General features: G+C 46.2%; 1 protein-coding gene and 1 long non-coding RNA gene across 2 annotated transcripts; one reads left to right on the forward strand and one right to left on the reverse strand.

Annotated features, from left to right (window-relative positions):
• The first annotated feature begins 10835 nt into the window (after nt 1–10835).
• Nucleotides 10836–11567, forward strand: LOC120977666. Its single transcript, XR_005773947.1, has 2 exons — nt 10836–11354; nt 11388–11567. It is a non-coding gene; the product is annotated as an uncharacterized LOC120977666 (long non-coding RNA).
• Nucleotides 11416–87153, reverse strand: LOC120977665 (N-acetyllactosaminide alpha-1,3-galactosyltransferase-like). The gene is made up of 5 exons (XM_040405696.1): nt 86911–87153; nt 16127–16200; nt 13991–14128; nt 13401–13671; nt 11416–12075 (listed from the first exon to the last, which is right to left on the reverse strand). Exons 1-5 carry the CDS (start codon nt 87001–87003, stop codon nt 11653–11655), a joined length of 999 nt encoding a protein of 332 aa, XP_040261630.1. The 5' UTR covers nt 87004–87153; the 3' UTR covers nt 11416–11652.
• Nucleotides 87154–124429: the final 37276 nt, after the last annotated feature.

Genomic DNA, 124429 nt, shown 5'->3' on the forward strand with positions numbered 1-124429 from the left:
GTTTACTGTGAACAAACCAAGAGATCCACAGATCTTTCTTCTGTTAAGGGAGTTCATAGAAAAGGGAGCTTTGGAACCAGTTCCAAACGATTCAAAGAACTCCGGAATCTACTCCAGAATTTTCTGCGTACCCAAAGGGAATGGGAAGAGTCGGCTGATCATAGACTTGCGCTACTTAAACCATCATCTAAAGAAGATCCATTTCAAAATGGAGACGATGAGATCCATTGCTGCTGTCCTCAGAAAGAACCTGTTCATGGCTTCTTTAGATCTCAAAGACGCCTATCTGCATGTTCCTATAAATCCACAGTCAAGAAGATTCCTGAGAGTTGCCATCAAAAGAGGAGGAGAAATTTTGCATTACCAGTTCAGAGCTCTTCCCTTCGGGTTATGTTTAGCCCCGAGGATCTTCACAAAGATAGCAGTACTTATTGCAGTAGAACTTCGCCTGAGGGGGATCCAGATCTTCCCATACCTAGACGACTGGTTGCTGGTAGCCAGTACGGAGAAACTCCTGCATCAACATCTGGAACAAACAGTGAACCTCTTACAGTCTGTGGGTTTCCTAATAAATTGGGAAAAATCAGACACGGTCCCAGCAACGTCCAAGATCTTCCTAGGGTTCCTAGTGAATACTGTCGCCATGAAGCTCTATCTTCCTATGCCAAAGGTGGAAGCACTGAAGAAGGAAATGAAAACTCTGATGTCCCTCCACTCTCCTTCAGTACGAAGGGTTATGAAGACTCTGGGTCATATGACGTCAGTTTCAGAAGCTGTCCCTTGGGCAAATATCCACAGCAGGGATCTTCAGATGAACATGCTGCGAGCTTGGCGACGCTCTAGACTCAGTTTGGACGCGAGAATAAGGCTGAATCCAGCGACAATTCGGTCCCTCAGATGGTGGTTATGCACAGAAAATTTAGTCAAAGGGAAGAGCTTCCAGTTCCTGTCTCCAGTGATCATAACTACGGATGCCTCCGGCCAAGGATGGGGAGCCCTTCTTCTGAACAAGAGGGTGCAAGGCCTCTGGACACACGAGGACAGGATGAAATCCTCGAACTACAAAGAGCTGAATGCGGTTCTGTTGGCTCTTCGCCACTTCAAGTCCGATATAGTAGGGAGATCCGTTCTGATCCGTTCGGACAACTTGACTACCGTATTCTACCTGAACAAACAGGGAGGTACGAGGAGCGGACTTCTTCTGGAGCTGTGCAAAACTATTTTCAGCTGGGTGGAATCACACCTGCTGGAACTAAAAGCAGCGCATATCAGGGGCTGCTGCAATACGCAAGCGGATCATCTGAGCAGGAAGGCGGTGAACCAAGCCGAATGGGAGCTCAATCAGTCCGTTTTTCACCAAATTACAGAGAAGTGGGGCTCTCCTGCATGGGATCTGATGGCGACAGCAGAGAACAGAAAACTGAGCAGGTTTTGTTCGCTGAACAGCTTCGACAGTCCAACAGTGGTGGACGCCTTCTCCAGCTGGGAACGCCTATTCGTCTATATATTTCCCCCAGGACCTCTCATCCCGAGAGTTCTTCGGAAGATAGCAGAGGAGAAGCCTCAGGCCATTATGATCACGCCATTTTGGCCGAGAAGGTCATGGTTTCCCCTTCTATTTCACTTGTCGAGGGGGAACTTCTGGAAACTCCCCATGCGGCCAGATCTCCTGTTGCAGAAGGACCTGTATCATCAGAATCTACAACGTCTACACCTTACGGCCTGGAGGCTGAGAGAAGTAGACTAGAGAGAAGGGGCTTGTCACAATCAGTAATCAACACCCTACTGGCATCTAGGAAAGACTCTACCAACAGAAGATATGCTAAAGTCTGGCAAAAATTTCTATCCTGGATGTCACAGACAAGCCATGAAACCATCAATATTTCTGCCATCCTGCAGTTCCTCCAAGATGGGTTCCAGAAAGGGCTCAAGCCAAATACGCTAAGATCCCACATGACGGCAATAAACTTTAACAGAGAATGAATTCCTTCATCATCCTTTGATATTCCGTTTTTTCAAGGCGATCAAGAGGCTCAAACCTATTCATAGAGACCCAGTGCCCATCTGGGATCTTTCTCTGGTACTAAAAAGGCTTGCAGCTCCCCCATTTGAGCCATTACAAGAAGTGGACTACAAATGGCTCTCCTGCAAGACTCTATTCCTCACAGCAATTACGTCTGCCAAAAGACTGGGGGAACTTCAGGCATTATCTTCAAAATTCCCGTACTTACGTTTTCTGCCAGATGGGGTTCTACTTCGTACTATGCCAGCCTTTTTGCCTAAAATCCCTTCAACAGCAAACAAAAATAGAGTCGTTCCTCCCAGTATTTTTTCCTGAGCCTCTGGACGAGAACCAGAAACTCTTACATACATTAGATGTTAAAAGAGCTCTACTTATCTATTTGCAAAGAACAAGAGAATTCAGAGCAGTAGAAAACCTTTTTGTCCTCTTCTCTGGGCCAAGAAAGGGTTCTTCTCCTTTTAAGGATACTTTGGCAAGATGGATCAAAGCCACAATAATGGAAGCCTATTCTCTGTAAAAGATACCACCTCCATTTCCAGTGAGAGCACATTCCACCAGGGCCACGGCTACTTCTTGGGCAGAAGTCGCACAGGTCTCGATTGAAGAAATCTGCAATGCAGCATCCTGGTCTTCATCCCTGACCTTCGTCAAGCATTATCGTTTGGATGTTAACGCTAGGAGCTCAGCCTTTGGTACCGGGGTTCTGTCTGCAGCTCTGAGTGAGGATACCCCCCCTTGTGATCTATGAAAATCCCATTCTGTGCTGCCGTAGGACGAAATGGGAAAGGAAAAATTCTTACCTGGGATTTTACTTTCCTTGAGTCCGTAGGCAGCACAAGTATACCCTCCCTAATAAATTTCTTATATTGTTTCTTGGCATAATTCTTGGTCTGAGTCTATTTGTATTAACACAAGGAGGTTCTGGAGGGAGCAGCCTTTATAGGTCACTACTAATGAGTTAATTATTTTAATCTGTACCTATTATCTAGGTGGGCGGTCCTAGGATCGGATGAGAACAAAGTTAACCCATTCTGTGCTGCCTACGGACTCAAGGAAAGTAAAATCCCAGGTAAGAATTTTTCCTATATTTACCTGGGATGACATGGCCGGCCACACTGCTCTGCCCTCTAGAGGTGGAAAGTGGGATTACACAAAGCATTGGCTCCTGCTGCACGGTCTATTCTTCTCTGTTATCTCCAGCTCTGACTGTTCTAAGCTGCTGTGTTCTGTTCCTTTAAGACGCCGCTGCGGAGGATCCACCACTCCCTGTCAGGAGCTACACAAATTTCATTCAAGGCAACAGGTCGCCCCCCATCCCAATCCCTTCATCCATGATGACGCCCTCAGGGTGTCTCCGAGTAGAACACGCAAAAAGAAGGAAACTCCTAATGCTTGATAAAATCACCCTGCCCCTCTAGATTATCCGCTTCTGGGAAAGCTGAGTGACTACCCATATGCCAGGGGTGCACCTAGCATTTTGCCTCCCCTAGCCTCATTGGCGGTGCACCCCTGCGTATAGCTTTCCTTACTACACGTGTGCCTAGGGCTGGCTTCCGTTTTTTTTTTATGTTCTTGCTATCCTTTGTTTTTTTGGCGTTTTTTTCACATTCTTCTGTTACTTTACAGTCAATTATAAGGTCTCATGCACACAAAAGTATTTTTGGGCCGCATCCAATCAGAATTTTTTTGCGGGTCAGATGTGGACCCATTCGCTTCAAAAGATGCACACGGACGCGAGTTCGTTCCAGAACAGGCTATGGGATCACGCACGCGACGTGGTTTTTTGTCCACATCAAATCCACATTTTTTGCGGTCAGATGCGGACGGACTGAACCCTCACTGGGGCTGCTGGAGAGGCCTCCTTCCTCTGGACCTAGAACTATGGAGGACCCCCCCCATTATTCTACAAAGGGAAAAATTGGTATTTTCTGCCTGTGAGCGATTACGTTATCCCATTGTGTTGGTCAATTGGGGAGTGTCCCTTGCTGGAAGACCTGCATAAAAGGCTGGCATGTAGCCTCATTAACCTCTTCACGCATTTTGACGTACAGGTGCGTCATTGCATGCCAGCGGATGTATGGAGCGGGCCTCTGCTCCATACGCGCGATCTGCCAGCTGTATGATACAGCCAGCATCCGGCCGCACTTCCTTCCGATCGGAGCCCCCCCGCAGTGAAATCGCGGGGCTCCGATCGGTTGACATGGCAGCCTGGACGCTGCTGAAGCGATCTAGGCCTGCCATGGCTTTCTCCATAACGCAGAATGGAGTGTTTAAAAATCCTATTCCCCGTAATAGATCTCTATGATGGCGAATAGGAGAGGGGATCAAAAGATCCCATGTACGAGGCCCCTATGGGGGCTAATTGCTGTAAAAAAAAATAAAAAAATACATAAAAAACCACCAATATATTAAAAGTTTGAATCAGCCCCCTTTCACAATTTTACATATAAAAATACATAAACAATAAAAAATAAAAAAACATATTGGGTATCGCAGCGTCCAAAAATGTTAAAATATTTTAATTTTTTTTTTTTAATTCTTGTGCAGTGAACGCAGTAACAGAAAAAAGGTGCCAGTTTTTTTTGTCATTTTGTCCCCCCCAAAAATTTCATAACGGTGATCAAAACATTGTATATACTACAAAAACGGAATCAATGAAAGCTACAGTTCGTTACGCAAAAAACAAGCCCTTCTAAAGCTCTGTAAACCACAATATAAAAAAGTTATGGCAGTCAGAATATAGAGATGCAAAAAAAAAAAATTTATATTTCTAAAAGGTTTTAAGTTTTTTAAAGTAGTAAAAAAAAATATAAACTGTTCAAGTTTGGTATCGCTGCATTCATATTGAGCCGCATGAGTATTGAGTCGCATGAATAAGAACATCAGATCATTTTTAGTGCATAGTGAACGCTGTGATGTCAAAACCCCCAAAACCTTGGTGGAATTCAGTTTTTTTTTAAAAAAATTTGCCACACAATTTTTTTTTTCCTTTTTTCTAATACAAGAAATGGTAAATTAAATGGTGGCATTAAAAAATGCATCTTGTCCCGCAAAAAATAATCCCTCATTTAGTTATGTGAACTGAAAAATAAAAAAAAGTTATGGCTTTTGGAACAGGATGAGGAAAAAATCAACAGTGTAAAAATATGCCTGGTCTTGAAGGGGTTAAAGGGTCCTGTTCTACCCTTCATGAAGTCTGGGCTCATGTTTGGGGGATTAGAGAACTACATTCTGGGGCTTGCTATAATCATTATACTCTCCAGAGTATAATCCCGAGCTCTTGTAAGAGCTTGTTCCAGCATCGCTCTCTGAAATAAGAGAGGGTCACCCACTGGAACCTGGAAACCTTGTCGTAGGTCCAGGGTGGGTTTTTCAGTTTTTCAAAAAACACCAGTTCAGTGATACTATATATATATACACACACACACACACACACACACACACACACACACACACTCACCTAAAGAATTATTAGGAACACCATACTAATACGGTGTTGGACCCCCTTTTGCCTTCAGAACTGCCTTAATTCTACGTGGCATTGATTCCACAAGGTGCTGATAGCATTCTTTAGAAATGTTAGCCCATATTGATAGGATAGCATCTTGCAGTTGATGGAGATTTGAGGGATGCACATCCAGGGCACGAAGCTCCCGTTCCACCACATCCCAAAGATGCTCTATTGGGTTGAAATCTGGTGACTGTGGGGGCCATTTTAGTACAGTGAACTCATTGTCATGTTCAAGAAACCAATTTGAAATGGTTCGAGCTTTGTGACATGGTGCATTATCCTGCTGGAAGTAGCCATCAGAGGATGGATACATGTTCTCATTCTGTTTACGCCAAATTCGGACTCTACCATTTGAATGTCTCAACAGAAATCGAGACTCGTCAGACCAGGCAACATTTTTCCAGTCTTCAACAGTCCAATTTTGGTGAGCTCGTGCAAATTGTAGCCTCTTTTTCCTATTTGTAGTGGAGATGAGTGGTACCCGGTGGGGTCTTCTGCTGTTGTAGCCCATCCGCCTCAAGGTTGTGCGTGTTGTGGCTTCACAAATGCTTTGCTGCATACCTCGGGTGTAACGAGTGGTTATTTCAGTCAACATTGCTCTTCTATCAGCTTGAATCAGTCGGCCCATTCTCCTCTGACCTCTAGCATCCACAAGGCATTTTCGCCCACAGGACTGCCGCATACTGGATGTTTTTCCCTTTTCACACCATTCTTTGTAAACCCTAGAAATGGTTGTGCGTGAAAATCCCAGTAACTGAGCAGATTGTGAAATACTAAGACCGGCCCGTCTGGCACCAACAACCATGCCACGCTCAAAATTGCTTAAATCACCTTTCTTTCCCATTCTGACATTCAATTTGGAGTTCAGGCGATTGTCTTGACCAGGAGCACCCCCCTAAATGCATTGAAGCAACTGCCATGTGATTGGTTGACTAGATAATTGCATTATTGAGAAATAGAACAGGTGTTCCTAATAATTCTTTAGGTGAGTGTATATATATATATATATATATATATATATTTTGTAAGGGATTGCTCTCTCAAGCAGGGCGGCGATGACAAAGTCCTTCGCAGACAACAGGATTAAAGTTCAAATTATGCTTTATTTTATGGCACTTCGGCAATTACAGGTGAAGCCGGTTCCAGCATCACCAAAACATAAACCAAGCATAATAAACTCCTGCCTGTCTGGGCTCTAGCCAATACAAATTTGTTTCTAGCTCACCTATTGAGCGCAGGTCACACTCGGAGAATCAGGCTTCCCTAGTCAGCAAGGCAGCCAGCTTCCTGGGCTTTTTCCTGGCATAAGGCTGGGTTCACACAGGCGAGATTTCCGTGCGGGTGCAATGCGCGAGGTGAACGCATTGCACCCGCACTGAATCCGGACCCATTCACTTCTATGGGGCTGTGCACATGAGCAGTGATTTTCACGCATCACTTGTGCGTTTTTCACGCAACGCAGGCCCCATAGAAGTGAATGGGTCCGTATTATTTTCCCTTATAACATGGTTATAAGGGAAAATAATAGCATTCTTTAATACAGAATGCTTCGTAGACGGTCAATTGAGGGTTAAAATTAAAAATTTACTCACCTCCTCCTCTTGATCGCGTAGTTGCCGATCTCTTCTTACTTCTTTAATCATGAGCTGCCGGCTAAAGGACCTGTGGAGACGTCACATCACATGGTCCATCACAGTGGTGATGGACCATGTGATTGGACCATGTGATGAGCTCAGTGACGTCACCACAGGTCCTTTGACAGGTCCTGAAGAAAGAACAGGAGACCGGCAGCTACGCGATCAATTGGAGGAGGTGAGTTAATTAATTTATTTATTTTTAACCCTCAATTTACCTTTTACTAAGCATTCTGTATTAAAGAATGCTATTATTTTCCCTTATAACCATGTTATAAGGGAAAATAATTACATCTACACAACCTTCAGTGAAGAAGTTCGGGTCTGGGTACCACATTCAGTTTTTTATCACGCACGTGCAAAACACATTGCACCCGGGACGCGTCCCGAGCCAAAACGTGACGCCCGTGTGAACCCAGCCTAACTCCTTCCCAGACTGACAGCCAACGATCCCAGCTGGACTACACCTGGGGATCCCTCAGGCTAGGGGAGAAGATGGAGTCCAGCAATATGATACAATTGATATAATAGAGTTACTTGAAGCAAAACATGTGGTCCAGCAGAATAAGCAAACCCTTAAAATCATTAACTTTATTTGATCTATTTTAAAACGGGATATAGTCCCGATAATTGATATTCAGATAATAGCCAATAATGTGATAAATCTAAAGACCAGACATACAAATATCAAGGGATCTACCAGGAACAGGCAGGGGGAGGGGAGAACCTATCCAGCCCTTCACTGACCATGTCTAACCCTCTGCCCAGGGACGACCCGGTGTATACCCTGGTTGTCCCTATATTTCTAGTGTCCCCGCTAGAAGATATCTGTGACGGGGGCTATCTAGTACATATGAGTGACACCTCGACGCGTTTCTCCCCATAATACGGGTTCCTCAGGAGGTAATTCTTATGAGTCACTATTGTATAAATCTCAATTCAGATAGAAAAATTGATATAAAAAAATGATAACTGCAGCGGTGGCAATCATGAATCTTATACACGTCTTCCAGAAGATACATATTTCCATGCAATGTCAGATGAGAGGCACTGTGATAACCCGTCAAGTAACGGTTCCCCAGTATAAATTTTTCTATTTATACAATAGTGACTCATAAGAATTACCTCCTGAGGAACCCGTATTATAGGGAGAAACGCGTTGAGATGTCATTTATATGTACTAGATAGCCCCCGTCACAGATATCTTTTAGCGGGGACACTAGAAACGCAGTAAGGTTATTATTGGGTAAAGGTATTGTTATTTGTGTAATAAAGGGATAACCAGGGTATACTCAGCCTAGGTACGAGGACAGGGAGTCCCTACCACACAGGGTCGTCCCTGGGTGGGGGAAAACATGCCCTGGAATGGGGGGTGGACTGGGGGGGTCCCACTACCAAACCTACCTTCCCAGTCCAAATAAAATCCAGCCCTTTAACTTCAACAAAAAATTGCTCCAGCAACTACGTTTTCTGAAGCTAGCGCCATCTTCCTGGATTTTACTTACCTCACCCAGTTGAGGAACCTGGGTGGGATATACACCCCTTCCAGGACTTCCCCACATGTGTTTTAGTGGTAAAGTGTATGTTAATGTGTGTTGCCTTTATTTATTTTTTTACCAATGCTTTATTCCTATACAGCTCTACAGAGCATGTGACATCACAGGGGGATGGGGGGCACAGATTTTCTTCTGAAAAGGTACCAGGTATGGAAACACTGTAGGGGCAGAAGGAAGATTTTTTGTGCAGGGAAAATGCTTTCTTTAGGAAATATGGAGAAGAGAATAAAGAAGCGTAACAAAAAAATAAAATAAACTTAAAAGAACATAATACAACTTAACAAAAACATTAACCAAATCAATAACATTTTCCATCCAAAACATTTAAAGAGTTCTGTAAGTGAAAGGGGAGTAGTGGCTCCAGCTCAGCTGCAATGTCTGGTGGAGTCTGAGGTAATCGTCATACAGTAAAGTTGTCTCCTGTATGCAGGTCCTCCTGAATGTCCATTATGGATCTCACATGAAGTGAGGAGGTAGTCAGTCAAGGGCAGCCACACGCGTAGTCGTAGTCAGGATCTCTCATGAAACGAGGAAGTAGTCAGTCAAGGGCAGCCACATGCGTAGTCGTATTTAAGATCTCACATGAATTGAGGAAGTAGTCAGTCAAGGGCAGCCACATGCGTAGTCGTAGTCAAGATCTCTCATGAAGCGAGAAAGAAGTCAGTCAAGGGCAGCCAGATGCGTAGTCGTAGTGAAGATCTGTCAGGAAGTAGTCAGTCAAGGGCAGCCACACACGTAGTCGTAGTCAGGATCTCTCATGAAGCAAGGAAGTAGTCAGTCAAGGGTAGCCACATGCATAGTCGTAGTCAAGATCTCTCATGAAGCGAGAAAGAAGTCAGTCAAGGGCAGCCAGATGCGTAGTCGTAGCGAAGATCTGTCAGGAAGTAGTCAGTCAAGGGCAGCCACATGCATAGTCGTAGTCAAAATCTCTCATGAAGCGAGAAAGAAGTCAGTCAAGGGCAGCCAGATGCGTAGTCGTAGTGAAGATCTGTCAGGAAGTAGTCAGTCAAGGGCAGCCACACACGTAGTCGTAGTCAGGATCTCTCATGAAGCAAGGAAGTAGTCAGTCAAGGGCAGCCACATGCATAGTCGTAGTCAAGATCTCTCATGAAGCGAGAAAGAAGTCAGTCAAGGGCAGCCAGATGCGTAGACGTAGTGAAGATCTGTCAGGAAGTAGTCAGTCAAGGGCAGCCACACGCGTAGTCGTAGTCAGGATCTCTCATGAAGCAAGGAAGTAGTCAGTCAAGGGCAGCCACATGCGTAGTCATAGTGAAGATCTGTCATGAAGTGAGGAAGTAGTCAGTCAAGGGCAGTCGCATGCGTAGTTGTAGTCAGGATCTTTCATGAAGTAATGTCTTTGGTAGTCAGTCAAGGTTGGGGGCATCTAGAGATGAACAATGATCATAAATGTAATTATTTATATGGTGCTTCAACAGTACCGCCAAATAGTGCTCAGCAAGTACCATATCACACCATCAAAATGAAAAGGCAGTGAAGAAGTAATCAGGTTAGAAAGCCTCTTTAGGCCGCTTTAATCGCGCGTTCACATGGAAAAAATCTGCCAGAAACTACGCAGCATAAAAGACTTCCCCCGTGTCAGTCTCTGCCCTGTGTTCCTCACAGAAAAAGCGCCACTCCTGCATATTTTCTGGTGGTTTTTTCCCACCATATGTGAAGGCACCCTAGAAGGGATTCTATAGATCTCTCTATCCTGGTCATTAAGGGGTTAATCAAGGAAAGGTTCTTATGACTATTCGCGGCCGCCCCTCACTGTGTGCCGTACCTGTCAGGTCTTAGCTAGCCGTCCTGACAAAGAACGCCATGTGGATTAATATAACGGATTTGTTCATATACAGATCAACCAGAACCAAAGACACTGCCAAGGGGCGGCCGGTGTCCTCTGCTATTTGTAGACATATGAAATGGTCTTTGATTTTATACTTATGGTGGTTTGGGATGGTGAAGGGGTTAACGATGGTGGTCTCAGGCAGTAAAGTGCACGCAAAGTCTCATTTCATCTTAAAGGGGTCATGTCACATCACACAATCTCTAGGATATGCCCCCAATGTCAGATAGTTGCCGGTTCCACTGAGAACGGGTGGGGGTCCATTCACTTCTATGGGAGTTCCGAAAATAACCAAGCAAGTGCGCTCTCCTATTTTCGGAAGTCCCATAGAAATTAACTGCATGGCCACCGCTCAATTCGCTTCTATGGAACTTCAGGAAACTTTCGGAACTCCCACAGAAATGAGAGGAGGGCGGCCGCGCGTGCACAGCACGTTCTCCTTCACTTTGGGAGCTCTGTTCTAGAGGTGGGACCTTCACCCATCTGACATTGATTGCATATCCTAGCACTTTTCCACCAGTGTCTGAGACGAGACATCTCCTTTAAGTAGTTCAGAATTATAAAATTATGTCTGCTGGCACCTGCCACTAGAGGGAGCTCACAGGAATTTAAGCATCACACATCTCCCATTTTCCAAAGGGCCCTCAAGGTCAGGATTCCACAAACAGCAACCTAGGAGTGTAACGGAAAAAGATTGTAGATGTGTGCACATGATAAAGCACAGCCACAGAGGCCTTCATGGCGATATAATGTGGACTTTATATGGGAGTACTATTTACACACTGTATGGCGGTATTATCAGGATTGTGAATAGCAGCTTAATTTAGGCACTGAATGGTAATATTGTGTGACAGTATGTAGCAGTGAGATGAAGGTAGTATAGCTTAGGTACTGTTTTGCAGTATTATTGAGCCATTATATGGCAGCATTATAAATTACCTTTACCAAAGCAAAAAAAAAAAAAAATCTCATTATAAAAATTTGAAATTTCAGCCTTGTCACAGAGTAGGAGTCATAGTTGCCTCCTATTGCTGTCCATCTGCCGGACGTTGGCCAGTTATTGCCCCCGGGAGGCAGTCTCATTACTCCTGTGTCTGGGTCACTCTTGTTTCTTTATAGTTTTTCTTTGCCCAGCGAAGTCTGTGATACTTCAACCATAATTTGTTGTCCCAGCAATACTCGGGCGATAGCACCTTTGTCGGTAGGTGCTCCAGGGTAAAGTACCTATTGAGGTGGCTTTCGTCATGCCAAATGGCTTCCAAACCTTTTTTCTTGTCCAACAAGATGTCCCTCAGGCAGCTCGAGGTGAGGTTGGCGAGGTAAGCGGGTGCTCCACCAAACACTGCTGCGTGGTAGTAGAACGTACCCATCGATGGAGGTATGTAGGCCGCAGATAAAGGGTTCCTTTCATAGGGAAAGTTCTTTCTGCTTTGTAAGTAATATCCAGAATGTATCTGAGCCACAAGGTTACCAAGAGTCTCTGGCCCATAATTAGAGGAGAATATCTAATAGGTACAGAAGGAAGGAAACATAAGGGCGAGTTAACAGGTTGTCTATGTGTAACACCCCATTGTGGTGTTACCACCTCTGCACCCTGCTACTGTCTTTATTTGGCTAACAAAATGTAATCTTATGTATTGTTGTACAGGTCCTATACACTGTGCATTCCTAATCTGTTTGCAACTGTTAAGTTCATGTAATATGCCTGGTTCACCAGCAGGTGGAAGCAAATATGGCAGAGCTGTACTTAGATAGAATGGAACTTACCATTCCATTCTAACCCCCCTCTGGAGAGAAGTGGGCTAGTCCTATTTCATGCAGGAAGGGTGGGGACCAGTTAGGGTTAGTCTAGTTTACCCACAACTAGGGGCGGGGTGTACAGGGGCACGTCTCTGCTGAACGTGCCCACGCCAGCCAGAGCACCTTAAGCTCTGCTGGCCATGGAGGCCAAAGCTTGAAGACTCAGGAGCCGGGAGGAAAGTTCCCTGGCATACAGAGAAGTGCAGCATACAGAAGAAGCTGAGTTATACAGCCAGCCTGTCAGTACAGAAGAGTCAGAGAAAAACAGAGATATAGCAGAGTTGAGTTTGCCTGCCAGTTTAATGCTAAAGCCTGCTGGAACCAAGACAAAGCCTGAAACTGTTTTGGAGAAACGTTTATTCAAATAAAGCTGCCATTGAACTTCATCTCAAGGTCTGGACTCAAGTTATTCTCTTCAAATCCCTAAATTATTCCCCCTATTTATTGCTTTGGAACCAAAGCCAAGGGTCCAGTTGTATCCAGGTAGGAGCACCGTGACACACATAAAGAGACATGTAGGCTGCACTACACCACTCAGCATTCCTACACCTGGAACGCGTTATAGAGAGGGCCCTGGGGGGAGGCGCCCGTTACATATGTCTCTATATAGAGGGGCAAACACAAAGGAAGGGGAGGAGAGTCAGAGACAGAGAGGGGGCAGGGAGAGAGACAAAGACAAAGGGAGGAGAGAGAAAGAGAGAGCGGGAGAGAGAGAGGGAGGGGGCAGAGAGACAGAAACAAAGAGGGGACAGAGAGCGAGAGAGGCAGAGGGGGAAGATGAGGCAAAGAGAGGGAGAGAAAGGCAGAGACAGAGGGGCAGAGATAAAGAGAGGAGGCAGTTAGAGAGGCAAAGACAGATGGTAGATAGCGACAGAGAGGGGGCAGAGAGGGAGAGAGGTGGAAGAAAAACAAATTAGAGAGAGGCAGAGACAAAGAGAGGGAGCAGAGAGAGGCGAGAGAGAGAGAGAGAGAGAGAGAGAGAGAGAGGGGCAGAGACACAGAAAGTACATAAAAGGTGGAAAGATCATACCTGATCTACATCTGTACAGAAAAGGTAATCCACTTGATCTCGAGCCAGAGGCAGTAGTAGATCCCTCAGATCCATCATGCGCAGCATAGAGATGTCCTGCCAGCGCCCCCTGTTGCTCACCTGCAGGGTGGTGATGGACATACCAGATCGCACAGGGATGGTGGGCACATCTGATGGACGGTCAGTGAGGATATAGACTACGGAGGGCAGGCCAGGCATGAAGTAAAGATTGGCTGAGACAAGGAACTGTTCAAGGTAAGCATCCAGATACCTGAGGAGACCAGAGCTGTTACAGGAAAATCAGAATTTACCCTTATTTATTATATAAGGGCCCCCAGAAATGGACATATCTTGATAATATGAAAATATCCTACTGCAGGCATAAAAGGTACAATCACTGTCAACCATTTTGTACCGGTGTCTTCTAGTCACCCACCAGCTTGCAAGTATGCACAGACTCTTCCTTGCTCTGTCCATCATGTGTATATTACTCCCATGGTCATACTCCCATCCCTCCTGCTCCTACACTGCCGCATGGAAGCCCACATGTATCCTGTAAGACACTTTGGTAGAAGATCATCAACACTCACTTTCCAACTGCAAACACAGAGAGACCAACCACCGTTCCACGAGCCTGATGTAAGAGAGTGTCCTCCTTGTGATGAAAAGTTCCTTCCCATACGATGGGCGCCCCCCAAGATGTTTTAGAAGGCTCCTTAGGAAAACAACTAGAAGAAGAACAAGCGTTGTATAAGACCAAGCTAAATCCACCATTTTAATTACCACACACAAGGCTACAGGCGGCCTCTTGCCTCATGTTGCCCCATGGAAATTCAATAAAGCAGCTGTTTTGCCCAATTCCTTCCTCCATCTTTGAGTGACTAAAAAGATCCAAGAGAAGGTCTGCCCCCCCCCCACACATACATACTACATGACCAGTGATGAATGGAGAACTTAAAGGGGCCCTGGAATAAACATAAAAGTGGCCCCATGTTGTAGGCGGGTCCGAATTGTGTGTCGCAAACTTTTTATAACCCCATCAGTCCTGAGAATGAAGGGAACACAGTACTGATTTAGCGCCACCCTTCTTTCTGCAGAGTGCTTATGAATGGGGCCGCGCGAGTTAAAACCAGTTTTTTTGCAGAGTTACTGAGCAAGTGAACAAAAGCAAATGATACTCAAAATCCCCCGAGGCCAATGCTGTGACATGGGTTGGGTGGTTTCACAGTGTCATTATAGGTACGCTCTTAAAAAGGGACAGGATTTTTTTTTTCGCACAAAGTGTGTAACAACGTCCTTCTCTTCAATAAGTGACCGAGGAGGAAATTATTGCTTCCCCGTTTCGGCCATGGCTGGTCCATTCAATGCTTTGCTGTACTGTCTACAATGGAGACCACGCAAGCTACGCCCCACCCTTTAATTTTTTTTAGTCTTTGTTTTTTTTGTGTCCCTTTAGTTAAAATCTCACAAAAGTGTGCTTGGGGACCATGATCTATATTTGATGCCCTACGCTTCATGAATCCATCTTGCCTATAATCACATTTTTCATGTATTTCCTGTCCCTTTCTTTTTTCATGTTTCTCGCCTTTTTATCCTCCTCTTCCTCACTCCCACCTTGCGTGAGCAGCAATCAGAGCAGGAGGTTACTGTTGGTGCAAGCTACCCCCCAGCCAGACCTAAGCAAAACTTAGCTCACTCCCCTTTTCCATGTGTAGTACCCCGGAGTGATGCACTACCATTTTGTTACCTGGCTATCAATATATTTATTGCAAGATCTTCTCATTTAGTGCTTTAATATTGTTATGCAACTGTTACATGTGATGTGCCTGGTGGCATATGTTCTGGCAAATTCCTTTAGAAAGAATGGAACTAACAACTTCATTCTGCCCGAGAGAGAGAGATAGAGATATATATAGAGAGAGAGAGAGAGAGAGATAGAGAGAGATAGAGAGAGATAGAGAGATAGAGAGATAGAGAGATATAGAGAGAGAGAGAGAGAGAGAGAGAGAGAGATAGAGAGAGAGAGATAGAGAGATAGAGAGATAGAGAAAGAGAGAGAGAGAAAGTCCAAAGAGACCAGACAAGGCGTGGTGAGGGAAGCGTTTTCCCATCCTGCTGCCGGAGCTTTTGGAAAGCAGCTTGCAGAGCAGCATACCCCTGATATAAATAGGACTTTGTATCTTAGAGGTCGACAACAAGTCCAAGACACCCCACTCTGTTTGAGACAGTAACCAAAACTGTGACCGCCAGTTCTGTGAGGGTGAGCTCTTAGGGAGGGCTCTTAGGGTTTTATTGGGCTCACCTATGTGCTCCTTAGTTTGGGATCAAGCCAGTTGGACGTTTATTCGTAAGTTCCAGCTATCTGCAACATCACCCGTGACAAAAACTTGAAGCTAAAAATAGCATTACGGAATAAACTGTCAAGGCCAAATGCCAGAACTGTGCATACTGCCGTTCTGTTACTGCAAGTCTTTTTCAAGTAAAGAAAAGAAACTTCACAAAGTCTGGACTTCATTTCGTCCCTCGCTCCAACTCAATCTCTGCAACGGAGACTGACCTCCAGGACGTGACAGCCTGGAGATAGGAGCACCATGACACAAACATTAGGCCACAGTATACCACTCGCATCCTACACACCGGGATTCACAAGCACCAGCGCTGGAGACAAAATCCTGTCTAGTCTTGTAGAGTATTTTTTGCTTTGTAGATTCTGTTTTCATACTCACATTAAGGATCTGATGTAAAGGACATAGCTTAGAGCCAGGAGAGGCATGCACCAAAGTAGCTTTTGCTTGGGGATCTGTATAGAGAGGGAGAGAGAGAGAGAGAAAAACAAAAAAAAACTAAAATTAATTCAAAAAGTTCAGTCCAAAAGCCCAAACATAAATCATTAAACCAGTGGGTGTCCATAACCCCTTCCCGCTCTATTATGGATATATCCATCATGACCAAGGGTTAGTTCGAGTTCTGCAGTGAATATATCCATCATAGGTATCTCATGGGGGCTGCTACTGTGCCGATGAGACCAGCGGCAAGAGCGTGGCTGTTGCAGAAAGTGGTGCTCTTGCAACTACACAGACGAGTTTTTAAATAGACCCTGTGCCCTGTCCAGTGGGAGTCTTGTGGGGAAATTGGACAAAGACAACATCAGCCATGTGGATATGCCCATATAATAGTTTGGTGTCCAGCCCGGGTACATTCTCTTCTAAATTCGTGCGGCATGTAGACCCGAATATCCTCCATCTGAATAAGCCCTTAGGGTATGTTCACACGGTCTGTTTAGCACACAAAAAATTTAGGTGCAGAGTTGGCAAGATTCCATGCATGTTTTATGTAGTTTTCCAATTTAAGGCATCTTTTATGTGCGTTTTAGGCCTCCCTTGGACCACCATGGAAATTTCCATGCGGAACCCGAAGCAAGAATGAATATTTGAATTTTTTATATTTTTTTGTGATGCGGATTCAGGACCAAATTAAGGGTTCTAGGAGTACGTAGTCGTCCCTTCATTGGGGACCCCAAACTAACATGAAGCCCATCTCTAGACGACATTTAGAAAGACTCGGACACTGCTTGGGAGTAAACCAGGAGGAATTTTCGGGGCAGTGTGCACCATACTGTAGCGTTCTTGCCAAAATGAACAAATTGGCTCTTGAGAGGGAGAAGAGTGTCAATTTTTTTTTTCAGGTGTGAACACGTTTATGCCCCCACCCTTTCTTGATGTGCCCTTCATGCACTGTCCAGGGGATTTGACAATTCTGTTTGGAGTCCGAGAGGTCTCCCCTTTTTCCAGGAGAGTTAGCAAGTTTGTACTATTGATACAATGACTTCTACATCCATAGCTACTAACCAACACTCACTACACATGCACAACTTAATTATAGACCTATACTGTATGTGCATCATACATGCGGACAGGACATTCGCTATGCATTAAGAGAAGGGTGGAAACATGTACAGCTCAAACAGCACAATTTGCAGATATATGATTTTTATATAAACTAATACCACGTCTAATCTACAATTAAACATGAAGTGCCTAGAAAATATATTTTGATCCAAAAATATCTGTGCCTGTCCACCACAGCAAGGTAACCCCTAAATACAGGGTGGCCACTTGTATAAACCCAAATAGGAGGACATCATAGGTCACTCCTTTCACTGTTAAGCCACTCCCACCAACCCCTCTAAGTCACACCCCCTCTCGCAGTGACAGTTTTGGCAAGCAAAAATTAAAAGTGGACGGAGCTACTGCCACCCTTAGGGCTCTTTCACATGAGGAGATGCCGTGGAATCCGCTGCATGAAAGACAGCCAAGCCCCACTCCGGAATAGCAGAGACACGGAGCATTAACATGATTGATAATGCTCTGTGCCTGTCTGATCTTTTTACTACAAAATCATGGTGACAACTTTATCTCACTGTGATTTAGTAGTAAAAAGGTCACAGAGAGGCACAGAGCATTAGCAATCATGTTAATGCTCCATGTCTCTGCTGTCCAGAGCGGGGTTTGGCTGTCTTTCACACAGCGGATTCCACCCACGGCATGAAAGAGCCCTTACATCCATAACCACTTGACTTACATCTTCAGAGCTTCCTATCCTCCCAAGACCTTAAAGGTGAGCTGGAAGGCTTGCTGCTCTCACCTTCAGTCAATCACTAGAGCAACATCCCGCTCCATGACTGGCACAAGCTATTTACTCACCACTCAATTGGCTCAGCAGAGAGTGAATAGCTTACAGCAGACCAGTCAGAGAGCGAGATGTCTGCCGTCTCTACTGAAGGACTGGGGGTGAAAGAAAGCCTCATTCAGTTAGTATGAGGCCGTCTGATCATGGAACCAGAGAAAAGGAGGACACCCAAGCATTTGTCCAGGCCTTGCGCCAGACAGAGGACAGGGAGCCAAGAAATTGGAAGTGTGGCCACCCTACCTCAAAACGGATGGAAACCCACTCTAATACCTAGCTCCATGCTGTACATGGACAGCTAAATTCAAGGAGAGTGGAACCTACATATGCAGTATCCCACTACTGTACGTGGGCACTGCAAAAGCTTATTGTATCATGCTGTATTGCTTTCTCATGTGAAATCCCTGTTACCAGGCTGTCAGGTGCACTACATACATTTCACCACTAGATGGGGATAGCACCACAGTATATATAGCACAGTTCAGGCCTTGTTAGGGGGGTTGAATTTAGAGTGTGGAAGAAGAAGGAGATGGAGTGAGGAGCTAGGGGGAAGGAGAGGTCCCCTCTCCTCTCAGCTCTCTCTTGGGCTCCACTGCCCAGAGCAGCAAACTTGTATCTCAGTGTCAAGCCAGGAAAATGGGCAGAGGTGAAGTCTGTATTCTACCATTCACTCTTCCGGAGTAGCAAGTGAATTTTGTCAAGTTTATTGTGGATAAAGACAAAGGAAGGACAAAGCCATTATTCTGGGCTCTAGGCGCCTTTGTATCTAGGTGAAGGATTTATTAGCTTACGGCAGCCTCACCGTTATTTCCAGGACAGATAAGATTTCTGTTGCCTCACTTGTGTGTAGAAGAAAAAGACTTGAACTACCTCAACTGAGACTGAAGCAAGGCAAAGAGCTGAATATCAGTGAGTACATAACTAACTACCCTAGCCTGACACATTACTACAAGTACAGCCTGTTACTGGGAGTCATCACATCCAACTCGCATGTGTATCAGAGACTGTTTTATAACTGGATGTAAACTGTTATCAAGAACCTGGTTATAGTAAAGTTCTCAGTTGGATTTAAACCTGCCTCATTCTTCTAACTCCATACTACTACCACTCTCAACATTTTGCACCATCAAGGTGCTGGCGTCACGACATTACCCAAGTCAGGGGCCCAGCCCCACAAGCACTCAGAAACCCAATTACCATCAAGGGCACCTCAATCACCACCTGGCCGGTGTCCCCTGTAATAGAGTGTGCCCCGGAGAATCCAGTGCTGTTCTCCCCTTCGCTGCTGTCACGGGGTTCCGAAGGTGCACTCGGTCCCCCATTGCCCGCAGACCTGTTGCTTAGCTTTGGGAGTGAGGATTTGTGCTTGACCTCATTCCCAGGGCGGCTTTGCTGGCTGGGTGGCTCCCTGCTCCTAGTCTGCCTTGAGCGCCGAGCTGATCACTCGGTGCTCGACTGGTTGGCCTGTCGGTCATGTGACGCTGGCCACGTCACATGACCCTCACTCCCCACTATAAATACAGGCAGCCTGCTGGCCACAGGTTGCCTGTTAATTTCTAGGTTCCTGGCTATTTGTTGGACTACTGAATACTTACCTGATCCTGTTCCCTGACGACCCTCTGCCTGCTCCTCCTGTACTGCGCATCCATCCTGGTATTGTGACCTCGGCTCCCACCTGACTACTCTCTTAGGACTCCTCTTGTACTTCGCTACTCTCCTGGTATTTGACCCCGGCTTCTCCTGACCATTCTTTGCTTAATCCGTTGTACTGCGTAGCTCTCTTGGTTCTGACCCGGTCCGTTCATGTTCCGTATTTTGTCTTGTCTGTCTTCCCTGCACATATCCTAAGTTAGGGATTGCCGTCCAGTTGTCCCCTGTCATCAGGACTCGTGAGGCAAGTAGGCAGGGCCAGGGGTGAGGGTGGAGCGCAGTGGTCACTACCCTTCCCCCTGTGTGTGTGTGTGGACGTGACCGTTACAGATTAACAGGCCCAACAACCACTGTATCATGAATCCTCTTATTACCCTGACTGACCATGTCTCTAACTTGACACAGATGGTGCAGGAGCTAGGAGGGAAACTCCGTTCTTTTGAGTTAGGGCAAGGTTCTTCCACTCCTCTGCCCCCCAGTCCACATGTTGAACCCCAGATCAAGCTCCCAGAACCCTTTTCTGGAGACCGGAGGAGGTTTTTCTCCTTTAAGGAGAGTTGCAAACTCTACTTCCGTTTGCGCCCCGTGTCCTCCGGTCCCGAGAGCCAACGCGTGGGGATTATTATTTCTCTACTACAGGGTGATCCCCAGGACTGGGCATTCTCGTTACCTCCTAGGGCCAGTTGTCTGACTTCCGTGAAGGGGTTTTTTCAGGCCCTGGGTACCCTCTATGACGAACCAGACAGGGCCCTGGTAGCCGAGACGGCTCTTAGGGCACTGGTTCAGGGCCATCTCCCTGCGGAGGAGTATTGCACCCAATTCAGACGGTGGTGTGTCCCCTCTGGATGGAATGAACCAGCCCTGAAGAGTCAGTTTAGGTCTGGTCTGTCTGATATTTTAAAAGATCTATTAGTCAGTTATCAAGTTCCAGAGACCTTAGAGGAGATGATGACCCTAGTTGTCCGACTTGACCGACGAGTTAGAGAGAGACGACAGGCACGACAGTTCTGTTCTCAGATGGTGGTCCAGCCAGAGGCCTTTTCCAGGGACAACACTGAGGTCTCCACCGAGGATCCCATGCAGGTTGGCATGACCCGGGGTAATCTTCGTCGCAGACGCGGAGAGTGCTTCTACTGTGGAGATCCTGGCCATTGGATCAACAAGTGTCCTAAGAGGGTCCTCTCTGACAAGTCTCCTACTGCAAGACAACCTAAAGACCAGGTACACCCTGATTTTTCTAAATATAAGCTTTTGGTACCCATAACAATTTCTCTGGGGGTTAATAAGTGGCCGGGTAAGGCCTTTATTGATTCCGGTTCAGCGGCCAGCTTTATTGACTTAGAATTTGCTAGTAAATTGGGTATTCCAATGTTTGCTTTACCTACACCTATCCATGTCATGGCTATTGATGCTACTCCCCTGATTGGTGGTACGGTGAGGTCATGTACCTCTGAAATTTCTCTGACCGTGGGTGTGTGCCACTCTGAGAGATGTTCTCTTTTTGTCTTGGAGAACCTACAGGTTGAGGTGGTACTAGGGTTGCCTTGGCTCCGTTTACATAACCCCACAATTGATTGGTTCAAAGGAGAGTTGGTGAAATGGGGACCTAAGTGTGACTCATGCTTGTACGTGGTCCAGGCTGGGGTTTCAGTAAGGTCTAATAAATTACCTTCAGTTATTAAAGAATATTCTGATGTATTCTCATCCCCTATTCCAGAGGTTCTACCGCCCCATAGACCGTATGATTGCGCCATAGAGCTAATAGAGGGTGCCGAATTTTCTAAAGGGCGAAATTATAATCTTTCAGGGCCCGAACGCAAGGCTATGGAAGATTATATTAAGGAGAGCCTTGCTAATAGGCATATTAGACCTTCAGTCTCTCCTATGGGAGCAGGGTTTTTCTTTGTTAAAAAGAGGGATGGTGGTCTTAGGCCTTGTATTGATTACCTGAGACCGTGTGCCTTCTTCTCCAGGAAATTCTCTCCTACGGAGAGAAACTACGACATTGGGAATAGGAAGCTGCTGGCTATTAAATGGGCATTTGAGGAGTGGAGGCATTTTTTGGAGGGGGCAAGGCATCGAGTAACTGTTGTCACTGATCATAAAAACCTAATGTTTCTCGAGTCGGCTAAGAGGTTGAATCCCCGACAAGCCCGATGGGCTCTGTTTTTTACCCGTTTTGATTTCTCCATTAGGTTCAGGCCGGGAAGTAAAAATGTGAAAGCAGACGCATTATCCCGGAGCTTCCATGCCTTTCAACCCACTGAGACGCGCCTGAATCCATCCTACCAGCAAACATCTTCTTAGCAGCTCTAACCCAGGATATCTCGGCTCGCATTAAGGCTGAACAACATCTGGCACCGGCATCCACCCCAACAGATAAGTTGTTTGTTCCCGTACAATTTCGTCTCCAGCTGTTGGGGGAGTGTCACGATTCTGCCTTTTGTGGACATCCGGGTGTTGAGGGCACTAAGGATCTGGTTTCTAGATCCTATTGGTGGCCCACTCTGACCAGGGATGTCAAGTCCTACGTGTCAGCCTGTGAGGTTTGTGCCAGGTCTAAGACACCTAGGACTCGCCCTGCTGGTAACCTACGACCCCTACCCATTCCCAGTAGACCCTGGTCCCATATCTCGATGGACTTTATAACTGACCTACCGCTGGCGGAGGGTAAGACTGTGGTTTGGGTAGTGGTCGATAGGTTTAGCAAGATGGTTCATTTCATTCCCCTGTCTACACTTCCGAATGCTAAAACCCTGGCGTCTATTTTTGTGAGAGAGATTGTTCGTTTACATGGCATCCCGGAAAACATTGTTTCTGACAGGGGTGTGCAGTTTGTGTCCAAATTCTGGAGGGCCTTCTGTCAAAGATGTAAAATTTCATTGTCTTTTTCTTCTGCCTACCATCCTGAGAGTAATGGGCAGACTGAACGCCTTAATCAGTCTGTGGAACAATTCTTGAGGTTGTATGTTGCTGATGACCAGCAATTATGGGTCAAATTCCTTCCGTTGGCTGAATTTGCTTTGAATAACCGTGTCAATTCTTCCGCTGGGGTCTCCCCTTTCTTTTGTAACCATGGTTTTCATCCCCATTTTCATTCTGGGTCGTCCGTCTCCTCCTCTAACCCTGAAGCGGATAAACTCTCCTCCGAACTGTGCACAGTTTGGGCCCGGGTTCAATCGAACCTAGAAAAGGCTCAAAGTTCTCAAAAACTCAAGGCCGATAGGAGACGTTCAAGGGGGGTGAACTTTCAGGTTGGGGATAAAGTATGGTTGTCCTCCAAGAATCTATCTCTCAAGGTAACTTCTAAAAAATTTGCTCCTCGTTTTATTGGACCATATAAGATCACGGAGGTGATTAACCCGGTATCTTTTAGGTTGGAGCTGCCGGAGTCATTCCACATTCATAATGTGTTCCATAAATCTCTGCTTAAAAAATATTTTGAACTGGTAGTACCATCAAAAGCCTCGCCTCCGCCGGTTCTTGTTAATGATGCTGTCGAGTATGTGGTGTCTAAAATAGTGGATGTCAGGAAGGTGCGTAATGCCTTGCAGTACCTGATTCACTGGAAGGGGTATGGACCTGAAGAGAGATCTTGGGTACCTGCTAGGGAGGTTCATGCTCCTAGACTTGTTCGTAAATTTCATTTAGAACACCCTGAAAAGCCATCGCCTGAAGTCTTGGGTCCGGTGGCCCCTCGTAAAAGGGGGGGTACTGTCACGGGGTTCCGAAGGTGCACTCGGTCCCCCATTACCCGCAGACCTGTTGCTTAGCTTTGGGAGTGAGGATTTGTGCTTGACCTCATTCCCAGGGGGCTTTGCTGGCTGGGTGGCTCCCTGCTCCTAGTCTGCCTTGAGCGCCGAGCTGATCACTCGGTGCTCGACTGGTTGGCCTGTCGGTCATGTGACGCTGGCCACGTCACATGACCCTCACTCCCCACTATAAATACAGGCAGCCTGCTGGCCACAGGTTGCCTGTTAATTTCTAGGTTCCTGGCTATTTGTTGGACTACTGAATACTTACCTGATCCTGTTCCCTGACGACCCTCTGCCTGCTCCTCCTGTACTGCGCATCCATCCTGGTATTGTGACCTCGGCTCCCACCTGACTACTCTCTTAGGACTCCTCTTGTACTTCGCTACTCTCCTGGTATTTGACCCCGGCTTCTCCTGACCATTCTTTGCTTAATCCGTTGTACTGCGTAGCTCTCTTGGTTCTGACCCGGTCCGTTCATGTTCCGTATTTTGTCTTGTCTGTCTTCCCTGCACATATCCTAAGTTAGGGATTGCCGTCCAGTTGTCTCCTGTCATCAGGACTCGTGAGGCAAGTAGGCAGGGCCAGGGGTGAGGGTGGAGCGCAGTGGTCACTACCCTTCCCCCTGTGTGTGTGTGTGGACGTGACCGTTACAGCTGCACTGCTGGCCCAGGGAGGCGTCTGCTAAACCGTGAGTAACCGATGAACTGTTTGTACACTTCGGCCCACCGTGAACCTCACGTGTTCTACCCCTGGGGACTGGCATGTTGTAGATACACACTGCTAGAATTATTACCTCCCATGACTTGTTGCGCGACTCTATGCCAGCAAACCCTCAATGAGCAAGAAGAGCAGACTCAGCTATACACGGCACGCTAATTAAGAAAAGCCAGTGGAAAGGATGGTTCAGAAATAGCAACTAACATGGTGGCAGCAGCCACCCCTCCAGATACATGCATGCTGAAAACTCAAAGAACAGAAACAGAATTAGTCAGAGCATCCTGCAGGGCAAGATGAATACACAGGCACACAGTCATAATTAAATGGAAAGCAAGGCACAGAGTGACACAACAGGTCACCCAGAGGGGTGACGAATGGAGCAGCCAGTATGTATATGGGTTTCCGCTCTCCTTAAATTTACGGCATAGTGTTCACATTCGTATTGAGGTCACCTCGCTGTGGTGGATGGGCACAGATATTTTTTTGAATCTTGATCAAAACATTATCTGCTAAGCACCTAATTTTCATATGTATTGTAGATGTGGCATTAGTGTACATACAGATCATATACTGTACTTTTACAGAAGACTGTTGTGACTTGCTTTCCCTTTAATTATGACTGTGTGCCTACTAGTGTTGATCGCGAATATTCTTATCGCTAATTTTTATCGCGAATATCAGCACTTCGAGAATTCACGAAGATGTAGAATATAGTGCTATATATTTGTAATCGCGAATATTCTACATTTTTCCATCAGTAACCTCCCTTCTTGCTTGTGGGCCAATGAGAAGGCTGCAATATCTTTGTCAGCGCTTAGCAACATCCCTAGCAACAATAGGAAAGTTGCCTACCCCTTACTATACAAGAACCTCCCCAGCAGCCATTTTCTGCAGTTTTTTTTTCAGTTCTGAGAGAGAGAGAGCAGTGACATTACTGTGCTCTGTGCTTTCATCTGGATCCTATTCCTTATCCAATTACATTAGATAATTAGTTAGCTCATATATATATATATATATATATATATATATATATATATACATATACACAGTACAGACCAAAAGTTTGGACACATCTTCTCATTCAAAGAGTTTTCTTTATTTTCATGACTATGAAAATTGTAGATTCCCACTGAAGGCATCAAAACTATGAATTAACACATGTGGAATTATATACATAACAAACAAGTGTGAAACAACTGAAAATATGTAATATTCTAGGTTCTTCAAAGTAGCCACCTTTTTCTTTGATTACTGCTTTGCACACTCTTGGCATTCTCTTGATGAGCTTCAAGAGGTAGTCCCCTGAAATGGTTTTCACTTCACAGGTGTGCCCTGTCAGGTTTAATAAGTGGGATTTCTTGCCTTATAAATGGGGTTGGGACCATCAGTTGCGTTGAGGAGAAGTCAGGTGGATACACAGCTGATAGTCCTACTGAATAGACTGTTAGAATTTGTATTATGGCAAGAAAAAAGCAGCTAAGTAAAGAAAAATGAGTGGCCATCATTACTTTAAAAAATGAAGGTCAGTCAGTCAGCCGAAAAATTGGGAAAACTTTGAAAGTAAGGGCTATTTGACCATGAAGGAGAGTGATGGGGTGCTGCGCCAGATGACCTGGCCTCCACAGTCACCGGACCTGAACCCAATCGAGATAGTTTGGGGGGAGCTGGACCGCAGAGTGAAGGCAAAAGGGCCAACAAGTGCTAAGCATCTCTGGAAACTCCTTCAAGACTGTTGGAAGACCATTTCAGGGGACTACCTCTTGAAGCTCATCAAGAGAATGCCAAGAGTGCGCAAAGCAGTAATCAAAGCAAAAGGTGACTACTTTGAAGAACCTAGAATATGTCATATTTTCAGTTGTTTCACACTTGTTTGTTATGTATCTAATTCCACATGTGTTAATTCATAGTTTTGATGCCTTCATAGTCATGAAAATAAAGAAAACTCTTTGAATGAGAAGGTGTGTCCAAACTTTTGGTCTGTACTGTATGCGAATTGCAGATACCACTAACATCTGTATGCAAGTTTTGGTGTCGGAAAGTTGCCCTGTGAACTTGCTTGGTGCGGATGTGTTGAGTGCAATCAATGCAGTCATCAGATTTGACAAAAACAGGGTGTCGGTAACAGGGCCCCTTACAGAACCTATCTTGTCAGCACTAACTGCTTTCATAAATCCTCTTGGCACACATGACGTACAGATTGATGAAGAGGTTGAGGATATGCTTGTAAAGGTACCCCCGGGATTGTGGGTAAAGAGTAAAACAGATGTTGGACTGCTCCAGGTAACTCTTGTTAAGATCAAATTGAAACCTGGAGTAGTCCCCATAAAAAGGAATCAGTATCCCCTGAGCAAGGAACAAACTGCCGCGATAGCAGCACAGGTAGGGGAGTGCCTTGAAATGGGAGTGGTAAGGGAATGCCGATATCCTTTTAATACATCATTATTTCCTGTGAGGAAGAAGGCGGAGCCTGGGAAGGCGTATCGGATGATACACGATCTCAGAGAAATTAACAAATGGAAAAATAAAGTCCAGGGTTAGGTGGCACTACGGCAAACTTTCGCTTCACCACTGTCACATGGAGAAAACAGGAGTCGCGGTCTTTCGCAATCTGGTGGTGCGCAGCTTGTCAAGTGCAAAAATTATTCCACAAATAGAAATAAATAAGCGGCACTCACCATTCGATGCAAATATTTATTTTATGCTGGGTGCAGAGAGGGGGATGACAAAACAGTGCAATCACAGGAACATGGCGACGGCAGTTTCGCGCATCACTGCTTCATCTGGCCAATACTGACAACTCCTTGACGCAAATGACATAATCTTTTATGCGCCACGCGCGCTAACTTAGGTGCGTAATGTTGGTGTGGGCTGTTGCATATCATTGCGAATGCAGGCCACGTCAGCAACAGGGGTGTGCAACAATGTTACAAAATAAGATATCCGTGAAACAATAAAAGCAATAAAAGACACCCAGCATAAAATAAATATTTGCATCGAACGGAGAGTGGCGCTTATTTATTTCTATATAGTGCCGCTATAATATTCTTTGTCTAAAAGTTGAAAAAATTTGCAATAAAAATACGAAAATTTGCATATTACACGATCATTACCTTGCCGATTCTTTGAGTAAAAAAAATAAATCGTAGAATATAACGAATATTCGAATTTGCAAATATTCGACGAATATTCTACGAAATATTCGCGAAATATCGCAAATTCGAATATGACCCCTGCCGCTCATCACTATTTGTTACCCTGTACCACAAGCAAAATAATCTGCCTTGAAGAAACATACTCTCTCTTAGTATTCCTGCATCTAGAAGGATGCAGAGTATCTAAGGACAAATTGCAGGTTGCCAGATTGGAGGTGGTATTCTTAGGACATTGCGTTTCCAAACAAACCAAACATATCACTCCAGAACGAGTGCAAGCAATTTCACAGCTTACCGAGCGGACTACTGTCCGCGAATTGAGGACGTTTGTTGGCTTGGTCAGTTGTGTGAGAGAGTAGACACCTTCGGAATCCTCCCTGCTGCAGCCACTCTTTGATGTGTTGTCTGCCTGCAACAAGGCACAACCCCATGTATTCACTGCAGAAGCCGAGCAGGGATTTAAGGGACTAAAACTCGCTGTTGTATCAGTACCGTGCCTGGGAATACCAAATTATGATCTTGGCTTTAATCTGTTTTGCCATGAAAATACAGGACAAGCGAAAGGTGTGTTGACTCAATTGCATGGGGGTAAACACCGCCCACTAGGCTACTACTCGGTCCAGTTGGATGTAGTAGCTAGGGGGTGCCCGCTCTTGTGTGCGGGCAATTGCTGCCTGTGCATTAATGACTGTAAAGGTTGCTGACATAGTCCTTGATCATGCATTGATAATTTATGTGCCTCATGCTGTTCAAGAACTATTGTCACAAACAAGAATTAGTCATTTGTCAATGGCTAGGCTGACAAAGTATGAGGTGGCCCTTCTAACACCTCCGAACATAACAATCGAGAGGTGTACGATCCTCAATCCAGCTACCCTACTCCCAGAGTCTAGTCAGATAGAACACGATGTATGTTCAAATGATGAGCATGATTGTTTTGAACTAATGAAAACTGAAACAAAGGAACTTGACAATGTAACTGAGACACCGATACCTAATGCTGATTTTGAGCTTTTTGTAGATGGATCCAGATATTACCTCGATGGAAAGCCACACACGGGATATGCTGTGACTACCTTGGAGGAAGTTGTGAGACAGGGATCACTCCCACCTGGATGTTCTGCACAGGAGGCAGAGCTGAAGGCACTCACTGAGGCATGTACATTATAATGGCTGAAGGTCAGACTGTAAACATTTACACTTATTCTCGCTATGCTTTTGGCATTGCACATGACTATGGCCCTATTTGGAGGAGCAGGGAGTTTGTGGGATCCTCTGGTAAGCCTATAAAAAATGCTAAATCTGTAGCTCAGTTGTTAAGAGCTTTAGCGCTGCCTAAGATGGTGGCCATTGTTAAGGTACAGGCCCATACAAAAGAACAAACAGAGGCAGAAGGAAACCATAGAGCAGATGTGATAACAGGGTATGTGGTGGACACAGTGCCATTTGTAGGGGAGGTGGATCTGGATGTGCTCCAGAAATTCCAAGAGCAAACTTCAAAGCAGGAAAAAGAAGAGTGAGTAAGAAGAGAGGCTAAGAAGAATAAGGAGGGTTTGTATGCTGTAAATGATAAGCTTTGCCTTCCTAGGGCACTATACCCAATGATGTGTGCCTTGTCCCATGGCCTCACCCACCAGTCCAAAGAAGCAATGTTGAGTCTGGTAAATCAAGGATGGGTGTCCCCAGGGTTCAACAATGCCGCTGTGAAGTTTGTCCAGGGGTGCATGGTCAGTGCTTGCCATAACATAGGGAGAACAGTTAAGGTGCCCCCAAGGTGCACTCCAAAGCCATTATACCCGTTCCAGAGACTGCAAATTGACTTAATTTAACTCCTTAAGGTAGGCACATATTAGTATGTTCTGGTATGTGTGGACCTCTTTTCAGGGTGGCCAGAAGCTTGGCCAACGGCTAAGGCAAATGCAAAAACTGTTGCCAAGAAGCTTTTATCTGAGGTAGTGTGTAGATTTGGGGTTCCAGAAGTAATTGAAAGTGATAGAGGAACTCATTTCACTTCAGACGTATTACAAGAGATACTTCATGCTCTAGGCATAGAGAAAGCGTTTCACACGCCTCACAGACCGCAAAGTAGCGGCAAGGTGAAACGCATGAATTAAAGATCCAGAAAGTCATGGCAGAGACAGGGAAGCCATGGACTGAAGTTTTACCCATAGCATTATACTCCATCAGAGTGACCCCCCCCCCCCACAGGAAAACACAGTTAAGTCCATATGAGGTATTGTTTGGCACAGCTCCAAAGACAGGTTTATATTTTCCCCAACAGCTTCTGGCTATTCATTCCGACATGACACAGTATGTGGAAGCATTGTACAGGAGGTTACAGCAGACTCACAATCGTGTTTTCAGTTCCATTCCAGATCCTTCTTCATTGGAAGGGACTCACGCGTTGAAACCTGGAGATTGGGTTACGGTCAAAAGGCATGTGAGAAAGGCTTTGGATCCTATGTTTGATGGGCCATTCCAAGTCCAGCTAATTGCACCAACCTCTGTGAAATTGGAGGGAAGACCAACGTGGATCCACGCCTCACACTGCAAGAAGTTGATCAGATCATGAGTCTGGGAAAGTATCTGGTGTTGTGCATTGCTATACAATGTCTTTCTAATATGCAGGGAGAAAGTAGCAGCGAGTGGATAATAAGTTTGTTAAAGATCATAAAATTGTTGCACAAGTAAAGGATCTATCTGATTGTTGGATTTGTAGTCATTCACCTGTGTCATCCAACTCTATGCCATACATAGCCAATCCTCTTACAGAGAGAGAGTAATTAGATTTACCATGTTGGGACCTACCTCCCCTTAAATTAGAGTCTACTTATGGGGACACTGCCATATCGCTGCCTGTAACAGGATGAATAAATTATCCATGGTGGCAGGTAAACATATTGGAGAGAATAGGCACCTGGTATGAGTATAATCTTCAAGAAGATGGGCGGAGAGAAAACAATGCAAAATATCTCCTTGTATTTCTAACCTCCTCAAATTCATTCCCACCAACATGAAGAATTAAATCAGAATTAGATCAGCTTCTTCCCTTCAGAAACGACTCTTTTCCACACTTTCTCTGGATCCACACCAGAAAAGATTAATATATTGAGGATTAAGATTTTCTGAATAGCTCCATCTGGAAACTCTCCTCTGCACCCAACATGCAAATGGACAACTATACAAATGATTAATTGATAATCCAAAACAGACAACCAGCAGTGCACCACCAATGAGTCCAGGTGAGGCGATTGCCTCAGACAGCAAGACTTAGAGACAAGTGGGGGCAGAGACAGGGCTGTGGAAATCTCTCTCTATATTTAAATGTATCACAGTATGCCTTAAACAGTAGGGTTGGAGGGGTTGGGCACAGTTTAAATTTTCACCTCAGACAGCAGACAGGCTAGATGCGCCCCTGCAGACAACTCAGACAGAGTTTGAAATGATTGGACTTCCTTCTACAAATTTTCTTGATATCTGCCTCATCTAGGCCCCAATTAGCTGCCTCCGAAACCCACACTGATAAGAAAAGAATGAGAAGACGTTCTTCTCCAAAAAAACACAAAAAAAATAAAAAATAAATAAAAGCCCCACATTAACATCAGGATTCAAATAATGCATCGTAAAAGCATTACAATTAATAATCCCATCCTTCAAAGCAGCCGAGAAAAAAAAACATGTATCACTGTCCCGTCTGTGACAGGGACTAGAAGATCGAGGAGACTGGCTATGCGTGATTGACAGTCTCTTTGGTTTCACCTTTCTGTGTTGTTGCTGGGGATGACTGCACCTCTTGTCTCAGGTGTATCTTCAGTGGTCATTCCTTCTCCTCTTAGTCTTTATTCTTTCCTCACCCATCATGCTATGCGGTTAATAGCTCCTCGTTTGTGGAAGTCCTGGTGTTGGTTCTCTCTGAGTTCCTGCTCGTTCGCATACTTCTAGAAGTTAAGTGTATCTTCTTTATTGTTTGTGGTTTTCCCCTACCTCCTGATATTAGGCCTGAGGGGGGGTCTCCTATTCCTTCATCAGGGGAGGAATAGGCCATCCATGTCCCGACACTATCTGCAGGGCTCTGTTAGGTTGAGATTGGGCTGTGTATGAACATTCCTAACATTAAGGTCTGTTCATACTGATAGCAGTCAGGGCTCGGCGTAGGGACTCACTAGGTGTGACTATTTCCCTTTCCCTAGGTTCCAAGCCTAATACCTTTTCCCTTGCCTTCTTTGTTCTTCGGAGTAATCAACTTCTTAATGTTCTCAAAAAGACCCATAATGGCAAACTTAAATTGAAACCTTGAGCACCTAGAAAACTTCAAGTGAAGGCCTAACGGCGAGCCATACGGAAACAGGACAAATGACAGATTCCACTAAGGCTTTCAATCTGATCCACAAATCCCTCCTTAATTGATCTTAGATTTTTTTTATGAAATGCTGACTATATTGTCCATCAAGACAGCATCCAATATATCCAACATGTGAACTAGCGGACACCAACATCTCCAACCCTCAGTGTGTCAAAAAGAGACAAAATAAAAGTCATATCTTCTCCAAAACAGATCATAACTGCAATAATAGTGCAAAAATAGGCCACCTATGGTCTAAAACGGGACATGTTCTACTATGACCTTTCAACAACTTGTTTGACTGGGAGAAAGGAACGTGGAGCCAGCTTGCCCAGCAGTCTTATGACAAACAAGATTCCTGCCAATATTCTAGTGATAGAAGAATGTTGCTTCTTCTCAACAAAAAAATAAATAAAAAAATCTACAAAACACCACATTAACATCATGATTCACATAATGCACCGTAAAAGCATTACAATTCATAGTCCGATCCTTCCAAGCAGCTGAGAAAACAGCCCATGTCTTCGGAGCAATCAGCTAATGTTGTCAAAAACTACCATGTTAAACTGGACATAAACATGTAATACAATCTATAGTAAATGCAATGAAAGGGGTTTTCTGGGATTTTGATACTGATGACCTATCCTCTAGCTCAGTGGTCTACTGCTAGTGGAGGAAGCTACATGTGCCCACTCTTGAGAGAACTAGACCTTCGTCCCAGAGAATCACAGTCTTTGAAAAATTTACATAGAAGACCCATCTCTACTTCTCAGTACTCCAGGAAAATAGAACGGAAAGAACTAGAAGCTCCAGAATCTTCATTACCAAGCACTGGCGTTGGTCAGTAAGGTATTTGATAGAGACTTTACTGCAGTGAGAGGGACATTGCTGATACACTCTTCCACTCGTATGCCCACCGTATCTGAATCCTATACCCCTTCAGGCTGGGAACTGCGGACAAGTTTGCAAGAACCTTATTTCCAGCCTGAAATCCTGCAGGGGGAGAGAGAGACAGACTTTGGAGAGATAAAGGGAAGCAGTACTAAAAAAAAAACATCATTGCTTATATTTATACATTGCTATCTGGGTAGATTTGCACTGAGAATTGTTTGCAACAGTGTTTTGATACAGCTGGATACACTACAACTCCCATTCTGGGCTATGTATTTGCTACAACTGGCCTGGCTATGACTCCAGCACCATTCGCCAGCTACAGCACCTACATCTCCTGCCTTGCACCCATACACTTAAGTTAACACCAAGAGCACCCCAACTACCATCAGGCAGGAGCCCCAACATCACGGTCTGTCCAAAGGGAGGAACTAATGCTCCCTCCTATCACTGCCCTGGCCCTAAGGAGCATTGGTGTGAGGATAGCCACTGTGAATAATTATTGCAGACGGAGCCACTACCACTGCCATCCTCCACAATGCTCCTCTGGGGCTTGCTGCACAAGCAGACTTGGAAAGGTCTTTAGGAGGACATTCTGTGCAGGGCCCTCAAAGGTTGCACTGCAGCTGTGTGCTCCTCCTGTTCTGGTATCAGCAGTGCGGAAAACGGAAGGAGGTGGAGTCAGGTTTGAGAACCTCGCGCTCAACGTCCTGATGCTAGCTAGCATCAGGAGGTTACAAGCACTGTGGGAAGCATGGCCCATCTGTGCCAGATGTTAGGAGAGCAACGCTGGCACAGGCTAAAGAAAAGATGCTCCAGCCTGTACAACAATGTGACCCCAGGGTAATCTGTATTCCAATACACAGTGGTGTATGAGAGTAAGGATTATAAAGTGCAAACTTCATATCTGGGTATCTGTATATAAGTTTGTTCTTTAATATTAGGTGATACATTGTGTACTATGTCATGTATTCTAGCACCATAGTGTGTATGGATGGCAAACCCAGGGTTAATCACTCTGGCTCAGCCCTCATAGGAGGTTAGATGTGGGTTGGCCCCACCCCCAAACCTTTAGGCACAGTCTAGACTGGAGTTTCAGAGGGGAAGGAAGCAAAGTCCATGGGCTCCTTCTTCTTGGGCCTCAAGTTCCAGAGACTAACAGATTTCTGCGAGAGAGATAGAGAGTGGGGGGTTTTGCTCCGGTAGACAGGTTAGCGGATGCAGTATAGAGGCAAGGAACCAGGTTGTAAATCAACTTCAGTGTTTTATTCACACACAGCAAAACATAATAACATAATAGTCTTTGTGCTTGTTCACAGCAAGACAAAACAATGGTCACCTGGAATCCTAGGTGTCAGTTCACACCCAGCTGAATGCTCTGCCACAGAAAAGTTCACTGGCCTCTTCCAGGTGGCCTTCATGCCTGTTTGCAGTCTTCAGCCTTCAGCACAGAGACTCCACAGCTTCACTGTCAGATGGAGGTAAAATCCACACAGCTGAGACTGCTGGCTGGGTTTTTATATCCCAGCCAAAACCTGCGCTTGGAGCGTGGGGAGCAGCCACCCACCCTGCACTTTGGCGGATCCCAGTAAGAGCCGGCCCGGATTGGCTTTACAGCCATACTAAGCAACAAATAGTGTCATTCAGCACTAACTGCCGCTGACACTTAAAATTACCGGCTCTTACCTCACCGAGGCCAGGAATCTCGGTGACACATACCTTCCTCAATGATGGACCCTTGCGCCTTTCTACAAGAGAGAGAGAGATATATAAAAAACAAGGGCAGCACAGCAAAAAGGAAATAGTGTGGCTGGGTGCCAGCGGCTGTGGGGGCGATCCACCGACCTTACTTACATAAAATATTAAATTCCACGGCCCATCCAAAAAAAAACAAAAAACGTTCTATTCACCAGAGATACAGCAACGTTTCAATCCACTCAGTGGGATCTTTCTCAAGCAATAGTGATACAAAATGGTGCTCAAATACAGATATATATATATATATATATATATATATACACACATACATATATACACACACACATATACACACACACAAGATAATTGATCAATAAAATATATTAATATAAACAATGTAAATAACAGTGTAAAAATTACATCAGTGAAGATACAAAGTCTAGATATTAGTGCATTACAACATGATGGAATCATATACAGTACAGACCAAAAGTTTGGACACACCTTCTCATTCAAAGAGTTTTCTTTATTTTCATGACTATGAAGGCATCAAAACTATGAATTAACACATGTGGAATTATATACATAACAAACAAGTGTGAAACAACTGAAAATATGTCATATTCTAGGTTCTTCAAAGTAGCCACCTTTTGCTTTGATTACTGCTTTGCACACTCTTGGCATTCTCTTGATGAGCTTCAAGAGGTAGTCCCCTGAAATGGTCTTCTAACAGTCTTGAAGGAGTTCCCAGAGATGCTTAGCACTTGTTGGCCCTTTTGCCTTCACTCTGCGGTCCAGCTCACCCCAAACCATCTCGATTGGGTTCAGGTCCGGTGACTGTGGAGGCCAAGTCATCTGGCGCAGCACCCCATCACTCTCCTTCATGGTCAAATAGCCCTTACTTTCAAAGTTTTCCCAATTTTTCGGCTGACTGACTGACCTTCATTTCTTAAAGTAATGATGGCCACTCGTTTTTCTTTACTTAGCTGCTTTTTTCTTGCCATAATACAAATTCTAACAGTCTATTCAGTAGGACTATCAGCTGTGTATCCACCTGACTTCTCCTCAACGCCACTGATGGTCCCAACCCCATTTATAAGGCAAGAAATCCCACTTATTAAACCTGACAGGGCACACCTGTGAAGTGAAAACCATTTCAGGGGACTACCTCTTGAAGCTCATCAAGAGAATGCCAAGAGTGTGCAAAGCAGTAATCAAAGCAAAAGGTGGCTACTTTGAAGAACCTAGAATATGACATATTTTCAGTTGTTTCACACTTGTTTGTTATGTATATAATTCCCCATGTGGTAATTCATAGTTTTGATGCCTTCAGTGTGAATCTACAATTTTCATAGACCTGAATATAAAGAAAACTCTTTGAATGAGATGGTGTGTCCAAACTTTTGGTCTGTACTGTATATAAAAGCGCAGTGATCGCATATCATAAAATGTGATAATTACATGATTGTAAACACGTGTAAGAACCCAGGTGTCAAGAGTTAAAAACAGCTTTAGACGATAAGGGCAAATTGTGAATACTGACCAGCATCGGAACATCTCCTCAGTCTGAGCGTCTTCACATACAAACTGCGCATGTCAGCAAAAGTGTCCGACCACATGACCACCCGACATCAGCAGGTAAAGGTCACGTGATCGGATAGGAGCAAAAACCTATGTCCAGAGGGTATCAAAGTAACCTGGAGACACGCACTAACGTGACCAAACAAGAAAGTCAAATGATCAACTATTGCTGAGGCGCGGAAGACTGTTTAAACGCTTCCAAATATAAACAAACTGTAATGTAGCAGTTAGATCGGCTTTATTGTAGTGACATGTACGTAATACACTTGGTATAAATTGAATAATACAAATGGATGGTTGTCTAGTGATTCTCTCCATTAATATAACTGGTATAAATGAAAACAAGTGACTAAAGTATATACTAAAAAGTTGCTAGGGACAATAAGAATAGCGAAGAGCGGGCATGGAGGAAAAGTATAAGGATTAGTCGGTGCCGCGTCAACGGCATCAACATCTCCTCTTGTTGCTGACGGCAACGTCCAACCCTCGTCAGAGAGTATGGACATAAATGTCGTCTGCAACTATACGTAAGGAGTATATAGTAAAATAAGATAAAGAAATAAATAAAATAATAATAATAAACAAGGCAGGGAGAAGACATCCATTAATCAGTAGACACCACACTTTAGTATAGGGTCCCCGATCAGGTTACCAAGAGGAGACCTCACTGCCTAACAGTAAGGCGCCACAAGGAAGAATGTCCATCCCAATTACTGCTAGAGGCCCCCCACTATGCGAATAGTGAGAGGAACCCATACACACCAATAATAAATAAATACTATGCCTGCAATTAGCCCAATCTTAATTTATTCACTAGTAAAATAAAAAAAACATGGAGTATCATAGACATACCCCCATACAATAAATATATCAGTATAACATGTCACATATATAAAGGCCAAAAATAGAACTGCAGAAGTAATCTCGACAGGCTTTGGATGGTCACATGCTGGCCGGGTAAATCACTTGTTCCCTACTCGCCAACTGTTAATAAAAACAAAAATAGAGGAAATTTTTTAATAATAGTTTAATACATAGAAACACCAAGCTGGTGAGGACAGATAAATTGTGACGGCCTCCAAGGAAGGGAAGGGAAGGAAAGGGAGGGAAAATAGGGGGGAAAAAGGGGGGGGGGGGGGAATTAGTTTAGAATCCACGGTCTATATTCAACATTTAATCCATGAGGTTTTAATGTATTTAATTCAGAAATCCAATGTAGTTCAAGTTTTTTCAATAATAGATTTCTATTACCACCCCTTCGAGGGGTTGTATGTGATCTAGTAACATGCATCTTAATTCACTTTTGAAACGGGAAGATCCATCTGCTTTTTATGGATGGTGTATCTATGTTGGTTACATCTAGTCTTAAAATCTAAAAGATGTTTCACCAACATATAATCGGTTACAAGGACACCACCGTGCATAAACAACAAAAGTAGAATCGCAAGTCAAAAAATGTCTGATTTTATACTCCTTAGAAGTGGACGGATGTACAAAAGAATCCCCTTTATGTATATACCGATCCCACTGAGTGAATTGAAACGTTGCTGTATCTTTGGTGAATAAAACTCAAGTTTTTTTTTGGAGATAGAGAGAACTTGGAATCAGGAGTCAGTAAGATAGTCTGCGGCTACAGCCATTCAGACTTTACTGCAGTGGAGGGACACTGTTGAGACACCCTTCACACTTGGACACGTCCTGGCCAGACATGACCTTGTAGTGGACATTACAGCCCCCATTGCCAAAGTACCATTGCCTGCCATAGATTCTAAAAAGTGGAACTATAACAAGATAAAGAGGAAAGAGGACCATAACTCCCATCCTTGCCTATGTCCATACACTGCTATCTGGGACAGAATTGCACTGTGCACAACTGGAACTGTGCTCTGCAATAATTGGAAGTACTACTACTCCTATATTTCAGTACAGTAAAGAGATGTTCATTCTGTTTAATCTGGCCAGGTTACCGACTCTTGCAATATACGATTGCCTTTGGAATCTACATCTCCTGCCTTGTACCCATCCAAGCACCTAAAATCAAGAGGATCCCTGAATCAGCTAGAGCCACTGCCACTCCCATCCTCCGCTCATTATGGGAGAGTCTGATAGGTCATTGCTCTCAGTTAGAAACTAAGCCTTTAACCAAATATTACATTTTTAACATCACAGCAGTAGACGTCAGCGTTCAGTAGACAACACATAGAAGACCAGGAACTCCCAGCAAATACCACACCTTTCTGGATGTCAAAGTACCCACAAGAACTAGCCCCACCACATATTGGGGGTCTTTTATGAAGGGACTTTCAACTATTTTTACAACTAAAATAGTCGCAGGTCCCCTTTTTGGCCGGCCTTGCTTGCCACAATATTAAGTCGTGCGGCCCGTTTCGAAAGGTTTTCGACTGTTGGGCGGGATAAGGCAGAGCACACACCACCATCTTAAATTGGTGTAATCCTCCGTCTGTGCAAGACGAGACAAAAGACCAGCGTTTTATCAGAGCCATATTTGCCACTGGGCACCGAACGTCTTGCAGGAGGACAGTCTTTCTTCCTGTCGGAGTTGCTTGCAAATCCAGCATCTTTTGAGCGCACATGGAAGTCTGGCACTAGGGAGCAGTGACCATTAACAAAGTGACTGTTGGACTGGAGCAGTGGGTACCAGTGGCTACATTGCCAATCGGACAGGGGCAGTGCCAGCTAGTCCCCCTTCAATGCCCATCCTGAGCTATTCCCCCACTCCGCCTGTAGTGAGCCCCCTCCACTGGGATGACCTCAGAGGTTCTGTTTAAAACCCTGAGTGGACATGCCCCCACAGAGTTGCTTCAGAGAATCCATCAGGCTGTGTTCACGTGTGGTGGTAACGGTGCGGTTTTCCAATACAATCATGGCAATAACATCACCACGATTATGCCAAACCTCAGCATTGACTGTGTCACTGAGGCAGTATGGAGGGTTGATAATTTTTCTAATTCTAAATTTAAAAAGGGTTGTCTCATCTCAGACTTTGATGGTATATTACTAGGATATGCTACCAACGTCATATAGGTGGGACCAGCACCTATGTCTGGAATGGGGCCTCCAAAAGTGAACGAGAGCACACCGCGCATTCGCAGCGTGCTCTCCATTCATTTCTATGGGAGTTCTGAAAATAACCAAGCAAGTGCGCTTGGCTATTTTCGGAGGTCCCATAGAAATTAACTGCATGGCCACCTCTCAATTCGCTTCTATGTAACTGCAGGAAACTTTCGGAACTCCCACAGAAATGAATAGAGGGCGGCTGCGCGTGTGCAGCGCATTCTCGGGCTCTGCTCTAGAGGTGGGACCTTCTGCTGGCACCTGCCACTAGAGGGAGCTCACAGGAATTTAAGCATCATGCATCTCCCTTTTTCCTAAGGGCCCTCAAGGTCAGGATTTCACTGCCAGTGGATCGGATGGACAAACACCTCTGCATGTAGTGGTTTTTGTCCGGCTGACAGTATGCCGGAGCAGGCTACCGGAAGCCCCCCAGATTCGTACTGCAACCGTGAAGGCATCCTAAGGTTAGGTTCACATCTCAAACCTGGAGGGCTGTTCCAGCAGAGCCCAGATCCGGGCTAGCTGGATACTGCTGTTCACCACCGGACCTCATTGACTACAATGGGACCCAGCAGAGATCCGGACGCTTTCCAATGAAATGCATGCAACAGTTTTTGTCCGATCCTGAACCAAGGATCTGGTGAACCCTGGCAGGCTGTTCTTTACTAGATCTGTTTAAAGCAAGTGTGAACCTACCCTAAGGGTTCTTTCACACGAGCGGATGCCGTGCGTGGAATCCGCTGCGTGAAAGAGAGCCAAGCCCCGCTCCGGACAGCAGAGACACGGAGCATTAACAGGATTGATAAAGCTCCGCGCCCCTCTGATCTTTTTACTACTAAATCACGGTGACAACTTTATCTCACTGTGATTTTGTAGTAAAAAGATCACAGAGAGGCACGGAGCGTTATCAGTCATGTTAATGCTCCTTGTCTCTGCTGTCCGGAGCGGGGCTTGGCTCTCTTTCACGCAGCGGATTCCACGGATGGCATCCGCTCGTGTGAAAGAGCCCTAAGGTACATGAGTGGCCACCATGATGTCACTGCCCCAGTGTCCGGAAGACAAGAAGAGAGCATCAACGCGACACAGCGCATGCTCAGCCATATGCACCGGGGTGGCCATATTGGAAAAGGTCAAGAACTAGTTCCCTAATTATGTGTGTGGCATAAAAATTACTGCTTAGCCATATTAGAAAATGGAGCAAATAACAAGGACTGCACACTGGGGGTCATTTCTTTCGCTCAACACTTTTTTTTTAAGTGCGATTAGACCGGCGTTCTGGATTAGCCTGTCAGTACTTTGCAAAGTATTTAAAAGGGCTCATGCACACAAACGTATTTTCTTTCCGCTTCTGTTCAGTTTTTTTCCCCCCGGACCATATGCGGAACCATTTACTTCAATGAGGAAAAAAAGCAGCAGTCGAGGCTCACCTGGTCACGGTCTGAAATGGAGGCACGGATAATCGCCAGGAACTCAGCGATAATGGAAATGCAAGAAAAAAGGAAATCCAGCTTCCAGACGACCATATGAATGCTTTAATGAAAAAACTTGCTAAAATCCGGACATGTACATCAGGTCTACGCGTTTCAGATCAACAAATTCAGATCCTTACTCATGACAACATGATAGTGTAAGACACTGGCCTTAAATAAGGGGCAGGTCAAGCCTATCAGGTGGACACAATCAACACATAGCTCCACCTCAAACACATAAAAACATGTGCTAAAAGTGAAAGTAAAAGATGAAAAACTTCAAAGGATACAAAAAAGGTGTACCACGGTCAATAATGCAATATAAGATCATGTCTGCGATTAAGACCTATTGGTACACAAGTGCCCATAGTGAAGAAGATCCAATATGATTCTCTGTTTAAAAGAACTCTCCTATGATCACCTCCACGTTTAGGGAATTTGAGAACATCAGACCACTGCTCGTCAATACGGAGCAGGGACAGATTTTTTCTAATAATATGACGGATCTTATTCAATTCTGCACTGTAGCTCGTAGAGAAGACTGGGGCTCTATTCTTTGGGACTTCACTATTAGAAATGGGACAACCACCAGCCCTGTTCTGTGGAAACAGTAAATCTATCCGTGGTTTGGACTTGACCTGAGCCGCGGCCTGAGTCAGACTGCTGTTGCTGTAACCACGGGCAACAAGGCGCTCAGCAGCTAGGTTGAGCTCCTCCCTGAGGCCCGTGTCGCTGGAGCAATTCCGTATATATGGCGTGTGAATTCGCCCCTAGGGATATTGCGTACAACATGAGCAGGGTGACATGAGGACGCGAACAAAGTACTGTTGCCCGCCGTCTCCTTGCGGTAGGTCGGGTGACTATATTGGAGTCGATAGTGTTACCCTTCAAAGTCAAGTCCAAAAACGCAATAGATGTACAACTGAAATTCAAAGTGAATGTGAGATTCAGGGTGTTGTTATTAAGGTACTCCTCAAACAGTGATATGGCGGTGTGGTCGCCTGACCAGATGAACAACAGGTCATCAATGGAACGGCCATATCACCGTAATGAGGGGGCCCAAATATTGTCATCAGAGAAGAGATAACAGGATTCCCACCACGCCATGTAGATGTTGGCCATGGAGAGCGAGAATTTTGCCCCCATGGAAACACCGGTGCGTTGGAGGAAAAAACGGTGGTTAAACATGAATACATTGTGTTTGAGTAGAAAAGAGACAACATCGCATATGTAGTCTTGGAATTCTAAGCTGAAATCATCATAGGTATTCAGAAACCATCGTAAAGAGTCTATGGCTGCATGGTGGGGAATGACTATGGCTGCATGGTGGGGAATGACAGTATAAAGCGATGTGACATCTGCAGTTATCCAGACATATTCCGGCTTCCAAGAATTTGATGAAAGGACTGAAGTACAGTTCTAGTGTCTAGAAGGAAGCCCGGAATAGTCTGGACAAGTGGCTGCAAGAAACTGTCAACCCAGGCAGACAACCGCTCCGTGAAAGAGCCTATCCCGGCCACAATAGGCCGCATGGGTGGGGGGAAGCCTGGTTTGTGGATCTTGGGTAAAGAGTGGAAAATGGGAATGATAGGATGTAAAACATATATGAAATCAGCTTGTTTTTGATCCATAAAACCACTCTTAACCCCCAAGGACAACAAAGAAAACAAATCCTTTTGGAATTGGGGAGTGGGGTCATGTGACATCTCCAGATAGGTGTCCGAGTCTCCTAACATGAGAAGGTTTTGGGACGCATATATGGGAGCGGTCCATGGCCACAACCGACCCCCCTTTGTCCGCCTGTTTGAAAACAACATCTTTCATATTTTCAAGCTCCTTTAGAGCCGTTTTTTCAGCAGTAGTCAAATTGCAATTACTATTAAATTTAGATCGGGACTGACAGTTATCCCTCAAAGCAACCAGATCTCGCTCCACTGATTCCTGAAAATGATCAAGAGCCAGAGAGCGAGACTGTATGGGATGGAAATCACGATTAGGAGTTGCAAAATTGTGAGAGAAATCAGACACACAGACAAAGAACTGGAAACGTCCCGACACTGCTGTAAATGAGAGATGTGGACAAGTTCCTGGAAGGACGTATTCATCTGACTAGGAGAGATTGTGGCAGAAGGAGTCTAGACAGGAACAGGAGTGGCAGGGGGTGATTCACCTGTGTCATTACACGCAAAATGTTTCTTTAGAGTGAGGTCCCGAGCTAATCTGTTCACGTCAAGTAGGGTCTTGTAGATGTCAAAATGACACGTTGGTGTCCTTTAGATAGAACTTGAATCTGTGGTTGGGAGAGTATCATAGAGGAGATGTTGATCACTTGAGAATGAACTAGGTTTTTCTCTGACGCGAGGGGTAGCGCCCACCTTTTCTTGTGTCTATGCCCTGCTCGGCGTTTTTTGCCGATTTTCCAGGGCAGGTGGTTTCCTCTGCGATAACGTGAGATGTAGATGAAGCGCTGGGACGTGCAGTTTCTGACGCTGAGTCGGAAGAGTCGATGTCTGTAGAACTGAAGCTGACTTTAGAAAACCTGGATTTCTTTCCTCTATACATTCTCCTCATGATGGAGCGAGGAATATTGGTTTTAACAGCAGACCAGTTATAGACATTATTGGTTTTATAATCTTGCATGTCTCTGCCGAATTTATCCTGCTTGATAGTGTAACACCCCAGAGGGGGGTTACTAAACGCTTTTACCCCGCTACAATCTGCTAAGAGCATTAATATTGTCATCTGATGTGATTTCCCTCATGTCGTTCACAACTGCGCGGATGAAACCATTTTAAATGTTATATTTCCTTTGTAATGTTTCAGGTCTACCAGCAGGTGGCGGCATCGTTGGTAGGATTAGTTTTAATGTTATGGCCATTCAGAATGGAACATTCTAGTTCTGTTCTGCCCCCCTGCTTAAGGGAAGTGGAGTTTCCCACGCCCTGCGGCAAGGGAGGGGAAAAACCAGTTAGATCCAGGGTGTTCCAGCTCTCCCTGCAAGGGGAAGGCTGTGCTGTTAGGAGCTCCCAGAAATAGGGATCCCAAACCAGGATCTCCTCTCGGTTGAGACCAAAGATCACCCTTCCCAGTCTGAGCCCTTCAGCCTCAACTGGTGACCAGCAAGCAGCCACCTCCAGATCTCCAGGACGAACCATTCCCTGCAGGGGTGTAGCTAGAAATGACTGGACCCCATAGCAAAAAAAATTTTATGCCCCCCCCCCCTTTAAATAATGCAGCTGTGCCTGAGGTACAGCCGGATACAGGGCCGGGCCGACACAGAGGCTGGGGAGGCTCCAGCCTCTGGGCGCTCCAGCCTCAGGGCGCAGCAGGGGCCGGAGACCGGTCACCGCCGGAGTCAAACACTTTAAGTCCCCCAGGCGGCAGGCCAGACAGTGGCGAGCCGGCGGCAGGCGAGCGCTTGCTGCCTCTTGAGTTGTGATGTGACAGCAGTGCGCCGCGCGAGTGCCGACTCGCCGAGTGCGGTACTGCATCACAGCCGGTGATTCAAAGGACCCAGGAGGGAGCCGGCAGCGGCAGGAGAACGGTGGGCGGGCCCAGAGCGTGATGCATCACGCTGATGTCACGCTGCGCCAGGCAGAGCCCGCCCACTGACTGGATTCTTCTCCCGACTCTGACTGGATTCTTCTCCTGCGCCTGCTGCCTTCTCCAAGTTCTCCCGCCTCAGCAGCCTGCCCACTGTGCCCAGCTGTCCTGGTGTGGACTGTAGTCTCAGAGTAGACTCAGTCTTGTCTTGCCTCCAGTAATAAAGTGCCCTGCATCTGTATAACTTGTAAGTAGTAGGCGGCGCCAAAATCTCAGGGAGGGAGACAGTTTGAAAAATAAAAATGTGATTTTTACAGTGCCTGCTGGGAAGGGGGGGGGGATGGATGGATGCATATGAGGCATAAAAGCAAAGCTCTGCAGATGTGACTGTATTGGGTCAGTCAATCACTAAATGAACCCTGTTATAGGGAGAAACTGTGGATGACACTATTTGTCATAGACAGACCGTCTGTGTATGACAAATAGTGTCATCCACAGTTTCTCCCCATAACAGGGTTCATTTAGTGATTGACTGACCCAATACAGTCACATCTGCAGAGCTTTGCTTTTATAGTAGTAGAATACAGTCACATTGCACGGGCCCTGCTGTCATTATGAAAGCAAATGCGACCCCACACCTCTTTTATTGGTGGTCAGTAAATGGGTCTGTGACAGACCCATTTACTGACCACCAATAAAAGAGGTGTGGGGTCGCATTTGCTTTCATAATGACAGCAGGGCCCGTGCAATGTGACTGTATTCTACTACACCTCCCCGCTCACTGGATATAATCTTATTAACTATATAACCGGGCCCCGCTAGCACTGTCATCATAAAAGCAGATACAGCACCACAGCCTCACCCCTTGTATTTGGGGGTCGTTCCTACACGGACCCTGTTATGGGGGGGATTCCCCCAATAACAGTGTCATCCTCAGATCCCCCCAATAGCAGTGTCATCCACCACAGATCCCCCCATAACAGTGTCATCCACCACAGATCCCCCCCATAACAGTGTCAACCACTACAGATCCCCCCATAACAGGGTCATCCACCACAGATCCCCCCATAGCAGTGTAGTCCACCACAGATCCCCCATAGCAGTGTCATCCACCACATATCCCCCCATAACAGTGTCAACCACTACAGATCCCCCATAACAGTGTCAACCACTACAGATCCCCCCATAACAGTGTCATCCACCACAGATCCCCCCCATAGCAGTGTCATCCACCACAGATCCCCCATAGCAGTGTGTGTCATCCACCACATATCCCCCATAGCAGTGTCTTCCACCACAGATCCCCCCATAGCAGTGTCATCCACCACAGATCCCCCATAGCAGTGTCTTCCACCACAGATCCCCCCATAGCAGTGTCATCCACCACAGATCCCCCATAGCAGTGTCTTCCACCACAGACCCCCCATAGCAGTGTCCTCCACCACAGATCCCCCCATAGCAGTGTCCTCCACCACAGATCCCCCCATAGCAGTGTCCTCCACCACAGATCCCCCATAGCAGTGTCCCCCACCACAGATCCCCCATAGCAGTGTCTTCCACCACAGATCCCCCATAGCAGTGTCATCCACCACAAATCCCCCATAGCAGTGTCATCCACCACAGATCCCCCCATAGCAGTGTCTTCCACCACAGATCCCCCCATAGCAGTGTCATCCACCACAGATCCCCCATAGCAGTGTCTTCCACCACAGATCCCCCATAGCAGTGTCCTCCACCACAGATCCCCCATAGCAGTGTCCTCCACCACAGATCCCCCATAGCAGTGTCATCCACCACAGATCCCCCATAGCAGTGTCATCCACCACAGATCCCCCATAGCAGTGTCATCCACACATCCTCCATAACAGTGTCATCGAAAGATCCCCCCATAATGGTGCCATCCACAGATCCCACATAACAGTGTTGTCATCCACAGACCTGCCCGATCTGGAGATCGCTCAGGGAGTCCCATCCTGTGGATGGGGGATACATTTTAAATAACAGGATAACCCCTTTAAAGTCATACAAGTCTGCATTTATTTTCATTTCCCTCCTCTGTGCCCCAATATAGTACAGCCCCCATATAGTACAGGCTCCCCCATCTGTGCTGTCATATAGTACAGATACCTTTTCTCTGTGTTGCCATGTTTAGTGGGCTTTATTACTGTGTGGGGCAATACGCATTGGGAGTTTGTACAGAGGTGGGGATGGTGCTGGAATCATGGAATGAGAAGCCTAAACTATTAGTTTTGCAGATTCTGCGGAGACGAGTGGTGGCCAGAAAAAGACTGATTCCAATCAAAGAAGACGTCGCCTTTGATTCACCCTTGAGTCGCCCTGTGAGTCAATATTTATGTACTTTTAATCACTTATGGTTTGCAGAATCTGTGTAGTGCTAGTATTTTCCACTATATTGTCATATTGGTTTTAATTTAGTTACAGTGTGGTGTTAGTATCCAGTCACTATGCGGGGGTCATTCCTGTTAGATTCTATATTTATATGGATCTAAAGAGGTTGTGCATTTGTTTACAGCTATAGTTAATTGGTACATAATCATTAAACTGCGCATACTTATGTGTGATTACAACACTAAGTATTTAGTAAAGACTCCACAAGTTGATGGGGGGGGGGGGGGGGGGCGCACTTGGGAAGCTCAGCCTCTGTTGGTGGTTGACCTTGTCCCAGCCCTGGCCGGATATCAGCATCTTCCCTATTCACACATATACCTGCTCAAGCCTGGCAGGCGCAGCTGCATTATTTAACTGCTTCCCGACTGCCTAACGCACGGATGCGTCCTGGCGGCGGTCGATTTATTCCTCCTGGACGCATCCGTGCGTCATCTCGCGAGACGTGAGATTTCGGTCAGAGCCGGCCCGCGCATGCGCATTGCTGGCCGGCAAAAGTTAAAGGACAATTTCGTCACCAGCCTGCCAGCCAATGATCGTCGCTGGCAGGCTGGCGATTTTAAAAAAAACGAATCACAAGCCATAGAACACCTTATATTTATAAATATAAGGTGTTAAATGGCTTCTCTGCTCCTCTGCTGGTCCTTTTGGTCGGTTGGTTCCAGCAGAGGAGCAGACATCACAGTGAGTACCCACCAACACCACACTTAGCCCCAGATCACCCCCATCACCCCAATTAACCCCTTGATCACCCCTTGATCGCCCCTGTCAATCACCTAGTGAAAGGGAAAAAAGTGATCAGTGTAAACTGTCACTTTTTTTCCCCACTAGTATTGACTGTTAGGTTTTAGGATAGTTTAGGCCCCTTTGTTAGGTAGTTAGCGATCGTTTAGCGCCCACCCCACCGCAGTCACTGATTCGCTGATTAGCGTATCGCTAATCAGCATTTGTACTTTTATAGTATCTATAAGTGATCAGAAATGATCACGGTCAGATCTATAATAGTATTAGTGTCACCTTAGCTCGCCCTCCACCCAAAACGCAGTGTTTGTCCGATCAGGCCTGATCGGTCGCCCACACGTGCGTTCACCCACGCCTGCCCCGCCGCAGTGACAAAAAATATATATTTTTTGATCACTGCACAATCACTTTCCAAGCGCTGCGGCGATAAAAAAATCAGTTTTGATATTTTTTATCAATCGCAGCGGCCTCCGGGACTTCGCTAGCCTCCTATTTGTAAGACAGGCTTGCTTTTTTTCTTGGGTAGTCTCAGGGAATACCCCCTAAATTTAGTAGTCCAAATGTCAAACAGGGGGTATTCTTCTGAAGAGGCCTACAGGATTCTGACCCAGTCGGATGAGGAATGGGAACCCTCATCTGACGAATCTAGCGGGTCAGAATACGAACCTGTAGAAAGCAGTGGCAGTCTGACCCAAAGTTCGGACGAGGAGGTGGAGGTCCCTGATAGCACCAGGCGTACCCGGCCCCGTGTTGCTAGACCACAAGTTGCGCAGGATCCGCTTCAAGGGCAGCAGAGTGGGGCTGGCGCTGTCGGATTACGTGGTGAGGCATACACCAGCAGCGCAGCCCTCCCTGGACCTAGTACCAGCACTGCCGTACAATATGGTGAAGTGGCGAGCACCAGAAGGGCAGTTGAAGCTGGTACGGTGGCACGTGCAGTAGTCACCCCGTCGCAGCCACCGCACAGACAGGCCTGTAGAGCCCCTAGAGTCCCTGAGGTGCTGGCAAACCCTGATTGGCAGTCCCCAACTTCAACCGCACCATTAGTTCCCCCTTTCACCGCCCAGTCTGGAGTTCGGGTTGAGACAGCTCAGATCGGTTCGGCCCTGGGATTTTTTTTAGCTGTTCTTGACTGCGGAGCTCTTGGACATAGTCATGGCAGAAACAAATCGGTATGCCACTCAATTTATAGCCGCCAACCCGGGAAGCTTTTATGCCCAGTCTTTCCGGTGGAAACCCGTCCAAGTTTCCGAAATAAAAAAAATTCTGGGCCTTCTCCTCAACATGGGTCTAACCAAAAAGCATGAATTGCGGTCATATTGGTCCACGAACCCAATTCATCACATGCCCATGTTCTCTGCTGCAATGTCCAGGACACGATTTGAGACCATCCTGCGTTTCCTGCACTTTAGCGACAACAGCACCTCTCGTCCCAGAGGCCACCCAGCTTTTGACCGGCTCCACAAAATTCGGCCCCTCATAGACCACTTCAACAACAAATTTGCAGATTTGTATACCCCTGAGCAAAACATCTGCGTAGAACAGTCCCTAATACATTTTACCGGGCGCCTTGGCTTCAAACAATACATCCCAAGCAAGCGCGCCCGGTATGGGGTCAAATTGTATAAGCTCTGTGAAAGGGCCACAGGCTATACCCACAAATTTCGGATCTATAAGGGAAAAGATCAGACCCTGGAGCCGGTCGGTTGCCCTGACTACCTGGGGAGCAGTGGGAAGACAGTCTGGGACTTGGTGTCACCCTTATTTGGCAAGGGGTACCATCTTTATGTGGACAATTTTTACACAAGTGTGCCCCTCTTCAGGCATTTGTTCCTAGAACAGATTGGCTGCTGTGGCACCGCGCAACCTAGTCGCCGGGGCTTCCCCCAACGGCTCGTTACCACCCGTCTTGCAAGGGGGGAGAGGGCTGCCTTGTGTAACGAAGAACTGCTCGTGGTGAAATGGAGAGACAAGCGTGACGTTTGCATGCTCTCCTCCATTCACGCAGACACGACAATACAAATAGAACGGGCAACCATTGTCATTGAAAAGCCCCTCTCAGTCCACGACTATAACCTTCACATGGGAGGGGTGGACTTCAATGACCAGATGTTGGCTCCTTATTTAGTTTCCCGACGCACCAGACACTGGTATAAGAAGGTGTCTGTATATTTGATTCAATTGGCTGCATATAATAGTTTTGTTCTCTACAGTAAGGCTGGGAGAACAGGATCCTTCCTCAAATTTCAGGAAGAGATCATCGAGAACCTCCTGTATCCAGGAGGTTCCGTGGCCCCATCCACCAGTGTAGTGAGCAGTCTACAGTCGTGGCCAAAATTTTTGAGAATTACATAAATATTGGAAATGGGAAAAGTTGCTGCTTAAGTTTTTATAATAGCAATTTGCATATACTCCAGAATGTTATGAAGAGTGATCAGATGAATTGCATAGTCCTTCTTTGCCATGAAAATGAACTTAATCCCCAAAAAACCTTTCCACTGCATTTCATTGCTGTCATTAAAGGACCTGCTGAGATCATTTCAGTAATCATCTTGTTAACGAGCACAAGGCTGGAGATCATTATGTCAGGCTGATTGGGTTAAAATGGCAGACTTGACATGTTAAAAGGAGGGTGATGCTTGAGATCATTGTTCTTCCATTGTTAACCATGGTGACCTGCAAAGAAACGCGTGCAGCCATCATTGCGTTGCATAAAAATGGCTTCACAGGCAAGGATATATTTTGGCTACTAAGATTGCACCTCAATCAACAATTTATAGGATCCTCAAGAACTTCAAGGAAAGAGGTTAAATTCTTGTTAAGAAGGGTTCAGGGAGTCCAAGAAAGTCCAGCAAGCGCCAGGATCATATCCTAAAGAGGATTCAGCTGCGGGATCGGAGTGCCACCAGTGCAGAGCTTGCTCAGGAATGGCAGCAGGCAGGTGTGAGCGCATCTGCACGCACAGTGAGGCGAAGATTTTTGGAAGATGGCCTGGTGTCAAGAAGGGCAGCAAAGAAGCCACTTCTCTCCAAAAAAAACATCAGGGACAGATTGATCTTCTGCAGAAAGTATGGTGAATGGACTGCTGAGGACTGGGGCAAAGTTATATTCTCTGATGAAGCCTCTTTCCGATTGTTTGGGGCATCTGGAAAAAGGCTTGTCCGGAGAAGAAAAGGTGAGCGCTACCATCAGTCCTGTGTCATGCCAACAGTAAAGCATCCTGAGACCATTCATGTGTGGGGTTGCTTCTCATCTAAGGGAGTGGGCTCACTCACAATTTTGCCCAAAAACACAGCCATGAATAAAGAATGGTACCAAAACACCCTCCAACAGCAACTTCTTCCAACAATCCAACAACAGTTTGGTGAAGAACAATGCATTTTCCAGCACGATGGAGCACCGTGCCATAAGGCAAAAGTGATAACTAAGTGGCTCGGGGACCAAAACATTGACATTTTGGGTCCATGGCCTGGAAACTCCCCAGATCTTAATCCAATTGAGAACTTGTGGTCAATCCTCAAGAGGTGGGTGGAGAAACAAAAACTCACTAATTCTGACAAACTCCAAGAAGTGATTATGAAAGAATGGGTTGCTATCAGTCAGGAATTGGCCCAGAAGTTGATTGAGAGCATGCCCAGTCGAATTGCAGAGGTCCTGAAAAAGAAGGGCCAACACTGCAAATACTGACTCTTTGCATAAATGTCATGTAATTGTCCATAAAAGCCTTTGAAACGTATGAAGTGCGTGTATGTATATTTCACTACATCACAGAAACAACTGAAACAAATATCTAAAAGCAGTTTAGCAGCAAACTTTGTGAAAACTAATATTTGTGTCATTCTCAAAACTTTTGGCCACGACTGTACACGAGCGACATTTCCCCAATGTCGTTGCTGGTACCTCAACCAAACCGTCACCCCGAAAAAGATGTTGTGTCTGTAGCAGGAGTGGAATAAGGCGTGACACCCGCTATTTCTGTCCTGACTGCCCTGACCACCCTGCCCTATGCTTAGGGGAGTGTTTCCGGAAGTACCACACACAGGTACACTTAGCATAGGGATTGCATCTCACAGGACAGGGACACAGGGCTATTAGGGCCCTTTCACTCACAGCTGCTGCAAACCTCTCCTTTCACCTGGGATAAAGTGCATAACGTACTTCGCCACATCTTTGGGCGATTTGCGCTTTGCACATTGTCCCATGGGAAGGAGAGGTTTGTCCTATAAAAGGTAAAAAAAAATAAAAAAATCACCAGTAAGCAAAAAAGTTAACGTTCTGTTTAAAAAGTTAAATAAAGTTTATATGTTCTGTTCAAATGTTATTATAAAGTTAATAAATTTATTGCGTTGGGGCCTGTTTTTTTTTAAAAAAATTTTTTACCTTCCAGGTGGACCAACCGATCGACTAGCTGCAGCACTGATGTGCATTCTGACAGAAGCATTGCGCTGCTGTCAGATTACACAAAAGTCGGTGTATGCGCAGTGGTGTATCTTGGTTTTGTGCTGCCCTAGGCGAGACTAAACTCGGGCACCCCCCTAATATAAATTTGACCCACCCCTTCCTGTCAAGGCCAAACCCCTTTCTCTCTAAACCCCACCCCTTCCTATGTGCCATCCACAGATCTTCCTCCCCTAAGCAGTGCCATCCACGGATCCCCCTCCCCTAAACAGTGCCATCCACAGATCCCCCTCCCCGAAACAGTGCCATCCACAGATCCCCCTCCCCGAAACAGTGCCATCCACAGATCCCCCTCCCCTAAACAGTGCCATCCACAGATCCCCCTCCCCTAAACAGTGCCATCCACAGATCCCCCTCCCCTAAACAGTGCCATCCACAGATCCCCCTCCCCTAAACAGTGCCATCCACAGATCCCCCTCCCCTAAACAGTGCCATCCACAGATCCCCCTCCCCTAAATAGTGCCATCCACAGATCTCCCCCCTAAACAGTGCCATCCACAGATCCCCCTCCCCTAAATAATGCCATCCATAGATCCCCCTCCCCTAAACAGTGCCATCCACAGATCCCCCTCCCCTAAACAGTGCCATCCACAGATCCCCCTCCCCTAAACAGTGCCATCCACAGATCCCCTTCCCGACGCTTACAGGAGAATATTTATAAACTAATCATTAACTTTAACTTTAATCATTGCTAATCTCTTTACTGGATATCTTACTCTGTCTTGAGCGCTGGTAACAGCAGGCAGTGCGGGCGGCGCTCACTCACTGATGTCACGCGCCTGCTCCTCCCACTAGGCGGCGCGTGACGTCAGTGAGTGAGCGCCGCCCGCACTGCCTGCTGTTACCAGAGCTAAGAGTCAAGACAGAGTAAGATATCCAGTAAAGAGATTAGCAATGATTAAAGTTAAAGTTAATGATTAGTTTATAAATGTTCTCCTGTGAGCGTCGGGAAGGGGGATCTGTTGATGGCACTATTTAGGGGAGAGTATCAAGGCTAGAGGAATGATAAAAATATCCTAAAATATGTATGTATGGCACAAAGCCAAAATATCAAATATATAAAACCTAGCCAAGGCTAACAGGCCTAGATCAGGGTGAGGTACAATACATGCCAAGATATAAAATGCATAATGCAGAGAATGACAAAGTGCATAAGTATATCACATAGAAAAAGCCATAGAAAAGCCATGAAGTAAATACTTGAGTGGTGAACCAACAGAGCCCCAACGCACGTTTCGCTTAAGCTTCTTCAGGGGCATTTTGATTTCAAACTACTTTTCACACATTAGGCCCCTAAAATGCCAGGGCAGTATAACTACCCCACAAGTGACCCCATTTTGGAAAGAAGACACCCCAAGGTATTCCGTGAGGGGCATGGCGGGTTCCTAGAATTTTTTTTTTCACAAGTTAGCGGAAAATGATGATTTTCTTTTTTTTTTTCTTACAAAGTCTCATATTCCACTAACTTGTGACAAAAAATAAAAACTTCCATGAACTCACTATGCCCATCACGAAATGCCTTGGGGTTTCTTCTTTCCAAAATGGGGTCACTTGTGGGGTAGTTATACTGCCCTGGCATTTTAGGGGCCCTAATGCGTGAAAAGAAGTCTGGAATCCAAATGTGTAAAAAATGCCCTGTAAAATCCTAAAGGTGCTCTTTGGAATGTGGGCCCCTTTGCCCACCTAGGCTGCAAAAAAGTGTCACACATCTGGTATCGCTGTACTCAGAAGAAGTAGGGAAATGTGTTTTGGGGTGTCTTTTTACATATACCCATGCTGGGTGAGAGAAATATCTCGGCAAAAGACAACTTTTCCCATTTTTTTATACAAAGTTGGCATCTGACCGAGATATTTATCTCACCCAGCATGGGTATATGTAAAATGACACCCCAAAACACATTGCCCGACTTCTCCTGAGTACGGCAATACCACATGTGTGACACTTTTTTGCAGCCTAGGTGGGCAAAGGGGCCCACATTCCAAAGAGCACCTTTAGGATTTCACTGGCCATTTTTTACACATTTTGATTTCAAACTACTTCTCACGCATTAGGGCCCCTAAAATGCCAGGGCAGTATAACTACCCCACGAGTGACCCCATTTTGGAAAGAAGACACCCCAAGGTATTTCGTGATGGGCATAGTGAGTTCATGGAAGTTTTTATTTTTTTGTCACAAGTTAGTGGAATATGAGACTTGGTAAGAAAAAAAAAAAAATAATAAAAAAAAAATCATCATTTTCCGCTAACTTGTGACAAAAAATAAAAACTTCTATGAACTCACTATGCCCATCAGCGAATACCTTAAGGTGTCTACTTTCCGAAATGGGGTCATTTGTGAGGTGTTTGTACTGTCTGGGCATTGTAGAACCTCAGGAAACATGACAGGTGCTCAGAAAGTCAGAGCCGCTTCAAAAAGCGGAAATTCACATTTTTGTACCATAGTTTGTAAACGCTATAACTTTTACCCAAACCATTTTTTTTTTTACCCAAACATTTTTTTTTATCAGACATGTAGAACAATGAATTTAGAGAAAAATTTATATATAGATGTCGTTTTTTTTTAAAAAAATTACAACTGAAAGTGTAACAAAAAAAGTAAAAATGTCAGCAGCAATGAAATACCACCAAATGAAAGCTCTATTAGTGAGAAGAAAAGGAGGCAAAATACATTTGGGTGGTAAGTTGCATGACCGAGCAATAAACGGTGAAAGTAGTGTAGTGCAGAAGTGTAAAAAGTGGTCTGGTCATTAAGGGTGTTTAAGCTAGGGGAGCTGAGGTGGTTAATAGTGTGGTGTGGTAATGGTTAATGGCATTTTGGCGAAGAAACAGCCACCTAGGCTACTTTCACACTTGCGGCAGTGTGATCCGGCGGGCAGTTCCGTCATCGGAACTGCCAGTCGGATCCGCTGATTTTGATGTGACTGAAAGCATGTGAGACGGATCCGTCTCTCCGCTTGTCATGCGGACAGACGGATCCGTCTTGTATTTATTTTCACATTTTTACCGGTCTGCGCATGCGAAGGACGGATCCGGCACTAATACATTCCTATTGGGAAAAATGCCGGATCCGTCCTTCAGGCAAGTCTTCAGTTTTCTTCGCCGGAGATAAAACCGTAGATAAAACCAAGTTGGGGGGGCACACTCTAGTTCTGGGGTTTCTTCCCTCCCCTGTCTGATGGTGGACACTACAGGCCAGGGCGCAGGGTGTGTGCTGTAATTAGTGAGAGTCTGATGATCTGAATTCTGAAGTTAAAAAGAGCTGCCTGCAGACCTGCAAGGATAAGGAGGGCGCCCCTTGCTGCTCTTGGGGGCCCCACTCTGCGGGCAGCTCTTTTTAACTTAAGAATTTAGATTATCTCAGAAATCATAAGTTCTCACTTCCTTAAATTCACTTTAAGTGAGTCACAGACAGCAGGCACAGACTGGAGTGGCAGGACTGGAGACCACTGAGGACTGGACTGGAGTGAGGTTCCTCTCTCTCTCTGAGCTGCTCTGCTCAGCCTCAGACTGGTTTCGGGGCCCGGGCAGTCAGATAGCGCGAATCTGACTGGCGCCAGTGCGGCCGGCGGGACCACTCCCTCCCTAGTCCCTCCACTCCAGTCTCCAGGTACACCCCCGGCCCCCTCCACCGCCTGAGTCCGCCTCCTCCCTCTAGTTACTAGGAGGAATCATTAATTCTTTCCTGCGCTGCGGCGCTGGTGCCTGGCTCCGCCTCCGTCCCTCAGGTACGCCCCCGTTCCGGCCCCCTCCACCGCCTACCTCATCTGCTGCTCGTGCGGCCGTGAGCCCCGCCTGCTCCAGTCCTGACCTGACTCCTTGGCTTCTCCCCAGCCAGGCCCGAGCCGCGGACCGCCCGCGCCCCGCCCCGCCCACTACACTGGGCGGGCGGTCGGGCCTGGCTGCCTGTGTGTAGTGTCACCGTGTGTGTGACTGTGTGTGTTAATAAAAAAAAACAGAATGCGGTCCGGATGGGCCCCCAGTGGCGTAGGACCCCATAGCCACTGCTATGGTTGCTATGGCGATCCCTACGCCACTGATTCCCTGTGAGCAGAACTGTGAGTAACTATCCAGGGACCAGGAGAAGCCAAATTCCTCCTCAGCTAGTCAGTCCCATACACAGCAGTAGACAGATTCCTGCCATATTCTCCAGGCACATGATAGGAGCAGAAGAGATATTGATCCCTGCCATACATTGCCAATACCTGCTGGGACCCAAGACTATTGCTGTACCTCATGTGGATTAATGCTGCCTCCAGTAAAGACAAGTTGAATTATATTACAAGTCTGGATCTCATTTACTGCTACCTAAAACCCTCAATTACTCCTACTAGCAACACTCATTTTATTGCAAGTGAGCCAGGATCCAGGAGTCCAGCCGTACCGAGGTAGGAGACACCGTTGACACTATACCTACTACCACACAGAGACATTACACCCCTCTGGCATTCCTAACCTGGTACGTGAGTTGCAACACCTTAAAGCGCCCTGTGTTAGTACCCTGCGCACGCTGCAATTAGCGTCACGAACAAAAAACAGACTTTTATACACATATCCTGACCCACTGCATAATTGGCTACTGTACCATGGTCCTTCTCATTGCATAAGTGGCGTCCCGGGAACAGGATCCAGCGGTGTGCCAACAGAACCGATCCAGGATTTACCTTTGTGCCTTACTGCATGTACTTCTTGCTGAGGAGTGTGGACTTTCATCAGTTGCAGCACAGTGGCAGCGCAGGGTTAAGCAACTATCCCAGATATCTCCACCTAGCAGAGGGGAGGGAACCAAACAACCTGCCTCCTGTCACGACCCATGATGGTCATGGTCGTGACTCTTCGAGTCCGCTTGCAGTTGTCAGCGGTTGTTTGGTTGTTCACCACAGCTGTGAGTATTTGGCCTCACGTGCGCTTGCCGCTGCCAACATGGTGTTCTTGGCAGTGTAGCAGCCTGGGCTTGTTGCTGGGCTGCTCACTGTCTATGCATGCGGTTGCCTATGGCAATTTGTGTTAATATGTTGCCTCACGTGTGGTTTGCCGCTGGTAACATGATTGGTACTTGGCAGTATAGCAGTCTGAGCTGTCAAGTGCATGCGGTTACACCTGGTTGGGTGTGTGTGTACGTATGCACTTTGTATGTCTGTTTGTTGTGCATGAGGTAATGTTTGTATGCACAGACCTGATGTCTGAGGGGTACTCCAGCCTTGGTTGTAAGCTGGAGGCACCCTCCTGGTTCCTTATACCATCTGCCAGTGAGGGCCACCCTTGTGGTCATAAATCTTGTTGGATGTTATGAAGATGTGTTTGTGTTATGCTTATTTATTGCCGCGTATGGGTTCCTGTGTGGTGTGTGCTATGTCTCTTGTGTTGCTGTGGACAGCAGCACTTATACTTGGGTTCCAGGCTCTGTGTTGGTGGCAGGTAGGTGTGGTACTAGTTGCACTTACCTGCCATTGCCATATGTCTGTTTCGGTTCCTGTTGTAGCTTGGCCAGCGAGACTCCGGTTCCTCCGTATCCAGGAGGAACAGGTCGTCTTACCCTGCTCCTAGTCCAGGGCCACCCTGAGGGCTAGTAGGAATTACAGGTTCCAGTGTATGAGCCCTCCCACCATCAGGGTCGGCTCATACGGCTAGGAGACAGGGTCAGAGCTAGGGATGTGATTAGGAGGTGACCTGCTCCCTAATTCGGTCATCCTGGTTAAGCAGCGACCACCATCATCCGTCACCGCACAGCTGAGGGTTTTCCCCATCCTCAGCCGTGACACCTCCACAGAGGAAGCATTCCTACAACAGCAGGAACAAAAAAGTGTTGAATACAAGTTCCCAGGAGGACAAAGAGATTGCTGCCCATACAGGAAGCAGGAAGTAAAGCGGCCGCCATTTTAAGAAAGGGAAAAACAGCATGGTCTTCATTGAATGGTGGAGAATCGTCTGCTATTAAACCTGAGTGAGTATAATTGTGCAAATAACCTTGCTAAAGACTGTTAATAGTTGTTATCTGTCTGCCAGAGCACCATACGTCCCGAAATTGAGCAGTTGCAGCGACTCTTAAAGGAGCCACTCACCAATTCTGCTGCAGTCACCCATAGCAACCTGCATCTAAAATTGCATTGTAGCCAGTACTAACCCCTCCAATCCGGTACTGGGCATCAAGGGACATGTCTGACAATGAAGATAGCACCCACTTTGACCGCAGCGACCCGCCAGCAGCAGCGGCAGCCACCTGCATTATGCCCCTCACTTTGCCATACTATTTTGGGGCACCCTGGCTCCCAAGTTACTCAGGAGAACCCTATTCACTCAGGGAATTCCGTGATAAAATGCTAGCCACGTTTAAGCTATATCCTGTATCGCAGGATCAGAAAGTGGAAATCCTGATTGGCCAGTTACAGGGTGCTGCGCTCCGGGAGGTCAAGTCCTGGCCCCAGTCAGAGCGGAAGACCGCTGAGCAGATCCTAGACCAACTCAGTACCACCTTTGAGACTAGGAGCGCCTCTGAACTTAAAATGCGCTTCTTTGGAAAGCGGCAGCAGTCAAAGGAGACCTTGAGAGACTTTGCCCTGTCCTTGCAGGAAGCACTGCGAGCTGTTATTCAGATTGATCCTCGTGAAACTGAGGGACAGGATCAAACCCTCAGGGAACAGTTTATTGAAGGGGTCCTTGATGAATCCCTCAAACGTCAGCTGAAGATGCTTTCAGCTCAGCACCCAGATACCCCTTTCTTGGACTATAAGGAACTTGCTATTGGCATTCTAGGGGAAAGTAACCAAGCTGAACCTCCTGAAAACAAGAAGGCATGGCCCACACTACGGCCTGCTACTCACAGCCAAATAGCTGAGCACGGAGCTCAGGCACCTGTTCCAGATACTGTAGCAGCTCTGACCGCTGAAGTCTCCCTCTTAGCTGAGACTATGGAGAGGATGAGGAAACAGCTGGAGCGACTAGAACAGCAACCCAAGGTGGGGAAAGGAACTTTTGCAAACAGAGACCGCTCTACGCCCGGTCCACAAGAATATCAGCCAGTCAGTAGATTGCCAGACTCCGGTTATCAAAACATCAGGGAACAGCGATGCCTGCATTGTCAGAGGTATGGACACATTGCAAAGGACTGCAGTCAGTTAAACGGGTATCCCCTGAGGTCGAGGACCGCCCCTCGGGAGGAAGAATACTAGGTCCCAAAGATCCAGCCTTGATGCCAAGGTATGTGGGCGCCCGCCCCATGGTGGAAGTTGACATCAACGGAGTGAAGTTTCCTGCCTTAAATGATACCGGATCTCAAGTGACTACCATCCGCCAAGCAGCAATTGACACATGCCGAAACGGAGCCCAACTGATACAACCTCCTGAAGCTTGGCTCCAGATCATGGCTACCAATGGCAAACCAGTGCCTATACTAGGTTATTGGGAACCTACCTTACAGATTGAAGATACTGAACTCTCATGTCAAGGAGTAATCGTGATTCAGGTCCCAGATGATGACAATTGCCCTGTGGTCCTGGGAATGAATATACTCAGCAATTGCTACCCTGAAGTGCTGAAAGCCTTAAAGAAAACCCTGCTGACTACACCACATGAAACTCAATGGGTTATACACCAGACCATTCGAGTGCTATCCGCCCAACAAAAGTTCAGCAATCAATGGGGTGAAATCTGCCGTGTCCGCATCAAGGATGCTTATCCTATCAAACTCCAGCCTGGAGCAGAGACTCTGATATGGTGCAAGGCTTGCATCGGTATCCAAAGTCAAGATTATCAGGCCCTTGTGGAGCCAATACATCTTCAGGATCATCCCCTTGTCCTAGCCGCCAGGAGCGTGGTCACCGTGTCCCAAGGAAAGGTACCTATACGCTTAGTCAATCTGGGTGATGAAGCTGTGAAATTAAAAAAGCACTATCCAGTGCCTATACCACATCTGCCCGCAGGATATCCTGGATTATCCCACTGCTGCGGATCAACAATCACTCCAAACAGTGGAGGAAGCCAAAGACCCGCCAGAACAGCCCTGGTGGGCTGAACTCCACATCGGGGATATCACAACCTCTGCCAAGCAACTCAACGGTGTGCTGGACTTAGTCAAACAACACCATCAAGTCTTCAGCAAACATCCTCTGGACTATGGACAGACTTGCTTAATACAGCACACCATTCAAACCGGCAATCATCCTCCAATCAGAGAGATACCGACCAATCCCTCCTGCCATGTACCAGCAAGTGAAGAAGATGGTTCAGGATATCAAGACAGCTAATGTCATCCAGGATAGTCACAGCCCCTGGGCTGCCCCCTTAGTTCTGGTAAAGAATAAGGATGGAACCATCCGTTTTTGTGTGGACTACCGTAAGATCAACAACATTACGCACAAGGATGCGTACCCCCTGCCACGAATTGAAGAATCCCTGGCAGCTCTGGGATCCGCTGCCTACTTTTCAACTCTGGATCTAACCAGTGGCTATTGGCAAGTTCCCATGGCACCAGAAGATAAAGAAAAAACAGCTTTTGCCACCCCAATGGGTCTGTTTGAGTTCAACAACATGCCATTCGGGCTATGCAACGCCCCTGGGACATTTCAGAGACTCATGGAAAGATGTCTTGGACACAAAAACTTTGAGACTGTGTTGTTGTACCTGGATGATGTGATCATCTACTCTAAGACCTACGAGGAACATTTACAGCACCTGGCGGAAGTGTTCCAGACTTTGACTCAACATGGACTGAAAGTGAAACCTTCAAAGTGTCACTTTCTGAAGCCCCAAGTGAAATATCTGGGACATGTTGTGAGTGCAGAAGGCGTGAGACCGGACCCTGACAAAATAGCAGTACAAAGCTGTCCTGCTCCCAAAACAGTCAAAGAGGTCAAGAGCTTCCTCGGATTTGCAAGTTACTATCGTAGATTTGTGCTCGGATCGGCTCATGCTGAAAGGGTACCCTACCTAAGCCTATACTCCACCCCCCCAACCTAGAAGCAGCAGAGTTATGCCGGAACTGCTTATTGAAGGGTAGCCTAAAGGGGGCTACCCCAATGATGAGACCTGAAAGAAGGGAGGGCTCCTGGGTGGGTTGAAATCGTTCGAACCGACAAGTGGGGGGAGGAGGGCCAGGTTTCAATAGTGAACGCCCCGCCTCCCCTCACACAAATGCGGCACTCTTAATTGCCTACCACTTGTGCTCGGATCGGCTCATGCTGAGAGGGTACCCTACCTAAGCCTATACTCCACCCCCCCAACCTAGAAGCAGCAGAGTTATGCCGGAACTGCTTATTGAAGGGTAGCCTAAAGGGGCCAAAAGAACCATGCATAGGAGTTAGAAAACTTGATAACAGAAACTACAGACCAAAACTCGAAAGCCAATGATATTTCGTATAAGGATCCGGGATATTACGCATGGAACACGCGGAACTGAGACGACCCAACCGTTTGATGACATGTACTGGCACCTTATGCATGGACGCCGCCGCTGCCGCGCCCATGCGGAAGGAATGTCCTGTGATCCAGCGAGGACCGACCCCTTAACCTGTCAACTAACCTGAATGTAAGTAAGAAAGGCCGCGGTGGTTAGCCGGGCATTGCCTAGTTCGAGTACGGGAGAACATGCCGCTTGGACTAAATACTACGCAGCCAAGCCTCCAAGGCCTGCACCGGACACCATCTGCTGTCCGTGGGAAAGTATCTGACCGCCACTGGTTGCCCCGGCCGTGACGTCTTGGACGAGGCCAAGGTGAGGACATAGATAGACCCGCGCCGGATGAGCTGACCTTTCCGCAGGCACCCAGCCAGCGTATTGGTGCCCATGAGCTCGCCTGACCTGAGGAATCCATGGAAGGCCAGGTACAAGGCTGTTTCTACCAGAGCGCTAACCTGTGGCCCGAACGGTTTGCCCCGGCCTGAACAAGCTACCGGTAAATGGCTGACGCCCATGTCGTTTCACAACAGACATCTTGCGCAAACCCTTCGGGTGGGCGGAGAAGAGTGACGGTAGGTCCGGATGTAGCCTGTACCAATGGTGCTGAATACCTGCCATGTATAGTTAACAATGCTATAGGACAAGTTTAATTGAGAGTGGCAAAAACCCTGACAAAGCCCAATAGGTGAGTGATAGGCCCCCCTTTTTTTTCTTTTTTTTTTTAATCTCCATGCGTGAGAGACTCTAATGGCGGAGTCCTGTGTGTAAACCTAAAGCGGAGAAGCCATGCGTGAGAGACTAATGGCGGAGCCATGCGTGAGAGATTAATGGCGGAGTCATATGTGTAAAACTAAAACGGAGAAGCTCTGCGTGAGGGACTCTAATGGCGGAGTCATATGTGTAAAACTAAAACGGAGAAGCCATGCGTGAGAGACTCAGATGGCGGAGTCATATGTGTAACCTAAAACGGGGAAGCCATGCGTGAGACTCTAATGGCGGGGACATATGTGTGAACCTAAACGGAGAAGCCATGCGTGAGAGACTAATGGCGGAGTCATATGTGTAACCTAAAACGGAGAAACCATGCGTGAGAGATTCTAATGGCGGAGTCATATGTGCCAACCTAAAACGGAGAAGCCATGCGTGAGAGACTCTAATGGCGGAGTCATATGTGTAAACCTAAAACGGAGAAGCCATGCGTGAGAGACTAATGGCGGAGTCATATGTGTAACCTAAAACGGAGAAGCCATGCGTGAGAGATTCTAATGGCGGAGTCATATGTGCCAACCTAAAACGGAGAAGCCATGCGTGAGAGACTCTAATGGCGGAGTCATATGTGTAAACCTAAAACGGAGCAGCCATGCGTGAGAGATTCTAATGGCGGAGTCATATGTGCCAACCTAAAACGGAGACGCCATGCGTGAGAGACTCTAATGGCGGAGTCATATGTGTAACCTAAAACGGGGAAGCCATGCGTGAGACTCTAATGGCGGAGACATATGTGTGAACCTAAACGGAGAAGCCATGCGTGAGAGACTAATTGCGGAGTCCTATGTGTAACCTAAAATGGAGAAGCCATGCGTGAGAGACTCTAATGGCGGAGTCATATGTGCCAACCTAAAACGGAGAAGCCAGGCGTGAGAGACTAATGGCGGAGTCATATGTGCCAACCTAAAATGGAGAAGCCAGGCGTGAGAGATTCTAATGGCGGAGTCGTATGTGTAAAACTAACACGGAGAAGCCATGCGTGAGAGACTCTAATGGCGGAGTCATATGTGTAACCTAAAACGGAGAAGCCATGCGTGAGAGACTCTAATGGCGGAGTCATATGTGTAAACCTAAAACGGAGAAGCCAGGCGTGAGAGACTCTAATGGCGGAGTCATATGTGTAACCTAAAACGGAGAAGCCATGCGTGAGAGACTCAAAAATGTATTTTTTTTTATTTTTTTTATTTTCACTATCAACCACTTAAGCAGCTCTCGTATGGGCACAGCTCTGAGTACGAGCATGAAGAGCATGGTATAACGCAGATCACCTGCACGGACTAACTAACATCCTGTGCCTAAATAACCCCCTTGGAACCTTATGTACGGCCGGCAGCAGGAAGCCAGCCACCGCCTATGATCTGCTCCCTCTGACCGAGCCTAGTACTCCTTCCCCTGATCCCTGCCTACCTAACGGCACGGCGGCCCGTGCCAGACTTTATTGAAGATGAGGAGCCTTACCCCCCAGCCACGTGGGGAGCTCACGCTGCTCCCTGGCAGAATGCACCAGTGCGGGGGAGCCCCCCTCCTCAGCTAGGGCCGACCCACCGACGGCTGGACACTCGTACCGCGTGGGGAGCAGCGCCACTCCCTGGCAATGTGCACCGGATCAGAGGGAGCCCTTCCTTTACCGTGGGCCCCGGCCCCCGCTGGTTTGAACCGTGTGCCGCGTGAGGAGCCGCACAGCTCCCTGGCATTGTGCGCCGGTGCGGGAGTGCCCCCCCTCACCTAGGGGCTGGTTATTGTGACTGGAACCCGCTGGGAGACTGAAGCCTAACTGGACCTACCTGTGACCGTGAAGGCTGACCTCCCAGGCCGTGGCTGACCCACGTGCGTAGTCGTGACGCAACTACCCGTAGATGCCCACCCAGTGCCTGTAGTTAACGGGAGTGCGACCGAGTCTGTGGATGTGACCGACTAGCCCCTGTAGTCGTGAGGGGACCCTACATCGAGAGTAGCGGTAACGGACCATCGCCTGTAGACGTGGTAGTATTACCTCATGAGTCTGTTGACATGAGACTAATGCCTGCAGTCGTGGCCGGTCTTAATAATGAGTCTGTAGTCGTAATGGATTTGTGCCTGCAGTCGTGGCAGGGCTTTAGAGCGGGTCTGTAGTCGTGACAGACTGATGCCTGCAGTCGTGGCAGGGCTTTATAACGGGTCTGTAGTCGTGACAGACTGATGCCTGCAGTCGTGGCAGGACTTTATAACGAGTCTGTAGTCGTGACAGACTGATGCCTGCAGTCGTGGCAGGGCTTTATAACGGGTCTGTAGTCGTGACAGACTGTTGCCTGCAGTCGTGGCAGGGCTTTAGAGCGGGTCTGTAGTCGTGACAGACTGATGCCTGCAGTCGTGGCAGGGCTTTATAAGGAGTCTGTAGTCGTGACAGACCTGGCAAAGCAACATTCCTATCTATACCATTATTATTATTATTATTATTTTTTTTTTTTCTTCCCCCCCCCACCAAAGGCCACGACTGTAGGCGCCACCCTGTAAGAGATGCGCCAGAGGCCTGGACATAATAGTCCACCATCCCCCGTCCCCCAAGCCTATGCAGGAGAAAAGAGGGGGTTGACCCCCGCATGCACCACCCCTGACTCACCTGGCGGCCATGACAGCCACGAACCCCACAGTATCGTAAGTTAGCCCACCACCTGTGGACCTGAACAACCAAGAACAGACGTGTGAGTGAGCGCACGCCAGCTGGGCGACACTTCACTTATGCCACCGCTCCCTAGCTAACCACCGTATTATTGTGACTGCGCCCGAACCAACCCCCTGACTGACCGTATGGGCTTACGGGCGGCCCGGCTGCGTGCGCAAAGTGACGTGGCCAGCCCCCCTCCTTGAAGCCCTCTTTATATTTGATCCTTGAACATATTCCAAATTTTATTTAAATATTTTTTTTTTTATACTCCTGCCTTAGTACCTAGCCACTGTGCCTGAGCAGAGGAGCCCTGCACCTGGACTGCAGTACCAGTATGGGCCTGTAGGTGTCGACCATCCCCCGCCCTCTCTCAAGCCAGGACCTGCTGGAGCGCAGCAAGCCAGTGATTCCCTTCTAGGTTAGAATTAACCATTGAAATCCTAACTTGTTATACAGTGCACATGTCCGAGTATCTGCTTATCTTGTCTTGCCTGAGTTTGGCGCAGTAAAGAAGACGAGTTTATTCTGCAGCGGATTCCTAGACATGACTGAAAGTCACATAAGCATGTCCACCTTCACTGCCTCGCTAATTGTAATTACCAGGAGAACGTGCATCAGGATCGGCTGTGAGGGATTTGCGCTCCGCCATGTGGAACATTGCATCCCGTGCCCACCGCTATCGACTATTTGTACAGGGAAAGCCGCGGCGTATTAATCGCCTATAGGTTTCGGCTTCCGTCCCCTGATCCTGCAGCTGGACCTCCGCTTACTGATTGCAGCTAATGAATAGATCCCTGTGTGAGCGGACGGCGTTTTCCTCTACGGCGGAACGTTCTGATACGGGAGTGAGTGATATATAACGCTGCGTCGTGGAGCCGACGGCCGGCGTGACCGATGCTCAGGGTATGCGAGCGGACGTCGTGACCCGTCGCTGCTGAGCCACAGGTGAGGGGTGCCTGCCTGGGGGACGCTGCATGTGGGAGCGGGGGTGCTTAGCGCAGGGCCTGGAGCGGATCGGGGTGCCTGTCTCGGGGTGCCGGAAGCGATCGGGAGTGCGGGCAGTCTCCAGCGCAGCTGGGGACCGGCGGCACGCTCGGCAGCCCCACATGTTATACATAGCGAGACGGGTGTGCAAGCAACCCTGCCTACCTAATCACCGTAGCGACGAGCTCGACGCAGCCGATCCCCCGATCCTCCAGTGACGCATGCCCTTCTCTGGCACCAACCCACAAGCCGATTCGAAATCGTTCGAACCGACAAGTGGGGGGAGGAGGGCCAGGTTTCAATAGTGAACGCCCCGCCTCCCCTCACACAAATGCGGCACTCTTAATTGCCTACCACTTATCCCGCACTTTGCTCAGATTGCGGAACCTATCCAGGAGCTTGTGAAAGGTCACCCTAAAGGATGTCAGAATCCCAAGATACCAGTGGAGTGGAATAAAGAGAGAGAAGCTGCTTTCCAACTGTTGAAAGAAAAACTTACAGAACCTCCAGACCTGGGTTATCCTGACTACAGCCTACCATTTTGCCTCTATACTGATGCAAGTAAGAAAGGTTTGGGAGCTGTACTATCTCAGACACAAGCTGGAACTGAAAGAGTCATCACCTATGCCAGCAGATCTTTACGAGAGCCAGAGCGGAATGACCATAACTACAGTTCGTTCAAACTGGAGTTCCTAGCCTTGGTCTGGGCTGTCACTGAGAAATTCAAGGACTACCTAGCTGCTACACCTTTCACGGTCTACACCGACAATAACCCGCTAGCTCACTTGAACACTGCACATCTGGGAGCTCTAGAACAAAGATGGGCCTCTAGACTGGCCAACTTCAACTTTACCATTACGTACCGTACTAGGAAATCTAATGACAATGCCGATGCTTTGTCTAGGCTACCTGCCCAGAAAGAACCAATTTCTACTGATGATCAGTGGGAAGATGTGGAGATGCCAATATTCTACTCCCGATTTGCCCGACAGGAGGCCCTACACACTAGGCGCCCAACCTCTAAAGTCACTTGTTTTCCACAGACCTGTGACCCCTCACCTCCAGTTGAGAAAGAGCTCTGGATTAAACTACAATCAGAGAGCAGAGCCATTGGAGAACTGTTGGATTATTTTTACAGCGGGCGCATACCGGAGAGAATCCGACGGCGGAGAGCTGACTCAGAGCTAGTTCGCCTCTGGCGGCAACGGAAACTACTCTTCCTACAAAGAGACCTACTCCTCAGGAGAACGCTTGATCCAGTCACCTGTGAGCACCTCCACCAGATAGTGGTGCCTCGAAGAGATGCCAAGAGGGTGATGGACATGTACCATAACCGGTCTGGTCACTTTGGAATCCAAAAAACGGAAGCCACCATCAGACGACGTTTCTACTGGATTGGCATGAGAAGTGACATTGAAACCTGGTGTTGACAATGTGCCACCTGTGCAGTGGCGAAAGGAGAAAGACATGATCAGTGAGCCCCCCCTTCATCCAATAGGGAGTAAAGGTCCTCTTGAAATCGTGGCAATTGACCACGTGAAACTGGAACCCAGCAGATCCGGGTATGTCTATGCTATGACCATCATAGACCACTATACCAAGTTTGTTGTGGCTGTACCTGTAAAGGACTTAACTGCAAAAACTACAGCTGCTGCCATGTGGAAGAGCTTCATTCTGCCGTATGGGTTTCCTGACAAAATACTCACTGATCAGGGATCTGCATTCGAGTCTCAGTTATTCTATGAACTTTGTGCCTTGTACAACTGCAAAAAACTGCGAACTACCGCATACCACCCTCAGGGAAACGGACTGTGCGAAAAAATGAATCAGACGCTGATCAACATGCTCAAGGCTGTGCCGCCTCACCAGAGGTCTGATTGGCCGTAACTCCTCCCTGAATTGGTGTGCCTGTACAACAATAGCAATCAGACTGTCCTCCATTTTATTTAAATTCAGTTGGAGTTTCTCATCCAGATCTGAAAAAACCGGACGAGTCCGCCAGAGGTGCAATGGAATTTTGAGTAACTCCGATTTCTTCCCGGAGATTAACCAGGGTTTCTTCCTCGTGAGAAATAATCAGTCCCATTAATTTGATGGAGCAATCTGACAAAATAGTTTGCCATTTGGTGGTAAAATCCTCAGAATAAATGGTTGTGGGTTTCTTCAGCAGCCTCAGGCCGCGAGGAATCATTCCTCTATCCACATACTTCTTTAACCCCTTAAGGACTCAGCCCTATTTCACCTTAAGGACTTAACCTTTAAAACGCTTTGACTTAGCCAGGCCATTCTGAGATTGTTTTTTCGTCACATATTGTACTTCATGACACTGGTAAAATGAAGTAAAAAAAAATCATTTTTATTTATAAAAAATACCAAATTTACCCAAAAAATTTTTTTTTATTGCAAATTTCCAAGTTTCAATTTCTCTACTTTTGTAATACATAGTAATACCTCCAAAAATAGTTATTACTTTACATTCCCCATATGTCAACTTCATGTTTGGATCAATTTGGGAATGATATTTTATTTTTGGGGGAGGAGGAGATGGTTTCCTCAGCTACAGAGGGTAGTACCCATGGAAGTTTAATTCCATCTGTTCAGCATGGGTGGGCAGAACAGGAGAAAGAGGATGAGGAGATTAAGAGAGTGATCCTCCTGATGACGACAGCAAAGTCTTGCCTGTTGGTACTCTGGCACATATGGCTGACTTCATGTTAGGCTGCCTTTCCAGCAACCCGCGCGTTATACGCATTTTAGACAACACGGATTACTGGCTGTTCACCCTTCTCTACCCCCGCTACAAAGAGAACTTCTCATCTCTCATCCCTCTGGTGGAGAGGACGAGCAAAACGGTGCAATACCAGAAGGTCCTTGTGGAAAAATTGCTCCAAAAATTTCCATCTGGCAACGCTGGCGACAGAGTCCGTAGTTCCTTGGCCAACCGAGGAGGGGAGACAAGGGGAACACACAGCAGTTTCAACAGAGGCAAGGCAACACTCTGCAAGGCCTGGGATAGTTTCATGACACCCCGCCAGCACCCTCACCCTGATGTGCAGCCTAGTGTCACAAGGAGGGAAAAAACTTTGGAAGATGGTGAAGGAGTATATAGCAGACAGTGTCAGCGTCCTCAGTGATCCCTCAGTGCCTTACAACTACTGGGTGTCCAAGCTGGACACGTGGCACAAACTGGCGCTCTACGCCTTGGAGGTGCTGGCCTACCCTGCCGCCAGCGTTTTGTCTGAGCGGGTATTTAGTGCTGCTGGTATTATAACAGATAAGCGTATCCACCAGTTAACTGAAAATGCTGACCGGTTGACTCTTCTAAAAATAAATAAGGCCTGGATTTCCCCTGACTTCTCTACTCCACGTGAGGAAAGCGGCTGAACATAAAGGCACTTTAAATGTGGCTTTTATGGTGTATTGAAAACACTGTGTTCCCATGCCCCCCTTCCACCACAAACGAGGGTATATGGTTGAATCTTCCTTTTCTCATCCTCCTCCTCCATCATATCAACACACGCTTATTCGTCACATATAATGCCCTTCGCATATAATGTTTTACAGGGTCAGCTCACCAGCAGGCCCTCACCTAATTATACCTAATAGGTAATTTGCACGCATGCTGCCTTGCTTGGATGTGGTAGCCGTAGCCGTTTCTCAGGCTCCCTCTCCGGAATCAAACCCTGATTCCCCGTTACCCGTGGTCACCGTGGTTCGCGCTGAAAAATAACATTGAAAGTTGATAGGCCAGACATCCGAATGGATTGTCGCCGTCACGGGGACGTGTGATCGGGCCCAGGTTATCTAGAGTCACCAAAGCGGCAGCAGGCCCTCGCCCATAATGTTTTAGATGGTCAGATCAGCAGGCCCTTGCTCCTAATGTTTTTGAGGGTCACCAGCAGGCCATCAATCATAATTTTTCAAGGGTGTGTATGATGCCCTCCTTATGTGTAATAAATGGTTTATTGTAGTGCTGGTTCGTTGTAATTTTTGGCGGCCCTTTCACTTAGTGCATAGGCTTTCTGAGTGTAGGAGTCCCACTACCTGAACAATTGGACCACAATGTGAATAAGGCCCTCCTTTATGTGATATACAGGTTGTATCGGAGTGCCTCTTCCTTGTAATTTTTGGCAGCACTTGCACTTTATATACAAGTAAATATACAGGAACTAATGTTTCCTAACCATTTTTCCTCTAAAATCAATTTTATCTTCGGTTTTGTGCGTATTATTGTCAGTCTGTAAAAGTGGCGTAGTACTCGGACAACATCGTCCCCAGCAGCGACCTGGGAGTCCAAGATGCATCCAGACATCCTCCCCATGCTGTTCCCGAACCATTTCTGTGGCGTTTTCATCAATTTCTGACCTTTTCCTGTAAACCAGACGCCCTCCCCTCTTCAGAGCAGGGGGTGCCTGGTATAATGCTCGGGTTCTCCCATGGACTTCCATTATACTCGGGTGCTCGGTAGAGCACCCGAGCATCCTGATGTGTTCGGCCCGAGCACTATGGTGCTTGATCAACACTACAGATTATATCTTGTGGAAATCGCGTCCCACCACCGCAACAGGTTAACATGTTTGGAACTCCAACGTTCTTACTCCTAACCCTGTGTGGTGTTCAGCTTCAGGGGTAAAAATGGACATCAACCTCTAATAGGAGAATAGGGAGGGAAGGAAGAAAAAAGGAAAAAACATAATGAAAGGGGGATGGGAATTCCCCCCGGGCTGAACACCTCACAATCACCTGTCACACTTATATTCAAACACCAAAAGTTGTTTCCAGTGGCTGAACACTAATGTTTTTCTCAATTACATAAATGCATTAATTTCCATACAATGGATCGCATAGAAAGAGAAAAACCAGGAAGAAAAGAAATGAGGAAAAACCCAGTGTTGAACAAAGTGTTCACCAAAACTGCATGGTGTGAACATGCACATCACAATGAAACACACTGTTAAAATTGTGAAAATAAAAATGCCTCCTCTAATCCGGGATATCTTCTCTCAGTCAGTGTGACTAAATAAAGGCTTATGTATTTAAGATATTATATTTTTCATCTCTGACAATTCCCTTTATGTTGCATTTTCGTGTGTTTTGTTACTGCGGTTTCAGTTTCAGATGTTATTTGCCATTTTATTTTACATATATATTTGTGGTCGTGGCTAAAATACGAACTTGGGCAGTGCGCCTGCCTAGAATCTAAACCGGCTGGTGTGTGCCTGGAGCCAGGTACGAGAGCAGCCTAAAAGGGGGCAAAAAGGAAATCAACATAGTTAAGGTACAAGACTTTATTACCTTATAATACCAATGACCGAAACGCCTGCGAAATCTCCACCTGTGGGTTAGGTATGTATCTGGTGAAGCAAGACGAACGCCACCTTCCCATCTTTCAGGTGACATGGGCGGGGACCTCATGGCTGGAAGCCGCTCCAATGCGGAAGGAATGGCCGGATATAGCGCCAGGGTCAAACCCCAAGCCAGCAGCAACCGTGCGGATGTGGCTGATGAACTGCGCCGCGGTGAGAGCGCCATCGAGATGTGTTAGTAGAGGGCTGTGAGGTGGAGCATCCTGGAGGGCGAGCATGAGCTGGCCAAACACCTGTACCGGGCACCATTTATTACCAGTCGGGAAAAACTGAACCTCCACCTGTTTGACTAGTCTTGGTGCAAATTAACTTCAGCGTGTAATGGTCTAGATTCCGCACCAGCTGTTCTCTGTGCAGACTGCACCGCCCTGCCGTACTGCAAGTGAACTCGCCTGGCCTAAGGAAGCCCTAAAAGCCCAAATACATGGCAGCTTTAAAGACCAAGCTGGAGAAGGGCCCAAAAGGAGCACCATCCAGGGCAGAAGACAATCTCTGGAACATCTCCCCAGTGACGCCCTGTCTGCGGGACAGGGGATTGGGCCTACCCTTCTGGACCCCTCGCAAGGTGGCCTTAATCGCGTGCCCAGAAAAAATGGACCCACCCCCTGGGTTGCGGAGCATGGTGTGGTGTTGGACGCCCGCCAGGTACAACTTAATGGTATTGTAGGAGAGGTGTAACTGGTGGTGACAATGGGCAATGAAGGCCATGATGAAAGGAATGTCTGCCAGGACTCCTGGAAGGTTCTCCAGCCTGAAAGATAGTTCCTGGCCGTACTGGGGGCGAGGGACTGCTGCGCCAGGTCTCTTGCCGAAGAGACGAGCATGCCTAGTCCATTGTCAGGGAACTGAAAGCCGGGGTGGGATATCTGAGCGGCTCGGCCTCTGGCATGACCTGAAAAAAAAAGAGTGTGAAATTAAACCGGGATAGTGAGTCAGCTGCCACATTTTGCTGACCCGGAATGTGGCTACAATGCACATGAAAGTTGTGCGACAGGGCCAGCCAAACCAGCTGGCGCAATAGTGCCATGATTTTGGGGGACTTGGCCCTGCCCTTGGCTAAGATGTCGACCAAGGCCTGGTTGTCTGTCACGAACATCACTGGCAAGTTAGCCCAGAGGTGACCCCATGCCTGGGCTGCTGCAACGATGGGGTACAACTCCAACAGGGAGGAGGTGCGGATGGACTCGGCCTCCTCTAGGATAGAAGTGGGCCAGCGGTCCGCTAGCCAACGGGGACCCCAAATAGCCGTGTAGCCGCAGGATGCAGCAGCGTCCGAAAAAATAGTCGGGCAGGAGGGAGACCAAGGAGACACAAAAAAGGAGATGCCGTTCCAGCGGGACAGGAACAATTCCCACATGGCCAGGTCTGCCATGGCCTGGCCGTCCAACCGGATGACGCTGTCCTGCTCGGGTGCTGAGGGAAGAAGCTGGAGCAGCCTCGACACGAAAGTCCTCCCCTGGGGCATGATCCTAGAGGCAAAATTGAGCCGCCCCAGAAGAGATTGCAACTCGACTCTAGTGAGGCACCCCGTGGAAGCCGCCTGGGAAATGACCTCCCGACACTGAGCGAGTTTCTCTTCCAGGAGGCTGGCCTGCAATAGAACCGAATCCAGGAACGAGACCCTCGTGGCGGGACCCTCAGTCTTTGACTCCGTGACAGGAACAGCCAGCCTGGCGAACATCCCCAGGAGGACACTGAGAATGCCAGACCCGCCCTGCGGGTCCTCCACGACTAGAAAGTCATGGAGGTAGTGGATGACTGACCGGAGGCCCCCGTGATGGACCAAGATCCAATGTAGCGCCTTGGCCAGTTGGTCGAATAACCAGGGGCTACTCTTGGATCCAGACGTGAGTCTGTTGGCGAAAAAATACTGACCGGCCCACTCAATGCCGTAGAACTGCCACAACTGAGGTTGGATGGGAAGGAGCTTAAACGCATCGGCGATGTCCACCTTTGCCAACCAAGCGCCCTTACCATGCAACAGGATGGCCTGAATTGCGTCGTCCACTGAGGAGTAATGCATGGCAAATTCCTCCGAGGGAATCAGGGAATTAAGGCTAGGGATTCCGGAAACATGAGGGGCGGACAGGTCATAAATCAACCTTTTTTTATTGGTATTTTTCTTCGATACTAAGCCGATGGGGTTGATTCGCCATGAAGAAAACGGGATGAGCGGGAAAGGGCCTATGAGAAACCCTTTAGCCACTTCCGACTGGAGCAACTCGCTAGTTGCTGGAGGGTCCAGGGTGGCCGACAGCAGATTCCTGCCTTCCCAGGGAACCTGTGGCAGCGTGATGAGCCCTGTGTGGAACCCCTGGCGAAAGCCCGCCAACAGGAACGCCACAAAGTCCTGATCATGGTTATCCTGAAGGAGCGCTGCCAAGAGGTCCACGTTAATGTCGGCTAGTCAGGACCCTTTAGCAGACTGCCTCATGGGCCCTGAAGCACAGGGAGCAGACGTGGAGGGATCTGCAGCTGGCATAAGAGCACTCCCCTGAGTTGAAATTGTTGCAGACCTGGCTTTTTCCCAAGTAGACAATGGGTCTGCCTAGTTTGTCAGTGGAGGGATTAGACGGAAAAGACCCAGAGGTGCCCGGGAGGGCCCTGTCCTGAGACGGGTGGGCGCTATTTGGGCACCATTCAGAAGAGTGGAAGATTGATTGACACGTCGCACAGTTGGGTGCCCTGAGGCAGAAGAGCTCCGTGTCAATCAAAGACCAGCTGGTGACATACTGGAATTGCACCAACGCTGCCGCCGCCTTAGCCGAAAAGGAACGATGGTAGTCGTAGAAGGCCGACCCACCATACTTGTGCCCCAGGTCAGTGACCAGGTACAAGTAGCTGTCCAGCTCTTCGCTCCTCTCCGGCTGTGCGGTGCAGATGATGTCTCTGAAGAGGCTGAAAGCCAAGACAAACTCAGGGATTGTCAACTTGCGGTTAAGCCGCGAGTCCTTGGCCCGGAGGACCACCGACACAACGCCACAGTTGATGACCCTGTTCTCAGGTACGTCTTGAGCGGCAATGAGGATTGACGCCAGGTTGACATCTTTCCCTGCCAGAATGTCTCTTTTGAGGTTGTCGGGAATGAAGTGAGAGGGGGACACCTGGGGAATGGGCCTTGGCGTACCTGTAGCCAGCCAACCCGATGTAGATGGTGCCATCAGCGGGACGGGTGCCGGGGGTGCCATGGGTGGCCGGGATTCCAGCTCTGAAACCCTTGCCCGAACGTCTACTACCGAGTCGACCAAGGAGTTTAGGGTCGACTGTAGCTGCACCAGTGACAACTGGATGGATGACGCCTCCTGCTGCACTGCCGAAGTGCTGGGGCTGGTCATGAGCAGCTTGTACAGCTCTGCCTTCCTTGCGGTGGCCGGGTGCGGAATGCCTCTTCGGTTCAGCTCAGCCAATAGCTTTGGTATGGTCCAGCTCCGAAGGGATGATGGACCCGCCTGGCCTGATATGATCGAGCCGGGGACGGACAGGCCGTCCTCCATATCCTAAGCACGAGACATGGCAGTGCTGCTAGAAAACAAAAGGCATGACAAATAAAGAGGAAAAAAAACAAAAAAACAAGAGGGTGATGACGGAATAGTATTTGAATTTGTGAACGATAGAGAAACACGTACCGGAATAAGAACCCGTAGGATGGCTCAGTAGAACCTGACCTAGCTGGACAGATGAAGGGACAATTAAAAGCGTGAACATGATCTGACCGGGACCCCGGCGGAGTCAGTGCGAACTTACCTGAATAGGACCGATTGGAACGGAAAAATAGGAAAAACCCCTGTAAATAAAGTAACAGGCGAAAATTTGAAAGTGCAGAGGAAACGGGTGACCTCAAACCTGTTGGAACCAGGCGAACTGGCCAGGATGGGGCGCACCCCTAGGTCAAGTAACCATCTGAGCGCATCGGACCAGATACTTGACCGGAGAGAGCCGCCTGTGCGTACCAGGCGGTTGACAGAAGAGAAGGCGCGTAGCCATGAGATAGAAGCTGCGCGTATCAGCGGCCCTCGGAGGGCGGCAGACTGACATGGTAACCTTGGAGCCATGGAAAGCAAAGAACGACCGGGGGAGCAGCCGAAGGATGGCCCCTTAGAAAGACTCAGATAAGACAAAGGACAGGTGCGTGAAACCAATGTGTTAGAGAGGAAACATGAAGACCTGGGCGTACCAGGAATGTATCGTGCCCTGGGCGAACCAGGGGAGACAATGTGACAAAACCAGAACCGTGACAAGACCACTGACAGTGCCCTGGAGAAAAAATAAGCGGCTATGACATGACGACAACAGTGGCCTGGGCGAACCAGGAAGACGAGACAATCCTGGGCATGACCAGGTGCCAGAAAGCGCGAGGGAAGCCGAGCGAGTCCTGCGCAGGATCCCCACCCTGCTAGGTTACAGATGGTGCACCCCAATGCCGTGCCCCTGTTTTCTTTTTTTTTTTCTTTTTTTTTTACTGATATTGCGGGTTTTGTACTTCCATGTTTTTTTTTTGTTTTTTTTACCATGACAGGGATGGTCGGACTGGGAGACTCATGCCCAGGGGCCCACCCCTAGCGGGGCCAGGACCGCGCAGCGACCTGGAGATCCTAAACCCTTATGCCTGGGTGTTTGCTAGCAGACTGGCTACCAGCTTGTGTGGTCCGAGCGAAGGACTGTACAGGGACCCATGAGTGGTATGAAGACCTATGTGGAATGATAACATGAGGGCCAGCATGCGGGGAGAAGCCCGACAAGTACCAGTTATTCTCCCCCCTTTCCCTATCAGGCCTGGCTGCCTGTGAGCCTGCGCTCCATGTGGAACGCAGGCCGACATAGCAGCCAAGGAGCCCGGCCAGGGGGTGAGTGAGAGCAATGCCTGTGCCGGAAGGAGAGTGCGTTCCACCCTGGAACGCACGCCTCCGTGCGCCGTCCTCTTGGCAGAAGGAGCGAGCCAGCCAACCAGCCTCCCCCACGAACCCCCCCCCCCCTGAGGATGGAGAAAGCCGAGCCAGCTCCAAGGTGCGTCCCCCACCGGCGAGCCGCCAGCCGCCAGAAGGCAGGGTGAACGGGCGGTAACCAAAACCAGGAAGCGCGTGCGTTCCACCCTGGAATGCACGCCTCCGTGCGCCGTCCTCGGCCGAAGGAGCGAGCCAGCCAACCAGGCCCCCCAACCCCCACGAGTATGAAGAGAGCCGTGCTGGCTCCTAGGTGCGCTCCCCGCCGCCGAGCCGCCAGAAAGGCAGGGAGACGGGCGGTGACCAGAACCAGGAAGCGCGTGCGTTCCATGCTGGAACGCACCTGCTGAATGAAGCGGCGGTAAGGAGCCGGACTGCCGCTGTCCTCAGCTCCGCGAAAGTGCCTCATACTTACCCACTAGAAGAGAAGAACTCTGCGCGAGGCGGCCGGAGGAACAAGGAGACACACGTAGCAAACACAAGTTCAAATTCCATGAACCGAAACGCCTACTAAGGTGAGGGAAGAGGGGTTTATAAAGGCTCAAGCCCCTCCCACAAATGCAGGTAGGGGCTGAGGTGTGCATGAACGTGGAGTTGGGAGGGATGCCTACCACCCTCCCTGATCTATCTGGCTGAACTGTGCCCGGAGCCAGTGCGGGGTAGGCCTGAATATGTGGGCAAAAAGACCATCAACGCTGTTAGGAGTGAGATATTTTATTTGAACCGAACTGGACAAATCACAAAGCCAACGAACAAAAAGCCCTGGAAAAGCACGAGGACCTCCAGCGCCCCATCTTGCAGATAACATGCGTGGGTACCTGGTGCTTGGAGGCCGAGGAGGCGGCTCCTATGTGGAATGAGTGCCCTGAAATGGTATCCGGATTATACCCCAAACCTGCTGCTAACGTGCGAATGTGGGTAATGAACTGGGTCGCGGTGAGAGGCCTGCCCTGGAGGGGGAAGGAGCGGGTCCTCTGGAGCAAGAGGAAGGAGAAACTCGGCAAGGTCCCCCAGCACCTTGACAGGACACCAACTGCTTGATGTGGGGAAGAACTTGATCTCGATGGGAGGACCTACTTGACTAGTCTTGGAAGATAGGAGAAATAAAGAAAACTGGCCACCCTGCCGAACGAGATGGCGTTTAAGAAGGGTGGAGCGCGTTATAGCACTACAAGTAAATTCCCCCAGCCTTAGAAATCCATAAAACCTGAGATACATTGCAGCCTTGATGATGAGGCTTGCTGGGTGCCCAAAGGGGGAACCGTCTAGAGCTAGGGACAAACCCCAAAATAACTCCCCAGAAACTGGCTGTCTGCGCGCCACTGGGTCTGCACTGTTTTTTTGTATGCCCCTAAGGGTGGCCCTGACAGCTTGGTTAGACATGATGGACTGGCAAGAAGGATCATCAAGTAATCTGTAATGCTGAACCCCTGCTAAATACACCTTGATAGTGTTATGAGAGAGGTGCAAGTAGAAATGGCAGTGGGCGATGAACGCCATGAGAAAGGTAACATCGTCTTGGCCGTTCTGCGGGTGGCTGAGCATGAAGCGCCGGAACGCCTCGTATCCCGTAAGATAATTCCTGACGGTGTTCTTAGCTAAAGATCCTTGGACCAACTTCTTCGCAGATGCCACCAGTTGCCTTAGTCCATGGTCAGGAGGCTGAACGGGGGAACGGGCGTGCCCACCGGGTCTGCGTCTGGCATTGCCTGGAAGAAGATGGTGAAGTTAAATCGGGACAAGGTGTCAGCCGCTACATTCTCAGCCCCCGCAATGTGGGAAGGGAAGATATGGAAGTTGTGCCGCAGAGAAAGCCAAACCAACCTGCGAAGGAGGGACATAATCCTTGGAGATTTGGCCCTACCCTTGGAGAGTACTTCCACCAACACTAGACTATCCGTAACAAACACCACGGGTTTGTTGGCCCAGAGGGGGCCCCAAACCTGGGCGGCCGCCACCAGAGGATACAGTTCCAGGAGAGGGGAAGATTTGAGGGACTCGCTATCCAGGAAGAATTCCGCCGGCCAATTGCCAACCAGCCAATGCGGATGGAAAATGGCCGCAAACCCGCGAGAGGCGGCAGCATCTGAATGCATCCGGAGTGGGCACGAAAAGGGAAATGCCGTTCCAGGAAGTCAGGAAGGAGTGCCACATGAGCAGATCCGCAACAGCTTGGTTGTCAAGATGGACGGTGGAATCTTGGTCTTGGGCCGGGGGGAGAAGATTGAGGAGCCTAGACACGAAGGATCTACCCTGGGGCATGATCCGGGAGACGAAATTCAAAAGAACCCAAGAGGGACTGCAACTCCAGTTTGGTAAGAACCCTGGATGAAGCAGCGGCGGAGACTGCAGTCCTGATCCTGGATAACTTCGCCTCCGGCAGACTTGCCTCCATGCGGACGGTATCCAACACGATACCTAGGAAGGTGACCCTTGTGCTAGGGCCCTCAGTCTTGGAAGTAGCGACTGGAGAACAGCTGGAGCAGGATATCCAGCCCGGAGGAATCACCCCGGGGGCTTTGGACGATTAAGTAGTCGTCGAGATAGTGAATGACCATGTCCAAACCCCCGTGATGACCCAAAATCCAGTGCAGGGCGCCCGCGAACTGGTCGAATAACCAAGGGCTGCTCTTGGAGCCAAAGGTGAGTCTATTGGCAAAATAATACCTATGGGCCCGCTTGATGCCATAAAATCCCCAAAGTTGAGGTGCAATGGGAAGCAGCTTAAAGGCGTCCGCTATATCGGCTTTGGCAAGCAGGGCCCCTCTCCCTGACTGCCAAATGAACTTAATCGCTTCCTTTATGGTGGAGTAAGACATGGCGAACTCCTCTGATGGAATCAAGGAATTCAAGCTGGGTGTAGAGGACATATGGGGCGCAGACAGGTCGTAAATTAACCTTTTTTATTTGAAGATTGCTTAGAGACTAACCCAATCGGGCTAATCCTTCAGGTATCAAACGGGATTACGTCAAATGGGCCTAAGAGGAACCCTTTATGGACCTCTGCTAACAATAGACTGTCAACTGCACCCGGATCCTGTATGGCTGATTGCAGATTTTTCCCCTCCCAGGACTCCCGAGGGAGGGCGATCAACCCAGTGTGGAAACCCCTCGTAAATCCTGAAAGGAGGAACTGGACTAACTGCTGATTCGGGTGCTCCTGTAAGAGGACAGCCAATAACTCAATGTTAATGTTAATGTCGGCTAGTCAGGACTTTGAAGCTTTTTTAGGGCAGGAAGAATGGGGGTGAGCCCTAAAGCACAGAGAGCAGATGTGCAAGGCTCTGCAGCTACCAAAACCGCACCCTCCTGTATTAAAATTATTACAGACCTGGCTCTGCCCAAGGAACACGACAGGCCTGCCCAACTCGTCCACGGTCGGCTGGCTTCTTTGGCCAGAGGAAGACGGGAGGGCCCGGTCAAGACCCGGGGTGGCCACCAAAGGGCACCAGTCCGCCGTGTGCAAGATGGACTGGCATGTCTTGCAGGTAGGAGCTCTTAGCCCGGTGAAGTGCCGGAAAAAGAGCTCCATGTCCAAATTCGCCCAGTTAGTAACGAACTGAAATTGGACCAGGGCTGCCGCAGCCTTGGCGGAGAAAGAACGATGGTAATCGTAAAAATTGGAGCCGCCATACTTATATCCCAGATCCGTCAGACGGTAAAGATATGTGTCTAGTTCCTCCCGTCTGAGTGGATGGGCAGAGCAGACTACATCCCGATAGAGGCTGAATGCCAACACAAATTCCGGAATAGAAAGTTTTCTATTCAGGCGGGCATCTTTCGCCCCTAAGTAGCACTGCAACCTCCCCACAATTGATGACTTTGTTCTCGGCCACATCTTGGGAAGCTATCAGGATGGATGCCAGGTTGACATCCTTCCCAGCTAGAATGTCCTTCTTAATGGCCTCAGGGACGAAGTGGGCTGGGGCCACAGCTGGACTAGCGTTGGGCGTACCTAACGCTGGTATTTGAGAGGTTGAAGGAACAACTGTCGTGACCGCAGACGGGGAATCCTCCGGGGCACGTGACTCTAGCTCGGATACCCTGGATTGGACATCCGCCAAAGAACCGACCAAGCCGCTGATTGTTGCTTGCAGCTGATTCAGTGACAACTGAATAGAGGAGAGGGAGGACTGCGAATTGCAGCTCCCCGACTCTGTCCTCAGAAGGCGGTAGAGCTCTGCCTTCCGAGCAGAAGCCGGATGGGGAATACCCCTCTTATTCAGTTCAGCAATAAGTTTTGGGATGGTCCAACACCTTAGCGATGGGCTACCGGCGTGCCCAGAAACCGATGACCCGGGACCTGAGAAGCTGTCTTCAATATCGGATGGTTGGGACATCTTGCACCCTAATTGCGCAGAACTGATGGTTCCAACAACAGGACTGGCTCGCGCCACAAGGAGGTACTGGAGGCAGTACGGACAATGAACAAAGCACCTGTGAATACAAGAGTAGGTAGCTACGAATAACACCGCTTTAGGAGAGCCGGGAAGAGAAAGAAGAAGAGGGAACGAAGGACCGTAGACGGGGAACAAGGAAGGACGAGAGTGGCGGAAAAGAACAAGAGGGAGGACCCGAGCTGAAGATGTCGGGTGCCGGGAAAAAAGGGGGCCGAAATGTGCCGAGGACGGGGACGGGTGATTTGGTGACTAGAGGAACTAAAATGATTCTGGTGACAAGCCGAATGGACCAGAGTGAATCGAGTGACGCCCTGAGTGACTCGGATGGAGTACCTGACCCTGGGCGATTCTGGACGTGTACGTGCCATGACAGAAAAAGTGACCCGAGCGACATGATGGTAACATGGGCCTGAGTGGTTCAGGCAGGTGCCGTGCTGTTAAATGTCCTGAGTGATTCAGGAAAGGCACCGGACAGGTATGAGGTGGAAACCAAGATGGACCCTGATGGTGGCGACGTCTGAGTTATTCTAGGAAAAAGACAGCCAGTACGTGGACCTGAGAGATTCAGGTGGGCACTGGCCAACCAGAATACCCGAGCGAATCGGGCAGAAAATCAACCCTGGAGGCGCAGGTGAAAAAACAGACAAGTGGAAGTGTCCGTCTAAATGGACCTGAGGTGCTCAGGAAGGCCTAGGCGGAAAGTGAGTCGACGAACCAGGATGACAGAGGCAGTGTGGGCCTGGGCGATTCCAGATGACAGAGACGGAGAGAGCCTGGGCGATCCATGATGGCAGAAACCGGAGCGAGGCCTGGGCGATCCAAGATAACAGAAACAGAGCGAGCCTGGGCGATCCAAGATGACAGAAACAGAGCGAGCCTGGGCGATCCAGGATGACAGAGGCAGCGTGTGCCTGGGCGATCCAGGATGACGGAGGCAGCGAGTGCCTGGGCGAACCAAGATGGCAGAAAAACAGAGCGAGCCTGGGCGATCCAGGATGACAGAGGCAGCGTGTGCCTGGGCGATCCAGGATGAAAGAAACAGAGCGAGCCTGGGCGATCCAGGATGACAGAGGCAGCATGTGCCTGGGCGATCCAGGGAGACAACAAATGATATAGGAGATTGAGACCAGAAGCCGGGAAGACAGACAAATGACGTATACGTGATACCTGATGAACTTTAGGAAGCTGTTGAGCAGCTACTTGGCTGAACGGAAGACTGGATATCAGACGGTGCTGGAGCCCTGTTCATTTTTGAAAAAATTTATCAGCATCTAGGTATAGACCACAAGCTCAAAAATTTATTCCTGAGCCCGAAATGGTAAATTTGGAAACAGGACATAGCACCTTCACCTAACCTGGGAAGGGAAGGACCCGGTTAAGGGAGATCCAGCCCCCAGCCGGTGTGCCAGCCAAGTGGAAACGCCGCTCTCCAGGTGACTGGAGAACTCCCTTATGTGCACGCAGCACCTCCCCCCTTAAGTCCAGGCCCAGAGCATGGGATGGGCCGGAGTCCGCCCGGAGCAAAGCTGCGGACCCAACCCATGCTATGGGCCGCCTCTGGAGCCACCGGCATCCTGCAGCCCAACGTTTGTGAAGCAGAACAAACGCCACAACCCACAAAAAACACATTGCGTTCACTTCTTTAGAGGTAACGATGCGGCCACAGAGCAGTGCTGTTTATGACAGGGAAATCCGCAAGCCGATCCCAGCGGGAGCGGACAGCCCTACCCAAAGCGCCGCGGCTGCCGCTACCTGAAAAAGCCCTGAACAGAAAAAGTAAAACGCACCGCTGCGATGAGGCTTCTCAGGAGCTGAAAGAGGGAGGAAGCCCCGGCCGAGCCCAGCTAGTTATGCCGGACGGACGCAGCCCCCGGCTGAGGAAGCTGGAGAGCCATAACTTACCGCGGAAGTGACGTAGCCTGGGAGCACTGACGACCCGGAAGTGACAGAACCGACTGGAGGAGGAGGCACGAAGCGACCGTCCACAGGATGAGGTCGCTCGGAATTATATAGCGGGCAGCCCCGCCCACAAATGCAGGCTGTAACCAGCCTTACTATTAGACTCCACCATCATTGATAAAAATACATTAACTCCCTTTTCAGATTGAGTCCCGATGGATGTCGGGTATTCAATCTGAAAATCCAGTAAGCCTCTCGTAATAGTATTTTCTTTTTTATATTTCCACCCCTGGGTGAGACCGTTACTTTCTCAATGGCGTATGTACAGAAGTCATCCAGGCCTCTGTTATACTCCTTTATAGTGATTCGCTGCACTCGATGTACCAACTGCCCGGGGTTTGGTAATATAGTTAAGATACTCTCGTAATCTGGTCTTGTATTGTCTGCTCGTACTTCCCACTAGATCGCAAATTGAGCATTTTATCATCTAGAAAACCCCCGATGTATTGCAATTAATGTAATATTTTATCGGAAAGGTTTCTGTATGTGTAGCGTTGTACAAAGGTTGTAGTTGGTTGGGCATATTTGCATGTTTTACATGGATGTCCCCCGCACTTGGTAAACCCAAATATTTTATCCAAGTGCTTTTAGGTTTACTAGAGACACGTGTGAACAGAGATGGAGACAAAGAATTAGCTATGGTGCGGAGTCGCCTTAATACGATCCTACATCCATTCTTTAAAAAAAAAAAGAAAAAAGAAATCATATAGAATGTCATCATCATATAGAATTGTACTTTATTACACAGGCGCTTACACCTCTCAATAACTGACGCTGCGTTACCGCAGTGGTATCGCTGCCACCCACAAATGACACGTGTATGTTATACTATGGTACCGCGCGATGCACTCCCTGACCACCTTCACTGTGGTCAGTGCCTTGAAAACACAATATACAATGGCTTTAGACTCCCAGAATGGTATTTACATATTTCTGAGTTCTGCTTGTTCGGCTGTATGTTCGCCTTTTCTCTCTTGCTCTCACATCGACATGAGGGGGATTCGGGAGGCTACACCCTATTGTTATTGCTTTCCCTGAGCTTGCCCCGGCCGGTGGCACAGCTCTCGTTCACAGCTTACTCGCTGCGTGACGTCACAATTTGAGCTACGGATAGTCAGGAGGACCAAGATTTCACCAACGCGTTTCGAATAAAACTTTATTCTTCGTCAGGGATACCGATTCAGTCTCCTATTCCCGCTTATATAGGTTCATTTAACCCCCTCATATCTTCTGCTTTCTTTCATGCATTCAAAAGCGAACAACTCGATTTCTGAGTTCAATCCTAATGGTATTAATGTATTCAGATTGAAAATCCAGCGGGTCTCTGCTCGGGACATTTTTTTGATAAAGTCCCCCCTCTTATCTTTTTTAACTATCTCTATTCCACTAAATGTGGTTCTATTACTATTTACCCCATGTCTTTCTTTATAGTGTCTCGAGAGGGGATGACCTTCATATTTTCTACGGATGTTGTAAATATGTTCCCCTATTCTCTTGCTCAGTGTTCTTTTTGTGCGTCCTATGTACACTTTTTTACATGGTCATGTTATTGCATATATGACCCCCTGGCTTTTGCAGGTGATATGATCTCAAATGCTATATGTAACCAGATTTCCTGTATTTTCATTTTTTATTTGCATACTTTTATGTTGTTTCCTAGTGATTTTTTTTTACTTTTTACACACCCCACATGTTCCACACGGAAAAAAACCTGCTTGGGGTGTTAATTTCTTTCCACTTGCAATCTGACTCTCACTTTCTTTACTGACAGATTCATTTGTCGGGGCTACTAAACTACCCATATTTCTTGCCTTTCAGTATATGAATTTTGGATTATTTGGAATGTATTCCCCTATTATTTTATCTTCTTTCAAAGTTTCCCAATGTTTTTTGAGGATCTTCCTCAATATTCCTGTCTGACAATTATATTGTGTAATAATCGGCGGTATCTTAAGATGTTCTTCCTCTTTGTTATAACTCTCCTGTTTTTTGATCTCCTCTTCATTACATCTTGTCTGTTTAGCTTCCCTACTATTTATTTTTCTTTTAGAATTTTTTCCTTACTGTAATCTTTCTGTTCGAATCTTTGTTGTAGTTTATTTTCTCTGACGATAGCCCTTTTTCGGATGCAATAGTCTGGTATGGCAGAGACATCGACAATTTGTTCCTTGTCTGGGGCACTGATGTGTCTGCCATACCAGACTTTATAAATTATGATAATAATAATAATAATAATAATACGTATAATTAAAAAAAAAAAAATCACCCACCATATAGACACACGATCTGTGTTCTTTTTGGATTTAAAACTGACTGGAATTCCAAATCAGAATATTCGCACAGAGACTTTCCGCAAGGAGGTCTCGGGTAATACCATCACCCAATTCACACAATGAAGGCCATCCCAGTGGGTGAATTTATAAAGGGCAAGGAGAAACTGTAGTAGGGATATAGCTTTTCAAAAAGAATGCCAACTAATTGGGACACGTTTGAAACAGAGAGGGTACGCAAATTGGATGTTTTTAAGAACTCTAGACATAGCAAACAATAAAAAAAGAGAACAGAGCTCCTACTTAAATCCAAAAGGACAGATATAAGTAAAAATACAAATAAAAATGGCACAAAAAGAGAAATAGAAGATGACAAAAAAAATACATAGTTGCCAGTTCTCCAATGCAATAAGGAAATGTCTCCCAATTCTATACGATGATGACATTGTATATGATTTTTTTTAAAGAATGGATGTAGGATCGCATCAAGGCGACCCCGCACCATAGCTAATTCTTTGTCTCCATCTCTGTTCACACGTGTCTCTAGTAAACCTAAAAGCACTTGGATGAAATATTTGGGTTTTACCAAGTGCGTGGGACATCCATGTAAGACATGCAAATATGCCCAACCAACTACAACCTTTGATAACGCTACACATACAGAAACCTTTCCGATAAAAAAAATTACATTAATTGCAATACATCGGGGGTTTTCTATATGATAAAAGGCTCAATTTGCGATCTAGTGGGAAGTACGAGCAGACAATACAAGACCAGATTACGAGAGTATCTAAACTATATTACCAACCTCCGGGCAGCGAATGACTTTATAAAAGGAGCATAACAGAGGCCTGGATGGCTTCTGCACATACGCCATTGAGAAAGTAACTGTCTCACCCAGGGGTGGAAATATAAAAAAGAAAATACTGTTACGAGAGGCTTACTGGATTTTCAGATTGGATGTCGGGTATTCAATCTGAAAAGGGAGTTAATTTTTTATTTTTTTTTATCAATGCTGGTGGAGTCTAATATCTATGTCAAATAAAATGGCAAATAACATCTGAAACTGAAACAGCAGTAGCAAAACGCACGAAAATACAACATAAAGGGAATTGTCAGAGATGAAAAATATAATATTGGATAACATCTTAAATACATAAGCCATTATCCAGTCACACTGACTGAGAGAAGATATCCCGGATTAGAGGAGAGATTTTAAATTTTCACAATTTTAACAGTGCGTTTCATTGTGATGTGCATGTTCACACCATGCAGTTTTGGTGAACACTGGGTTTTTCCTCTTTTCTCTTTCTATGCGATCCATTGTATCCAAATTTAATGCATTTATGTAATTGAGAAAAACATTAGTGTTCAGCCACTGGAAACAACTTTTGGCGTTTGAATAGAAGTGTGACAGGTGATTGTGAGGTGTTCAGCCCGGGGGGAATTCCCATCCCCCTTTCATCATGTTTTTTTCCTTTTTTCTTCTCCTATTGGAGGTTGATGTCCATTTTTACCCCTGAAGCTGAACACCACACAGGGTTATGACTAAGAACGTTGGAGTTCGAAACGTGTTAACCTGTTGCGGTGGTGGGACGCGATTTCCACAAGATATAATCTGCAACCAGACAAAGCAATAACCGGAATATGAAGTGCTGGAACCTTTCCTTTTATGTTGCACATTTATTAGAGTGGTTTGCCCCTCTTTTTGTCCGATTTTTCCTTGTCTGGGCAGACTGATCGGGAGAGTTTATCAATTAATTCCATCCTTCATTTTTTCAAAGCAAAAAAAGTGAGTCTCTAGGACAGGGATCAGCAACCTCCGGCGCTCCAGCTGTTCTGAAACTACAACTCCCAGAATCCTCCTTTCTCTTCTATGGGAGTTACAAGAACAGCCGAATAGGTGTGCATGCTGGGAGTTGTAGTTTCACAGCAGCTGGTGTGCCGGAGGTTGCTGATCCCTGCTCTAGGAGCAACGAGCGTGTGCCTTGCACTTTGATTTGAAAATGTCATCATATGGATATGCGAAAGGAAAAATAAAAAAGTTATGGCTCCAGGAAGAAAAAAAACAAAAAACGCAAAAATGAAAATAAAATAAAATAAAACTCCAGTATCCGAAGAGTTAAATAAATGAAATCCATAAAGCCAGCCATATCCTCAGTAATAATGCAGTGTATATTGCATTTAAGATTGACTGCCAGTACAGACAGATCCGCAAAAAACGCTAGTGTGAAAGTAGCCTTAAATGTGTCCTCAAAAAAGGCTTAGCTAAGTGCACCTAAAGAATTTGTAGTAAAACCAGAAAATGGAGCAGGCGGCTCTAAACACAACAATACAGGCACAACAATGTTAATAAATCGTGTGGACGCAAAAAAAACTAAGATATCAAGGAGAGAATACGACAAAAAAAAGTGGCACAGACACTTTAGTAGATGTGCCCCTCTCTGTTCCTCACCTGATTTTGGTTCCAAAAACCTGAACGTGTGGCAGCACCCTAAGCTTCTCCATAAAGATCAGATGATGGTTCCTCCAGGAAGCTCTGAGAAACCCCAGAGATGATGACGAGAACCCCAGGTGAGGGACAGGGTTAGGGTAGAACATCAAATATATGTAAGGAAACTCACCATGTTCTCAGTCCAGGAGTTGACACCATAAAATACCAGTCCTCCTGTAAGCCTCAGGTACATGGAGTAAGAGAAGGAGGTGCGACCACTCATAGCTTCAGGCTGTTACACAACCCCTGTCCATTCAATCAAGGAATTCCTAAAAGGTTTTTGTTTGTTTTTTAACATTTGAGATGTGGTTCATGTGATAGTAATAGAGATGGGTGGCTGAGGAGGAGCTTGGGGGAAACCAGGTGTAACATGAGCACTGATCTTCAAAAAAGCTTTCTACTGAAGGTAGAAGGGAGGGGGATGATGTACACCACGAGAAGGAGAACTTTATCCACGCAATGCTCTGTGAGATACTGTATCTCTGACAGTTGCTACAATATATCAGTCTGGAGCTGTGTATCTCACAGAGCATTGTGGAGACTGGATACAATTGTATCCACTTGGCCTCCAAGTAGTGTTGAGCGAACTTGTGGTTTCAAGTTTGATGTACAAGGTTGGGGTTTTATCTAAGAATTCCGTTATGGATTCCGCTACCACGGACCATAACTTATAGTCCATGGTAGCGGAATCCATAACGGAGTTCTTAGATAACCCGAAGTTCGCTCAACACTACCTCCAAGAGTATGCACAGGGTTGGTGATAAGTAACCTATGAGTAGGTTCACATGGAGGAAGGTTTGAGGCAGATTTTTTTTGCAGAAGTGAAATATAAAGGAATGACTTCTAATGTGCCTTCCTGCAGGAAAGTCTGCCTTTAGGCCTCATTCACACATACGTGGATTTTCTCAGACCATGGTCCGTGAAAACCCGTCCTGCTGAGTCCATGGCATCATTGGACTATGACGCTGCGCGCTTTGTGCCGCTGTACATTAATACAGTAATTGGTCCGTGAATATCCACGTATGTGTGAATGAGGCCTTAAAACCTCTTCTTAAAAAAACTTCTGGGGGACATTTACTAATTAGACGGCTTTTTACCATCTTAGTAAATGTCCCTCCTGTGTGTATAAATGACCGTCTCTGCTCTACCAGCACCTGGTTTTTCGTCTACTTTTTCGTCAGTTTCCAGGGGAAAAGATAGTAAATATGCCAGGGCCAGAGTTTAGGCCCCCACAGGGCGCCACGCTCCGCCCCCATCCTGCCCATCTTTCATACTTACGACTATTTTTATGCCAAACTACCTTAATACATGACCCCCTCTGTGGGAACCAACCCTACTGGGGAGATTTATCATCTCTCTGTACGGGCTCATGCACACGACCGTATGTGTTTTGCAGGTCCGCAAAACATGGATCCGCAAAAAATACGGATGACTTCCGTGTGCACTACTTATTTTGCGGAATGGAACAGCTGGCCCCTTATAGAACAGTCCTATCCTTGTCCGTAATGCGGACAAAAAAGGACATGTTCTATTTTTTTTGTGGAACGGACATACGGAAATGGAATGCACACGGATTAAACAGCATATATATTTTTTTGGTGGACCCATTAAAATAAATAGTTCCGCATACGGTGTGCAAAAAAAACGGAACAACACGGAAAGAAAATACGTTCGTGTGCATGAGCCCTACCACTTATGTGGGGGTAAAAAAAGTTGCAACCACTGGGGCTCATTTACTATAGTAAAAATGCTGTTTTAGACACTCGTATTTTTTTTTATCGCATTGACTACTGAAAATGCGCCTGTTTTGGAGGCATTTGCGCCTCAATCGCCTATTATGATTCTTTAGACTAAGGGCTCATTCAGACAGCCGTATGAATGAGTCTGCATCCGTTCTGCAATGTTGCGGAACAGGTGCGGACCTATTCATTTCAATGGGGCCTCAAAGATGTGGACAGAACATCGTGTGCTGTCTGCATCCGTGGTTCCGTTTAGCGGCTCAGTGAAAAGATAGAGCTTGTCCTATTTTTGTCAGCAAGAATTGCGGCCATGTGCAGTCTGCAAATTGCGGAACGCACCACGGCCGATATCCGTGTTTTGAGGATCCGCAAAGCACTACGGCCATCTGAATGGGCCCTAATTCAGAAGTTTTCTAAGTTTTGCGCCTTTTTTCCAACCTATTTATGTAGGTACGCCTTATATTGCGCCTGATTTAGTCATACAAACAGTCTAATATCTACTCGACTCCATGGCTGGTGTACTTTTCAATAGTGAGTTGCGCAAAATTTTGCCTTAAAAGTCGCACTTTTATGGAGACATGCTTCTATATTTAGCTCACTTGCGCCGCATTTTCATGCACATACGAAGTAGACCAGTCTAAGTGAATATGAACCTGTCGTACTGAAAAACAACCACTAGAGGTCAGACTAAGGGCTCATGCACACGACCGTTGTTTTGCGGTCCGTTTTTCACGGATTCGTTATTCCGTATCTGATTTTTTTTTTCTCTCTGATTTAAGTCCTCCTCCATTCCGTTATTCCACAAAACATCTCCGTATGGTTTCCGCATGCGATCCGTTTTTTGCAGATCGGAAACGGAAACAATAACTTATTAATTACCAAACGCATGAGCAATATGAGCTGGGCGTAGCATTTCTACAGTATGGATCCGCAAAATACAGATGAAATACGGATGACATACGGCTGTGTTCCGTGTGCGTTCCGTAATTTTTGAGGACCTATTGACTTGAATGGTGCCTCAGACCGTTCACCTACATGACTAGGGTGGAAATTAGGCGCAAAAGTTAAAAAAATTCTGAACTCAAAATAGGCGTAAAACAGGCACTTAAAAAATAAAACAGTCGTGAAAAAAGGCGGAGACACTTTAGTAAATGTGCCCCACTGTGTTTGCGAGTTTTTAAATGCCATTTGTGACATATTTTTATGCTGACCTCGCCACTCAAGGGCGGCATCATAAATTAAGCGCGTCGTCCCACCAGCCCATAGCCGGCATAGGCATCATTTTGGCACCAGGACAGTATGAAGATGCATCACATTTATTAGTAGGCATGTGCCACATCTTATGCCAAACAATGTTTTACGTAAGGCTACTTTAACACTTGCGGCAGAGGATTCCGGCAGGCAGTTCCGTCGCCGGAACTGCCTGCCGGATCCGACAATCCGGACGCAAACGTATGGCATTTGTCAGACGGATCCGAATGCGGATCCGTCTGACAAATCCATTGAAATACCTGATCCGTCTCTCCGGTGTCATCCGGAAAAACGGATCAGGTATTTTTTTTTTTTACAGATTTGAAGTTCTGCATTGCGACAAGTGTTCAGGATTTTTGGCCGGAGATAAAACTGCAGCATGCTGCGGTATTTTCTCCGTCCAAAAAACATAAGAGGGACTGAACTGATGCATCCTTAACGGATTGCTCCCCATTCAGAATGCATTAGGATAAAACTGATCAATTTTTTTTCCGGTATTGAGCCCCTAGGACGAAACTGAATGCCGGAAAAGAAAAACGCTAGTGTGAAAGTACCCTGAGACTGGCATGTGAAGAAGAAGAATTCCTATGACTGAACAGGAAGGTGGAATTAAAGCAGTCACAGGGCGGACCCAACAGACCACACTGACTTATAATGGGGTGTGTCAGGATGCATCATGTTACCAGAATAAGGCCTCTTGCACGCGAACGATGCGGATTAGGTCCGGGTGCGTTCAGGAAAACTCTCACCATTTTGCAAGCAAGTTCAGTTAGTTTTATCTGCGATTAGTGGTTCAGTTGTTTCCGCGTGGGTGCAATGCGTTTTGATGCATTTTTCACGCACGTGATAAAAAAACGGAATGTTTACAAACAACAACTCTTAGCAACCATCAGTGAAAAACGCATTGCAGCAACCATCAGTGAAAAACGCATTGCATCCGCACTTGCTAGCGGATGCAATGCGATTTTCACGCAACCCCATTCACTTCTATGGGGCCAGGGCTGCGTGAAAAACGCAGAATATAGAACATGCTGCGATTCTCACGCAACGCACAAGTGATGCGTCAAAACCAACGCTCATGTACACAGACCCATTGAAATGAATGGGTCAGGATTCAGTGCGGGCGCAATGCGTTCACGTCACGCATTGCACCCGCGCGGAAAACTCGCTCGTCTGAAAGGGGCCTAAGGCCTCTTTCACACGAGCGTGACGGATTAGGTCCGGATGCGTTCGGCGAAACTCGCACCATTTTGCAAGCAAGTTCAGTCAGTTTTGTCTGCGATTGCTTTCAGTTGTTCAGTTTTTTCCGCGCGGGTGCAATGTGATTTGATGCGTTTTTCACGCGCGTCATAAAAAACTGAAGGTTTGCAAAAAACATCTCTTAACAACCACCAGTGAAAAGCGCATCGCACCCGCACTTGCTTGCGGATGCGGTGCGTCTTTCACTGAAGCCCCATTCACTTCTATGGGGCCAGGGCTGCGTGAAAAACGCAGAATATGGCCTCATGCACACGACCGTATTTTTTCACGGTCCGCAAAACGGGGTTCCGTTGGTCCGTGATCCGTGACCGTTTTTTCGTCCGTGGGTCTTTCTTGATTTTTGGAGGATCCACGGACATGAAAAAAAAGTAGTTTTGGTGTCCGCCTGGACGTGCGGAGCCAAACGGATCCGTCCTGAATTACAATGCAAGTCAATGGGGACGGATCCGTTTGACGTTGACACAAAATGGTGCAATTGCAAACAGATCCGTCCCCCCATTGACTTTCAATATAAAGTCAGGAGTTAATATGCCATAGGATCTGAGTTTTCTCCAATCCGATGGTATATTTTAAGGCCTCCTGCACACGACCGTTGTGTGCACCCGTGGCCGTTGTGCCGTTTTCCGTTTTTTTTTGCGGACCTATTGACTTTCAATGGGTCCGCGAAAAAAAACGGAAAATGCACCGTTTTGCAGCCGCATCCGTGATCCGTGTTTCATGGCCGTGAAAAAAATATGACCTGTCCTATTTTTTTCACGGCCAACGGTTCACGGACCCATTCAAGTCAATGGGTCCGTGAAAGAACACGGATGCACATAAGATTGGCATCCGTGTCCGTGATCCGTGGCCGTAGGTTAGTTTTTATACAAACGGATCCGAAGATCCGTCTGCATAAAGCTTTTTCAAAGCTGAGAAAACTCAGAACCGACAGTATATTCTAACACAGAAGCGTTCCCATGGTGATGGGGACGCTTCTAGTTAGAATACACTACAAACTGTGTACAAGACTGCCCCCTGCTGCCTGGCAGCACCCGATCTCTTACAGGGGGCCATGATCAGCACAATTAACCCCTTCAGGTGCGGCACCTGAAAGGGTTAATTGTACTATCATATCCCCCTGTAAGAGATCAGGGCTGCCAGGCAGCAGGGGGCAGACCCCCCCCCCCCTCCCCAGTTTGAATATCATTGATGGCCAGTGCGGATACCCCCTCCCTCCCTCTATTGTAATAATTCGTAGGTGGCACAGTGTGCGCCCCCCCCCTCCCTCCCTCTATTGTAATAATTCGTAGGTGGCACAGTGTGCGCCCCCCATCGGCCCCCCTCCCTCTATAGCATTAACAACATTGGTGGCCAGTGTGCGGCCTCCCATCTCCCCCCCCCCATCATCATTGGTGGCAGCGGAGTTCCGATCGGAGTCGCAGTTTAATCGCTGGGGCTCCGATCGGTAACCATGGCAACCAGGACGCTACTACAGTCCTGGTTGCCATGGTTACATAGCAATAGTACAATAGTAGAATATTCATACTTACCGGCTGCTGCGATGTTTGTGTCCGGCCGGGAGCTCCACCTACTGGTAAGTGACAGCCTCAGGTCTGTGCGGCGCATTGCTAAATGAACTGTCACTTACCAGTAGGTGGAGCTCCTGGCGGACACGAACATCACAGCTCCCAGGTAAGTATGATCTTTTACTATTGTACTATTGCTAGTAACCCGCTGCCACCAATGATGGGGGGGGGGGGGGGGTAGATGGGAGGCCGCCACACTGGCCACCAATGTTGTTAATGCTATAGAGGGAGGGGGGGGGGCCGATGGGGGGCGCACACTGTGCCACCAACGATTATTACAATAGAGGAAGGAAGGGGGGAGGGGCGGGGGGGCGCACACTGTGCCACCAACGATTTATTACAATAGAGGGAGAAGGGGGGGGGGGAGGTGGGGGCGCACACTGTGCCACCAACGATTTATTACAATAGAGGGAGGAAGGGGGGGGGGCGCACACTGCCACCAACGAATTATTACAATAGAGGGAGGAAGGGGGGGGGGCGCACTGGCCACCAATGATATTCAAACTGGGGAGGGGGGGGGTCCAGACTTTACATTGAAAGTCAATAGGACGGAATCCGTTTGAAATGGCACCTATTGTGTCAACGTCAAACGGATCCGTCCCCATTGACTTGCATTGTAATTCAGGACGGATCCGTTTGGCTCCGCACGGCCAGGCGGACACCAAAACAACTTTTTTTTCATGTCCGTGGATCCTCCAAAAATCAAGGAGACCCACGGACGAAAAAACGGTCACGGATCACGGAAAAACGGGACCCGTTTTTGCGGACCGCAAAAAAATACGTTCGTGTGCAGGAGGCCTAACTTGAAGCGTCCCCATCACCATGGGAACGCCTCTATGTTAGAATATACCATCGGATTTGAGTTACATCGTGAAACTCAGATCCGACAGTATATTCTAACACAGAGGCGTTCCATAGTGATGGGGACGCTTCTAGTTGATATACTGAGAAAACTGTGTACAGGACTGCCCCCTGCTGCCTGGCAGCACCCGAATCTTTTACAGGGGGCTGTGATCAGCACAATTAACCCTTCAGGTGCCGCACCTGAAGGGGTTAATTGTGCATATCACAGCCCCCTGTAAGAGATCAGGGGCTGCCAGGCAGCAGGGGGCAGACCCCCCTCCCCAGTTTGAATATCATTGGTGGCCAGTGTGCGGCCCCCCCGGCCCCCTCTCTATTGTAATATCATTGGTGGCCAGTGTGCGGCCTCCGTCAGCCCCCCCTCCCTCCCTTTATTGTAATATCATTGGTGGCCAGTGTGCGGCCTCCCCAGGCCTCCCCTCCCTCCCTCTATTGTAATATCATTGGTGGCCAGTGTGCGGCCCCCCGGCCCCCCCTCTATTGTATTATCATTGGTGGCCAGTGTGCACCCCCTCTCCCTCTATTGTAATATCATTGGTGGCCAGTGTGCGGCCTCCCCTCTCCCCCCGATCATTGGTGGCAGCGGAGAGTTCTGATCGGAGTCCCAGTTTAATCGCTGGGGCTCCGATCGGTAACCATGGCAACCAGGACGCTACTGCAGGCCTGGTTGCCATGGTTACTTAGCAATATTACAATATTAGAAGCATCATACTTACCTGCTGCGCTGTCTGTGACCGGCCGGGAGCTCCTCCTACTGGTAAGTGACAGGTCTGTGCGGCGCATTGCTTAATGATCTGTCACTTACCAGTAGGAGAGCTCCCGGCGGTCACAGACAGCGCAGCAGGAAAGCATGATGCTTCTAATATTGTAATATTGCTAAGTAACCATGGCAACCAGGCCTGCAGTAGCATTCTGGTTGCCATGGGTTACCGATCGGAGCCCCAGCGATTAAACTGGGACTCCAATCGGAACTCTCCGCTGCCACCAATGATCGGGGGGTGGGGGAGGGGGAGGCCGCACACTGGCCACCAATGATAATAAATACAATAGAGGGGTGCCGCACACTGGCCACCAATGATATTACAATAGAGGGAGGGAGGGGGGCGGGGGAGGCGCCACTGGCCACCAATGATATTACAATAGAGGGAGGAGGGGGGGGGGCGGGGGGGGCCGCACACTGGCCACCAATGATATTCAAACTGGGGAGGGAGGGGGGTCTGCCCCCTGCTGCCTGGCAGCCCCTGATCTCTTATAGGGGGCTATGATATGCACAATTAACCCCTCAGGTGCAGCAAGAGATCAGGGTGCTGCCAGGCAGCAGGGGGCAGTCATGTACACAGTTCGTAGTATATTCTAACTAGAAGCGTCCCCATCACTATGGGAATGCCTCTGTGTTAGAATATACTGTCAGATATGAGTTTTCACGAAGTGAAAACTCATCTCTGAAAAAGCTTTTATGCCGACGGATCTTCGGATCCGTCTGTATGAAAGTAACCTACGGCCACGGATCACGGACGCGGATGCCAATCTTGTGTGCATCCGTGTTCTTTCACGGACCCATTGACTTGAATGGTCATATTTTTTTGACGGACAGGACAGGTCATATTTTTTTGACGGACAGGAAACATGGATGACGGATGCGGCTGCAAAACGGTGCATTTTCCGATTTTTCCACGGACCCATTGAAAGACAAAGGGTCCGTGAAAAAAAACGGAAAACGGCACAATGGCCACGGATGCACACAACGGTCGTGTGCATGAGGCCTATAGAACATGCTGCGATTCTCACGCAACGCACAAGTGATGCGTGAAAAATAACGCTCATGGACACAGCCCCATTGAATGAATGGGTCAGGATTCAGTGCGGGCGCAATGCGTTCACGTCACGCATTGCAGCCGCGCGGAAAACTCGCTCGTGTGAAAGAAGCCTAAAACAGCCCCGCATGCTTCGCTATTTTTATCTCTTTTTGGCAAATATGATGGAATTTCTGAAATAGCCTCCAACCCAAATATGAACAGAGCCTTTATACAGTCAGTGGATTTCATTTATATGGAACACAAGCTGCAATGAGTCAGAAAGCACATCTGCCGAGTAGAAAAGCCTGTCGGCAAAGCAACAAAGTAGGCTTGAAATTAAAGGGGTTGACCACTTCATGGCTACTTGTGCCCAATGTGTTTGTGAGATGATTATATGGCACTTACTAATATAGTCTTTGTTGACATTCTGCCCCATTTTCTATATTTCATAAGGTATTCTCCCTTGTTTGCCAAGTCTGTCCACTCAGAGGTCCTGTCCATAAGATGGCCGCTGATGGAGGGTCATGTGACCAGACCAATCACCTCCATGTGATGTCTCCTCCATTCAAATACACTGCACTTACACTAAACTCTCAACAGATCAAGTGCAGATGGCAGGTGCAGTGTATTTGAACAGAAGAGACATCACATGGAGGTGATTTGCCTGGTCACATGACCCTCCATCAGCGGCCATCTTATGGACAGGACCTCTGTGTGGACAGCACAAAAGATTTGGTAAACAAGAGGGCTATTACCTCATGAAATATAGAAAATGGTGCATCATTTCAACAAAGACTATATTAGTAAGTGCCATATAATAATCATAAGAACACATTGGTCAGAAATAACCAGAAGGTGGGAAACCCCTTTAAGGCCCCTTTCACACGGGCGAGTATTCCGCGCGGATGCGATGCGTGAGGTGAACGCATTGCACCCGCACTGAATACCAACCCATTCATTTCTATGGGGCTGTGCACATGAGCAGTGATTTTCACGCATCACTTGTGCGTTGCGTGAAAATCGCAGCATGCTCTATATTCTGCCTTTTTCACGCAACGCAGGCCCCATAGAAGTGAATGGGGCTGCGTGAAAATCGCAAGCATCCGCAAGCAAGTGCGGATGCGGTGCGATTTTCACGCACGGTTGCTAGGAGATGATCGGGATGGAGTCCCGATCATTATTATTATTTTCCCTTATAACATGGTTATAAGGGAAAATAATAGCATTCTGAATACAGAATGCATAGTAAACTAGCGCTGGAGGGGTTAAAAAAAAAGAAAAAAATAATTTAACTCACCTTAGTCCACTTGATAGCGCAGCCGGCATCTCCTTCTGTATTCTTTCTTTAGGACTTGGGTAAAGGACCTTTGATGACGTCACTCCGGTCATCACATGGTACGTCACATGATCTTTTACCATGGTGATGAATCATATGATGACCGGAGTGACGTCATCAAAGGTCCTTTACCCAGGTCCTAAAGAAAGAATACAGAAGGAGATGCTGGCTGCGCTATCAAGTGGACTAAGGTGAGTTAAATTATTATTATTATTTTTTTAACCCCTCCAGCGCTATTTTACTTTGCATTCTGTATTCAGAATGCTATCATTTTCCCTTATAACCATGTTATAAGGGGAAATAATACAATCTACAGAACACCGATCCCAAGCCCGAACTTCTGTGAAGAAGTTCGGGTTTAGGAAGCTGTAAGGCAAAATGGATTCTTTGCTTAAATGTGTCCCTGACACAAGATTTCGGTGATCAGCTTGAATTAAATCTTATCCGGTACCGGGAGAATGAATGAGAGTGGAGACTAAAAACACGTGTCTTGTTCTGATCCATTCTGTTTATTCATTGCTTGCAAACACTTAATATAGGGGAGGATTGACCTCCCATTACATCCAATCATATGTTAGCATTAGTCTTATCATATGGCCTGAATATACATGAGCTCTGCATTTACAGAATAGATGGCTCATAGTAACACCAGTTAATAATTTAGGTATAAACATGAGAATAACCTTGTGAAGTAAGGCTGTTTAAACAAAGGAATGTATGCCTTTTTCTAAACTGGTCTCCAAATCTACAGAGGGGGGAAGGGAGAATGGAAATCTTGGAATAGTGCACTGGCCTGATGTAATCATGATATACGTTGCTGAATAAGACAAAATGGAGTTACTTATACCGCATCAATCCCCTCTTAGAACCTTATATATACATCTTATACTATATGGTTCTTTCTCTGCTCTTCCTTGGTTTGCTTGTAAGCCTTTAGGTATTCCGTGTACCCTTCAGGAGTATAATCCTCAGGCTTTGTTGGGGTTGTGTTTACCTCTTCTACCTCTACCGGAGTATAGAGGGATGTTGAGTGTACCCCTCTTTCGGCCACATTTTTACATATGGCAAGAAGGGAGGGCACACACTGTAGACAACAGCAGACACTCACTATTGCAGCGACCACGGCGAGTGCCACTCCTAAGACATACTTTATTTGACCAAAGTCAGGTATCCAGCCAAAAAGCCAGTCCCCCCAACCTTGGTCAACATCTTGTTTTATATGTTTTCTCATCTCCTCTAATTGGCCTATTTTATCTTTTATTCCACGGGAGTGATCTGATAAATTGAAACAACACATCCCTGCGAACGCTGAGCATCCTACACCATGTTGGAGCAATAAATAGTCAATAGTTGCCCTATTCTGCAAGATAGCCTTTTTATACGATTGTATATCCAGCAGCATATCTTGCAGAATTGCACTAGTGACATTTATCTGTTTTACCATAAAACAGGCAAGTTTTGATATTGTCCTGTGGTTATATATGGCCAACCCTGGTACTCCTATCAAAGATATCCCTAAACTCATATATTCTGATCTAGAGAGGAGATTCACATTATAATCACAATTTTCTGGTAGCTGCAGGGAAGTGTCTCTCGTGTGTCGCGTCTGCATTGCTGGGAATAGTGGTAACATTGCTAATGTCAGCCTGGCTATTGTACAGGGTCCCTCTGTAATATTGGCCGGTATGTATGTGTAACTAGTATTTCCACAGGCCAATACCCATCCTGCTGGTAGAGGTACATGTTTGTCTAGGGATGGTACTGGTTTTGTAATATTACATTGCATATTCTTTCCTGATATTATCTTTTTACAACTATCTAGATCTCTATCGCAAATATTTGGCTTAGTCTTGTTCTGCATTTTTGCTTGTATGCAGGGAGGCAATAGTGTCTCATCACAGGTGAAATTATAACATATTTCTGCTGCTGTAACAAGACCTGTAATTATTTCTATCATGTTACTTTGCAGAGTCTCATATGTAGGACAGTCATAACAAGCATGATAAGGATTTACATATCCATATTTAACATCATGATCCTCCAAGTCTGTGTCATTCCATTTGAAACGTAGGAGCCCAGTCCATACATCTACTGGGGTGGGGACTGCTACCAGACATGTCTCCAAAATGTTGGATGCAGATAAAGTGGTTCGGAGACAAAAGTCAGTTAAGTTCAGAGTTTTGGCCAGGTACAGCCATAAGTTCTCCTTTGTCTTCCACAGATTGTCTTCCCCTCTGCATTCAGTTTTCAGGTATGTCTGTCTGTTCCACAGCCGTGGGACAGTAAGTAGGAGACACAAAATTGCAATTATTAAGGCACTGCATCTCAGCCACCTCGAGGAATTTCCCGACTGCGTCATCTCGTTGGGGGTCAAGGCTGTCTGCCTCCGTTAGTACCCCTTCTGTATCTTCTTCGAGGTCAAGGCTGTCTGCCTCCGTTAGTACCTCTGGGCCTCGTTGGAGGTCAGGGCTGTCTGCCCCCGTTAGTACCTCTCTTTTCTTCACCAACTTAATCCTTGTGGCGTGGATCCACGTGGGCGACTGTTCAGTGAGGACTGCTGTTCTGGTGATCGCGACTACCTCGGTGGATTGTCCGTAGGTGAAGCTTCCTGGTTCCTTTCCCTTCTTTAAGATCTTGATCATCACCTGGTCGCCTACCCGGAATGGGTGGGTTGGTTCCTGTGAAAGAGAAGGAGACTTACAAGCAACTTTTTCTTCAGTTTTACTGAGGACCTTGATCAGATTAGTAACATACTCCTCTCTGATCAGATCCAAGTCCCCTTCCTGCACTACCAGGGGGCGTCTTGCCCATGGTGTGGGGAAAGGCCTACCCATCAGAATTCCAAATGGTGACATCCCTAACTTCTTATTAGGCGTCATTCTAATTTCTGCAAGTATTATGGGTAGGATTTGTTTCTATTTTTCAAATGTACCAGCAGTAGCCTTCCTGAGTTTGTCTTTAACCGTCCTGTTCATTCTTTCCACAACGCCTGAGCTTTGTGGGTGGTACGGAATATGAAATTTCCATTCCACCTGTAACAGTCTTGCTATCTCCTTGTTAAGTTTTGAGGTGAAGGCTGGCCCCTGGTCTGACTCAATAACCAGAGGACAGCCCCACCTCGGGATTATTTGCTGACTCAGGATTTTGACTGTAGTTTTAGCATCTTCTGCCTTTGTAGGAAAGACTTCTGGCCACCTTGAGAACATGTCCACTATCACTAATGCATACTCTTGTTTCCCTTTTGTTTTAGGTATATGCGTGTAATCCACCTGTAAGTGGGTGAATGGTGTAGTGGGGTAGTCAAGGTGTTGGTGAGGTATTTTCAGTGGGTTGTTAGAGTTGTTTCTCAAGCACGTAATACATCTGTGTATGTAGTCTGTGACTAGCTGTTTGCTATCAGTGATGTAAAAACTTTGGCTCAACAACATATGGGTAGTTTGTATGCTGTTGTGTCCTACACCGTGAAAGTGTGTAATGAAGATGGATGCACTATGCTGAGGTATGCAAGGCTTCCCCTCCTTGCAGATCAATCCAGACTTTGGATTTTTCTGCAAGATTGGATAGCACCAATCCTTCCTCCTCTGTTTCAGTGGCATACTTTGTAGGTCTGTTAGCATGTGTGTCAATCAGGTGAGGGTGGGTGTAGGACTGCCATTTCCCAATTGTCATGATTCATTTTATTTGGATTACTCTTGGCTGTGTCTTTGGCTACACTATCTGCAAATGCATTATCTTTTGAAATTCTGTCTTTTCCATTTGTGTGTGCCCTGCAATGTACTATAGCTAAATCCGAAGGCAATCTGATTGCAGCCAAGAGGTCCGTGACTAGCTGTGCATGTGAGATTCTCTTACCGTCTGCTGCAGTGAATCCTCTCCTCTGCCAAATCATTCCATGATCCCATACTACACCATGAGCATATCTGCTGTCTGTGTAAATAGTGACAGGTTTATTGGTGTGTAGTATGCAAGCCCTTGTGAGTGCAATGAGTTCAGCTGCCTGTGCAGACTGGATGGGAATTGGGCTTGCTTCCAAGACTATATCTGGCAGCATGATCAATAGCATATGCTGCACAGAATCATAGTATCAGTGGGCGAGAGCATGAACATCAACGAAAACTTCTGTGCATCAGGTATGGGAAACAGTTGATAAGTCAGCCCTAGTGACGTCTCATGATTGAGCACCTGAAGGCAATCATGTGTGTCAGGAAGGGCATCTTCCTGTTCCTTTCAGCCCTAGTAATGCATCAAAATAGGTGCTGGTTCCTGTAATGTTGGATGCATATTTAATCTGGAGTGAGGGTTACTGAGCAACAGGATCACATATCCAGATAATCTTTGCGCTGACATGTGTTGTGTATGTACACCTCTGAGTAAACCTACAACATCATGTGTAGTGTGCAAGAAGGTTAAATGTCCCAGGGTGAAAGTAGTTGCTAATTCTACCATCATTGCACAGGCTGCAAGGGAACGCAGACATGCCGGCATCCCCTGAACAGAGGTGGGCATAACCTTTGAGAAAAACGCACAAGGACGCAACTTGCCTCCGTGTTCTTGTGTCAGTACCCCTGCCATGGTTTTACAATTTTGGCGTGCAAACATGTGGAAGGGCATATTATAGTCAGGGAGGCCCAGCCCTGGACTTGACATGAGTGAACATTTCAGATAATCAAATGCATTGTACATTTCAGAAGACCATTTAATCAAATCTGGATTTTCATTCAGAGTGGCTTGCCTCAAAACATTGTCATAATAGGATCAATCAGGAATCCATTGTCTACAGTAGTTTATCATACCAAGGAAAGGATAACATTTCTTTCCTTGGTGTCCAGGGTGACCAGGCCCGCAATAGACTGGACTCTTTCTGCGCTGATTCTCCTTTCACCTTTTGTGAGGACAAAGCCCAAGTATTCAACTGCATTTTACACCATTGCATTTTCTTAAGTGCCACTTTGTGACCACATCCTGACAACCCATTTTAACAGTGATAACCATCACTGAATGCTGGCACTCCGCTGACATGCTACACAGTAACAAATCATCGACATATTGCAGGCAGTACAGAACCCTTGGGGGGGTACCATGTTTTAACGTGGCTTGGAGGACTATGCTGTACACTACAGGTGAAATCAGCAAATCCCTGAGGCATTCTGCACAGGTCAGTTGGCGTCCATCAAAGGAAAAAGCAAAAAGTAGTCTGGTTGCCTTATCAACTGGGATAGAAAAGAAAGCATTCTTCAGATCTATCACACTGAAATAGACAGTGTCTGCAGGAATTGCAGAAAGAAGTGAGGTGACATCTGGACAATAGGAGCAATAGGCACAATGATATTATTTATTGCCCTTAAATCCTGTACAAAGCGGGTAGTACCATCTGCTTTTGTCACTGGATTCACGGGCGTGCTGTAGGGTGAAATCACTCTTCCAGGATTCCCTTTTGTAGGAATTCTTCTATCATTGGCCTAAGTCCATCAAGTTTCTCTTTTGACAGTGGGTATTGTTTCTGATATACAGGTGTACTGCCCTCTTTGATGGTTGCTTTGTATGGTGTGCAGTCAATGAATCCTGTGTCATAGTCCCCCTTGGCCATAATGATGGGTCTATATCCTCTAATTCTGAGTGATCTTGTAAGTTTGTAAAGATCAGAGGTGTGGGGGTTATTATGGGCAAAGCATCAGAGTATACACTGTTGCCATTGTTCTCAACAGTGATTTGCAATTCTAACTTAATGAATAAGTCTCTTCCCAGAAGACTCACAGGACATTCAGGTATGATGCTAAAAGCATGATCTGTAATGTATTCCCTATCAATAGTTTCTACTGGTAAGGAATCTGTTCTGTATGTCCTTGTCAGTACCCCATTTATTCCTATAGAGGGCGCACACTTCCTTAAAGGCCCTTTGTACATTGAGTTGTTTAACACACTAGAAGTAGCTCCACTGTCTATTAGAAACCCCACTTTTCTTCCTCCTACTCTAAGTAGAATTACTGGTGTGTCCTTCCAATGTGTTGTGACCTGTGTGAAAGTTGGGGCTTGTCCCCCCGGGCATCCTCAGTATGAGTTTTGCTGGTGCCAATCTAATGGGAATCTAGGCTGACTCTGTGAACTTTGTCTGTGGTTTATCTGACCTGGTTGATTGTTTTGTGACTGAGTGTCAGGTTTCTGTGTGTTGTAGTCCTGACCTCTCCCCCTACCCCTCTTTGGTGTGCGGCATTGACGTGCCCAATGTCCTTCCTTTCCACAGTTATAACAACAATTATTTGGCAATGAGTCATGTTTTCCATTGTAGGGTCTGCTGTTATTCCCACCCCTCCTCCCCCTGCCTCTGCTAGTATATGTGTGTGTGTGGGGATGTTGCTTTCCTTATCTCAAAGCATCCAGCTGCTTCTTTTTCAAAGAGATGTTTCTCAAACTCGTCAGTTGTATCTGAAGTCCAAGAGGACACATTTTGTTTCACAGTTAGGATCAATTTGTCTGATAAATTGTTTACAAATGTGGAGATAATCAAACTGTCATTGTCACACACAGGTAGCCCCGCCTCGGTCTTCCAGCAATCAATGAATCTTTTCCAGAATTCAGTGACCGATTCAACAGATTTCTGTTTGCAGGCTACTGCTACGGGCAATGAAGATTTTTGTTTGAATACCTCATTCATATGGTCCTCAATTTCCACCCATATCCTTTTCTGACCCTCTTCTGTATTACATACATAATCTAGAGCATCACCGCGTTGTGCAATAGTAGATATGGATCTAACCTTCTCCCAATCCTAATAATACCATCCAGGATAAGCCTTAAATCTTCCTGTGTATAGTTGCGCCCTCTACAGGCCTTTTTTAGGTATGTAATAGTCCCCAGTGGGGCTATAGAAGGTTTGGGACAATATTTAATAATTTTGTTGAGATCCTCTATTTCTATGGGCTTTTTTACTAAATGTTGTCCTACTGTCAGAAAGGGAGCGATTACTTGGACTCCCTCTTTTGATTCTTCCTTTTCTGTTTCATCTTTCATTCTATTTGTACTGTGTGTAATATAACCAGTATGCGGTGTGCCAGTATTTAGACTGCGCTCTATTATGTTTCCAAATGTTGGCGTGGGGGGTCGGTATTTTTCTTCTAGTTTTAATGGTATAACCGCTGTTACAGCATCTTCCTCAATCTGAGTCAGAACTGGGTACAGAGGTGCCGTGGGGGTGGATTTATTATAAGGTGGAGGGGATTTCTGACTTCTCCTCTTTGTGCCTACCTCCTGTTCTATTTCATGTAGAGTCCTATCATTTTTGGTACTTTTTAGATTCTTATTCTTCTTGCTATTACCTGCATCATACCAGTGGGGGGCTATTTCCAGCCACTGTTCTCCTCCCCTGGACATGTACTCAATGTCCCAGGAAGGATCAGCATCGAAATGCGGCCAGGCTGTTTTATCACCTAGACATAGTCCTTTGACCATATCCATATGATAAATGCTATTATCACCGTCCCTGGGGAATGGATCTGCAGCATCCATTACCTCAGTCCAGCCTGCTAGATTATCTACCCACGGGTTGATCAGGTAATAGTTTGTTGGACTAACACGGGCTACATAGATTTTGCAAGTTTCTCCTTGTTCTGGTTTAGGGAATTTAGTTTTAGACCCTTGTCCTCCCATGTTAGTATTTATAGTTCAAAGAATAAGTAAGACAATCGCTGTCAGGACTGGCTGTACTGCACCGTAAAGGCGCCGACAAGACCTGTCAACTGATTTCAGCTGATTCGTATCTTAATGTCTCTCTATACTCTTTGGACCCCTATCGACTATTGTTGTTTCGGACCGCCACTTGCGTTCATATTTTCCGGGTCAACAGATTACTCTTAGCCGAAAAAAATGGGGCGTCTTGCGGTCCTCCACAACACAAACAATTTTACACATTAACAGTAGTTAACCCAAAATACATCAATTTGACAATAACAGTGGGATGTGACCGTACACTTACCACCCGGTCAGTATCTCACACAAACAGATAATCTTATTACTTCTAAAATACTTTTTTTTATATTATATATATATATATATATATATATATATATATATATATAAAAAGAGTTAATCCAAGCTTGTAACCTTCTGTTCCCTGAACAGTATTCCTTTAGTGCACTTTATTTAAATCTAATGATATGGACTCCCTGAGTCTCTTATAATCAACTTAGCTCCTGAGCTTTTGCCTGTGTCCCGGACACAGCAATCTACCGAAATCAACAAATAGATGGTTCAACTTACTTGAGTCGAGATTTTGGTCAGTGCCTCCAGGTCCGAAGAGGACAAAAAATTGATGTCTCTTGCAACAGACCCAAAGATGACCCTCTCGATCACGGACAGAGCCCCCAAAGCTGTAAGGCAAAATGGACTCTTTGCTTAAATGTGTCCCTGACACAAGATTTCGGTGATCAGCTTGAATTAAATCTTATATCCGGTACCGGAGAATGAATGAGAGTGGAGACTAAAAACACGTGTCTTGTTCTGATCCATTCTGTTTATTCATTGCTTGCAAACACTTAATATAGGGGAGGATTGACCTCCCATTACATCCAATCATATGTTAGCATTAGTCTTATCATATGGCCTGAATATACATGAGCTCTGCATTTACAGAAATACAGTTGCAAGAAAAAGTATGTGAACCCTTTGGAATGATATGGATTTCTGCACAAATTGTCATAAATGTGATCTGATCTTCATCTAAGTCACAACAATAGACAATCACAGTCTGCTTAAACTAATAACACACAAATAATTAAATGTTACCATGTTTTTTATTGAATACACCATGTAAACATTCACAGTGCAGGTGGAAAAAGTATGTGAACCCTTAGATTTATTAACTGGTTGAACTCCTTTGGCAGCAATAACTTCAACCAAACGTTTCCTGTAGTTGCAGATCAAGACGTGCACAACGGTCAGGAGTAATTCTTCACCATTCCTCTTTACAGAACTGTTTCAATTCGGCAATATTCTTGGGATGTCTGGTGTGAATCGCTTTCTTGAGGTCATGCCACAGCATCTCAATCGGGTTGAGGTCAGGACTCTGACTGGGCCACTCCAGAAGGCGTATTTTCTTCTGTTTAAGCCATTCTGTTGTTAATTTACTTCTATGATTTGGGTCGTTGTCCTGTTGCAACACCCATCTTCTGTTGAGCTTCAGCTGGTGGACAGATGGCCTTAAGTTCTCCTGCATAATGTCTTAATAAACTTGGGAATTCATTTTTCCTTCGATATTAGCAATCCGTCCAGGCCCTGACGCAGCAAAGCAGCCCCAAACCATGATGCCGCCACCACCATACTTCACAGTTGGGATGAGGTTTTGATGTTGGTGTGCTGTGTCTCTTTTTCTCCACACATAGTGTTGTGTGTTTCTTCCAAACAACTCAACTTTGGTTTCATGTGTCCACAGAATATTTTGCCAGTACTGCTGTGGAACATCCAGGTGCTCTTGTGCAAACTGTAAACGTGCAGCAATGTTTTTTTTAGACAGCAGTGGCTTCCTCTGTGGTATCCTCCCATGAAATCCATTCTTGTTTAGTGTTTTACATATTGTAGATTCGCTAACAGGGATGTTAGCATATGCCAGAGACTTTTGTAAGTCTTTAGCTGACACTCTAGGATTCTTCTTCACCTCATTGAGCAGTCTGCGCTGTGATCTTGCAGTCATCTTTACAGGACGGCCACTCCTAGGGAGAGTAGCAGCAGTGCTGAACTTTCTCCATTTATAGACAATTTGTCTTACCATGGACTGATGAACAGCAAGGCTTTAGGAGATACTTTTATAACCCTTTTACAGCTTTATGCAAGTCAACAATTCTTAATCGTAGGTCTTCTGAGAGCTCTTTTGTGCGAGGCATCATTCACATTAGGCAATGCTTCTTGTGAAAAGCAAACCCAGAACTGGTGTGTGTTTTTTATAGGGCAGGGCAGCTGTAACCAACACCTCCAATCTCATCTCATTGATTGGACTCCAGTTGGCTGACACCTCACTCCAATTAGCTCTTGGAGATGTCATTAGTCTAGGGGGTTCACATACTTTTTCCACCTGCTCTGTGAATCTTTACATGGTGTGTTCAATAAAAACATGGTAAAATTTTATTCTTTGTGTGTTATTAGTTTAAGCAGACTGTGATTGTCTATTGTTGTGACTTAGATGAAGATCAGATCACATTTTATGACCAATTTGTGCAGAAATCCATATCATTCCAAAGGGTTCACATACTTTTTCTTGCAACTGTAGATGGCTCATAGTAACACCAGTTAATCATTTAGGTATAAACATGAGAATAACCTTGTGAAGTAAGGCTGTTTAAACAAATGCATGTATGCCTTTATCTAAACTGGTCTCCAAATCTACAGAGGGGGGAAGGGAGAATGGAAATCTTGGAATAGTGCACTGGCCTGATGTAATCATGATATACGTTGCTGAATAAGACAAAATGGAGTTACTTATACCCCATCAGTACCAAACATGCGTAATTTTTCTCACGCGAGTGCAAAACGCATTACAATGTTTTGCACTCGCGCGGAAAAATCGCGGGTGTTCCCGCAACGCACCCGCACATTTTCCCGCAACGCCCGTGTGAAAGAGGCCTAAAGGAGTCCTTTGTGCTTTAGTCCACATGCAGATAATATGAAGAAAAGAAGTGAATCCAGTGGTCGGCGCTGCCAGCAATATGGATGGAGAAGCAGTGTTCTTTAAATGTTCTTCTTTATTTATTTTTTAAATATAATAAACAGTCGACGCGTTTCTTGGACGGAGCGTCCCCTTCATCAGGACAATAACAAAGTGACCTACACAAGGAAATTTAAAAACACTTTTGGCGGGCTGACCGGGGCGGAAGGGAAGGGGAGCAACGGAGGCGGGCTCTGCGTAATTAACTAAGTCCATAATACATTGTATATAGTCCATGGTACAGGGGCGGACTGACAACTCATGGCAATAGGAGATTATGGGGCCCCTGTGGGGCGGGCAATAGGAGATTATGGGGCAGCTGTGTCCCCACCCTCAAGCCACACCCACACACAGCCCCACCCACATATCACGCCACCCACATCACCTACACTTGGTTCCAGAACGCACAATGACAGCCCCAGAGCCTTTCTGCTGCCTGGCCAACCGTATGCTGCCACAGCGTCATCCCAGCCTGCAGGACGTCACAGAGGCCTGGGGTCCACATTATACAACCACTACATTTACATTTATTTATTATCAAAAGGCATCGTACATAACTAAAAAAAAAACATTGTCCCTTTAAGCAAAAGCCAGATCATAATAAAAGACAAAAACAGACATTAAATGTAACTACATTTATAATAAAACAATTTACTTACAAATTAAGCTATTCAGTCGTCTGCTGAGCCGTCCTCTGCTTGCTTCCGCAGATTCTTTCCCCTCCTTTCTGTCTCTCCTCAGTGCGTTGGCGCATTGTTATGAGGGGATCTGTGGATGACACTGTTATGGGGGATCTGTGGATGACACACTGTTATGGGGGATCCGTGGATGACACACTGTTATGGGGGATCTGTGGATGACACTGTTATGAGGGATCTGTGGATGACACACTGTTATGGGGGATCTGTGGATGACACTGTTATGAGGGATCTGTGGATGACACACTGTTATGGGGGATCGGTGGATGACACACTGTTATGGGGGATCTGTCTATGACACACTGTTATGGGGGATCTGTGGATGACACACTGTTATGGGGGATCTGTGGATGACACACTGTTATGGGGATCTGTGGATGACACACTGTTATGGGGGATCTGTGGATGACAAACTGTTATGGGGGATCTGTGGATGACACGCTGTTATCCATGCCTCTCTGTGATCTTTTTACTACAAAATCACAGTGAGATACAGTTGTCATCGTGATTTTGTAGTAAAAAGATCACAGAGAGGCACGGAGCATTACACCGCGCAACAATGATTTTGCTACTGAGAGAAAAACGTGATTTAGGCTACATGCACATGAACGTTGTTTGTTTCCGTGTCTGTTCCGTTTTTTTTTTTTGCGGATAGGATGTGGACCCATTCATTTCAATGGGTCTGCAAAAAATGCGGACATCACACCGTGTGCTGTCCGCATCAGTATGTCCGTTCCGTAGCCCCGCTAAAAAAATAGAACATGTCCTATTCTTGTCCGTTTTAGGCATTGTTACACTGATGAAATACGGATGTCATCCGTTTATTTTTTTTTGCGGATCCGCAATTTACCGACCGCAAAACACATAAGGTCGTGTGCATGTAGCCTTATACTAAAATGAGCGCACTGATTCCAAATATGAACTCAGAATTTGCCTGGCATGTCTAGATTTTAATTTAAGTTATACATGCAAAGCCTATTCAGTTATAATATTAATGCATTATATTGGAGATATTCCAATGGACATGTCCAGACCTGTTCAGACGCATTCATGCTGATGTCAGCAGTAAGTATATAAGGCAAGCTGGACAGATTTGGATAAAGTGATCTGTTATAGTGCTATCAGTTTTGAAACTTAAGATGGATAAATGCAAATGTGTTAACGATCCAGACAATTTCTGCTACATATGTGGCAAATACACTACTTATGATCGGCGCAAGGATCTGACAAAGCGAGTGCGTCTTGCAGCTTGGGATGCATTTGTGCTAGTAGTGCAGAACTTCCTTGGGAACAGACGAGCTGCAAACTATGCTGAATTAGTAGACAACCTGCTTACAGCATATGAACAACTTGGCTGCCGAATGTCATTGAAAGGGCATTTCTTACATTCCCATCTTGACTTTTTCCCACCCAATTTGGGACACGTAAGTAACGAACATGGAGAGCGGTTCCATAAAGATATTTCTACAATGGAGAACAGGTATCAAGGCCGATGGAATCCCAACATGATGGGGGACTACCGCTGTTTTTTGCAACGGGAAAATATGACGCAAAAGCAGAAGCCTGAAGCACTTTTAACAGTACTGGGCCTTGCTCAAGTAAGGGTACTTTCACACTAGCGTTTTTCTTTTCCGGCACTGAGTTCCGTCCTAGGGGCTCAATATCGGAAAAGAACTGATCAGTTTCATCCCCGTGCATTCTGAATGGAGAGAAATCCGTTCAGGATGCATCAGGATGTCTTCAGTTCAGTCACTGAACGGCGTTTTGGACGTAGGAAATACCGCAGCATGCTGCGGTATTATCTCCGTCCAAAATTCCGGATCAGTTGCCGGAATGCCGTATCCAGCATTAATTTACATTGAAATGTATTAGTGCCGGATCCGGCATTAAAAATACTGCAATGCCAGATCTGTTAAAAAAAAATATATATAACGGATCCGTTTCTCAGGATGACATCCGGAGAGTTGGATCCGTTCTTGCAATGCATTTGTAAGATGGATCCGCATCCGGATCCATCTACAAATGCTGTCCATTTGCATGCAGATCCGGGAGGCAGTTCCCGCGACGGAACTGCTTGCCGGATCACTCTGCCGCAAGTGTGAAAGTACCCTAAGTCTTTTAAACTGAAAAACGAGACTTTTTGAAATTTTTGCTATTCCATTACATTTTCATGGTAGAAAATAAAGGTGAAATCCAACTTCCCATAAAAACAATGTCTGTATTTCAGACATTCTCCATTTTAAAACATGAAATGTTTCTGCCGCCAGTTTACATTTTGCGGTAGTTCACAAGCAGAGTACTGCGGCTTTTTCGGTCCAGGGAATAGAAAGAGTGTCTCGCCCTCTTAGAGGAGGTGACCATAAGCGCAAGCTCCTGAGCAGAGAAGCTTATTGGATGTTCAGTTTGGGGAGCTGCGCACCCAATGGTTTGAACAAGAAATAGGACTTAGTTTTACAATATAAATAACAACTTTTACAAGTGATTTTTAATGCACAAATTGGGTGTTTTGCTGAGGTTCCCCCCTCACAATCATGTGATGTGTGTGGATAATCAGCATCAGGTGTTACTATGTTTAAAAGGAAGTGTGTTTTTTTTCTCACTTTTGTAAGCCATGATTAAGGACTAGAAAATGATAAAAATATCAGACCACTATCCGGCGCTGCTTAATCATAGACAAGAAAAAAGACAAAAAACACAGCGCCTCATGTGTGGTACCGCCTTATAGATAATATAGTATTGTGGTGCGTATTTCGCTTTCCGGATTCTGTTGTGAGGAGTCACAACAGCTGTATATGCCTTAGCTGGTATCTATCCCCACCAGCATCAGAGAATACCGTGCTGCTGCCTGGGCCTCTTCCTGTCTCGGTAGTTCCAGGAAAGTAAGTATGCAGAAAATCATAAAAATATCAGACCACCATCCGGCGCTGCTGGCATATAAATCAGTCCTTGGGATGAAGAATATTCTTTTATTTAAAGTCAACGCGTTTCAAGGGCGAAGTGCCCCCTTCGTCAGGACAATTCACAGAATAACGATTCACTTGTGATAGAAGTGTTTAAAACGCTGTTTTGGCGGGTTAATCTGGGGGAGGTTCAGAGGTAGGGGAAGGCATGTTTGGTATAATGAGGCTCCTGGTTAGCCGGTCTCATTATCAGGGTCCTTCAATAGCATTTTGTTGCATCGATTACAGATAATGATAAGTGGCATGCATGTCGGTATCTAATATGACACCTAAGGGGATACATTGTGTGGTATGCGGGCGACAGTAGCGCAAGATCAAGCGCTCCATATTGTGGCTACATACATAGTTTAAATGATACATTTAATGATACATTTAATAATACTAGAGTGAGTCATTCCTTAATAATACTAGAGTGAGTCATTCCTCACAGCGCTGACATCTTCACAGGACCGCAGCGCACACCATACTTCCACATAGCTGGGAGCGTTCTCCGTTCCATGCTCTCACTATGCAGCGATCCGGCCTGTCAGCTCTTCTGCAGGATCTCCGGACTCTGTATACTGCGTGCTGTGACTCTGCGGGACACCAGCGCTGCCTGATCTCCCAAACCCCACAATCCACACAGTAATCCTGTGCAGCCCTGGGGTCCAACTTGATCTTTATTCTCAGCACCAGTTGGTGCAGCGGCTCTGTGGGGTTCGGGACCCTTATTTCAGAGAAGGTAGGATGATTCTTATGTATGTTATTTTTGGGGGCGCGTGGCCCTAATGTGCACAGGATTCTGTGCATTCACATTCACACTTCTCAATAGAGAAGCCTATTGGATTTTTAGATTTCAGTCCTGTATGCCTTTGGGCCTTAATCAAAGACAAGATTTAATATTGCATTATTAGATGTATCTTCTTCTCTTGTCCTTTAGGGGCGGTTCTTGCGTGGGAGGAAGAAAGGGGTGAAAATTTAATTTTTTTTAATTTTTTTTAAAAATTTTTTTCCCTCTCTTCTTCTCATGCAGTTCTGTTCCTGTGTCTCAGTGGTATATGCTGTGGGTGGGGAGAAAGCAGTCCAATTGCCAATCAATAATCCACAGCTGAATCACTGCTTTTACTCTGTATATAAGATTTGTCAGTCTTATTCTCTGTATCATGAGGAAGGATCTGTAATATATGTTGATCCGAAACATGTTGATGATATGAGCCTGATGTTTGGTTTTTAAGCACGTTTCCTAATAAAACACGCACTGCGAGGTGAAGCTGGACAATATTTTTTTTTGTGTGACAGGTATAGGTTTAATCACAGAATCAGACTTCTATCTGCACGGTAGCGTGTGTCTTAGGTTTTTCTGAATGACACTATCAGTACCTTCAATGTAAGATATTCTTTTTGGGATAGATTTCAAGTAGGCCTCAAATACCAGAAACTAGTTATTTTGAGAATGGCAAATTTGGGAATAGTTTTTCAACCCAGAAAAAAAAAGTCTGCTTTTACGGTCACTACAAATAACTTGACCAGCTAAAACAGTACAGATTTGGTTGAATAGAAATGTCAGGTCTATTTTTTAGGCGCTGGGTGACAGGCTCAACTTGCCCCTGATGTAATATATGGCCAAAAAATAACCACACTGTTGATGGTTAAATGCACTTGGGTGACACAGGCTCAGCCTGCAGCTGATGTAGGATATAGCACAAAATAACCACACTATCGATGGTTAAATACACTTGGTGATAGCTTGTGCTCGCGCACCACAAGTCACAAAATGGCCGCCGATCACCCCAGAAAAAAAGTGATCTAAAAACGCTCTGGGCAGCCTAAAAAAAGTGAGCAAGTCGATATTAGCACTTCAATGATCCACAGATGCAGATTGATCACAGAATGAAGTCTTTTGGAGGAGTTAATCTGCCTAATCTCGCCCTAACGTCGCAGCTGCAACCTCTCCCTATACTGATCATAGCAGAGTGACGTGCGGCGCTACGTGACTCCAGCTTAAATAGAGGCTGGGTCACATGCTGCACTGGCCAATCACAGCCATGCCAATAGTAGGCATGGCTGTGATGGCCTCTTGGGGCAAGTAGTATGACGCTTGTTGATTGGCTGCTTTGCAGCCTTTCAAAAAGCGCCAAAAAAGAGCCGAACACCGAACCCGAACCCGGACTTTTACGAAAATGTTCGGGTTCGGGTCCGTGTCACGGACACCCCAAAATTCGGTACGAACCCGAACTATACAGTTCGGGTTCGCTCATCCCTACTTTTTACCCCTTCAGCATGACCATAGACCGGCCGTAAAAATTTAAAATTGCATATTTTATACCTATCCTCACTATATACAAGAAGCCGGCATTTGACAACCATTTGCACATTAGGGCCATGCGCCCCCAAAGGTAACATACATAAGAATCATCCTACCTTCTCTGAAATAAGGGTCCCGAACCCCACAGAGCCGCTGGACCAACTGGTGCTGAGAATAAAGATCAAGTTGGACCCCAGGGCTGCACAGGATTACTGTGTGGACTGTGAGGTTCTGAGTCGGGAGATCAGGCAGCGCTGGTGTCCCGCAGAGTCACAGCACGCAGTATACAGAGTCCGGAGATCCTGCAGAAGAGCTGACAGGCTGGATCGCTGCATAGTGAGAGCATGGAACGGAGAACGCTCCCAGCTATGTGGAAGTATGGTGTGCGCTGCGGTCCTGTGAAGATGTCAGCGCTGTGAGGAATGACTCACTCTAGTATTATTAAATGTATCATTACAGGCATCATTAAACTATGTATGTAGCCACAATATGGAGCGCTTGATCTTGCGCTACTGTCGCCCGCATACCACACAATGTATCCCCTTAGGTGTCATATTAGATACCGACATGCATGCCACTTATCATTATCTGTAATCGATGCAACAAAATGCTATTGAAGGACCCTGATAATGAGACCGGCTAACCAGGAGCCTCATTATACCAAACAGCTGGCCCCTACCTGTGAACCTCCCCCAGATTAACCCGCCAAAACAGCGTTTTAAACACTTCTATCACAAGTGAATCGTTATTCTGTGAATTGTCCTGACGAAGGGGGCACTTCGCCCTTGAAACGCGTTGACTTTAAATAAAAGAATATTCTTCATCCCAAGGACTGATTTATATGCCAGCAGCGCCGGATGGTGGTCTGATATTTTTATGATTTTCTGCATACTTACTTTCCTGGAACTACCGAGACAGGAAGAGGTCCAGGCAGCAGCACGGCATTCTCTGATGCTGGTGGGGATAGATACCAGCTAAGGCATATACAGCTGTTGTGACTCCTCACAACAGAATCCGGAAAGCGAAATACGCACCACAATACTATATTATCTATAAGGCGGTACCACACATGAGGCGCTGTGTTTTTTGTCTTTTTTCTTCTCTATGATTAAGGACTAAGATTTCACTGTCCGAAACGCGTAGACCTTTGGTGTAATGAATATGTTTTTACCGCTAAAGAAATAAAGACATCGTTTTTATGGGAAGCTGGATTTCACCTTTTATTTTCCTCATACTGTTGTAGCCAAATCCGGGCTCTAATCCGTGCCTCCCATCAAGCGAACACATGAACTATTACATTTTCATACACTGTTTTCTACGCAAACTCTGATGTAGATCAGGTAATTGTTGGAGTAAAACTCGTTCTGTGCAAAATTATTCAATGCTTTTCAAGTGCTTAACTCATTTAGGCATACTTCTGCATAGCAACATTTCTTGATGTGTTACAACAATTCTGACTTCGGATTTGTAATCCGCACACTCCATTTAGTATAGGACAAATGGTTTTTGCCGGAAAGTTTTTTTGTTGTTGCGTGGTGTTATCAATCATGTTAATGCTCCATGTCTCTGCTGTCCAGTGTGGGGCTTGGCTCTCATTCATGCAGCGGATGTCACGCACGGCCCTAAGGCAGAAAGTAACGAAGACAAATAGCCAAAAGGACAATGTAAAAAATATGTAATAAATATAGGTAAAACCAGATACAAAATAAATAACTTGAAAAATAATAATAAATTGATAAAGAAAAAGATTATATATACAGTAGCAAGAAAAAGTATGTGAACCCTTTGGAATGATATGGATTTCTGCACAAATTAGTCATAAAATGTGATCTGATCTTCATCTAAGTCACAACAATAGACAATCACAGTCTGCTTAAACTAATAACACACAAAGAATTAAATGTTACCATGTTTTTATTGAACACACCATGCAAACATTCACAGTGCAGGTGGAAAAAGTATGTGAACCCCTAGACTAATGACATCTCCAAGAGCTAATTGGAGTGAGGTGTCATCCAACTGGAGTCCAATCAATGAGATGAGATTGGAGATGTTGGTTACAGATTCCCTGCCCTATAAAAAACACACACCAGTTCTGGGTTTGCTTTTCACAAGAAGCATTGCCTGATGTGAATGATGTGAACAAAAGAATTTTTGACTTGCATAAAGCTGGAAAGGGTTATAAAAGTATCTCCAAAAGCCTTGCTGTTCATCAGTCCACGGTAAGACAAACTGTCTATAAATGGAGAAAGTTCAGCACTTCTGCTACTCTCCCTAGGAGTGGCCGTCCTGTAAAGATGACTGCAAGAGCACAGCACAGACTGCTCAATGAGGTAAAGAAGAATCATAGAGTGTCAGCTAAAGATATACAAATGCCTCTTCATATGCTAACATCCCTGTTAGCGAATCTATGATATGTAAAACACTAAACAATAATGGATTTAATCTGAGGATACCACAGAGGAAGCCACTGCTGTCCAAAAAAAACATTGCTGCACGTTTACAGTTTGCACAAGAGCACCTGGATGTTCCACAGCAGTACTGGCAAAATATTCTGTGGACAGATGAAACCAAAGTTGAGTTGTTTGGAAGAAACACACAACACTATGTGTGGAGAGAAAGAGGCACAGCACACCAACATCAAAACCTCATCCCAACTGTGAGGTATGGTGGCGGGGGCATCATGGTTTGGGGCTGCTTTGCTGTGTCAGGGCCTGGACGGATTGCTATCATCGAAGGAAAAATGAATTCTCAAGTTTATCAAGACATTTTGCAGGAGAACTTAAAGCCATCTGTCCACCAGCTGAAGCTCAACAGAAGATGGGTGTTGCAAGAGGACAACGACCTAAAGCATAGGAGTAAATCAACAACAGAATGGCTTAAACAGAAGAAAATACGCCTTCTGGAGTGGCCCAGTCAGAGTCCTGACCTCAACCCGATTGAGATGCTGTGGCTTGACCTCAAGAAAGCGATTCACACCAGACATCCCAAGAATATTGCCGAATTGAAACAGTTCTGTAAAGAGGAATGGTGAAGAATTACTCCTGACCGTTGTGCACGTCTGATCTGCAACTACAGGAAACGTTTGGTTGAAGTTATTGCTGCCAAAGGAGGTTCAACCAGTTAATAAATCCAAGGGTTCACATACTTTTTCCACCTGCACTGTGAATGTTTACATGGTGTATTCAATAAAAACATGGTAACATTTAATTATTTGTGTGTTATTAGTTTAAGCAGACTGTGATTGTCTATTGTTGTGACTTAGATGAAGATCAGATCACATTTTATGACCAATTTGTATCACTCCAAAGGGTTCACATACTTTTTCTTGCAACTGTATGTGTGTGTATATATATATACACTCACCTAAAGAATTATTAGGAACACCATACTAATATGGTGTTGGACCCCCTTTTGCCTTCAGAACTGCCTTAATTCTTTTCACACCATTCTTTGTAAACCCTAGAAATGGTTGTGCGTGAAAATCCCAGTAACTGAGCAGATTGTGAAATACTCAGACCGGCCCGTCTGGCACCAACAACCATGCCACGCTCAAAATTGCTTAAATCCCCTTTCTTTCCCATTCTGACATTCAGTTTGGAGTTCAGGAGATGTTCTTGGCCAGGACCAACCCCCTAAATGCATTGAAGCAACTGCCATGTGATTGGTTGACTAGAGAATTGCATTAATGAGAAATAGAACAAGTGTTCCTAATAATTCTTTAGGTGAGTGTATATACAGGGAGTGCAGAATTATTAGGCAAGTTGTATTTTTGAGGATTAATTTTATTATTGAACAACAACCATGTTCTCAATGAACCCAAAAAACTCATTAATATCAAAGCTGAATATTTTTGGAAGTAGTTTTTAGTTTGTTTTTAGTTTTAGCTATTTTAGGGGGATATCTGTGTGTGCAGGTGACTATTACTGTGCATAATTATTAGGCAACTTAACAAAAAACAAATATATACCCATTTCAATTATTTATTTTTACCAGTGAAACCAATATAACATCTCAACATTCACAAATATACATTTCTGACATTCAAAAACAAAACAAAAACAAATCAGTGACCAATATAGCCACCTTTCTTTGCAAGGACACTCAAAAGCCTGCCATCCATGGATTCTGTCAGTGTTTTGATCTGTTCACCATCAACATTGCGTGCAGCAGCAACCACAGCCTCCCAGACACTGTTCAGAGAGGTGTACTGTTTTCCCTCCTTGTAAATCTCACATTTGATGATGGACCACAGGTTCTCAATGGGGTTCAGATCAGGTGAACAAGGAGGCCATGTCATTAGATTTTCTTCTTTTATACCCTTTCTTGCCAGCCACGCTGTGAAGTACTTGGACGCGTGTGATGGAGCATTGTCCTGCATGAAAATCATGTTTTTCTTGAAGGATGCAGACTTCTTCCTGTACCACTGCTTGAAGAAGGTGTCTTCCAGAAACTGGCAGTAGGACTGGGAGTTGAGCTTGACTCCATCCTCAACCCAAAAAGGCCCCACAAGCTCATCTTTGATGATACCAGCCCAAACCAGTACTCCACCTCCACCTTGCTGGCGTCTGAGTCGGACTGGAGCTTTCTGCCCTTTACCAATCCAGCCATGGGCCCATCCATCTGGCCCATCAAGACTCACTCTCATTTCATCAGTCCATAAAACCTTAGAAAAATCAGTCTTGAGATATTTCTTGGCCCAGTCTTGACGTTTCAGCTTGTGTGTCTTGTTCAGTGGTGGTCGTCTTTCAGCCTTTCTTACCTTGGCCATGTCTCTGAGTATTGCACACCTTGTGCTTTTGGGCACTCCAGTGATGTTGCAGCTCTGAAATATGGCCAAACTGGTGGCAAGTGGCATCTTGGCAGCTGCACGCTTGACTTTTCTCAGTTCATGGGCAGTTATTTTGCGCCTTGGTTTTTCCACACGCTTCTTGCGACCCTGTTGACTATTTTGAATGAAATGCTTGATTGTTCGATGATCACGCTTCAGAAGCTTTGCAATTTTAAGAGTGCTGCATCCCTCTGCAAGATATCTCACTATTTTTGACTTTTCTGTGCCTGTCAAGTCCTTCTTTTGACCCATTTTGCCAAAGGAAAGGAAGTTGCCTAATAATTATGCACACCTGATATAGGGTGTTGATGTCATTAGACCACACCCCTTCTCATTACAGAGATGCACATCACCTAATATGCTTAATTGGTAGTAGGCTTTCGAGCCTATACAGCTTGGAGTAAGACAACATGCATAAAGAGGATGATGTGGTCAAAATACTCATTTGCCTAATAATTCTGCACTCCCTGTATATGTGTATATATATATATATATATAACAAATCCAACTAATTAGATCAGCAAGTGGATTTGTGTGGCCAAAAAAAGAAATACTGAGCTAAGAGTGTGTATATCAACAAAGTATGTACAAAGTATGACAAAAATAGCTGGAGATTATAAAATGATTTCATTAAGACCATTCTGAGTAAAGATTCGTCGTTATTAGGGGATCAGTGTAATCTTACTTATTTTCTATAAACCAAATATTGCCACAACTGTGGGATACACCATCCCTAACTGGTCACTCTCCTCACAGAGTACACAGCTAAGCCTTTGGTAGACCACTAAATATTACACCTATAAATCACTACCAGACCACTTGTAATAAAACATAAATTTATTGCAAGATTCTAAAGAACATAAATAACATACATATTGAAATGGTAAGAAGAGGATACAAGTGCAGGGAAAAATGGAGGGAGACCACATCAGATAAACAGTTCATACAAATGTCCATATGCTCAGTGAAAAATAAAGTGCAAGTGTATAAAAAACATACAAGAATCTATTAGACAAAGAACAGTTACCCATGTTGTTCTCCCTCCAGGATGGCGCCAGCCCCGACGCGCGCTTCGGCGTACCTTCGTCTGGGGTTGGCGTCATCACTGGGGGACACAGATTAAATACACCAACCAGCCAATCACCATCAATCAATGATATCATTATCTAGAAAACCTGTGGCTCGTATAGAATCTCATATGCAGCGCGCCCAGGGACACAGAGGAATCATATGATCATAGCATGTCTCGTGATTGAATCACATGATCGCGAACACGTGATGATGACGTCGGCATAGGATCGCGTCAGACAATGTTGCGAGATGATGCTCCCGGCATCAATATTTGTATTGCGCACGTCAGCCCTGATAGCTGTCACGAATAAACCACGTAATGTGTGGACCATATTTCAACGAGACAAGGGAAGCATGTGGACACAGAAATAAGAAGAAAAAAAGGAAGAAACAGAAAAAAAGAGGGGCGGCCACCCAAGAGTAGAATAAATAGATGCATGATTAGAACTTATATAAATTTCATAAAAAACTTAAATCCATGATAAGAGATTAACTTAAATGCAAAAAAAAATTAAAATTATATAAAAAAAATCATAATAAATGAAAAAAATGAAAAATAATTAATAAATTAAGAAAAAAGATAAAAAAATTTAAATAATAAAAAATTAAAAACTAAGGTGTCAAAATATGCGAATGAAAATGTGACAGTTAAAGCCAATTTAATAGCCAGTGTAATATCATTGAATAATGTGTTAAAAAATAATAATAATAAAAAAACACTGGCTATTGAATTACTTATTTTCTAGTAGGAATAATAGAGGAACGGTCACAAGGAGACAAAGTAAGAAAAAAATAGCTGGAGATTATAAAATGGTTTCACTGATTTCATTAAGACCATGAGGATTGAGGGCGCCCAGTTGATAGATCCAATAGACCTCCCTTTTCTGCAAGTTTTCGAAGCGGTTGAACGGGTTGTCAGGTATAAAATCAATTGGGGTAATTTTCGGAGGATGTTTCTCTTCGTCCAGTGCGGAGGCACAATGTCTAGATAGACTGTGTTTCAAATATTGTTTCTGAATGTTGTGCCTATGTTGGTTGACACGGCAATGGAATTCTTGAGTAGTACGTCCAACATACTGTAATAAGCCACATCCACACTCTATCAAATATATGACCTGTAAGATGATGTTTATTTGGAAATATACCGCCGTTGTGAGAGGATTTAAAGGACTGGTTATTGGTTATAATTTTGCAGCATGAGCACCGTACGGATCCACATTTAAAGCTCCCCATAATTGGTGTTAGGAGTGTCTTGTCGCAACTGATGTTGTTTCAGTTTACTTGGAGCAAGAATAATTTCTAATAGTAGGGGCTCGTCTGTAGGTGATCTTGGGCCCAGTGGGAAGATATTTAGATAAATGTGGATCCTGACATAGAATGTACCAGTACTTTTCAAGACTATTTTGAATGTATTTGTTTGATGTGTTAAACTGCGTGACGAACCGTATGTCATTTGCTGTCTGACATGGTTTTGCACCGAGCATGAGACAGTCATCTCGACCAAGTACTGCTGCTATTTTGACTCGCTTTTTTGGGTAGCCTTTATCATTAAACCTCTTTTCTAGTATTTTAGATTGTGATTTGTAGTTTTGTAGTCCTGGTCACTTGTGCAGTTGCGTCTAATGCCTTTGCATTGTCCATATGGAATGTTTTGCAACCCTTTCTTATGATGAAAACTAGTATAATGAATATAACTGTTTGTATCAACTGCTTTAACCACTTTGCTACCGAGCCACTTTTCACCTTAACCCCTTATGGAGCGGGCTCATTTTCACCTTAACCCCTTAAGGACTCTATTTCACCTTATTCACCTTATTTCACCTTAACCCTTTCAGGACCAAGCCATTTTTCACCTTAAAGGGAGTCTGTCACCACATTTGGGCATATTAGACTGATCAAATAGTGTTATATGTGCCACCCAGAACTTAAAAACGGTACCTTTGTTGTGGAAAACGAACTTTTCTTTTAGCCAAAAATGAACTTTGAACATTATGTTAATGAGCCCTCTCAAGTGCCCAGGGCGGCGTCTCAATCCTCCGAGCCCCAGGCAGCACCTCCTCAACGGCTCATAACCCCGCCCTCCGTGTGCTTCTGCCCGCCCGTTTACTCCCCTCCTCTGTCCTTTTCCACTGCAGCTGCGCGGTCAAATTCATAGCGGGCGCATGCGCAATGCGATGCCCGCTCCTGGCAGGGCATCGCAATACCTACTGCGCATGCGCCCGCTACGAATTTGACCGCGCAGCTGCAGTGGAAAAGGACAGAGGAGGGGAGTAAACGGGCGGGCAGAAGCACACGGAGGGCGGGGTTATGAGCCGTTGAGGGGGTGCTGCCTGGGGCTCGGAGGATTGAGACGCCGCCCTGGCCTTTCGAGAGGGCTCATTAACATAATGTTAAAAGTTCATTTTTGGCTAAAAGAAAAGTCAGTTTTCCACAACAAAGGTACCGTTTTTAAGTTCTGGGTGGCACATATAACACTATTTGATCAGTCTAATATGCCCAAATGTGGTGACAGACTCCCTTTAAGGACCAGGCTATTTTTTGCAAGTCTGACCAGTGTCAGTTTATGTGTGAATAACTTTAAAACGCTTTTACTTATTCAGGCCGTTCTGAGATTGTTTTTACGTCACATATTGTACTTCATGACACTGGTAAAATGGAGTAAAAAAAATCATTTTTATTTATAAAAAAATACAAAATTTACCAAAAATTTGGAAAAATTAGAAAATTTCAGTTTCAATTTCTCTACTTCTATAATACATAGTAATACCTCAAAAAATTGTTATTACTTTAGATTCCCCATATGTCTACTTCATGTTTGGATCATTTTGGGAATGACATTTTATTTTTTGGGGACGTTACAAGGCTTAGAAGTTTAGAAGCATTTTTCAGAAAATTTCCAAAACCCATTTTTTAAGGACCAGTTCAGGTCTGAAGTCACTTTGTGAGGCTTACATAATTGAAACCACCCAAAAATGACCCCAGTTCGGAAACTACACCCCTCAAGGTATTCAAAACTGATTTTACAAACTTTGTTAACCCTTTAGGTATTCCACAAGAGTTATTGGCAAATGGAGATGAAATTTCAGAATTTCTATTTTTTTGGAAATTTTAATCCATTTTTTCCAGTAACAAAGCAAGGGTTAACAGCCAAACAAAACTCATTATTTATGGCCCTGATTCTTTGGTTTACAGAAACACCCCATATGTGGTCGCAAACTGCTGTACGGGCACACGGCAGGGCGCAGAAGGAAAGGTGTGCCATATGGTTTCTGGAAGGCAGATTTTGCTGGATTGGTTTTTAGACACCATGTCCCATTTGAAGCCCCCTGATGCACCCCTAGGTTAGAAACTCCAAAAAAGTGGCCCCATTTTGGAAACTACGGGTTAAGGTGGCAGTTTTGTTGGAACTATTTTAGGGTACATATGATTTTTGGTTGCTTTATATTACACTTTTTGTGAGGCAAAGTAACAAAAAATAGAAATTCTGAAATTTCATCTTCATTTGCCATTAACTCTTGTGGAACACTTAAAGGGTTAACAAAGTTTGTAAAATCAATTTTGAATACCTTGAGGGGTGTAGTTCCCAAAATGGGGTCACTTTTTGGAGTTTCTACTCTAGGGGTGCATCAGGGGGGGCTTCAAATGGGACATGGTGTCAAAAAACCAGTCCAGAAAAACTGCCTTCCAAAAACCATATGGCATTCCTTTCCTTCTGCGCCCTGCCGTGTGGCCATACAGCAGTTTACGACCACATATGGTGTATTTCTATAAACTACAGAATCAGGGCAATAAATATTGAGTTTTGTTTGGCTATTAACCCTTGCTTTGTTACAGGAAAAAATGGATTAAAATGGAAAATTTGCCCAAAAATTGCTGTTTTGGCACTGTTTTTATTTTTTATTATTTACTACGTTCATCTGACAAGTTAGATCATGTGCTATTTTTATAGAGCAGGTTCTTACGGACGCGGCAATACCTAATATGTGTACTTTTTTTCATTTATTTAGGTTTTACACAATAATATCATTTTTGAAACAAAAAAAAATCATGTTTTAGTGTCTCCATAGTCTGAGAGCCATAGTTTTTTCAGTTTTTAGGCGATTGTATTGTGTAGGGGCTAATTTTTTGAGGGATGAGGTGACGGTTTGATTGGTACTATTTTGGCGTACATGCGACTTTTTTTTATCACTTTTATTACCTTTTTTGGGAAGTAAGGTGGGCAAAATTTCTATTTCCTCATAGTTTTTATTTTTTTATTTTTATGGCGTTCACCGTGCAGGGAAAGTAACATGACTGTTTTATAGATCAGGTCGTTATGGACACGGCGATACCTAATATGTGTAGTGTATTTTATTTTTTAAATTTTTATTCAGTGATAAATGTTTTTTTTTAAAATCTTTTTTCACTTTTTTTAAAAACATTTTTTGACCCAGACCCACTTGGTTCTCGAAGATCCAGTGGGTCTGATGCCTGTATAATACATTACAGTACACTTACTTACACTTTGAACAGATCTATGCCTTTAGCACAGATCTGTTCAGCACCATGGACAGCAGGATGCCTGAGAAGGCGTCCTGTTGCCATGGGAACCTTCCCCGTCTGCCACAACTGAGCAGACGGGGAAGGGGAAGGAGGGGGGCTCCCTCCCTCTGTGACCCCATCCTGTCTGGGGGCTGCAAAGGCACAGCAGCCCCCCGATGGGAGAGGGAGGGAGCTCTCTGACTGTTAACCTTTTCCATACAGCGGTCCGTACGGACCGCGGTATGGAAAGGGTTAAACGGCTGACATCACAGCACAGATGTCAGCCGTTTATACCAGAGTGTCTGCAATGTGCTGACACTCTGGTATACCCACTGGACGCCAATGAATATTCAAGAGGAGGCGGGCGGGGGATCGTGATCCCGCCTCCCGCACCGCCTGCATCCCCCCTCCCTGCACCACCCGCTGGCATAAAATCATTCAGGGGTGCAGGGTGGGTGAAAAAATCTTAATTTTGGGCATTTTAAAGTTTCTGATCCCCGCGGATCAGAAACTGCAAAAAGCGCTGCAAACCGCAGGTCTGAATTGACCTGCGGTTTGCGGCGATTGCCGATACGGGGGGGTCACATGACCCCCCCGGCGTTGTGACAGGATGCCCGCTGAATGATTTCAGCGGGCATCCTGTTCCGATTAACCCCCGCCGCGCCGGTACGTCATGGGTCCTTAAGGACTCGGGAAACATGCCGTACCGGTACGTCATGCGTCCCTAAGGGGTTAAGGACCAGGACATTTTTTGCAAATTTGACCAGTGTCACTTTATGTGTGAAT

Source organism: Bufo bufo, chromosome 8 (assembly GCF_905171765.1).
Source record: "Bufo bufo chromosome 8, aBufBuf1.1, whole genome shotgun sequence".
Taxonomy (NCBI): domain Eukaryota; kingdom Metazoa; phylum Chordata; class Amphibia; order Anura; family Bufonidae; genus Bufo; species Bufo bufo.

Coding starts and splice junctions, on each gene's coding strand:
- LOC120977665 (XM_040405696.1), bottom strand. CDS start 87,003: ATGAGTGGTCGCACCTCCTTCTCTTACTCCATGTACCTGAGGCTTACA. Junction 13,672..13,990: donor TCTGTGTTTGCAGTTGGAAA/GTGAGTGTTGAT, acceptor TGGTCTCCTCAG/GTATCTGGATGCTTACCTTG. Junction 12,076..13,400: donor TCTGTACAGATGTAGATCAG/GTATGATCTTTC, acceptor TGTACCTATTAG/ATATTCTCCTCTAATTATGG.